The sequence below is a fragment of the Sceloporus occidentalis genome, unplaced genomic scaffold, assembly GCF_023333645.1.
Source record: "Sceloporus occidentalis isolate IW3139 unplaced genomic scaffold, rSceOcc1.0.p SCAF_91, whole genome shotgun sequence".
In the NCBI taxonomy this organism is placed as follows: domain Eukaryota; kingdom Metazoa; phylum Chordata; class Lepidosauria; order Squamata; family Phrynosomatidae; genus Sceloporus; species Sceloporus occidentalis.
In genome coordinates, this window is record NW_028317071.1 from 1,713,647 (window position 1) to 1,836,435 (window position 122,789).

General features: G+C 47.6%; 2 protein-coding genes and 1 pseudogene across 5 annotated transcripts; 1 reads left to right on the forward strand and 2 right to left on the reverse strand.

The window, feature by feature from the left end:
* The first annotated feature begins 20,144 nt into the window (after positions 1-20,144).
* On the forward strand, positions 20,145-92,975 carry CPAMD8 (C3 and PZP like alpha-2-macroglobulin domain containing 8). Its single transcript, XM_089496638.1, has 43 exons — positions 20,145-20,257; positions 24,680-24,831; positions 33,762-33,784; positions 35,039-35,204; positions 35,296-35,348; positions 35,889-35,906; positions 36,319-36,373; positions 36,476-36,589; positions 40,099-40,183; positions 41,183-41,291; positions 41,867-42,094; positions 51,137-51,307; positions 51,783-51,911; positions 53,530-53,743; positions 54,000-54,169; positions 54,280-54,429; positions 54,799-54,960; positions 57,508-57,653; positions 58,516-58,578; positions 59,953-60,184; positions 60,296-60,449; positions 79,302-79,444; positions 80,328-80,379; positions 81,455-81,753; positions 82,130-82,355; positions 83,334-83,510; positions 83,627-83,708; positions 83,806-83,962; positions 84,689-84,763; positions 85,202-85,367; positions 85,653-85,739; positions 86,182-86,318; positions 86,461-86,616; positions 87,048-87,110; positions 87,520-87,743; positions 87,976-88,063; positions 88,820-88,894; positions 89,087-89,192; positions 89,492-89,602; positions 90,000-90,217; positions 90,410-90,491; positions 91,518-91,687; positions 91,975-92,975. The coding sequence occupies exons 1-42, from the start codon at positions 20,145-20,147 to the stop codon at positions 91,682-91,684; spliced, it is 5,598 nt and encodes a 1,865-aa protein (XP_089352764.1). The 3' UTR covers positions 91,685-91,687; positions 91,975-92,975.
* A 1,005-nt stretch (positions 92,976-93,980) lies between these two features.
* On the reverse strand, positions 93,981-116,577 carry LOC149284529 (paired amphipathic helix protein Sin3b-like). Of its 4 annotated transcripts, XM_089496622.1 has the most exons (19): positions 116,446-116,577; positions 114,251-114,357; positions 113,882-114,035; positions 113,317-113,595; positions 112,926-113,069; positions 112,383-112,505; positions 111,684-111,773; positions 111,300-111,418; positions 110,053-110,260; positions 109,805-109,921; positions 108,608-108,846; positions 107,886-108,069; positions 106,968-107,718; positions 105,819-105,988; positions 97,999-98,172; positions 97,443-97,535; positions 96,682-96,776; positions 96,067-96,271; positions 93,981-95,708 (listed from the first exon to the last, which is right to left on the reverse strand). In XM_089496622.1, exons 1-19 carry the CDS (start codon positions 116,575-116,577, stop codon positions 95,478-95,480), a joined length of 3,615 nt encoding a protein of 1,204 aa, XP_089352748.1. In that variant the 3' UTR covers positions 93,981-95,477. The 4 variants fall into 4 exon arrangements, with proteins under 4 accessions (XP_089352748.1, XP_089352749.1, XP_089352751.1 ...); XM_089496623.1 differs by lacking the exon at positions 116,446-116,577 and having other exon boundaries at positions 111,684-111,770; positions 114,251-114,354; XM_089496625.1 differs by lacking the exons at positions 112,926-113,069; positions 116,446-116,577 and having other exon boundaries at positions 114,251-114,354.
* LOC149284530 (U1 spliceosomal RNA) lies at positions 105,456-105,601 on the reverse strand (annotated as a pseudogene).
* Positions 116,578-122,789: the final 6,212 nt, after the last annotated feature.

Below are 122,789 nucleotides of genomic sequence, written 5' to 3' on the forward strand. Positions count from 1 at the left end.
AGATTGCTCTGGGAGTTGGCATGTCAATGTTTCCATGGACTGACGTGGAACCATGTTGTATTTCTCCCTGGTGGAAATTACAGCTGGAAAATCCAGGTCTTAAAAAGAAGTAGAGACAATATTTTTCAGGATCACAAAGCCTCATGCCGGAAGCCTCTTTTTCCAGGACGAAACCAATGTTCTTGGTTGCTACATAGGAAGGCTGGGATAACAACTTTGCAGGACAGCGGAAAAAGAATGGGAAACAAAACACCATTTTATAACTCTATGTGTGCGAGAAAGAGAGAATGAATGAGAATGAATGGGAATGACTGGAGCCTAACTAGCAAAACTGGTGCCCAACTGAAACAAGACAATGAAAGTGTTGCAATTCCAGAAAGCAAATGGTTAGTGATATAAAAAGAAATTTTAAGAGGCTAATTTTTAAAAAGTAATCACATCTGCAATCTGTTTCCTAGCCTAAGTTGTCAAATCTATCTGTCTATCCCCTTACAAGTCACCCTTCCAGTGTTAAAATCTGAACAATGAATCTTAAGCATGCAACCTAAAATCATGGCAAACGTAATAAAAACTTTTTATAACACACTGAACGCACAAGAACAAGAGCGCAGGGCAAATCCTGAACCTGTGCTAGGAAGTCTGGGGCAATTTGTCAAAAACCAAGTCTTAACAAAGGGCAGGAAATGTGTCCAACAGACTCCTAAGTCTATCTTCAAACCAAGCTAGCTCTTACTGAAAATCCCATTGCATCCAAATATTCCCTGAATGACCTTAGCTTATAGCAGTGGTTCCCAACCTGGGGGTCGGGACCCCTTTGGGTGTCGAATTACAATTTCCCAGGGAGCACCACTTCCCAAACAAAGGGCTCCCAAGCTAGGCCCATTAGACCAGCAGCCACCTCCAGGCCCCTCCTCAGCTGCTTAGCAACTGCCCACAGAGTCCCCTTTCCTGCCTCTCTCAGGAACATAGAGCTCTGCAAAAAGGAAGAGAGACAGCACAGCCAAAGAGTTTCAGTTTCACTTTGAACCACTACCCCTCTGCCCTTCTATGATGGGGCTTTCTGGTCAGGTTTCTCCAGAGGAGCTTTGCCATTGCCATCCTCTGAGGCTGAGAGGTGTAGCTCCTTGTCCAAGGCTCAAGGCATACCTATCCTGGGGCTTTCTGGACAGGTTTCTTCAGAGGGGGCTGGCCGTTGCCAACCTCTGAGGCTGAGAAAGTATGGCTCCTTGTCCAAGGCTCAAGGCATACCTATCCTGGGGCTTTCTGAACAGTTTTCTTCAGAGAGGGCTGGCCATTGCCATCCTCTGAGGCTGAGAGAGTGTGGCTTCATGCCCAAGACTCAAGGCATACCTATCCTGGGGCTTTCGGGACAGGTTTCTTCAGAGGAGCTTTGCCTTTGCCATAAATTATGAAGTAGGAACAAAAATAATTTTATGGTGGGGGTCACCACAACAGGAGAAACTGTATTAAAGGGTCGCGGCATTAGAAAGGTTGGGAACCACTGGCTTATAGCAACGTACAAGAGTTGTCACTGTCTTTACTTTTGTGATGAAATGGCTCAACTTTTGGGGGGGTGGCCATTTCAGGGTGTAATTTATTTTTTATCATGATCTCCCTTCTCTGCAATTAAAAAGAAAAGGGTGCAATACAAAGTGTTGGTTATTACCTTTAAAGCCCCACATGGCTTGGGCCCAAGTTACTTGCGGGAACGCCTCTCCAAACACAATCCGCCCCGCACTCTCAGAATAACGGAAGAAATCACTAGACTACGTAAATAGCAGGCTAGTGACCACTTCCCACAGAGCGTCTTCCGCCGCGGCCCCCAAGTTGTGGACTGATTACCACCTTAGATGCTTTCAAGAAGGCATTGAAAACGGATCTCTTCCGGAGAGCCTACCCTCCAAACCTGCTGTAAAATCCTCACCTCTATCAGTATTGTATGTTTTTGACGAAGAGTCGACCAGCTGTATTGTACTGATAGTAATGTATATTTTTTATGCTATGTATTTAATATTGTTGAAATATGTTTTTATTGTTGAAATTTTGCTGACTGCTGTAATCCCACCTCGATCCACAGGGAGAGGCGGGAAACAGAAATATATAATCATCACATCATCATCATCATCATCATCATTTACCTGGGACCAGCCAAAGCCAATGCAATACAAGCCCTCTCTGCATGAGAAGCAAAAAATATAATTATTTTACTCTGATTTTTTTCCCATTTCTAATGTCTCTCTCTTGGCTTCCAGCCACCAAAACTGATCAGTTCAGTGAGCTGGGCTACAAAGGAATGGAAACCCTTAATTAAGAGGTACCAAATGTAGCTGGGGAGCTGGAGGCTGGAAGGCTGACCTGGTAGGAAATGTGGGGGAATTGGACCTGCCGCACCACATTTGTGCCATCACAGGCTTCACAGACCTAACAGGTGCAAAACCCTCTGGAGCTGGAGGTGGGCAGTATCTTGCAGAGATTCTAATGAAGCTGGATGGTTGTCTCCTTGGAGAGTTCCTGGGTCACTTTCATCCAAGCCACAAGAATCCCTTGTCTAAGATTGTACATTGCCCAAAGACTGGATTTTGCAGCTGTGAATGGAATGGTCCTTATATAATGTATAGTCTCAGGCAGGTGATCATCATGACCTGGATGAAAGTGACCCAGGTTCTCTACAAGGGAGAATTGTCTGGCCTTATTAGAGTCTCTGCAAAACACTGCTCACCTCCAGATGTTCATTTATGTGCATGTGCGAAGAAAAATTGTTCCATGCACAGCTGCAAAATACAATTTTCTCATGCCCACACACACACACACACACACACACACACACACACACACACTTGGAACATGGAAACCATACTCTTGTACAGTGGACCCTTGTTATCCACTGAGGTTTAGTTGCAGGAACCCCCGTGAATAACAAAATCTGTGGATGCTCGAGTCCCATTAAATACAATGGCATAGCAATATGGTGTCCCTTAAATAAAATAGAAAAATCAAGGTTTGATGTTTGAAATTTATACTTTTTAAAAATATTTTCAAGCTGTGTATGCTTGAACCCATGTATAAAAACCCCACTTATAAGGAGGGCCAACTGTACGTTGCTATAAAATGGCAGCTTGCTTTGGTTCCATCATCCTAGAATCCATTCAAATAAGATTGAAGAGATGTGCACAGCATCGGGCCAAGTTCATGCACAGAAGTGGGACCTTTTGGACTGAATTCAGTCAAAGAGAGCTTTCGACCTTAATCCCCAACTCTTTGCATCATGCCCAGAGAGGCAAGCAAACCTGCTGAAATGAAAACTGCCATAATCTCCAACTCTTTGCATCATGCTCAGAGACAAGAAAAACTTCTGCAATGAGAGAATGGCATCTTGCCTGGTCCACAGTGTGGCTGCAAGATAGTGAGGCAAGATAGTGGGCTTTCAGGACAGTATTCAAGCTCAGCCATGTAGAGGTCACATTGCAGTAGTTTAAGCCAGGCATTGTTGTGGCTGTAGATCCTCAGGAACAGGCAAAGAGGCTAGAAAAAGTATGGGTGGGGGAAAGTTCACTTATAAGTCCCAGCATGCCCAGCAGCCATACTAGCTGGAGGAACCTGGGAGTTGCAACCCAATAAAATAACTTCCCTGATCTTTATTGGATCACTCAGGTTTAGGGTTGAATCTGTTATGCCTGAGTTTTTAAAGGGAGCGCAACCCCAGCTAAGGCAGGGCTGCGAACGCTTATTATTCTATCCATCCAACTGGCCTATCCAGATTATGTTTTAAATTGTAAATTTTAAACAATGAACTTTAAATGTAAAGTGTTTTAATATGTGTGTGTATTGTTTGTGCTTTTAAACTTTGTGCTTTTAGGAGTACTTCTGGACTCGTCCCTGCAGTTGACATCTCAAGTAAATGTGACGGTCAGAAGTGCTTGCTATCAGCTTCAGTTGATACGCCAACTGCAACCCTACCTGGGCAAAAGGGACCTTGAAACTGTGGTACATGCTCTGGTAACATCTCACTTAGATTTCTGTAATGCTCTCTACATGGGGCTACCCTTGTACCAAGCCCGGAAGCTTCAGTTAGTACAAAACATGGCAGCCAGACTGGTCACCGGCGCATCCAGGTTTGACCACATAACACCTATTCTGAAAAATCTTCACTGGCTGCCCATTCGCTTCTGAGCGCAATACAAGGTGTTAGTTATTACCTATACAGCTCTACATGGCTTGGGCCCGAGTTATTTGAGTGACCACATCTCCCCACACAATCCGCCCCGCACACTCAGAACATCCGGGAAGAATCTGTTGGAGATTCCATCTTCCAAATATGTTTCCACATCCCAGACGGCCTTTTCAGTGGCGGCCCCACGGATTTGGAACAGTCTCCCTGAGGAGCTCCGTCTCATGACCCCCCTAGAAACATTTTAAAAGAGGCTTAAAACCTTTCTTTTTTGCCAAGCCTTCCCTCCCCCCCCCCCCCCCGAGGAATGAAGTTGAGAGCTCTTGATGCCATCGATTCTCTGCCTTACCCTGTGAATGATTGTGTTTTATATAATTGTATTACTTGTTTTTATCTATTTTTATGAGATGTTTTTAATAGTTTTATAGTCTGTAAATGGTTTTGATCTAGGGGAAAACGGTATACAAATAAAAGGTATTATTATTATTATTATTAAGCTGATTTTTTTTAAACGGATGTTGTATATATTTGTTGGTCTGTTGTTGTTCTCCACCTCAATCTGGAGAGAGTCAGGTGAGAAACAGATGATGATGATGATGATGTAAATTTACAGCGCTTTATAAATAAAGGATAATAATAATAATAATGCCGACAAAAGACAGTCAACATTAATACAACCAACTTCTGACATTTTCCAAAGGTGACCCCAGCAATGCAATCCTACAAGTGTCTAGACATAATTAAGATTGATGGGAATTTCTGCCAGGAAAAAAAACCCACCCATAGGGTTGCAGTCACTACTTTTGGTAACATCTCATGTTTGGTTTGAGTGCTGGATCTGGACTCTGGAGACCAGGCTTCGAATCCTGGCTCTGCCATGTAGGACCACTGGGGTGACTTTGGGCAAGTAAGTCACACTCTCTCAGCCTCAGAAAATGGATGTGGCAAACCTTGGATGAAATCTTGCCAAGAAGATGCCATGATAGGTTCTCCTTAGGATTGCCAGAAGGCGGAAACGCAACACACACAACACTAGCAGTCATTTAAAAAGAAAAGGAAACAGAAGACATAAATATCAGCTCTTCAGAACTGTGTTTTGGGGGATCGTCTCTCTCTAATGGTTTCTTATGCAGACCAAGAAAACATTGATGATAAAAAGACAGAGAAGGTGACCGCCTGGCTTTTCCAAATTATTGTTTTTAATGCCTAATAATTCAGCAACAGACCTTTTAATTAAAAACTAACTGCAGGAAACAACAAGTGTTTGCCTTTCATTGTCTTTGCAAATGTACAGAATTTAAAACTTGTGGCATGAGATGCTTTGACTAATAATTTTGAAACAAAATAGGCCAAAGCATAGCTTAGAAAATAATCCTACAAACTTCCCTCTGCATTTTGATAAAAGAGGAAGGAGGTGATGTGGGCAGAAAAGCAGAATGAACAACTTGGAAAGGATTTCTGTGAATTGGGCAGAAACGTCTCCCTGGGCATAATGGCTGGAAATGCCATTTCTTGCTTCAATGGGCTAATGCTCACCAGGACTGTCCGATCTTTTGCCGTTTGGGGCTTGGCCTTTGCAAGGCAACCTCCAAGTTGTTTATCATCTCAGGGCGAGTTTCCGGGTCTAGGGGGCATGTAAGGGGGGAGGGGTATTTTTTCACTTGGAGGAAGAGAAGCAAGGATAATCCAATAAGTTTCCATTAGCCTAAAAATGCAGAAACAGCTGCCAGGGTCATGGGCACCGTAGGAAGCGGCACCACTTCCATCAAGCAGAGGCATTGGGCCGTTTTGGCTTTGCTTGCAGAGGAAAAAGCCAGCTGGTTGGAAGGAGAGAAGTTGGCCATGCAGAGGCCACATCATGCTCAACACAGGAGGTGCCCAAATTTTGCACTGCACCCAAATTTTGGTCCTATCCTGAGTGCATGAAATTGCACCCAACTTTGCACCCAAATTTTGGTTTCATTCACAGTGCAAGATATTGCACCCAAATGTGCACCAAATTTTGCATTGCACCCAAAATTGGGTGCAATACAAAATTTGGGTGCACATTTGGGTGCAATATCTTGCACTCTTGATAGACGCAAGAGTGCAAGATACTGCACTCAAATTTTGGTCCTAGCCAGAGTACAAGATATAGGGAGGCATCTGTCCAGCTGGGACACAACCAGACAATTAAAACATTAAACAAATAAAGAAACTAATAAAATACAGAGAGAGACATTCATGCAAATAAAAGAAAGGACATCTCAGTGTAGAATTCCTGACTGTTGACCAAGGTGCAAGGGGCTTCTGGGAGCTGAAGTCCAAAACACATAGAGGACCAAAGTTTGGGAATCACCAGTCTCAGTCAACAGGTTTTGAGCATCTCTAAGGCAGGCATGAGGCACCTGGAGTTCTGGGAGAAGGTATTAAAGGTCTTTTTGATAGGAAAATTCAGGTTTCATGCCGTTCTCTCATCCCTCCTAAATGGGTTTCCCCGTTTTGCAAAACTTAACACACAGTATCATAGAAATAACAGGCAGAACAACAAGTTACTTGGAATAATGCAACAAGTTGCAACAATGCAACAAATTAAAAAGGTAAAGATAGTCCCTTGGCACAAATGTCCAGTCGTAACTGACTGTAAGAGCCAAATGCTCATCTCCATTACTAAGCGGAAGAGCCAGCATTGTCCAGGACTATTCTGGTGGTCATATGGCCAGCATGACTGCATCAAACGCTGTTACCTTCCCAATGGTAGCTATTTATCTATTTGTCTTTGCATGCTCAGAATTGGCATCTTAACCACATCCCTGTCTGCAATAAGTTACTTCCTAAAAAAATCTACCAAGTCATGAGAATGGAACCAGATGACTCTGAAGTTTTCAGCCTCTGTGTGCAAAGAGGAAACCGAGGAAGGTAAAAAGAGCTGCCGCCATCTCCAATCCAGTGACAAGAGTCCAAACTTTGGCTCTTCTGATTTGGAGAGATGTGAGGGGATGACGCGCAAGGGTTGTGCAAAACACAAGACAAATGTATTCTCCTCTCAGGGACGTAGCCAAGATTTTGAGAAGGGGGGGGGGGGTCCAGACTAAGTGCCACCATTTTGAAGGGCTGAAAGCCCCCCCCCCCCAGACACAGAAAGAAGGTGGAGCCTTTACCTCAGGAAGTGGGAAGAGGGGAAGAAGGGGAGGGGGCTGCTCCACTTCCGTGCCATTGCCAAAGGCTCCTCATGTTCATTCAGGGGAAAGGAGAGGCAAGAGAGCTGTCTTTTGCGGGAAGGAACAATAAAACAACCCGGGGCAGGGAAGTTTGTCCTTGGAGTGAAGGGAAGGGGAGGAAAAAGAGAAAAGAGGACTTGCTCCCTGGCATCCTCCTCTCAGGGCTCCCGCTGCCCTGGCGCCTTCCCCAAACCCCAAATGCACGGGGAGCTCTGGCTGAAGCAGGAGCAGCAACCAGGGCATGGTCCCTTTTGGGGGGGGGGGGGTCTTGCCTCATCCTCTGCTCTCTGGAGGGCAACCTGCATGTAGAGGGGGGCAGGGAAGGGAAAGGGAGAGAGAGTACGCCAAATAGGGCGAAAGAGGGAGAGAGAGAAACCGCAGCCACAACTAGACTTCAATCTACTTCCTCAGATGCATTTAGATTCAATAATAATAATAGAATCATAGAATCATAGAATCACAGAGTTGGAAGAGACCACAAGGGCCATCCAGTCCAACCCCCTGCCATGCAGGAAATCCAAATCAAAGCATCCCCAACAGATGGCCATCTAGCCTCTGCTTAAAGACCTCCAAGGAAGGAGACTCCACTACACTCCGGGGGAGTGTGTTCCACTGTCGAACAGCCCTTACTGTCAGGAAGTTCTTCCTAATGTTGAGGTGGAATCTCTTTTCCTGTAGCTTGCATCCATTGTTCCGGGTCCTGTTCTCTGGAGCAGCAGAAAACAAGCTTGCTCCCTCCTCAATATGACATCCTTTCAAATATTTAAACAGGGCTATCATATCACCTCTTAACCTTCTCTTCTCCAGGCTAAACATCCCCAGCTCCCTAAGTCGTTCCTCATGGGGCAAGGTTTCCAGACGTTTCACCATTTTAGTCGCCCTCCTCTGGACACACTCCAGTTTCTCAACATCCTTTGTAAATTGTGGTGCCCAGAACTGGACACAATATTCCAGGTGGGGCCTGACCAAAGCAGAATAGAGTGGCACTATTACTTCCCTGGATCTAGACACTATACTTCTATTGATGCAGCCTAAACTCGCATTGGCCTTGTTAGCTGCCGCATCACACTGTTCACTCATGTTCAACTTGTGGTCTACTTGGACTCCCAGATCCCTTTCACATGTACTTTCCTTCAGTCAGGTGTCCCCCATCCTATATCTGTGCTTTTCATTTTTCTGCCCTAAGTGCAGTACCTTACATTTCTCTGTGTTGAATTTCATTTTGTTAGCTTTGGCACAGTTTTCTAGTCTGTTCAGGTCATTTTGAATCTTGATCCTGTCCTCTGGAGTATTAGCTACTCCTCCTAATTTTGTGTCATCTGCAAATTTGATAAGTATTCCCCCAATTTTGTACTGCGAATCGTTGGATTCGCAGTCACACTGGATCTCAGCTGGTAAACCCCCATTTGATAAATGCCACAATCTGCTCAAGTACCTATTTATTTGTCTTTTGAGCCATCCATGGCATCCTCAGCACTCTTCTCCAACACCATATCCCACATAAATTTATTTTCTTCTTATCTGCTTTCTTAACTGTCCAGCTCATGCATCCATCCAAAGTGATGGGGAATACAATGGCTTGGATGATTCTAACTTTAGTGTTCAGTTGTATATCTTTGCTCTTTAGGATCTTGTCTAGTAGTGGTTTGATCATGGATACCAGGGTTCAAATCCTGGCTTGGTCATGTAAAGCCACCGAGTGACCTTGGGCAAGTCACACACTCTCTGTCTCAGAGGAAGGCAAGGGCAAGCCTCCTCTAAAAAGACTTGTCAAAAAAACTCTGTGATGGGGGCACCGTAAGTCAGAAATTACTTGAAGGCACAGAGCAACAACAACTAGTTCTTTCATGGCTGCCTTTCAAAGTCCTAGTCTTCTTCTGGTTTCATGACAGCAGCGTCCATTCTGGTCCATGCTTGAGCACCCTCTGTTAGCTCACACTTCACCAATTTGCCTGCAAGAATATCATGGGGGACTTTGTCAAAAGCCCTGCTGAAGTCAATACGACATTCACAGCACTCCCCTAATCTACCAAGTTTGTAGACCAAACTAATCTTTTTTAAAAAAACCAAGTTGCAAGCTTAGTAGATCAGGGGAATGCGGTGGATGTAGTATATGTTGATTCCAGGAAGGTTTTTGACAAGGTTCCCCATGATATTCTTGCAGGCAAGTTGCAAATGACTCCAAACTAAGTGGGGTGACTAATATCTGAGAGGACAGGGTCAGAATTCAAAATGACCGTAACAGATCAGAAAGCTGGGCCAAAACTAACAAAATGTGTTTCAACAGGGAGAAATGTAGGATACATAAACATGAAATGCACAGATACAGGACAGGGGACACCTGGTTTGATGGCACACAAAAGGGATCCGGGGGTCTTTTCCTCTCTTTAGTAACAAAGCCTATTCGCTTTCTCCAGCTTGGTGCCTTTGCTCTTTAACAAGGATCTCAGCTGCACATTTGCTCCACTCCATTTGGCTACTCAGAAGTACTGTTTATACTCTTGTATAAGTCTAGAAATTTTAGTCAAAAACTGATCCAAAAAACTTGGGTCAGCTTATTCATGGCTCAATGTAAGTACTGTACTTTAACTCTTATCAAAAAGGGAGCCATGCTTTGGTGAAAGGCAAGAGCTTAATCTCTTCGCAGAACACCTAAAAGAAGCAACCCGCTCTGTTCTTTCATCCATCCAGCCTTTAGGATGAGTATAAACAGTTCTGCCTGCCAACATTTTTAAAGATCTTTAGCATTATTTTCCTTTGGTTCATCCTTTGTTACATGCCGCTGAGTTTTACCCTCGACTTATCCACGGTCACATCAAAATCCATAATTTTGGCCCCAAAGTCTGCCCTCGACTTATACATGAGGTTGACTTATAGTCGGGTATATATGGTAGGTTATAGCATGCCCTCGTGTATTGGAGGCGATGAGAAAGGAAGATCACATTTTTTTAAAAAAAGCAGCTTTTGGGGGATGTTTGCCTTGGTGTGTGTGATGTGCTGGTGACCTGGAAAGGTCTGGCATCCCCAAACCTTCCCCTGGGAGAGGCACCTGCTGGGTGACCACCATTAAGACTTTGACCTGGGGAATAATCCAGTGCAGCTGCTCAGGTTTCCGCCTCTCCTCCTGCCCCGGATCTTGGGGGGGGGGGGTGTTCCAGAGGGGACGGATGGAAAGGAGAATCTCACAGAAGTAATAGCACAGAAGCATAGAAACACAGAGTCGGAAGGGACCTCTGGGGGGGTTATGCAGTTCAATCCCCTTCTGCCATGGAGGAATACATGGAATCCTAGAGTTGGAAGATACCCTAAGGGGCCATCCAGTCTATTTCCCCTTCTGCCATGCAGGAATACATAGAATCCTAGAGTTGGAAGGGTTCCCCTAAGGCAGTGGGTGGCAAACCTATGGCACGCGTGCCAGAGGGGGCACTAAGAGTCTGCTCTGTGGGCATGCGAACCATCACCCCAGCACAGAATTCATTACTAGAAAGCCAGAGGGACACAGCACTTTGTGGTGAATAAGTGGGTTTGGAGTTACATTTTGGGCACTCGGTCTCTAAAAGGTTGAAGGAACATGGAGGAATACATGGATAGAGTTGGGAGGTACCCCCAGGGAGCATCCAGTCCAACCCGCTTCTGCCATGCAGATGAATTTACCATCCAAGCCCTCCCTGTGATCGATGGCCATCCAGCCGCTTTTTAAAAACCTCCAAAGAAGGAGACTCCACCACTTTCCTTCTGGCTGGTTGTGCCCTCCTCTTTTTTGCCCTCAGTTGAGCAAAGCTCCCTCCACCAGGATAGTTGAGCTATGGGATGGTGCCATCAAACAGCACAGATGGCAAACAAACATACTGAAAAAGTCTCCCTTTTGGAGGAGTGTGCATGCAAAATGTACAACACTCTCTCCCCCCACCCCTAAAAGTGGCTCCATTCCAAATTTGGAGAACTTCCCCAAACTCCCCCTCTCCCCATCTAAAGTCTGCAGAAGGCCTGGATTCAATTTGCACATTGGATTATCTAAACACTTGCACTTGCATGGGGCCGAGGAAGGTGCACACTTGTGGGGCTGCTTGCATTCTGCCCAAGTGAGGCAATCCCCGGTCCTGCGGTCACCCTCCTCCTTTCTGCAAAGACGTACAGCTTGGTCCACTTTGGGGAGTTTGTAGCTCCACCAATTATCCCAAATAAAATTAAACAGTGGGGTGGGGATGGAAAGAAAAGGGTTGTAGGGGACTTGTATACATTTAAAGTGGATGAGGTTATCCATAACCTTGCTGGGTCCCGGCCTTGGTGGGGAAATGATCTCACAGGCCTCAGGCTGAGGCTTGGTGTGTGAGATTTACCCGCCCAGCTATAAAGGATGATGGGATCAGATGGCTCTCGTAGAGACCCACTAGTGACGCACCCTGCAAAATTGCAATGCTCAGAGGAGGAACGCTGTTGCAGGAAGACTTGAGAAGGAAGGAAATCCCCCCCAGCCATATTCCTCTGACTCTTGCAAGGCAGCAGTTGCATCCCACCCTTGGCTCAGGCAAAAGAACCCTTCCCAGGACCCCAGAGTTTCATTGGCTTGGAGAGGGGGTCTGCCTAGGACAGGGGTAGGAAACCTTTTTGAGCTGGAGGCCGGGTTGCTGTCCCTCAGACAACTGGGGGGGGCCGAAGCCGGGGGGTGGAGCTTCCCCCCGGGGGCGGGGCTGCGTGCCGGGTGTGGAGCATCCACCCTCTGGGGGCGGAGCTTCCACCCCCAGGGGCGGAGCTTCCACCCGCAGGGGCCAGGCCACCTCCTCTTTGCCGGCCCCTGACGGGGCCCCAGGCCCTGTCAGAGGCCGGGAAAGAGCCGGCGGGGACTGCCAGCGCTGGAGGCCTCCCTGTCTTTGCTGGCCCCTGATGCCAGGGGCCCGCTGCCGCCGTCGGAGCCCTCCTGGAGGGCCCCTGCAACGGCAACTGGCCTCCCAGGGGCCCGCTGCCGTCGCTGGAGCCCTCCTGGAGTGCCCCTGCAATGGCAACTGGCCTCCCAGGGGCCCGCTGCTGCCGCCGGAGCCCTCCTGGAGAGCCCCAGCGAAGGCAACGGGCCTCCCACAGGCCCGCTGCCACCGTCGGAGACCTCCTGGAGGACCCCAGCGAAGGCAACAGGCCTCTGGGAGGCCCGCTGCCATCGCAGGAGCCCTCCTGGAGGGCCCCTGCAACGGCAACTGGCCTCCCAGGGGCCCGCTGCCGCTGCCGGAGCCCTCCTTGAGGGCCACAGCGAAGGCACCGGGCCTCCCAGATGCCCGAGGCAGCTGCTGGAGCCCCGTTTCAGGGCTCCGGCTGCCGCAGCGGGCCTCCCAGAGGCCCGGTGCGGCTCCTGGAGTCCCGTTTCAGGGCTCTGGAGGCCGCAGTGGGCCTCCCAGAGGCCCGGTGCGGCTGCTGGAGCCCCGTTTCAGGGCTCCGGAGGCCGCAGCGGGCCTCTTAATGGGCGCTGCCATTTTGCCCTTCAAAATGGCGGCGAAGTCTCACACGACATTTTTGGTCGCGCGAGACTTCGCCGCCATTTTGTCCTTCAAAATGGCGGCTGAAGCCGCCGAAATCGCCGGCGATTTCGGCGGCAGGAGGGACCGGGGGCCGGCGGAAAGGCGCCCACGGGCCGGATCTGGCCCGCGGGCCGGAGGTTGCCAACCCCTGGTCTAGGACATTGCACCGGCTCAGTCCTCCATTTTCCTTTCTGCTTCGTGACTCTCCAGAAAATTGCAACATCCCTCCCAACAGTCTACATCAGTGGTTCTCAAACTTTGGGCCTTCAGATTTTTGGACTTCAGCTCCCAGAATTCCTGACTGTTGACCAAGTTGGCTGGGGCTTCTGGGAGCTGAAGTCCAAAACACCTGGAGGACCAAAGGTTGGGAATCACTGCCCTAGATGGATCTTCAAGTAAAAGATTCACACACAGAGCCCATGTTGGGGCAGATAGCAGCTAAGATGTGGCTCATGTTATGCTTTTTTTGCACCCATGCAATGTCTGGATCCCCCTCCCCAGATCTGTCCAATAAAAGGAAACAAGGGGCTCTTTTACTTAAAGCTCTGGCTCTATTGGCCTGTGTTTGCTCTGTACTACCCCATGATCCCTGTGTGTGATAAGAGTCTGTGTGTTTTTGTGCATGCAAAAAGAAAAAAAAAACACCCTGTTTTTGGCAGGAGTGGGAATGAAGTGTTGAAAGGCAGCTCCGGAGGAAATAATAGACCCGGCTCTTTTAATTGTGTTTGGGGGAAAAGACCAAATCAGGGCAGGAACATCAGCAGGGGCTTCCTCTCTCCTTGCGTGTGAGCAACCTGCCTGTGCAAGTGGGATCAAGAACATGGGGCTAAGCCCCTTCCTCCAGGCCTGATGAGTCACATACTCTTTATAGGATCCTGGGGCTGGGACCGCCAAGGGTCATCCAGTCCAACCCCATTCTGCCATGCAGGAAGACACAATCCAAGCCCTCCTGGCAGATAGAACCCTATTTCTACATGATGATAATGTCCCCTCTTAACCTTGTCTTCTCCAGGCTAAACCGACCCACTCCTCATAGGGTTTAGTGGTTTCCAGACCTTCCACCGTTTTGATTGCCCTCCTCTGGACATTTTCCTGCTTGTCCATATCTTTCTTGGATTGTGGTGCCCATAACTGGATGCACGATTATTCGAGGGCAGGTCTGATCAAAGCAGAATAGGGGGTTATTTGTTGAATATGAATGTATTAAGGTATAACCCTGCCTTTCTCTGGGGATGGAGACCAATGTGGCATCTTCCCTTGATGTCCTCCTGGTTCCCTGGATGGAGAGATTATGCTCCTCTTTATACAGCCTAGAATCACATTGACATCAGGCCATGGTCATGTGGAAGGGCAAAGAGGGAATGTTGTTCTTGCTAACTGTCTTCATGTTTGAATGAGAGATCTTCCCATCTCACCCACTTCGCAGAAGCCCTGCTCAGGTCTTGGAGATTCACGGCCGGGGCTTCTCTGATTCAATCTTCCCATCTGCAAGGCAGCCTTCCACTTGCTCTCCTGCTGTCTGCTTGCTAAGCATCCTTGTCTTATCTTGTGAATCCTGTCGTCTCATGATGTGCCCAAAGGAGGACAGCCTCACTTTAGTCATCATGGCTTCCAGGAGAGTTTAGGCCTGGCTTCCTCTCGGGCCCATTGACTGGTCTTTTTAGCAGTCCATGTTATCCACAGAACTCTCCTGCAGCTCCATGTTTCAAATGAAGTGAAACCAGCAACTTTCTCTTCCACCCCTTTATTCTAAAAATCTACCTCATTGGTAGTGTTGGGAAATGAAATAAAATTCCTGTTCCACAGTGGAAGAAGCTGACTTGGAAGGTAGTGGCGTCTCCTTTTTCGGAGGTCTTTAAGCAGCGGCTGGGTGGTCACCTGGGTGGTCAAATAGCCGAAGGAGGGAATCTGTTCCAACTCCTATGCATTCCTGCATGGCAGAAGAGGCCTGGAATGGAGGGCCCCTGGTGGTCCCTTCCATGATTCTGCTCACTGGTCCCTTTTTGGGAAGTTGAGGGGGAGGGGTAATTGAGCAGAGCTCAGGTCTTGGGAAAGTTACTTTTTCAGAGGATTCCAGCCAACCAGCCTGCCCCCCCGCCCCTCCCCTGCAAGGAAGGCCAGGAGGGCTCATGCTTTTCCAAGGCTGGGCACCCCCTCCCCAGGCAAGAAGAAGAGGAAGAAGAAAAGGAGATCTAGGGCGTTTATCAGACTAGGTTTCTGCAGCTCAGATTTGGGGCTTCTGCAGATTGGGCCATTCACATTGACATGATAAGGAGAATGTATTTTCATACCTGGTAGCTTTAAATGTGAGCCCCTTCAGTGGGACTTGCAAACTGAATCCTTACCGACTCCTCATTTTGTGGCGATTTGGCAAGTTCGCTAAATAAGTGGATTGACACAATTCACTTTGGGGCTCAGTTCGAACTCATTGCGAATTGGTCTGGTGTGGAATCCCAATCCTGAACACGATCGCAAGACCCCCAGGTTGCAAATCTCCCATGATGCCCTGCTGAAATGTGCCCCATTTACTTCTGGTGCCTCTTTTTGCTTTCAGGGCAACCGGGGCTCCATTGGAGCTCTCTCTCTGCTCCCCCCCTCTTCCCTGATGCAACTTCGGAAGAGCAGCCAGGCTAGCAGCGCTTTCTCCCTCTCTCCCTCTCCCTCTCTCTCACACACATATCCCTGGCAGCCAAATTCAAAGGGATCCTGTGTCAGAGCCCCATCCATTTCATCCTCATGTATATCCATCCAAAGGATGTATACTAATGTTTGCAAAATAGATGTGAAGGAAATGAAACATGAGGATGGAGATGGAGGGAGATATGGAACTCTCAGAATTCCATAGCCTCGAGTCAAGAACCCCACAACAAACTCCAACTCCATAATAGTAATACTTTATTTTTAAAATAATAATAATAATTTATTATTTTAAAATAATAATAATAATAATAATAATAATAATAATTTAGGTTACTAGTTGGCCGAGGCACCAGAGCTCTCTGGCAGAGAAGGCTCAATGTCAATTTCATGCACATCTACATCCATCCTCCATAGGAATTCCATAGCACTGAGCCAGGATAGTTAAACTGGAGTTAAACTGGATTATCTCCCCAGTGTGGATGCAACCTAAGAGAAGGCAACTGAATGACAGGAGGATGGTTGTAGATAATATATAGATATAGATATAGCTCTTTAAGGGCTTTTGGACTTCAGCTCCCAGAATCCCAGGCTATTAGCCAACATGGCTGAGGCTTCTGGGAGCTGAAGTCCAGGATCTTTAAAGGGCACAGTTTGGGGACCACTGGGATAGATATAGATATAGATGTGGATGAATTGGCTCGGGGCTGTGACACGGAAGACCCTTTGAATTTGGCTGCCAGGGAAGGGAAACTAGAAGGGAGGAAGAAAAAAGGGGCAGCTGTCATTCAGGTAAGGTTAGCATTCGCATGAAAGTGGAGCCTGGCTCCCTTCTTAGCCCCGGAAGTGCAAAGGTTCAGGATGCCTTCAGGGCCCCACTGAACATGTGCAAGGGTCCCAATTCGAATAATTGAATCCCCCATGGTATGCACCGGTGTGGAACTACAATTTGCACTCACTCCGCTTTCCCTGAATCCGCATCATGTGACTTCCTTCAATTCGATTCCTCCTCAGTTCGGAAGGGCAACAGAAGAGCAACCAGGTATGAAAATACATTCTCCTTATCATGTCAATGCGAATGGCCCAATCTGCAGAAGCCCCAGATCTGAGCTGCAGAAACCTCATCTTATAAACGCCTAGGACTCATATTCTGGAAACCAAGTGGAGAGCATCTGGATAAAAATTAAAGGGGAGGGAAACAACAAGGATGTTATGATGGGAGTCTATTACAGACCCCCAAGTCAGATGGAGAAATTGGAGAGATGTAGTAGTAGTTGGGTGACTTCAACTATCCTGATATTTGCTGAAATTCAAACTCAGCCAAATCCTCATGGTCTAGCAAATTCCTCACTTGCCTGAAAGACTATTTCATGGTCCAAAAGGTGGAAGAGGCAACAAGGGGGTCAGCTATTTTAGATCTGATCCTAACCAACAAGGATGACTTGGTTAATGGGGTGCAAGTGGTGGGATCCTTAGGTGGAAGTGACCATGTTCTCCTGGAGTTTGTTATGCAATGGAAAGGAGAAGCCAGGCATAGTCAAACACGCATCCTAGACTTTAGGAGAGCGGATTTCAGTAAACTTAGAGAAGTATTGAGGGTGATCCCGTGGTCAGAAATACTAAAAGAGAAGGGAGTTCAGGACAGATGGGACTTTCTCAAAAGAGAGATACTGAAGGCACAATTTCAAACAGTTCCAGTGAGAATGAAAAATCGGAGGTGTCTCAAGAAACTAGGATGGATGACTAAGGAACTTTGAACCGAGCTAAGTTTGAAACGGAACATGTATAAGAAATAGAAAAAGGGGGAAATCATGAATAAGAATTCAAATAATAATAATAATAATTTGTTTTATTTATATACCGCTATTCCAAAGATCATAGTGGTGAACAGCAAGTAAGCTAATTAGCAAGTAAGCTAATTTGCCCCCAACAGTCTGGGAACTCATATTAGCGACCTCGGAAGGATGCAAGCCTGAGTCGAGCTTGGGCCCTTTTGCTGGTCTTGAGCTCGCAACCTTGTGGTTTTGAGTGAATGGCTGCAGTACAGGCATTTAACCACTGTGCCACCAGGGCTCCATACATAAAGACATAGCAGGCATGTGTAGGGGTAAAGTCAGAACAGCTAAATAATACTAATACTAATACTACTACTAATAAAAATTATTTATGTTTCCCCGCCTCTCCCAATGGATCGAAGTGGGGTTACAGACTAATTAAAAGCACAAAGTGTTTACATCAAAATTCCATTACAAATTAGCTAAAAACAATCAGACAATAGCAGTAGCATCATCAAGCAAGGCAGGGGTCATACACAGACAGAAGCATGTCATTGGTATCAAGGGGGTATTCATATCAGGTGGGATATGCTCAGCTGAAAAGGTCGGTTTTAACCACTTTTCTAAATGTCTCTAATGAGGTCGCTGAGCAAATCTCCTCAGGAAGACTGTTCCAAAGTCTCAGAGCCGTTGTTGAAAAGGCTCTTTGTGAGGTAGTAATGTACTTGGAAGTTGCTATTTCTAATAAGTTCTTACCTGATGTTCTGAGGGTGCGGGGCGGAATGTGTGGGGAGATGCGGTCCTGTAAGTAACTTGGGCCAAAGCCATGTAGGGCTTTATAGGTAATAACAAACACCTTGTACTGTGCCTGGGAGCAAATAGGGAGCCATTGGAGATCTTTTAAGATAGATATAATATGGTAAACCTTGATGAACCGGTGACCAATCTGGCTGCAGAATGTGCAGAATGAACTCAGGCTTCGTAGAGAGGTTAAGAACAACAAGAAGGACTTTTTGGGGTATCTCCGCAGTAAAACGAAGAAGGAAACGGTAGGACCACTGCGTGCAGAAGATGGCAAAATGCTAACAGAAGACAGAGAAAAGGCATCAACACCTTCTTTGCCTCAGTCTTCTCAGAAAAGGAAAAGGGAGCTCAACCTGAGGATAATGGAGCAGAGGACAGATTAGGGGAATTTCAGTACAGAATAAGTAAGGAGATAGTAGAGGAATACCTTGTTAATCTAAATGAATTTAAGTCTCCAGGACCAGATGAACTACATCCAAGAGCATTAAAAGAACTGGCAAATGTAATATCGGAGCCATTGGCAATAACAGTCTTTGAGAACTCCTGCAGAACAGGAGAAGTCCCAGCAGACTGGAGGAGGGCAAACGTTGTCCCCATCTTCAAAAAGGGGGGAAAAGAGGATCCCAACAATTATCGTCCAGTTAGTCCCAGGAAAGATTCTGGAGCAGATCATTAAACTGTTCCCCATGACATTCTTGCAAACAAGCTTGTAAAATGTGGGCTAGACAAGGCAACTGTTGCATGGATTTGGAACTGGTTGACCGGACAAACCCAAAGGATGCTCAACAATGGCTCCTTTTCATCCTGGAGAGAAGTGACCAGTGGGGTCCCACAGGGCTCTGTCCTGGGACCAGTGCTATTCAACATCTTTATCAATGACCTGGATGACAGAATTGGGAGCATACTTATCAAATTTGCAGATGACACCAAATTAGGAGGAGTAGCTAATACCCCAGAGGACAGGATCAAGATTCAAAATGACCTGAATAGACTAGAAAGCTGGACCAAGGCTAACAAAATAAAATTCTACACGGAGAAATGTAAGGTACTGCACTTAGGGCAGAAAAATGAAATGCACAGATAAAGGATTATGGGGGACACCTGGCTTAAGGAGACTTCTACGTGTGAAAGGGATCTAGGAGTCCAAGTAGACCATAAGTTGAACATGAGTCAACAGTGCAATGCGGCAGCTAAAAAGGCCAATGCAATTCTAGGCTGCATCAGAAGTATAGTGTCTAGATCAAGGGAAGTAATAGTGCCACTGTATTCTGCTCTGGTCAGGCCCCACCTAGAATATTGTGTCCAGTTCTGGGCGCCACAATTCAAAAAGGACATTGAGAAACTGGAGCGTGTCCAAAGGAGGGCAACTAAAATGGTGAAAGGTCTGGAAACCTTGCTCTATGAGGAACGACTTAGGGAGCTGGGGATGTTTAGTCTGGAGAAGAGAAGGTTAAGAGGGGATATGAGAGCCCAGCTTAAATATTTGAAGGGATGTCACATCGAGGAGGGAGCAAGCTTGTTTTCTGCTGCTCCAGAGACTAGGACCCAATGGAGCAATGGATGCAAGCTGCAGGGAAAGAGATTCCAGCTCAAGATTAGGAGGAACTTCCTGGGAGTAAGGGCTGTTTGTCAGAGGAAGACACTCCTTCCTTGGAGATTTTGGTGGAGTCTCCTTCCTTGGAGGCCTTTAAACAGAGGCTGGAGGGCCATCTCTCAATGGGGATGCTTTGACAGAGAGTTCCTGCATGGCAGAATAAAGGGGTTGGACTGGATCAGGGTTCTTGACGTATATTCCAACTGTACGATTCCATGATTGTGAGGAGGAGGAGGAAGAAGAAGAAGATGAAAGACGAGGGGGGAGGAGAAGGAGGAAGAGGTGGAGAAGGAGAAGGCGAAGGAGAAGAGGAGGGCGAAGGGGAGGAGGAGGAGGAGGAGGAAGGGGCGGAGTCGGGGCCGGACTCTCCTCGCTGGAGCCAAAAGCGGCGCCCGGGCTCTGCCTTGCCTGCTCTGTGCGCCCGACAAAGAAGCCCCGAGAGCCGGAGCCTCCTCCGCCATGCCCGGCCGCCCGAGGCCCTGGCGGCTGCTGCTGCTGCTGCTGCTGCTCTTGGGGCTGCTGCCTGCGGGCGCCTCCTCCTCCTCCTCCTCCTCCTCCTCGGCGTCCGGAGAGTGAGTAGCCCTGGCTCCTTTGAGGGTGGCTCCCCTCCCCTCCGGCCCCCTCCCTCTCGGAGCAGCAGGGGCTTCTGGGAGTTGGAGTCCCCTGCAGCAGCCCCCACGACCCGGCCAGGGGGCTCCGGCGCTTGAAAGTGGATCCCCGGTGGGTCCCTTGCCATCCAGACCCCACGGCACCCCTCTGCTCAGTCTGGGGGCTGGCATCTCTTGAGCGTGGTTCCACCCTGTCTCCAAGAGAAGGGGGCTCCTGGGCATGTGCAGAGTGCCCAGGGCTCGGAGACCCTTGTCTCCAGGGCCCCATCCCATGAAGGCGGAGAGGAAGGGGCAAGGTCTCAAGACCCCCCCCCCCCCAAATCCCTGGGTCCCTCTGGATCAAGCAGTGCTTCCCAAACTTTGCTCCTCCAGACACTTTGGACTTCAGCTCCCAGAATTCCTGACTGTTGGCCAAACCGACTGGGGCTTCTGGGAGTTGAAGTCCCAAAGCCCTGGGGGATGAAAGTTTGGGAATCCCTGCGAGTGTGGAGGCTGCCCTTCCTCCCAGGAGGGCTGTGTGCTTGTGTGGTTGTGTGTCTTTGTCCCCGGGAGGACTCCCCTGGCTTCTCACTGTCAGGGGACCCTGGAAGGAAAGATGGACTGGAGGAAAAGGAGGGGGCCTTGGCAGGCTTCAGTGGAGGGGGCCTGATGGGGGTCATGGGTGACTCGGTGTTGTTCCCTGCCTCAACCCATGCGGAGAGGCCAGTCAGAGATAACAACAACAACAGCTATTATTGTTGTTATTTGTTCTTGTTGTCCACCTTGAAGTCATTTCCGACTTATGGCATTGGGACAATTGTCTTTAGAAGTCCTGGAGGAGGTGGGTACCTTTATCTTGGCCCATGAGTGTGCCAGCCTCTGCTGTATGCCTTTGCCTGCCTTCCTCTAGGTCTATCTATGTCTATATTTACCCATACCTATCTATTCATCTATCTATGAATCCATCCATCCATCTATCTATCTATCCATCCACTTATCTATCATCTATCTTTCTTTCTGTAAAGATGCTTTGTGGTGATCCCTGGGGCAATAAGCCCTGTGCATGACTATTAGTCCCAGGGAGTCCCTTTAAACTTCCCTTCTAGGATCTCCTAGGTCTCCCTTCACACTCCCTGCTGAGTTGAATGGGACCACCTGAGACCCTGTAGTCTTTGCTGCCACCACCCAGTGAAACACAATGAACTACGTTTCCCCAAGCACACACTGGGACTTGCTAGGGAGAGAGATCTAGTTTAAGCAATCAGTAATCAGCAACCGAGCTAAAAAGCACGTGTCCAGGAGCAGAGAGAGCCAGCAGATACTTTTAAAGAAAGATATTTATTTTTAAAGAAGTAGAACAGAATAGGAGGATATCATTCATGCAAGGCATCCTTGCCTTGCAGGTCAGAAAACACAGTTAAAAAGATGCTCATTTCAGGCAAGCTATTTGATAAACATAACAAAAAGCCTAGACGCACTAGCTAACACATTTTCCTAACTACTCACACAGTGATGGGATTTGCAGTCCGTATTGAGTTCTTGGATGCAGAGAGCTGGCTCCTTGCCAACTCCGCCTGCATTCCTGAGCCTGTTCCTCACAGACCCAGAGAACCAAGAGACATCTGGTTCCCCCACACAAACACAAAGATGGAGAACAAAGGAAGCATGGTCCTACAGGGTATTTAAAGTCCTCTCCTGGAACCTTCTTGAAAAGGCCGCTCTGGCACTGCTGATTGACCAGGTGAGCCTTACGTCAGTTATGATGTAGCTGCTCATTAGCATGTGATGTCAGCTCTCATTAGCATGTACCTCCCCCCAGATTAACCCTTTGTGGTTCAGGGGAAGTCCCCAAATGACTGGAGGGCCCAGTCATTACATGCTTCCATCCATAAATGCATATATATCTATCCATCCATGCATGCATGCACGCATCTATCTATCTATCCATGCATCCATCCATGCATCCATCTGTCACTGCTAGGAAGCCTTTCTATCTCTGTGTAATCCCTCTGTCCATCTATCTTTATCACTGTCTGTCTGTCTGTCCATCTATCTGTCTATCATTATCTAGCTGTCCGTCCAGCCATCTGTCCGTCCGTCCATCCATCTGTCACTGCTGGAAAACCTTTGTTTCCCGGTGTGACCACACTTTCTGCCACCCTCCCCTGTCCCACCTGCAGGGTCTGGGTTGTTCTCTGCCACCCTCCTGCCAGTCCTTCCCTGGCACCCTAGGGGACCCTTTGTGACTCCTTCCTGAATCCTTGTGTTGTGTTATGTCACTTGACAGCTAGCTACTGTGGGTGTATTGGGATCCAGTCTGGCTTTTCTCAGAATGATGAGAAGCTACAACATTTCTTAGGTCTTCTTTCTCCAAAAAGCAGAGCCCAAAGCAGCCTCTTGTCCCTCTTCTGACACTTGAGGAGCTGCAGTCAAAACATTTCTGGGTCCATTGGTGGGAAAGGCTTAGCTTTGTGCTTGTTGATGTGTGCCTTCAAGTTGTTTCCGACTTATGGCGACCCTATCATGGGGACTTCTTGGCAAGATTTGTTCAGAGAGAGGCTTGCCGTTGCCATCCTCTGAGGCTTGAACAGGGAAGACACATAGCATCCTAGAATCCTAGAACTGGAAGGGTCCCCCAAGGGCCATCCACTCCCACCCGCTTCTGCTATGCAGGAAGATACATAAAACCATAGAAATTAGCTTCTTTGACTGAGGGGGAAATTTGAACCCCGCTTCAAATGCCCAAATCATGATGCCTACTCCAAATAAATGCATGACTTCTTTCGCAGTTTTGGCTGTCCAGGGGCATAGTGGCCACTAATAAGGAGAACATGCTCTGTGTTTTGCAGAGAGCTTGTGTGACAGAAAGAGATGAGTGGAAGGGCTTTTGTGGTCACCATGTACATGTTTTCTACATGTAAGCCACGCACTCTTGCAGGGAGATTCTGTCTTCCTCCTTCCATCCCATTCATGCCTGGTAGGCCCGAATGGAAAACCTCTCCAAGCATTTGCTGATAAGTGAGAAAAAATGTTTTTTGGCATCCTTTTTTGGGGTGGGGTTGCTTGGTGGTGGAGCTGTGCAGGGCTGGGTCCTTCCTGCCCTCCCGGCCCTATGCGTGCCCAGCCCAAGCTGCAAGCATGACGAGACACCCAGGAGAGCTGAACTTTTGCAGCATTGTAATGGGATCTCCATGGCAATGGGTCTGGCTGAGGAAGAAACACATGGTTTGGAATTTGCAAAAAAGGCAGGGCTGGGCACTAGAAAACATTGTGTGACCCTCGCCCGCCACCCCCCAGCCCCAGGGTGCCTATAACTCCTGCAACTGGTGGGAAGATGTCTTAAAAATGCCTGATGTGCATCTTCTGCAGAGTAGAAGGTCCAGCAGGTAAGATGGTACAGATGGCATGAAACACCCAGAGTAAGAGGAGGGGACAGTGACAAATGACCCACAAATCCACTTACAAACCTGGTATGTTTGGCACACATTCCTCACTTTGAAGAGACATGATCTTGGGCTGAAGATGGTGATTATGATGGACAAAAAAATCAGGAAGGAAGCCTCTTTCTTGTGGAACTAGACAAGGTTTTGCCATAGGCAGTGGCAGCTGGGGACTCAGTCCATTGATGCAACAGAAGACTGCCTAGGACTTATTATTCCGCACTGCAGAAATAATCCAGTTGAGCACCACTTTAACTGGCAGAGATGTTTTAGGAGCAAAGAAGCAGGGTTTGCAAAGCCTATTTTCCAGAGTGTCCCCACAATCTTTGATGGCAGATCCATTGGTTCAGTTGGAACCCCATTTTCTCCTCTGGGGATGCAAGCCAGGGAGAAACCAAGCTTTGCTTCTTAAGGGCAGAAGGAGTCTGAGGTTCTTGAGATCATGAATTGCCATCAAGGATGTCCTACAGAAGCTCCTACAGATGCACAGCTCTTGCTTAGGAAGGTTGTTTGGTGTGCTTCTTAAGGGCAGGAGGGGTCTGAGGTTCTTGAGGCCATGGATGGCCATCAAGGATGTCCTATAGAAGCTCCTTCAGATAGACATTTGAAGGACAGATCATCCAAGGCCAGGTCCCCCTCAGAACCATAAAACTCCCTGGTACCCTCCTTCGCTCTTTCTCTGTGTCTGACCTACCTCACAGGGATATCTGGGAATGAGACCCACATATCCTGCCTTGACCTCACTGGAAAAAACCTGGTTCATGACCATAACTCACAATCCTGAAGTCCTTACAGGGCAAGGTCTCAAAGTGGGAAATGCTCTCCCTTGCCTTGAAGATAGTGAGTCCGTATCTCCCTACTTCCCTCCCTTTATCTCTCACTTTTGGAGCTCCACTGAATATTCCTGGAAGAGAGGATGGTGATGCCATCTTTTCTGGGACTTCTTTCAGCTCTTCCTTTTTTGCAGGGGTTACTTGGTGGCGGTGCCTTCGGTCTTTCGCTCAGGAGTGGAGGAGTCAGTCAGCGTGACCATTTTTAACCCGGTCAAGGAGACAACTGTCCAGATTCAACTCATGGTCAAAGGAGAGATGGTGGCGCACGCCCATGGGATGGTTCTGGGTAGGCTCCCTTTTACGTATGTGCCAAGGGGGTGTGTGGTCTAGGGGTGATTCCACATCACCCACCTGGGAAGAGTCATCATTAGGCTGGCCTGGGGTCTTAGCCCCTTCAGGCTGTGATATTTTTTACAGGGATCCAAGTGAGACTGTGTACATAACACATGCTTTGTTGTTGTGTGCCTTCAAGTCATTTCCAACTTATGGCAACCCTAAGATGAACACCTACAGAACAGCCCTTTCCCAGAAGAATGGGACAAGAAGTAGTCAACAGGTTCACATTTTGCATTTTCACACTCCTTCGCTCCATCCATTCTGTGTGTCATTTCCTTAGAGCAATCCCATTTCCAAAATGATTTTAAAAACACTGTGGTCAGTGTGAACATAGCATGTAAATTGCTGAGATGTTTAAAACACACGCACGCACACAAACACACACACACCCTTACTGGAATAAAGTATAGTTTTCACCTGCTTGTAGCCAAGCAAACTCTTGCATGTCATATCCAGGGTTAGCTGTGTGCTGGCCATATAGCAAAGTACAATAACTTCCAAAATCCACAAAACAGGAATAGAATTATTGGCCAACTCAAATGCATGGAATGCATGTTGCAAGCTTTTTAAAGCTCTACTGGCTTCTTCAGCACAAGAGCTTTGCCTGATGAAGAAGCTAGTGGAGCTTCAAAAGCTTACAACGTGTATTTTCTACATTTGGGTTGGACAATAACATTTTTGCAAGCTTTCGAAGCTCCACTGGCTTCTAATGATCATTTGGGTTGGCCAATAAAAGTATTCCTGTTTTGTGGATTTTCCTGCACACCAGTAGAAATGTTTGCCTCCTCCCTTGACTACATAATGGTGTCTTCCAGGAATTTTATGTGTACAATTCTGCAGTTAAGCCTTAAACACAATTTAGTTTATTTCAGATTTTTAAATACTTAGATTTTTGGTTTTATTTTGTTTATCACCCCTCAGCCAGCCCTATTTGCTTAGAAGTCGGTCCTATTGTATGCAGTGGGCTCAGTCCAAGAAAGTTTTGTGCAGATAACAGCCCAAACTCTGTACTCACAATGAAAAGATTTCTCGGTTCCCCATTTACAATAATCCATATAATCTCTCTGAGGATGTTAGTGGTCCCGGCAACGCCAGCCTTCCAGCTTTGTTTGGGAAAGAAAACTTAAAATATTTGCCAACTCTTAATTTTCAAGGGCACCCCTAATCTTTTCAGTAGCGCATATTTAACACACAAATGTGAGGCATGTGTATCTGCTGCCTTCTGTGCTGCCCAGTGGATGTTCCTAAAGGGAAATCGCATTTCAATCAGCTGCTCTCCTTGGCTGTCCATTTAAAGAGCAAAAACACAGCAAGAATTTTATTAGTTATTTCTAATGTTGAAATAGAATCTCTTTTCCTGTAGCTTGAATCCATTGCTCCGTGTCCAAGTCTCTGGAGCAACAGAAAACAAGCTTGCTTCTTCTTCCACAGGACATGCCTTCAAATATTTAAACATAGCTATGATGAGCTGTGGACAAAATGGATGTACAATCAGCCCTCCTTATCAATGGATTTTTTATGCACGGATTCAGCCATCCAGTGTTTGAAACTCTCTCTCTCTCTCTCTCTCTCTCTATATATATATATATATATATATTCCAATTGTAACAAAAATTTCAGGAAACTTAAATTTCTAGGATTTGCAGAGCAATAGGATTGGCAAGAGGACCTAGTAATTGAAAATCCATAAGTTTATTTCCAATTGTCGACAAAGGAAAGCAATGAACTCAGTGGAATTCAAGTTCCAAAAGCTGAGACCCCGAACAAGACAAAATGGCTCTTTTTATATTATTCAAGACAAAGAAGCTTCTTCAATACACCTGGTTGGCTAATTACAATTTAAACATACAGAATTCTTACAGTCAGAACAGAAATACATGCATACATTAAAACTGCATCATCACTCCTTACCCCCTCCTGTAGGAATTCAGTGGCTTTCCTCCTAACCTTGCTTCTGAATGTCCTTATCTCAGTAGTTTATGTTATGTCTTTTTACTGGTGCCAGCTTCCATCCAGGTCAAGATGCACTCCTTATTCCTTTGCTCTAGTTTTTCTAAACTCCAAGCCTTTATTTCAAAAACCATCTCTCTGGCTGACAAAGGTGACTCCATCTTTCTATAGCTTTTTATTTCAACAAGGAATATTTCCACCACATTCCCCCCTTTTGATGTTTCATCAATATTCATATTGCATGATACTATCAACTATTAACTATGTTTATATGACACTCTAAACTCAGAACAAAACAAACCTGTCTAGCAGTTACCAAAATATTAATATTCTTACCATCACCAGGCAATAACATCTTCCAGTCGGTCCAATTTCAGAAAGACAGTGTATAGCATTAGTCAAACACACATATTCTCATTGCTTTTAACCCTTTGACACTTTTGTTGGATCTGATTCTCTGGAGTTTACTCTTGCCACCAAGCTAATCTTCTAATAGTGATGTGTATTTGTTTCATGATTCAATAGGAAAACTCCACTATAAAGAATATTGTATCTGCTGTCAGAATCACCTCTCATTGAGAAACTATAATTTTTAGCCTGGTTACAGACTCTTGCCAAGCAACTGTTACTATGCTTCTCTGGACTACTCTCATAACAGAATAGGAATGCCCAGGGTGCCACCATGTTTCAGATGTTCCTCCACTCCAGGGGCATCTTCCATCTCACGTTTCCTCAGGGAGATCACTATGGAATAGCTCTTGTTGTGCAATGCCATTTAATCAGAATAGATCTGGCCTTCACACTTTAAGACTATCTCCAGATGTATAAAAGTCTCCCTCCTTTCAAAGAGCGTCCTGAGAAAAAACTTACCATGCTTGACTTGAATTTCATGCCAATTCCACAGTTAACAATAGGAATCCTGAAGACAAACACAATTATGTCTTTGATCATGGAGCTTGATGAGCTTATTTCTTCTTTTCAATAGGATTGCTTTATTAACTTTATTGTGAAAATCATATGTTATTGCTTATGTCAGGAACATATGTGCATGTATATGTAGGCTTATGTTTTGGGATGTGATTTGATTTGAGAATATGTATGATTGAACTTTATCACTTTTAGCATTAATCACTTATAAAAACCTCAGACAACAAACAGAAACATAAATAGAGAACACAAACAAGGAATATAGACAAGAAAAAGAGGCAATGTCTCTGAAAAAAATAATATTTTGATGGAGCTTCAGCTCAAACTTGATTGAAGTCCAAGGTGGTGCCCATTTCAGCTTCCGGGGTGTGAAAATGGGACATGCACCTGTATGTGTATTCTTTTTATTATTTTTGTGCATCACTTATAACAAACATATAGGAAATCATAAAAGAGAACAGGGGTGATAGAGAGCATTTGAAATCTTTCTTTCAGAGGAGCTGGCGTAGAGCACCTGAAGTCCTGGAAAGGTGCAGCCTAGCTTTTCTTGATTGATGGCGAAGTAGAGCCCACTCAGCTTCCGGTTGTAAGTGGGGCTTAAACTTCGTTCCTCTTGTCTGTGTCCCCCTTTTCCCAGGCAAAGGAAAAGCAAAAAACTGAAAAATACTAATTGACAAGTTATTAGAATGTTATGAATACATTAAAGGTATACTTTAGCCACATTTCATTAACTCCCCTCTTATAGGCTTTGCTAAGATATTTCTCTTCTAGAATTTATATCTCACTGCTAACTCTAACTAACAACAGATCCCCTGGGTCATTCTTGGGTCATTCTGAGCTCTTTATGCTTTAGGTTTTTATCTATGCCTGCATCTTTGGACCTTTTGAATGCTTTTTTTTAAAAAAAATACATATGTAACCTTAATTTTACAGGCTGCATTTACATGTACATACTGAATATGAAACTTTAACTCTGACCCAATGTACTCACAGCTTTATCTCATTTGAATCCACAACAGTTTGACAACAGAACAGGGAACAGGAAAAAACAAAACTATGATAGAGTGACTTCTTTGCTTTTTACTCAAGACTCAAAAAAATCAGTTGATGCTCTTTTTTTTTAGTCACTCCTCTCAGGCCAAAATGATATATTCTAGCTTGGAATTAGGATACAATTTCACACATGCTGGCTTGAGTTTAACTTGAGTAATTTTGATTACGTCTGGCAGTGGAAACCAGAATTTAAATTTGTAAAATGTTTCCAAATTTTCTCTTGCTACAATATAGTAGAATACCAATCTCTTTAATACTTTCATATCGTTCCTTATTCCATTCCAGAACCACATAATAATTCAACATAGGATCAACTGGCTCGCCATGTTATTTTTTCAAAATAACAAAAATTATAAATTTCAATGAGTGTAAATCAAATTGACAATCACTAATTAACCAGAATATAACAATTATATTCTGGATCTCTGGGTTCCAAAATCACAAAAGAAACTTCGGGTGCTTTCAAAAATACATTTAGATATTATAAAAATAAAAATTCAAGCTAAAACAATATACAAAAACCTCTTGGATGGGCCATTCTCAAAACTTAAAAATATAAAAATAGTTCTCAGCGTCTGTTATAACAAGAAATCATTTCAAAAACTTTAGGCCAGGCATTTAAAACAAAAAAACAATTATTGCAGTCAATAAGCAAGAATCAAAACAAATCAAAATATTCAAGAGCAAAATTAAAAATTAAAACCAGGAACAAAAAATGATTTAAAACAAGCCAATTTAACATGACATTGGCAAGACTTTGCAGGCATCTTTGAGCTCAAAAATACAAAAGCTATGGCCTCAAAAATTAGCAGTTGAAATAAGTACAAAACAAGCACACAATATTCAGAAAAAGCGAAAATTCAATAGGCCAGGGAATAGGCCAGGAAACTCATGGATCACAACTTAAAACTCAAAAAATAAATAAATAAACCAATTCTAACCAGGCAACAGCATAACTTTGCATGACCTCAGGCGAATGCTCATGATTGCAACAGCTGTTTCAGCCTAGCACAGCTATAGCCTTACAAAACCAAAACATCCTAACTTTTCCCCAGGCTTCAAAAGAATTCAGGCCTAACACACTAATCTTATCAACTTTAATTGGAAAAATAATTTAGCTGGATTGCCAATCAGAAGATTGCAGGTCAATAATTTAAAATCCAAAAAGCACAATGAAAAACAATTGCATTTAAAAAACATATATAAATTCCCAAAGGCACAACTTAAACTTCATTTTAAAAACCCATGAGAGCATCTTGAGGCCAGAAAATAAAAACAAAATATTGAGCAAAAAGCTGCTTGCCTGTAAATTTAAAAATATCAAAAACAAGCTTGCATTCTCTGGTCAGATAGAATCCAGTCTGGCTGCTATTTATGTAATATGAACTCTCTCTACAAACACACACACACTTCCCGCTCAAATTAAAACAAACCATCTTAATATAATCTCTTTTAACAAGCATCTTCATAGATCACCCTTAACAAGACATTTACTATTTTTTCATCTAAGTCTAAAGCACAACATCTATTCTATGAACTTAAGAAAAAAAAATCCTTTGCCTTTAAAAATAGTCTACAAAAATCTCAGCCAGAGGGGAAGAGAACAAAATTTTTAAAACAAGCTTTGAACTTACAACTTACTAACGCTGTGCTGCTCCATCTCCTTTAGCCACAGCCAGGAAAAAACCTCTCACAAACAGTGTAGCCAACAAGCCTCGAAGATAATTCCCCAAACGTTTGGCCAAAACTCACCAAATACTTAACTTTCAAAATTACTATTAAAACCAATCACCAAAATCACACCAAAGGCTCTGAAAAGTACCCATGTTGGTGTGAAAGTCACCAGATTGGCAACACGAAACTCCATTCCAGGTTTTCTTTCCAACATAGCTTCTACTATTGCTTTAGTTTTAGCAAAAGGAAAAGTTTTAAAATGCAAACCGTGGGCTTTCCCTAACCCCCCTTTCTCTCTCTAACTCACTCTAGCTTGTCCATCTGCACCAAACCCATTTCTAAATCTTTCTCAGCCACTTAAACATACTCAAACCTTCTGCAACATTCTTGAGCCTTCAATTTCAATTCAAACCTTGTTTATACTTTCCTCTGTAAACATTTTCCAACCATTTTCCAAACCATTATCAACTCGCTCCATAAGCTTTCTCCTTTCACACACCATCATTTTCACATCCTCATACCTTCAAACACTTTCTTTTATCTTTCTCACAATTTCCTCCACTCTTAGATAACTTCCAACCACAGTCCAGTTCACAAAATCAGGCCACAGCTGAAGCTTACTGGCTAAGCTTAAAACTCACTATTTTATTATTACTATGCCATAACAACACCACCACTATAAAGCACTTCTTTCTGCCCATCTTCTTAAAACTTTCACTGACAAAAGAATTTGCAATGTCTCTGGGAAGGCACAGGCTTAATATTCAATTTAGATTTTCCTTTGGCTTTAAATGGGTATGCATTCAAATTTAGGGCAGAACTTTCCCAAAGGCACTGATCATTTAAAATCATGAAAACCTCAAGTTAAAACACCAATTTTCCAAAATTTATCTACAATATACACAAAGGCAATTTCCAATTTTTATAATTTAAACAATTTCAATTTCCCCAAACAACAAGTTTCTACCTCTGGGTTGCTCCTGGCCACTGTCTAACACACAAAGCTAATTCAAAACCCTCTTTTCTTGTCATGTGGGGGCCTTCCTCCCTGATTTGCACCTCTCTCTACAGAGTCTATCTCTATCTTTTCTATCTCTTCCACAATTTGGGCCAAATCAATCTGAACCTTGAACACAGCTTCTTTAATACTAGTTAATCTCTCATCCTTTTTAAACACCAATTCTCTGCAATTATTCAACCCAGGTGGGCTTTTTCCAACAGTCTTATACCAATAGAAAATATACAAATAATCATTGAGTAACCCTCTTTCTGGCTCCAATGTTTTAGAATACAACTGCAAGACAATGTCAATATCTATACTACCCTCTCTCGGCCAATTTGGCAAAATCTGACTCCAAACATCTTTACACAAAAAGATTAATCGCTCCTTTTTCAAACGTTTCCCCATGCCTTTCCTAATGTAATCCAAAGGAGTTTTACCTCCCTCAGCCATCCTTAGACACAAAACAACAAAAGACCACAAGCACAATTTCAACAGGCGCAAACACTATAGGATTAGGATTTAAAAGTACACACTGGACAGATTGCAAAACCCACAAATCTCAGACACTACATACAGACAAATTCCACACGTTATATACCCACGTTTTACTCTTTACTGGAGCTCAACAGTCTTTACTGGAGCCTTCACCACAACCAGACAGAATGAAACAAAATATCACAACCATAATTTATACTCACAATAGACCAATGCTCTCCTCCAACTCTCCACCAGCACCTAACTTCTAGCTATTTAAAACAAAATACCACAGAAGGGAAAGGTTTGCCACCACACAAAAGGTAAAACAATTTATTGGCACTTGGAGATCAGTAGATTAACTACCCCCAACACAACTCCAGCAAGTGCCTTATACTTCCACACTGATCCCACACTTTGGCAATCAATACTTACACCACAATCTACCTCCTTTCAGTTCCCAGTTCCTTGCTTATGTTCCCTAGGGGCCCGGTTCCTGAGTTTTGGCAAGAAGGCTTCTCTGGGCAGAACCTTTGCTACTGGCTCAGCTAACACAGGGAGGGGGTCCTTTCTCCTACTCGCATCCAAAGATTTGGACCGGTCAACGAGGCTCCCTTTTTAGTGCACTTTTCCCTATATTTTATACTTTACCTGTTCCTGAAGAGATGATTCTTTTTCTATTTTTACTTTTCCCTTTCCTTTTCCCCCAGTGAATTTTCAAATTACTAAGTGGTCTCACATAGGCTAAACTCTGTTCCTACCACTGAGCCAATCCTTATGTTCAGCCCTTCCAATCAAAATGTTGGATGGCGCCAGGGCCTTCTCACAAGGGTCCGCTCAATGCCAAAAACACACAGAGCCTGCAGGAAGATAAGTTCTTCCACTCTTTGCCAATTCCTGCTTGCCTTTACTCCTGGCTGGCTCGCCAAATATGTAACAGAAATTTCAGGAAACTTAAATTTCTAGGATTTGCAGAGCAATAGGATTGGCAAGAGGACCTAGTAATTGAAAATCCATAAGTTTATTTCCAATTGTCGACAAAGGAAAACAATGAACTCAGTGGAATTCAAGTTCCAAAAGCTGAGACCCCGAACAAGACAAAATGGCTCTTTTTATATTATTCAAGACAAAAGAAGCTTCTTCAATACACCTGGTTGGCTAATTACAATTTAAACATACAGAATTCTTACAATCAGAACAGAAATACATGCATACATTAAAACTGCATCATCACTCCTTACCCCCTCCTGTAGGAATTCAGTGGCTTTCCTCCTAACCTTGCTTCTGAATGTCCTTATCTCAGTAGTTTATGTTATGTCTTTTTACTGGTGCCAGCTTCCATCCAGGTCAAGATGCACTCCTTATTCCTTTGCTCTAGTTTTTCTAAACTCCAAGCCTTTATTTCAAAAACCATCTCTCTGGCTGACAAAGGTGACTCCATCTTTCTATAGCTTTTTATTTCAACAAGGAATATTTCCACCACACAATAAGCAAACTTTGATTTTGCCATTTTATATAAGGAACAATATGTTATGAAGCCACTGTACTGAGTGGTACTTGAGCATACATGGATTTTGGAATGAAACCCCAGCGAATATCAAGGACTGGCTGTATCTAATGATCTCTGCTGCTCCCTAGATTTTGCTAGAAGTCACATTTTGTTAAATGTCACAGTAAATTTGTTTACTTGGTACCTTTCGCCAAGTGGGGATGATGCCTGTGGATAAGCCAAACTTTGGCTCTTTGGAGGGGGAAACAAAAAGTGATCAAGGCTTTGACCTTTCTCCTCTCTCCCACAGGTAAGGGAACCATCAAGCTTAAGGTGAGTTGCTGAGTTGAGTTAAAGTTTGCTTTGGGGTTGCTTGTGGGCTAGGGAGGAGAGGAAAGGGAGGCAATGAGGATATTTTTAAGGAAGGGTGGAAGTCTTTGATCTGGGAATAGAGCAGCTAGCTAAATTGCAAAGTACCTGAGAACCCAGCCTTCTGGCGCAGTGGAATTATTCCATTAAATAGGGGCTGAATCTGTCAATACTTGCCAATATTTCCAGATCTGTGAGTTGGCTTGCCAGTTCTGTCCATTTGTTGATACTTTGGGAACAGGGGGTTTGCCTCCAATCTCTCTCTCTCTCTCTCTCTCATTTGGGGTCTGAAGTCCTCCCGAAACCTTGGCAGCTATGAGAGCAGCCTTTCTGAAGTGAAGACCACACATTCCTTGGCCGTCCCTCGGTCTCAGGGCTCCTTTAATGCTGCGCACATCAACTTTTTAATCCACTGCCAAGTGGTCAGGCCTTGGAAAGCCATCCCTGAGCCTCCCAGCCTCATGGATGGTGCCAAAGGCTGTGGCCAGGTGTCCTTGTGACAGAGTTTGCATTTGCTGGAAAGGCCTTGTAAAGGTCTCCCTCTGTGCTCTGCTCCTTTGACTGAGCAGCTCTGTTTGGCTCCAGTGCCAGCCGCCTGCTTCTGTCTCCACAGGAACCAAAACTGAACTGAGAATCTGCTGAAAGTGGTAAAAAAGTTCTCTATCCTGCAGGAAGGTGTTATGTGCACAACTGGAGTGACTGTGTATGGCAAGGGCAGCATCTTGGTTTCCTTCCTTTTCTCTCACTTCTTTTTGTTAATTAACATGTGCTTGGTTTTTACAAAAACCAAGGACAGTTTAGGAAACTGAAGTCACTGTGTTTCTTCCGCAGCTTTTTTGGGGTGGCAACCACCAGAATACTCCAGTGGCCATCCAGAATTGTAGAACTGGCTGTTCCCAGTGCACCAAGGAACCTTGTAGCAACTTTGAGACTGACTGAGTGAAAGAATTGTAGCGTGAGCCAGAAAGGCCAAGGACCATTTTAGCAATGGCCAAGTGTTGTACATTAGTTGGATAGCTATCCACTGAGGACCTGGTGGGAGGAAATAAGTCCTTTTGGGTCCTTGCAGAGTCTGCCTTCCCACATCTCTGCACTAAGGGGTGGAGAGGTTGAATCCTGTTTTCCCAGTCTGTTGAGACCATTTGGAGACAAAAGTCCCTCCTGTCCCCCAAAGGCTGGCAGCCAGAATTTGCGGACCCAGGATGGCTTATTTTGCAGGTGCCTGCAGGGCTCCGGGGCCAAGCCCACTTGAAGGTGTGGGGCAACCGGCACTTGGCAGAGGAGGGCTACATCTTCTACAACCACACTACAGTTACTGTGGATAGCAAAGGGGCTTTGGTCTTCATCCAGACAGACAAGCCCATCTACCGACCAAAGCAGAAAGGTAGGTGGGAGAAGGAAGGAAAGGGGCCCTGATCCTTCATTGCCAGCCAGCTCTTTACTTACTCTCCTTTTCTGCTCCTTTTCTTTTAAAGTCTTGATCAACTTTTTCACCGTCAGTCCAGACCTGAGGCCCATCAATGAGAAGGTGAGGATCTCCTTGGTGGCCAGATTGGGATCAAGTGTTGGCATCCCGTTCCTTCCACAAAAGAGGGGGCTGATTCTCCATTTTTGGCCCTCCAGATGCTCTAGAAAAACCCAGCCAGCCATTGGGGCCAGTAGGCAGGGATTCTGGGAGCTGGGGTCCATTCAGAAGTAGTCGTAGTTGTGTATCCCTGAACCACCATGGTTTCGACAGGATGGCCTTTGGGGACCCTTCCTACTCTGTGCTTTTATGGAGGGCTGGAAATGCAGGTAAGGAGCAAAGGGCTTTGGAGATGGCAGCTACCCATTGGAATGGACAGTTACATGCAGTGAGGCCATGAGCTTCCTTCCTTGGTTTATAGAGGAATTGGGAGCTTCCATCTATGTGGGTGGTGAATCCACACTGGCTTTAGTCTGAACTTGAAAATGGTAGCTCTTCTTTGCAGTTGGACTGAAATGCACAGCAGACCCAGTACTGGGAACATTGTAAAAGAAAAGTGACTGGCTTTCTTTCTTTCTTTCTTTCTTTCTTTCTTTCTTTCAGATTGAAGCTTACCTGGTGGTGAGTGTTGGGCAGGTGCCAGCTGGGACCAATGCCTGCAGGATGGTTAGGGCAGCCTGGCTGGGGGCTTGGACCACCAAATCCCTCAGTCAACGTGGTCACCTAGTCTGAAAATACATCTTTTCTCAGCTGGGACATCTCTTCACTGGCTGTCTTTTGCAAAGATTGTGTGGCTGGAGGAAGGACATGGATGCATTTGATTTGGAAAAAAAATACAGATGATAAATAAGAGTTTAGTGTGTATATTAAAAACAGATGCCTTTGGGATTCATGCCACCTCCTCCTCATTAGTTGGGTGGGCTGGAGTTGCTCGGAACTGTGGTCTAAAATGCCCAAAGAGCCCCAGGGCAGGGAGGGATGGCATAGCCAGGAATGTCCAGCATTTGAAGGCAGTGCCCGCCTCTCTTCTCAGGATCCCCGAGGGTCTCGGATGATAAACTGGAGCAACCTCAAGCCAGTTTGTTGTGGTGAGTCTCGGACCAAGAGGCTCCTTCAAGAGGAGAAACCCTTGACTGGTCCTTTTTTGCTGGTGCATTGTGGCATTCCTTGACATCTTCTCTCTCCAGCAGGTATCCTGAATGTCAGTTTTCCTTTGTCCGACCAGCCGGTCTTTGGAGAGTGGCTGGTTTTTGCAGAAATGCAAGGACACAAGTACAACACATCCTTTGATGTTCAGAAATACGGTGAGTTCATGGGAGGATGGATGATGAGCTCTTCTCAAAGGGGATACTTGTTGGAATGAGAAAGAGCCAGTTTTCATAAGCAAGATGGACTCGAACTCCTAGTACAACAAAGCAAATATGATATAATAGGCATCACTGAAACCTGGTGGGATGAGTCTCATGATTGGAATGTGGAAATACAGGGGTATAACCTTATTAAGAGAAATAGGCCAAACAGGAAAGGAGGAGGAATAGCACTATATGCCAGAGATATTTACACCAGTGAAGAGATCCTGGACATCAATCATGGAAGCCAGGTGGAGAGCATCTGGATAAGAATCAAAGGGGAGGGAAACAACAAGGGTGTTACGGTGGGAGTCTACTACAGACCCCTAAGTCAGACTGAGGAATTGGATGATATCTTTCTAGAACAGATGACCACACAGTCAGAAAAGAGAGATGTAGTAGTGATGGGCGACTTCAACTATCCTGATATTTGCTGGAAGTCAAACTCAGCAAAATCCTCAAGGTCTAGCAAATTCCTCACTTGCCTGGAAGACAATTTCATGGTCCAAAAGGTGGAAGAGGCAACAAGGGAGTCAGCTATTTTAGATCTGATCCTAACCAACAAGGATGACTTGGTTAATGGGGTGCAAGTGGTGGGATCATTAGGTGGAAGTGACCATGTTCTCCTGGAGTTTGTTATACAATGGAAAGGAGAAGCCAGGCAGAGTCAAACACGCATCCTAGACTTTAGGAGAGCGGATTTCAGTAAACTTAGAGAAGTATTGAGGGTGATCCCGTGGTCAGAAATACTAAAAGATAAGGGAGTTCAGGACAGATGGGAGTTTCTCAAAAGGGAAATACTGAAGGCACAATTTCAAACAGTTCCAGTGAGAAAGAAAAACGGGAGGTGTCTCAAGAAACCAGGATGGATGACTAAGGAACTTTCAACTGAGCTATGTTTTAAATGGAACATGTATAAGAAATAGAAAAAGGGGGAAATCACGAAAAAGGAATTCAAAGAAATAGCAGGCATGTGTAGGGGTAAAGTCAGAAAAGCTAAAGCGCAGAATGAACTCAGGCTTGCTAGAGAGGTTAAGAACAATAAAAAGGGCTTTTTTGGATATGTCCGCAGCAAGAGGAAGAAGAAGGAAACGGTAGGGCCACTGCGTGGAGAAGATGGCAAAATGCTAACAGAAGACAGAGAAAAGGCAGAATTACTCAACACCTTCTTTGCCTCAGTCTTCTCAGAAAAGGCAAAGGGTGCTCAACCTGAGGATAATGGAGCAGAGGACAGAATAGGGGAATTTCAGCACAGAATAAGTAAAGAGATAGTAGAGGAATACCTTGTTAATCTAAACGAATATAAGTCTCCAGGACCAGATGAACTACATCCAAGAGTATTAAAAGAACTGGCAAATGTAATATCGGAGCCATTGGCAATAACAGTCTTTGAAAACTCCTGGAGAACAGGAGGGATCCCAGCAGACTGGAGGAGGGCCAGCGTTGTCCCCATCTTCAAAAAGGAAGAAAAGAGGATCCCAACAATTATCGTCCAGTTAGTCTGACATCAATACCAGGAAAGATTCTAGAGCAGATCATTAAACAAAGAGTCTCTGAACATCTAGATGGCAATTCCATAATCACAAAAAGTCAACATGGGTTTCAGAGAAACAAGTCATGCCAGATAAATCTAATCTCTTTCTTTGACAAAATTACCAGCTTGGTAGATGAAGGGAATGCTGTGGATATAGTATATCTTGATTTCAGTAAGGCCTTTGACAAGGTTTCCCATGACATTCTTGCAAACAAGCTTGTAAAATGTGGGCTAGACAAAGGAACTGTTAAATGGATCTGTAATTGGTTGACCGGCCGACCCCAAAGGGTGCTCAACAATGGCTCCTTTTCATCCTGGAGAGAAGTGACCAGTGGGGTCCCACAGGGCTCTGTCCTGGGCCCAGTGTTATTCAACATCTTTATCAATGACCTGGATGACAGAATTGGGAGCATACTTATCAAATTTGCAGATGACACCAAATTAGGGGGAATAGCTAATACTCCAGAGGACAGGATCAACATTCAAAATGATCTGAATAGACTAGAAAGCTGGGCCAAAGCTAACAAAATGAAATTCAACACAGAGAAATGTAAGGTATTGCACTTAGGGCGGAAAAATAAAATGCACAGATATAGGATGGCTGACACCTGGCTGAATGAAACTACGTGTGAAAGGGATCTAGGAGTCCAAGTAGACCACAAGTTGAACATGAGTGAACAGAGTGATGCGGCAGCTAAAAAGGCCAATGCTATTTTAGGCTGCATCAATAGAAGTATAGTGTCTAGATCAAGAGAAGTAATAGTGCCACTGTATTCTGCTTTGGTCAGGCCCCACCTGGAATATTGTGTCCAGTTCTGGGCGCCACAATTCAGAAAGGACATTGAGAAACTGGAGCGTGTCCAAAGGAGGGCGACAAAAATGGTGAAGGGTCTGGAAACCATGCCCTATGAGGAACGACTTAGGGAGCTGGGGATGTTTAGCCTGGAGAAAGGAAGGTTAAGAGGTGATATGATAGCCCTGTTTAAATATTTGAAAGGATGTCATATTGAGGAGGGAGCAAGCTTGTTTTCTGCTGCTCCAGAGAACAGGACCCGGAACAATGGATGCAAGCTACAGGAAAAGAGATTCCACCTGAACATTAGGAGGAACTTCCTGACAGTAAGGGCTGTTCGACAGTGGAATGCACTCCCTCGGAGGGTGATAGAGTCTCCTTCCTTGGAGGTCTTTAAACAAAGGCTGGATGGCCATCTGTCAGGGATGCTTTGAATTGGATTTCCTGCATGGCAGGGGGTTGGACTGGATGGCCCTAGTGGTCTCTTCCAACTCTACGATTCTATGATTTTATGATTCTATGATTCAGTCTGAAGCACTTCATATTCCACACTGAAAGAGTTTTGATGCTTAAAAGGCTCTCCTTAATGTTTAGGTGGAATCTCTTTTCTTATCTTTTTAACATGTTGGTCCCAGTCTGTGGAGCAGCAAGAAACAAGCTGGCTCTCCCTTCTGCGTGGCATCCCTTAATGAGTTACTTTTACTGATACTAGAATTCAAGGACCTAGCCATGGCAATCTGGAAAATCAGTATGCAAAGGGATCTTGCAGCACCTTTTTCTTTTGCATACTAATTTTACCGATACTGCACCAGACAACAGCAATGGATGGCCTTTCAAATCAAGGGAATTAATAACTTTGTTTTTGGGAGGGAAAGTAACTTTCCCAGCTCTGTTCTGTGAGATCTCAAAGCTGCTGCTGCTGATAATGACAACAATAACAATTGAAACACCAAAGGCAGAACATCATACATGTATAATAAAAAAGGATGATAAAACACAAGACTATAAAATACTAAAATACTAGAATGCTAAAATAATATTTTAATATACTAAAACACACTCATCAGTCACTGCTGCTGACTTTCCTTCCTCCTTTCCTCTTGGTTTTTTCCTGTTCTTTTTTACTCTACCTGTTAGTTTTACCCAAGTTTGAGCTCCAGATCATGTCACCTCCATACATTCGGGACTTTGACATCTGTGAGAAGGCAACTGTCCATGCCAGGTAAGTGTGGTGGGCAAGGGGCCGGGGGACAGACCCTGTTTTTGGCTGATCCTCCTGCTGGGTTGCCCTCTCACATTTTGTGTGTTTTTAAAGCCATCTTTAAAGTGTGGTTGTGGTGGTGGGGTGGTTGGTACAGGTCCCTGGAAAAGATGAAAGCTGGTACCTGTGCCCACCAGTGCAAATAGTGTGGTTGTGGTGGTGAGGTGGTTGGGCAGCCTTGGCATCTGGAGTCTGCCCTCCATGGCACTGTTGGGGGTCTCTCCAGAGATTTCCTAAACCCCACAGAACATCTAGATGGGGGGAATCTTATAGGGCCCTTAAAGCAGGGTGCTCCCAACCTCAATTTCCAGGGGCTTTTGTGGGGCTTCTAAGCCACCAGACCTTTCGGGAGGGAGTGGTGAACCCTCCTAATTTTTCCCAGTGGTGGAAAGGAATGACATCCCTCATCCTTGGGTACCTGGCTTCTTCATTTCATTTTCTACATTCAGTGGGCATTTACCTTCATTTTACAGATTCACATCTGCCAAAGCTGGGTGGTGGGAGATTCAGTGCAGATGAAAGAAAGAAGGACTCTTTCTTTATGGTTGTCAGAACTGTGCAACTCACTGCTACAAGGTGCAGTGACCTGAGGCTAGTAGTCTGGATAACAACAACATTTATTTCTAACCTGCCTCTCCCATAGATCGAGGGAGAGGACAACATCAATTAACAAACACACCATATCAGTTAAAACACATCAGTTAAAATATATACCAATTTAAAAGGACACGCATATAATTTAAAAGTACAAGACATACACATATTAAAACAATCCACTTTTAAAATTCACAATTTAAATGGCTATAGGCCACCTCTGGTGTCAGAAATGAGGATGGTTTTGTAGATGGTGGGTTCAGTCGTGTCCTGCCTTTTGGCTTCAATCCTTTTGGGCAGCTGGTCCTGATTTCTTTGTGTGAACACAAAGCTAGACTCATTCCAATATGGCTCTTCTGTTTTCAGGTACACATTTGGGAAGCCGGTGATGGGACGGCTGGCAGTCAATATGACAGTCAATGGAGTGGGGTACTACTGGCACGAGGCAGGGCACCCCATCCTCAAAACCACCAAAGTGAGTAGAACAACAGCAAGGGAGCTGAGACCTACCAAGTCTAGCAAGTCAAGAAGAAAAAGAGCTTTTAAAAAGAAGAAGTGGGGAAAATAATTGCCACTTCCATTGGCTGTACTAGTGCGAATTCTGGAGGTTGTAGTCCAAACAAGCAGCTTTGCCCAGCTCTGCTCTCGAATCACCCTTAAGAGGTGGGAAGTGGACGTGTTCATGGTGTGGCTTAGTTTGTTCACTAAACAAACAAGAACTTTTTGACTGTTTGAGAGTGAAATATGGACTTCTCGGAGGGTGATTTGATTTCCTTCTCCAGAGGCCTTGAAGCAGAGGCTGGATTATGGCTATCCCTTTGGAGTGTTGCAGCTCTCTATTCTCTAGCACAAACTTTGGTTCTCCATATATTTTGGACTTCAACTCCCAGATGCCCCAGCCACCATGGCCAAAGTCCAGGAATCCTGGGAGGTGAAGTCCAAAACATCTGGAGGAATGTTTGGGAATCACTGCTCTACTGTATGCATGCCCAAAGGGTGAGGTTTTCTGGAGTCCCTTGTTCATTCTCTCTTCCCTTCCATGGGTGGCAGATTGATGGCTCTGCAGATTTCGACATATGCATCAAAGACATGATGCCAGCTGATGTGCCAGAGCATTTCAGAGGCACCGTGAGCATTTGGGCCACCGTGACCAGCACTGATGGGAACAGGCAGGTCATGTTTGATGACTCCACCGCCGTCCAGAAGCAGCTTGTGGACATAAAGTACACCAAAGACACCCGGAAACAATTCAAGCCTGGCTTGCCGTACAAAGGGAAGGTGAGCAAGCTATGGCCCCTGGGAGGAGGAAGCCGTCTCTCCGTCTTTCTTGGCAGTAAAATATTACTACCATTTTATCTTTTCTCTCTTTTCCCCAAATGGTCTGTCACTGAAATATCTTTCCTTACAAAAGATAGGCAGTCAAACTCTGAATTCTCAGAGGGAGGTTGAAGCAATACAGCCAGAAATAGAAATGGATCCTTTGCTGGGGGAGAAAACTTTCCAAGTAATTTCCACACCCTGGCCTTCCAGGTGTTTTGGATTTCAGCTCCCAGAATCCCAGACCATTGGCAAAGATGGCTTAGGCACCTGAGAGGTAAAGTCCAAAGTACTTGGAAGACTGGCGTTTGGGAATAACGCAGGACAAATCAGACCCATCCCAAGTTTTCTGAGCCGTCAGACTCCAGAGAGTTTCCCAGTTTAAATATAAGTCCCAAGCTTTAAAGTGACACCCGAACCTGGAAGTAGCATGTTACAAATAATGATAGTATTATCTGTGTTGTGCTGCAATGGCATTCTTGTGTTTCCTCTGGAAAGCAAGATAATATTGGGTAATGTTATTTTTTTGTGTAATGGTTAATCCTTGTTCCTTAAGTTTTCTTATTACTTGCTGGTGGTCTGTAAGTCTTAGTGGCATTTTGAGCAGGATTTCTTCACACTTGAAGGGTGTTTGAATTCAAAGATATAGCCGTGTTAGTCTTTAGATTCAGTATGGAGCCCTGGTGGCGCAGTGGTTAAATGCCTGTACTGCAGCCATTTACTCAAAACCACAAGGTTGTGAGTTCAAGACCAGCAAAAGGGCCCAAGCTCGCCTCAGGCTTGCATCCTTCCGAGGTCGCTAAAATGAGTACCCAGACTGTTGGGGGCAAATTAGCTTACTTGCTAATTAGCTTACTTGCTGTTCACCGCTATGATCTTTGGAATAGTGATATATAAATAAAACAAAACAAAAAAAAACCCAGTATGTCGAGAGATCTTGCAGCATCTTTTTTTTTTTTAATTTTTATTTTCATTTTCAAACAAACACAAAAACATTCATACAACATTATACACATTGTACATTGAAGCGCGTAACCTTATATACAAACAACATATTTCACATTGACAAAACAAATAGTTCCTTGACATGACTAAAATAACATTTAACATAAAGGTGCTTCCTATTACTCAGTTAACTTCATCTTCCAGTATTGGATTCTTATGTTATGTCTTATTTCCATTTTCCCTTTAAGAAATTGATCTCCAAACAAAGAGTGGGTATGAAACTTCCCTAGGTGAAATTCTAAGAAGAGTGTACCTTTACGTTTTCTCGTCTCTTTTTGGGGCGCCTCACTATAGTTTAGTTATAATTTTGTTTAAATAGACTGTTGCTATGCAAACTCCTCTCTATCTTATACAATATGTAAATTCTAAATGACTTTCCATATGTCTCCCCCTCCAGTATAGACAGATAGCTCCTTTGTATTTACAATAAAGCTTCTAGTTTTAACAAAGTATATTTGTTTCCATAATTTATATATTAAATAAAAGCAGCAAAAGGAAAGAGAGGGGTAAAAATCTCTTCTATTACACTAGTTAACTTCCAAGGAAGAATATATTCTGCTTTCAGAGCAACTTAGATATGGGAACGCTTATTTAGTCCCATCTTCCAATGGTGCGTGATTTTTAATCAGACTAGCAAAATATTTTGCCATCTTCTCTTAATATAGTCCTTAAATGGTAACCATTGTTCTATTACTTGTTCTTCACTTTTCCCTTTGATCCAAGAGGTCATTCTATCCAACTCCGCCATTTCGAGAGTTTTCATTAACCATTTCTCTATTGAAGGGGCGGAGTTCTGTTTCCAGAAGCTAGCAAAGACAATTCTTGCACATGTAAATAGGTAGAATAATAATCTTCGGTATCTCACAGGTGCAGTGTCTTCAAACATCCCTAATAAACACACTTCCGGGGAGAAAGGAATTGAAATTTTAAACTCTTTCACAATTATTTCATATACACATATCCAATATTTTTTTGCAATCTCACAGGTCCACCACATGTGGTAGTAAGTTCCTGTGGTTTTTTGACATTTCCAACATATAGGACTAACTTTCTTATAGATCAGAGAGATTTTATGAGGGGAAAGATGCCATCTGTAAACCATTTTGAATACATTTTCTTTCAGGTCCTGATTAGCAGTATATTTCAGCCCCCTGTTCCAGATGTATTCCCAGTTTTTATACAAAATATTATGGCCCACATTTTGAGCCCATTTGATCATACTATGTTTAATAGGCTTTCTTCAGTATTCCATGAAAGGATCAGCTCATAAAATTTCCAATTGCCTTCCTATTCACTTTGCTAATTAGTTCTTCCCAGGCTGTTTTTTCTTTTGCTATTCCCACATCTGCCATATCGAGCTTCCATCTCTCTTTAAGTTGTCTAAATAGGTACCAATGGCAGTTACTCCCTGATTGGTTCAGTTCTTCTTGAGTGTTAAACATCAAGACTCCTTGCTGGTCTTTTATTAAATCTGAGTATCTAAGCCATTTTTTTTTGGGAATGGCTTCTCTATTAAAGAAGGCTTCATGCGGGGAACAACATTGTAAAATCTGGTTACTGAGTCTGCTTTTCCATCTTTCCCAAACTTTTAGTAGAGCTTTTCTCAACACATAATGTTTACATGCTCTATGCACCTTGTCTTTAGAGTAAAATAAGTAAGCATGGAACCCAAATCTGAGATTCTCTCCCTCTAAATTTAGTAGGTGTACATCTTCTAGAGTTATCCACTCAGTAAGCCACCATAAAGCCACAGCAAAATAATAAGATTTTAAGTCAGGCACCCCCAGACCTCCTCTAGACTTTTTATCGCACATTGTTTTTTTACTAATTCTGGCTTTCTTCCTGTTCCAGACAAATCCCATAATAACACTCTGCCATTTATCAAGTGGTTTGAAAGAATGCAAGATGGGAATCGTCTGGAACAGGAAAAGAATTTTTGGCAAAACACACATCTGAATAACAGATATTCTTCCAAACCATGAAAGTTGAATATTTGCCCTTTTCTCTAAATCTTTCTTAATATCTCCCCACATTTTAACATAATTATTCTTGTATAGGTCGATGTTTTTGCTTGTTAACACAATCCCCAAATATTTGACACTCTCTACCACCTTAAATCCTGATATATGTTCTAGATTTTCTATGTCTTTTCCCTTCAGGTTTTTAGTAATCATGTTGGTTTTATCTTTGTTAATCTTTAATCCAGAATTCTTTTCAAAATCAGCTAGGATATATAACAAAGGCTTTATGCTATCGCAAGGATTTTCCAAAATATAGACTACATCGTCTGCGAAGCATCTCATCTTGTACTCTTCTTTTTTGATCTTTATACCTTTGATCTGCGTTTCTCCTCTTACAAGCTGATTTAGAGTCTCAAGTACAAAGATAAACAAAAGTGGGGATAGCGGGCATCCTTGCCGCGTTCCTTTATTTATTACAAACTCATCAGACTTGGTGTTGTTTATTAGCAGCCTAGCCCTCTGATTGTTGTAAATTTCTCGAATCCATTCCTGAATTCGGAAACCAGCCTCGACATATTCCAACATTTTAAAAATTGTTTTCCACTTTACGTTGTCAAAGGCCTTCTCGAAATCTATGAAGACAAGTGCCAACTCCTTCTCATTATGTTGTTCAAAATATTCGAGAGTGTCTATGATGATTCTTGTATTGTCCTTAATATGCCTTGTTGGTAAAAAGCCCGCTTGTTCTTTTCCTATCCAGTCTGATAGGACTTTTTTAAATCTATCAGCCAGTATTGTGGTGAGGATCTTGTAATCGGAATTAAGGAGGGATATAGGTCTATAATTTTTGATGTTCCTGGGATCCTTGTTTTCTTTTAAGATAAGTGTGATATTAGCATGTTGCCATGTTTCAGGGAGTTTGTGCCTACCCAGTGCGTTCATAGTCGACTTCAGGGGGAGGATTATTTGATCTTCAAAAGTTTGATAAAATTCTATTGGGAAGCCATCCGGTCCTGGGGATTTCCCCTTTTTGCCTTTTCTAATCGCTTCAGTGACTTCTGCCGTGGTTATAGGAGCGTTGAGAATCTCTTTTTGTTTAGCGTTAAAGCTTTGTAAGTTAGGTTTTTTAAGGAATTTCTCTAGATCCTCATCTTGATCAGGATTTTCTTTATAAAGAGATGAATAAAAATTTAGAAACTCTTTTTTGATTCCTTTTAGATCCGTTATTATTTTTGAATCTTTAGTTTCGATTTCCGATATTATATTTCTTTCTCTTTGTTTTTTCAATCTGTAAGCTAGCCATCGACCTGGTTTATTAGCGTGTTCAAAATGTGCCTGTTTCATATATCTTATTTTGTTCTGTATTTCTTCATTCTCTAGTATCTCAATTTGTTTTTTAATTGTATTGATTTCTTTTCTAATGACTTTACTCTTGAGATTACTTTGCTGTTCCTTCTCTTTTTGGTGCAATGTATTACATAAATTAGTTAGCTTTTCTTTCTTTTTCCTTTTATATATGGAGTTCTGTTGTATAAAGAAGCCTCTTATGAGAGCTTTAGAGGTGTCCCAAACCGTGGTTACTGGTATATCTTCTTTTAAGTTTTCTTCAAAGAAATATTTCAAAGCTTGTCTTCCTCTTTCCACTATTTCTTCCTTCTGTAGCAAGTTTAAGTTCAATTTCCAAGAGAAGTCCGCTTTCCCTATTCTTAATACTGCCAATATAGGACTATGATCGGATATAGTCCTTGGTTTAATGTCCATTTTGTGAACATCTTTACATATAGCTTTTGTAGCGAACATCATGTCTATTCTAGAGAAAGACCTATGGCGGTCAGAATAAAAAGAAAAGTCTCTAGAATTGTGGTATTTATATCTCCAGATATCCAGAAGTGCTTGTTCTTCAATGAGTTTATCAAAGGATTTCGGTAACTTGCCTTGAGTCTTTTTTATCTTTTTATCAGATTTCCTATCCAGCTCTGGATTCACAACTCCATTCCAGTCTCCCAATATCATGATTTTTCCATAGTTAGTTTTACAGAGTTCTTCATTTAACATATTGAAAAACTGTTCTTTATGACCCAGAGGTGCGTATATCCCAACCAGCAAACAAGGTCCACTAGGAAATATTACCTCAACCCCTAAATACCTCCCATCATCATCTTTGAATATCATTTTTGCCTTGTATTTATTATTGACATACATCACTATACCGTTTTTTCTTTTAACATTAACTGAAATGAATTCATTACCTAATTTACTATTTTTCAAGAGTCGCACATCTTTTCCCTTAATATGTGTTTCTTGGAGACAAGCCACATCTGTTTTTTGTTTTAGTAAAAAATGGTTCACTCTTCCCCGTTTTTGTGGGGAGTTCAGGCCCCTTACGTTCCAAGTTAATATTTTCAGACTATGCATTATTGATAGTTCCGTTCTTAATTGCTTTCTTACCTTAGGTTTGAATTCCTTCTGGATCTTTTTCATTGACTTCTTCCTTATGTTCTTCTTCATTGCAAAGTTCTGAATCTGGTGTTTCTCCCGTTTTCACCTTCTGCTTTTCCCTTTCCTCATTGTCTGTTCTTTTCTCCAATTCCTTCTTATATTTTCTCAAAAAGTCTTTCATTTTCAGTGTAGAATTGATCCTAAACGTCTCTAATTTATATCTGAATATCACCCCCTCTAGCCTATCCCATCTATAGGGAATGTCGTTATTTCTCAGTAGCTCCACCAATGGTTTATACTCATTCCGTTTTCTCAAGATTCTCAAAGGGACATCTTTCAAAATAACAAGTTCCTCCCCATCCATTTCAAGACTTTGTTCATAGTTTAATTGAATGATCTGGTCTCTCATTTTTTTCCTTGTAAAATATACAACAACGTCTCTCGGGAGCCTTTTTTGTTTTGCAATTTTAGAGTTAACGCGGAACATCTTACTGATTTCGATCTCAAAACTGTCTAACTCAATGCCTACATATTCTGCTAATGTCGGTGTCAGGTATTCATATAGGTCCTCGTTGTCTTTCTCCTTTAAACCTCTAATTTTGATACAGTTTTCCCGTTGTTTTAGATCTTGCAGTGCTCTTTCATCGAGATCTCTCTCATAATTCTTTTCGAAATCGCTGACTTTTTTGTTTATCTTTTCCGTCTTGTCTTCTAACTTATCCATATTTTTCCCCATCCGAGATATATCTTCCTCCACTTTTCCTATGGAGTCCTTGATGTCTTTTAATTCTGCTCTTATCTCCTGACGTATTTCTTGTTTTATTTCTTTTCTCATAGCATTCATGTCTCTCTTCATCGTCTTCATGTCTTCCTTTATTTCGTAGTAAAGTGTTTTTAGTTCCTCCAGTAAAGCTGTCTGTTCTAAGCTGCCAGATCCAAAAGAAGGTCTTCTCTGTTGGCTTGATTCTATCTTGGTTTTCCTAGTGTTCATTTTTGTCTTCTTAATCTTATAGTCGATTCTAAGGTGTCTATTATATTATTGTGTTGTCTTGATGTCACTTTACTGTGATCATATGGGTTCATTCCTCGATGTTCTTTATAATCCCTGTAGGAGGAGAAAAGGGGGGAAAGAGGAGAGGAAAGAGAGAAAAACAAAAGACAAAACAAAACACAAAAGGGTCTAACTCTAACCTAAGCTAGGTCGTCTGCGGGGAGCAATCTTTAGTACCTAACCTCTTGCTGAAGTTTTCTAACTCTCTTTGCTATTCTTTAGTGTTTGCTAAACTTTCCTCTGTGTCTGGGCTTCTAAAAATCTTTTATATTTCCTTCATATCTCTTAAATCTCCTGAATCTCAATTCTATTCTAGAGCCCTCTCTATAGCTTCCCCGCGCTATTGTTATCCCTCTTTTTAGTATAAGTCTTCCGATTCAAACTTCACTTCGTTCTTTCTCTTCCTTTATCTTGGTGTTTCCCTTAGCCCTATACCTAATTCTTCTCCACAGAATTTTACTTCTCCTCCAAAGCACTGCCTTAACTACTCCAAATTGACTATCTCTTTTTCTCCTGGAATCTCTATTTTATTCTGTCTTATTTAGAGATGTTAGAGATCTTTCTCTTTCATTCTTCCCCTTGGGTCTTCTCTTTAACTTTATCTGTTTGTTTATATTTACTTTCTTCTATTTAGTTTCTCTTTCTCCCTCCTGGAAGTTTAATTTAAGCTCTGGATCCTACTGTTCTGTTTCCTACTCTTCTATCCGTCTCCTTTATGTTCACACTCTTCACTTCGAGGGATGCTTAATCACCAGATGTCAATTCGTGTTCTGCCCTTTGTCTTGCAGTTGTTTACTTTCTTTCCTTTTCTCTTTCTTTCTCCTTTTACTCTCTCTCTTGAAGTACAGCTTCTCACTTTAGTTCCTTTTTAGAGGAGCCGAAATGACAGCATCTCTTATCACTGTCAGCTTCATAAAGAGAAAAACAAGAGAGGAAAAACAAATCCTCACTGCGCAGTTTTTAAAGGTCTGCACGCACTGTTATTGTAGCTTGGCCTCTCTCTATTTGGCTTCAGCTGAGCTTGGTTTAGCTTCGCTTGAGTTAACAAGCAAGGGAAAGAAAAAAGTGGTAAGTAGGTCAAGCAACTGCCGTTGTTGCCAAATCCTTTCTTATTTACATAGTATCTTTTTAAAGTCTTTGAGAGGGCTTGTAACTTTCTCCAAGTTGAGTCACATACAAATACACATATAAATATTATAAAGTTTTGATATTTTATCAGACTTTCAAATGCCTTTCTTTTACCTCCAGCCAATTCCTGCTTCTTAATAAATCAAATGAGTTTGCCAGACTCTCAGTGTTTCAGTCTATTTCATCAATTTGCTAAATAATAATATGATTTTCTTCCGTTTTGGAGATTTTACTGAAGACAATTAAGGCAGTTCAGTAGCTGAGCAATTTTGTCTTCTTTCCCTTATCTTAATGCTGCTTGTTAAAAAGAAGGGAGGCAAGCTCTAAGAGCCGCTTGTGGCTCATCCCACACAGGCGCTGGTGCTTCAAGTCTCCTTCTCTCGCCCTCCTCTCTCACACACATCTCAAAGCCTTCGCTTTGGAGTGGGGGAAGGGGCTTTCTAGGGGACTGCTGAGCTCCTTCGTCCAGAGCACTGCCGTACCTGGAGTTTTCCCTGTTTTGCGATGGTCTCTGCATGCAGGGAAGCGCCGGTGGAGAGACTGTTCCTCAGAGCCTCTGAAGAACACGTCTGCCGAGCTGCCACTCCCAACCAGGAAGAGATCTTGCAGCATCTTTGAGAGTAAGGGGCTAAACAGACTGGCGTTCAACTCTGGCCTTGGGACAGAGTGGGAGTGTAGCATCCATATGCTGTACACCTCAACACTGGTGTTACGCTGCACATCCAACAACATAGTGGGAGTGTCACAGTGCTCCTTTGGCACAATGTTTAGACACACTGTACCAAAGGAGCACCAGAAAGCCACTGCAGCAGCAGCAAAAACACCTTTTTGCCGTCACGAAAAGGTACGACTTTTGGGGCCATGGCATGTTGTTGCTGCAGCCCCGATTTGGTGAGGAAAGGGGTGTCGGGACACCGCTCTGTCGGGATGGTCTGTCGAGCCCCTAACTGAAGGAAAGAGATTAGCAACCTGAGTTTTCATAGACTTAAGTCTACTTCCTTAGATCCTGGTCCAAATGCATCTAAGTGTATGAAAGCTCATGCTGCCAATTTCTTTCTTTCAGTTAGTCTCAAAGGTGCCACAAGACCTCTCTACATATTGAAAGGTATTTGTTATTTTAGATTGCATTTTTAGCAGGATTCCTCCCATGAGAAGAACTCCCTCCCCCACTAATGATTTACCCACTGAGTAAGAAAATGAGACACCAAGCAGGATTGTGTAACAGACTTAACCTGTTTGGGGTTTGTTTCAACAAGGTGCATAATGAATTGCTTTTCCAAAGTAACTTCCCAAGCTCTGGGTAAAATGTGCTTTCCCCGTCATTGCCTTTTGTTGCATCTCCATCCCATTAAATGTCTTTCGTCTCCCCAAAGGAGAACCGACCAAAGTATGGTCTTTCTTTGTCTCTTGACTCTCCAGGTGGAAGTCACCTACCCTGATGGGAGCCCGGCTGATGGAGTAACAGTCAGGATCAAAGCAGAACTTGCTCCCAAGGACAACATTTACACAAGTGAACTAGTCTCCCTTGGTGGTCTGGTGGAGTTTGAAATCCCTTCCATCCCTCCTGTTGCCCAGTACATCTGGCTGGAGGTGGGTGAAGGTCCCGCGTAGGACTTTGTGGGCCAGTCCAAGGCATGCTTTGCTAAGAGAGGGTTCTGGGAATAGGAGAGAAAGACCCCATTCCTATAATCTGAGACAGAGTGGTCATGGCACGGCTGTGCCTGGAGGCAAGAACAAGTCCAGAGTTGAGTCCCTGGCATCTCCTGATAAAAGTGTCGGGAAGGGGCCTTCTTTGCAAGAACCGCCCCCCCTCCTGAGTTGCTGCTGACAGTCAGAACAGGCACTGCTGAGCTTGGTGGACGTCAGCCTGGGCCATTTTGGGATCTGGTGTCCTTTTAAGGGAAATCATGAAATGTTGCCAAGAAGGAAACTCAGAGAGCAGCAATCCCCATGGCAAACAGTGTCCTTAATCAGGCCCTGGGAGGATGCGTGGGTGGGCTTGGTGGGGGACAGAAGGTGGTGGCAGTGCTCAGAGTGATGTTCCAGCCCTCTTCCCTTTCTCGAGACCAAAGTCACTGCCCTCAACGGGAAGCCGGCCAAGGACCAGTATCTGCCCAACTACCTGTCCATCAGCAGCTGGTACTCTCCAAGCAAGTGCTACCTGCAGCTCCAAATGCCAGACAAGCCCTTCCAGGTAAGCCTTCCAAGGCAGGATGGCTTCAGCTTCCTTTTGGTTGAAGGTAAGGACCAAAGTGCACCTGGGAATCCCAACTAGGGCAGACCAATTGAATCCATAAGATCTTTGTAGGTCACAGCCTCTGCAAGCTCCCTTGATTCAGTGAGTCTACTTCTAGTTGGGACTAGCTGCAGGATCTATGCTTACTGAGGCTTGTTCAGTGTTGCAGCTGTCGGCTAAGACCAAGAGGATGGCCCAGATTAAATTTGAGAGGAGTTTTTGGGGAGGCTGCATACATGCAGGGGTGTGTGGGTCAAAGACATATCAACTCATGCATTTTGCGAAGTCTAGAAGGGTAGCAGCAGGGGGAACCTCATGCAAAACCTGGGAAGCCACCAAACCATCATCCCCTTGAGAAGAGAGGAGGAAGCCCAGGAGGGCCAGATTAGAACTTCAGGGTGGGGGTAGGGACTGGCTTCCCTACTCCCAAACCAGCCAATCCCTCCTGTCTCCAAGCCAGCAAGATAGCTGGACACCAGCTCTTCTCTTGCAAAGGAAGGGCATCAGTTCAGGATTTCATAGAATCGTATAGTTGGAATATACTTCAAGGACCATCCAGTCCAACCCCCTTCTGCCATGCAGGAACTCTCAATCAAAGCATCCCTGTTGACAGATGGCCATCCAGCCTCACTTTAAAGCCCTCCAAGGAAGGAGACTCCACCACAATCTCTGAGGAAGGAGTGTGTTCCACTGTCGAACAGCCCTTACTCTCAGGAAGAGTCCTCCTAATGTTGAGCTGGAATCTCTTTTCCTGGGGCTTGCATCCATTGCTCCGGGTCCTAGTCTCTGGAGCAGCAGAAAACAAGCTTGCTCCCTCCTCAATATGACATCCTTTCAAGTATTTAAACAGGGCTATCATATCACCTCTTAACCTTCTTTTCTCCAGGCTAAACATCCCCAGCTCCCTAAGTCCTTCCTCATAGGGCTTCATGGTTTCTAGGCCTGTCACCATTTTAGCCTCCCACCTTTGGACACATGGCTCCAGCTTCTCAATGTCCTTTTTGAATTGTTTTGCCCAGAACTGGACACAGTATTCCAGGTGAGGCCTGACCAAAGCAGAATAGAGTGGTACTATTACTTCCCTTGATCTAGACACTATACTTTTATGGATGCATCCTAAAATCACATTGACCTTTTTAGCTGGAGCATCACACTGCTACCCCAAGCCTAATTACCAACTACATTCACTCCAACTACCACAAACCCACCAAATAAGAATCATTGGAGATGTGTGCACACACTCACCAAACCCCTGTTGATTCAATGGGTCTAGTCAGGTTCAGCCACAGGGGTCACCAAGAAGCCAACCAGCAGCACAGGAGTTGATGGTCTTCACAGGATCACTGCCTTTGATCTTGGAAGTCCCCTGTAGCCATCCCAGTAAGCCATTGAAGAGGGCAGCTATCAGTCCATCTTGCAGCAGTGAGTTCCACAATTTAATTCTTTAAAAGTAAAGTCCTCCAACTTCTCTATCCTTGTAGTGGCTCATTGGGGGATGATGGAAGAGATTGGTCCTGCCCATCCCTATGCAGCAGCAACATCACCTCTTCTCCCCTTTTACATTTCTCCCTCCCAGGTGGGAGAGGAAGCCAACATTGCCATGAAATCCACATGCCTGTGCAACTTCACGCTCCACTATGAGGTGGTGTCGCGGGGCAACATCATGCTGTCAGGGATGCAGCCTGGAAATATTACTTTGGAGAGGAGCCGGAGGGTTGCCCCCTGGCCTTTGCCCTCAAGCAGCAGGACCATCCACATCATCCACGTTGCAGGCATGGATCTGTCTTTGGGTATGGGCACAGGGTGGGTGCCACATGCCAGTCCCTTTAATAGGGATGAGCAGATGACCCAGTAAGTCTTTGTTTGAAGACATTTTTATTGGTTTAAAAAAAGAACCCCAGAACATGATTCGTTAAGAGGAGGTCCCCTTCCTCTTCCTCTTCCCCTTCCCCTTCCCCTTCCCCTTCCCCTTCCCCTTCCCCTTCCCCTTCCCCTTGGAGAGAGTCTTGCCAAGGTCCCTCTGCATGTTCCCCTCTTGTCCTCCAGCCCCAACGCATTCCACGCCTGCTCCAGAGACCTGCATGACCTCTGTCCGCTTCTGGATCACCCCCAGCATGGTGCCGCTGGGCCGCCTTCTGGTTTACTATGTCCGGGAGAATGGTGAAGGGGTTGCCGACAGCCTCCAGTTTGCTGTTCAGCCCTCCTTTGAGAATCAGGTATGAGCAGCATCCGGCAGTGTCCGGGACCCCCTGAGAGGCATGTGACATTGTGTGACAGTGGTGTGGCTGCTGCTGCTTCTTCTCCTTCTTTTAATCTTCAATGCCAGGTTTCGGTGGCATTTTCAGCCAACGAGACCCGACCAGGCGACTCCATAGCCATCAAGGTACGAGCCACAAAGGGCAGTTGCGTCTGTTTGGCTGCAGTGGATAAAAGCGTTTACCTCCTCAAGCCGGGCTTCCAGCTGGACTCTGCCAAGGCAAGTGACCCTTTCTTGTGGGGGAAGATTTGGGTTAATGTGGGGGGAGGGGGGGCTGAGATTTTTGTACTCCCAAAGGACTGGGCCAAATAGGCAGAGGGTCCAAATTATAGCAAGAAGCTGGACTAGACCTTGAAGGACCCACTGGTTTCCACATTCAGCAAGTAGCCAACTGGTGTTCCTTGGAAGCCCACAGGTAAATGCAATGGGCCCAAGGCTTTCCGTCCCCTGAACATGGAGTCACATGCATGTGGTAGTCCTGCTGTCTTGGGGGATGCTAGGAACTGCAACCCAAAGTGGTGAATCTTCCATGTTCTTCTGCAAGACTGTTTTCTCCTCCCTTCGACTCTTTGCCATCTCTTTGTACAGATCTTCCAAGAACTTGCAGAGTATGATGTCTTGGATGCCTTTGGGACCAAGGAGGACGGGCACTTCTGGTGGCCTGGAGTGTCTTTGCACAGCCGCCGCCGCCGCTCCTCCATCTTTCCCTGGCACTGGGACATCACCAAGGATGCCCACTTCGCCTTCACGGTGAGAGCATTGGTTTCCCCCTTTGTAGCTGAGCATAGGTGCCCTCCTGAATCGGCTGTTAATGACAAGACAGAAGAAACTGCACAAAGATTAAATCAGCTGGCAAGAGACCAAATCCATTCTCTGGCCACTTTTGCTGCCATGTTGCCATCTGGTGGAATTAGAGATTATTAGCTTATCAGCAGCAGCAGCAGCAGCAGTGCTCAAAGAAGCTGCTTTTAAGGACTACTGCAGCTCCCAGGATCCCCTAGCCAGCTCTCGAGTTGTCATGTGACCTCAGCCTGCCTCTGTTAATGGCCCCAGAATCACTTTCTGCATCTTGCAAAGAGAGGCCTTAAGGACTGGTTTCCTGCCTCTGTTTTTCCTTCTTAATGTGTAAATAGTGAAATAGGGCTGCTTGGCTAACAAAATGAACAGAGAGAGGAAGCCAGGATTGGCGATAAAATTTGAAAAATTCTTGGCTAAAAATGCCAAGACATTTTACATACTGCTTTGAAAAGTGGCTAAAGTGTCGCTCGTTGCTTTGTTCCCATTATATTCCTTTTGAAATGTACTTGATTGTACTGCCAACCCCCTCCCCCCCACAAATAAGCAAATACATTTGTGCTTGTTATATTGCTTTTGAAATGTAACTTGGTTATGCCCTCCAAAAAAGCAACTACACTTGTGCTTGTTATATTGAAATGTAATTTGGTTACACCTCAAAAAACAAGCAACTACCAGTAAGCTTGTGCTTGCAACAGATGCCAGCTTCTCACCAGGCACTGAATCTGGAAAGCCTGGTTGTTTATTCGCGCTGTCTTGAGTTTCTTGAAGCCAACTCATCCTCGATCCCTTTCAGTCTGGTTTCCGCCCAAGGCATTCCACAGAGACAGCTCTCACTAAGATCTCAAATGACCTTTTACAGGCCAAGGCTAATGACCTTTACTCTGTTCTCATCCTTCTCGATTTGTCTGCATCCTTTGACACCGTTGATCACTGTCTCCTAATTGACATACTCTCTGACCTTGGGTTCTCAGACATTGTTCTTGACTGGTTTAGATCTTACTTGTCTGGCAGATCTTTTTTGTTGCAGGTGGTCAGACTTCTTCTCCTGTTCCCTTATCTTTTGGAGTTCCCCAGGGCTCTGTTCTGGGTCCCCTTCTGTTTTCTCTCTACACACTGTCCTTAGGAAAACTCATCAGCTCTTTTGGTTTTTCCTACCATCTGTATGCTGATGACACCCAGTTGTATCTTTCCAACCCTGACCTTTCTCCAAGGCTTGAACAGCAAGTCTCGTCTTGCCTTACAGCTGTCTCGCAGTGGATGCGCCATCGACGTTTGAAGCTCAAGATGTCCAAGACGGAGCTTCTTGTCTTTCCCCCTAAGCCCACCCTTCAACACTCCTTTTCTGTCTCTGTGGACAACATTTCTATTCAACCAGTCCAGCAAGCCCACAGTCTTGGTTTTATCTTTGACTCTTCTCTGTCGTGTATCCCTCAGATCCAGACCACAGCCAAGGCTTGTAGATTCTTTCTGTACAATATTGCCAAAATCCGACCTTATCTCTCCGCCTCTACTGCCAAGATCCTGGTCCATGCCCTAGTGATCTCCTGACTTGATTACTGTAACGTCCTCCTGGCTGGGCTTCCTCTTTCTCACCTCCGTCCTTTAATCTCTGTCCAGCATTCAGCTGCACCCATTATCACTTCCACCCACCGCTCTGACCACATCTCTCCTGTGTTGGCATCCCTTCACTGGCTCCCCCTCCCTTTCCACATTCAGTATAAGCTCCTGCTGTTGACATTCAAAGCCCTCCATGGCCTGGCCCCTCCTTACTTATCAGACCTTCTTTCTCCTCACCTTCCCACCAGGGCCCTCTGTTCTGGTAGTCAAGGGTTCCTGTCTCAGCCCAGGATTTCCTCTGCCCCATCCCGGATTCGCCCCTTTTCACTTGCTGCCCCTCACTCCTGGAACCTTCTTCCCCCGCAAGCAAGAGCCATCACTTTTTTAACCAGCTTCAAAACGGAGTTGAAAACCATCCTGTTCAGAGAAGCCTTCCCAGGCATTGCATAATTGTCGCTTACTATTTGATGTTCTTTTGGTGCCTGTTTATCGAACCATTTCCTGTATTGCTATGTACTGTGTATGTATTATCCTACTTGAGAATATGTATTTTCCCTGGAAGAAGATTAACCATCCATTATGAAGCCAAGCCCTCCCTCCAGTCCATCTGCCTTGGTCCAGGCCTTGGAGATAGAGAGTAACTACTGGACCTCTTACCCTTTCCCTCCACCACTCCCTTCTCCTTCTGTGTCATGTCTTTTTAGATTGTAAGCCTGAGAGCAGGAAACCATCTAATTAAAAAGATTGTATGTACAGCGCTGTGTAAATTTACAGTGCTTCATAAATAAAGGTTAATAATAATAATAATAATAATAATAATAATAATAATAAATAACCCTGGCTTTCCCTCTGCAGGTATTTGGGTGGAGGAGCTGTTTCTCTCCTTGGTGGGTTAAAATGAATCCATGCTCATGGGACAGTTTTCTTGTCGTTGTTGCATAGGAGACTGGCCTGGTAGTAATGACGGACCTTGTCAGCTTGAACCACCGGCAGCATGGTGGCACGTACACCGATGAGGCTGTGCCAGCCTTCCAGCCTCACACAGGGACCCTGCTGGCTGCTTCTCTGCATCCCAAAGCCCTGCCCAGGTACAGCCACTCTCCTTGTTGCTAGGGTTAGGGGTTAGCTGACAGAAAACCAGCTTTGGAGGATTGTGCCGCCTTCTGGACATGACAACTTTTAGCTGCAGCTGGCAACCAGAGGAATGGATTGTGGAGACTTTGTGGCTGGGAAGCCCCACTTGCGTTCTCCATCGAGGGTGATGACACCTGTTCTGGGCAGGTGGGCACACAAGTGGCACCTGCTCTTTTGTTCAGAGAATGCCAGGGAAAGAGGTGGGACAAGCAGCCAAGAGCTGTAAGTGGCACTGCCCTCATCTTCCCTGGTTAGAGACGGAAACAAGGAGGCCCTCCTTTTGCAAGGGTGGCATAGAGAGAGAGAGATCTTCCATGTTCCCTGGAGGCAGAAGCGGATGGGTTTTCCTTGCTCAGTCTCTGGGAAACGCCAGGTCAAGACTGCCCTACAGCAGGCACAGAGAGAAGAGGGATGTTGTTGTGTGCCTTCAAGTTGTTTCTGACTTATGGAGGCACTCAGGTGAACCTATCCTGGGGTTTTCTTGGTAAGATTTGTTCAGAGGAGGTTTGCCAACCTCTGAGGCTGAGAGAGTGTGACTTGCCCAAGATCCCCCAGTGGATTTCATGGCTGATGTGGGAACTGAACCCTGGTTTCCAGAGTCATAGTCCAATGTTCAAAGCCATACTGCGACCTCTGGACGATTTGCCTTCCATGCTTCTGGCATCTTTCTGTTCCTCTTGGCTGCATTTGTGTTTGGGAAGGGGGTAATCCTAAACCTTAGAAAAGTTACTTTTTTGGCCATCAGTTCCCAGCATCCTCCCAACCAACCAGTATGGTCACTGAATGGTGTTTATTGTCTTATTTCTTGTCCTTCAGAGCAGACAAGAGGAGGAGAACCTTTTTCCCTGAGACTTGGCTTTGGCGCTGCGTGAACGTCAGGTAATGGTGGATTCAAGCTCAACTCAGCCTGGCATCCTTCCGAGGCAGTCACTAAAATGAGTCCCCAGATTGTTGGGGGCAAATTAGCTTACAGTTGTAAACCGCTTAGACACTGCTTTGGTGGTATGAAGCAATATATAAATGAAGCTTGTTTGTTTGTTTGTTTGTTTGTCACACTTTTGCACACCCATACACGCGCACACGTGCGCACCCCTGACTGGGGGATTCTGGATGTTGTTGCTCCCCAAAGTAAAATTTTCCCAGAAGCTTCCAGGAAGGGGCCAGTCATAGTCTAAGGCAACATCTGCACTACAGAATTAATGCAATTTGACATTGTTTTAACTGTCATGGCTCAATACTGTGGAATCCTGGGAGTTGTTGTTTGTTGTGGCCCCAGAGCTCTCTGACAGAGAAGGGTAAATCTCTCACCAAACTATAATTCCATGAATCCCATAGCTTTGAGCCATGGCAGTTCAAGTGGTGGCAAACTGGGTTATTGCTGCAGTGTGGATGCAGCCTAGGACTCTGGTACTGCTCCTAAGCACCTTCCCCAGAGCTGGTGGGGACTCAAACAGCACCTTCCCACTTCAATTCTTGGCTCAAGGAGAGGGCATAGGTGCCAGCACCCTTATATGTGCTCTTGTGCCACCCTGCCAAGGGCAGACCTGTGGTACAGAGAGGCACCCCTTGCCTTGTATCTCAGTTTCTCATCCCAGCAGTTCCTTGGTGCCAATCCCTCCCAAATGCATTTTGGATGTGCCGGGGGGGGGGGGGGCAGAGAGAAATGAGGCCAACCCTGAGGCCTGAGATTCCTGGCAGCTGTCGCCAGAAATGGCTCATTGATGGTTGTTGTGTCAGTGCCAGCTTGGTGAAACATGTAAGACTCTGAAGAATGAATGAATGAATGAATGAATGAAAGAATGAAGCAAATGTGTGTGCCAGGGTCTATATTTGTGGTACCTTTTCCTGCCTTTCCCAGCATTCCCAGAGCAATAATGCTGATGACCCCCCATGGCCATTTTTCTGCTCCAGAAGGCACAGGGATGGCAAAAATAGGGGGACAGAATTGTCTGCCAACTGTCTATTTGTGAAAGATGGGTGCACTTTCCTTCAGGTGTGGGGGTAAAATCTATGCAAGAGGCTGCTCTTGGAGATGTTTCTTTTAGCTCCAGAAAAACGGGGCCTGGAGGAAGGGGAAGGGGTCTGCCACTGCAGTCTCAGAGGGTCAAAGGACCACCAGACATGGTCCATCCTGGATCTAATGGCTCACCTTGGCATTGACTAGACTGCCTTGGTCCAAAGTCTAGCATAACCGGTACTCCCCTGCCCCACTGTCTTCCTTCTGTTCATATTTCTTTCCTCCTTCTTTTAAAGTGAGGTCTCTGGAGAAGCTCAGCTCCGGGTGCAGGTCCCGGACTCCATCACCACGTGGCTGGCGGAGGCTGTGGGGCTCTCAGAGGAGACTGGCTTGGGCCTGGGGCAACAGGCCAGACTAAAGAGCTTCAAGGCCTTCTTCATCGAGTTCACCCTCCCGTACCGCGTGATCCGGGGTGAGCAGACCAAGATCTCCCTGACAGCCCACAACTACCTCCCGGTCTGCATGGAGGTGAGATCCTTTCACCGTCTCCCTCTCCCTCCCTCGATCTCTCTCTTTGGTGCATAGGGATTGCAGTGCCCAACATTCTTGCCCTCACTGACATACTCCCATCCCTCACAGGTCCATGTGAAGATCTCCATCCCCAAAGGGATCCGGTTTGTTGGACATCCTGGGAAGCACCACTTGACCCGGAAGAAGTGTGTGGGCCCTGGCAAGGCCAAGCCGACTTCTGTTGTCCTATCCTTTGGGGAATTGGGACAGAACAACATCACAGGTAGCTGAAGGAGCAGCCCTTGGCTCCCAGCAGGCACTTCAGATCTTTGCCTAATAATAATAATAATAATAATAATAATAATAATAATAATAATAATAATTTATTTATAGCCTGCCCAATCATAGAATCATAGTTGGAAGAGACCCCAAGGGCCATCCAGTCAGAACCCCCTTCTGCCATGCGCGAATTCTCAGTCAAAGTATCCCTGTCAGATGGCCATCCAGCCTCTGTTTAAAGACGTCTAAGGAAGGAGACTCCACTACACTCCGAGGGAGGTTGTTCCACACATCAAAAATACAGTAAAAATTCAAAATTAATCCCTTTCCTAACCCACCATCACAATTCTAAAACTTCAATAATCAAACAATCACAATTTAAAATAATAAATACAATAGGGTAAAAGATTGGGGGAAATTGGGCAGACAGAGAGACATGGCTCACAATCAAGTCATATTCCTATTCCGATTTATGCTTGTGGAGAGGAACTAGGTTGGGACGGCCTGCCTGAAGAGAGCTGTCTTAAGAGCTTTCTTAAAGGCTGTGAGAGTAGAAATGTGGTAGATCTGCCTAATCTTTGGGGCTGCACTGTTTGAAGGACCACACAGAAAGTTACAGAGTTTGCAAGAGATCCCAAAGGACATCCAGTCTAACCCCCCTTCTGCCATGGAGGAATTCATAGAATCCTAGAGTTGAAAAGGACCCTAAGGGGGCATTCAGTCCATTTCCCATTCTGCCATGCAGGAATACATACAATCTGAGAGTGGGAAGGGACCCTAAGGGGGCATCCAGTCCATTTCTCATTCGGCCATGCAGGAATACATAGAATCCTAGAGTTGGAACGGACCCAAAGGGGTCATTCATTATTAATCGGAGGCTAGATGGATATTCTGTTCTGCCATGCATGATTACATAGAATACTAGAGTTGAAAGGGACCCTAATGGGCCATCCAGTCCATTACTCGTTCTGTCATGCAGGAATACATAGGATCCTAGAGTTAGAAGGGACCCTAAGGAGCCACCCAGTCCATTTCCCCTTCTGCCATGCAAGAATACATAGAATTCTAGAGTTGGAAGGGACCCTAATGGGCCATCCAGTCCATTTCCCCTTCTGCCATGCAGGAATACATATAATCCTAGATTTGTAGGAGATGCTAATGGGCCACCCAATCCATTTCCCCTTCTGCCATGCAAGTATAAATAGAATCCTAGAGTTGGAAGGGACCCTAATGGGCCATCCAGTCGATTTCCCCTTCTGCCATGCAATTATACATAGAATCCTAGAGTTGGAAGGGACCCTAATGGGCCATCCAGTCCATTTCCCCTTCTGCCATGCAGGAATACAAAGAATCCTAGAGTTGGAAGGGACCCTAATGGGCCATCCAGTCCATTTCCCCTTGTGCCATGCAGGAATACATAGAATCCTAGACTTGGAAGGGACCCTAATGGGCCATCCAGTCCATTTCCCGTTCTGCCATGCAAGAATACATAGAATCCTAGAGTTGGAAGGGACCTTAATGGGCCATCCAGTCCATTTCCCCTTCTGCCATGCAAGAATACACAGGATCCTAGAGTTAGAAGGGACCCGAAGGGGCCACCCAGTCCATTTCCCCTTCTGCCATGCAAGAATACATAGAATTCTAGAGTTGGAAGGAACCTCAAGGGGCCATCCAGTCCATTTCTCCTTCTGCCATACAGGAATATATAGTCTCGTAGAGGTGGAAGAGACACTAATGGGCCACCCAGTCCATTTCCCTTATGCCATGAAGGAATACATAGAATCCTAGAGTTGGAAGGGACCCTAATGGGCCACCCAATCCATTTCCCCTTCTGCCATGCCGGAATAAATAGAATCCTCGAGTTGGAAGGGACCCGAATGGGCCATCCAGTACATTTCCCCTTCTGGCATGCAGGAATACATAGAATCCTACGGGTGGAAGAGACGCTAATGGGCCACCCAGGCCATTTCCCTTAAGCCATGCAGGAATACATAGAATCCTAGAGTTGGAAGGGACCCTAATGGGCCACCAAAGGCATTTCCCCTTCTGGCATGCATGAATAAATAGAATCATAGAGTTGGAAGGGAACCAGTTGGGCCATCCAGTGCAAGCCCCTTCTGCCATGCAAGAATACATAGAATCCTAGATTTGGAAGGGACCCTAATGGGCCATGCATTCCATTTCCCCTTCTGCCATTCAGGAATACATAGAATCCTAGAGTTGGAAGGGACCCTAATGGGACATCCAGTCCATTTCCCTTCTGCCATGCAAGAATACATAGACTCCTAGAGTTGGAAGGGACCCTAATGGTCCACCAAGTCCATTTCCCCTTCTGCCATGCAAGAAGAAATAGAATCCTAGAGTTGGAAGGGACCCTAATGGGCCCTTCAGTCCATTTCCCCTTCTGCCATGCAAGAATACATAGGATCCTAGAGTTAAAAGGGACCCGAAGTGGCCACCCAGTCCATTTCCCCTTCTGCCATGCAAGAAGAAATAGAATCCTAGAGTTGGAAGGGACCCTAATGGGCCCTTCAGTCCATTTCCCCTTCTGCCATGCAAGAATACATAGGATCCTAGAGTTAAAAGGGACCCTAATGGGCCACCCAGTCCATTTCCCCTTCTGCCATGCCAGAATACATAGAATTCTAGAGTTGGAAGGAACTTCAAGGGGTCACCCAGTCCATTTCTCCTTCTGCCATACAGGAATGCATAGAATCCTAGAGTTGGAAGGGACCCTAATGGGCCATCCAGTCCATTTCCCCTTCTGCCATGCAGGAATACATAGAATCCTAGAGTTGGAAGGGACCCTAATAGGCCACCCAGTCCATTTCCCCTTCTGCCATGCAGGAATACATAGAATCCTAGAGTTGGAAGGGACCCTAATGGGCCATCCAGTCCATTTCCCGTTCTGCCATGCAAGAATATATAGAATCCTAGAGTTGGAAGGGACCCTAATGGGCCATCCAGTCCATTTCCCCTTCTACCATGCAAGAATACATAGAATCCTAGAGTTGGAAGGGACCCTAATTGGCCATCCAATCCATTTCCCCTTCCGCCATGCAAGAATACATAGAAATCAAGAGTTGGAAGGGACCTTCATGGGCCATCCAGTCGATTTCCCATTTTACCATGCAAGAATACATAGACTCCTAGAGTTGGAAGGGAACCTGTTGGTCCACCCAGTCCATTTCCCCATCTGCCATGCAAAATAAATAAAATCCTAGAGTTGGAAGGGACCCTAATGGGACATCCAGTCCATTTCCCTTCTGCCATGCAAGAATACATAGACTCCTAGAGTTGGAAGGGACCCTAATGGGCCCTTCAGTCCATTTCCCCTTCTGCCATGCAAGAATACATAGGATCCTAGACTTACAAGGGACCCTAAGGGGCCACCCAGTCCATTTCCCCTTCTGCCATGCCAGAATACATAGAATTCTAGAGTTGGAAGGAACCTCAAGGGGCCACCCAGTCCATTACTCCTTCTGCCATACAGGAATACATAGTCTCCTAGAGGTGGAAGAGACACTAATGGGCCACCCAGTTCATTTCCCTTATGCCATGCAGGAATACATAGAATCCTAGAGTTGGAAGGGACCCTAATGGGCCATCCAGTCCATTTCCCCTTCTGCCATGCAAGAATACATAGAATCCTAGAGTTGGAAGGGACCCTAATGGTCCACCCAGTCCTTTTCCCCTTCTGCCATGCAAGAAGAAATAGAATCCTAGAGTTGGAAGGGACCCTAATGGGCCCTTCAGTCCATTTCCCCTTCTGCCATGCAAGAATACATAGGATCCTAGAGTTAAAAGGGACCCTAATGGGCCATCCAGTCCATTTCCCGTTTTGCCATGCAAGAATACATAGAATCCTAGAGTTGGAAGGGACCCTAATGGGCCCTTCAGTCCATTTCCCCTTCTGCCATGCAAGAATACACAGGATCCTACAGTTAGAAGGGACCCGAAGGGGCCACCTAGTCCATTTCCCCTTCTGCCATGCAAGAATACATAGAATTCTAGAGTTGGAAGGAACCTCAAGGGGCCATCCAGTCCATTTCTCCTTCTGCCATACAGGAATACATAGTCTCCTAGAGGTGGAAGAGACACTAATGGGCCACCCAGTCCATTTCCCTTATGCCATGCAGGAATACATAGAATCCTAGAGTTGGAAGGGACCCTAATGGGCCATCCAGTCCATCTCCCCTTCTGCCATGCAAGAATACATAGAATCCTAGAGTTGGAAGGGACCCTAATAGGCCACCCAGTCCATTTCCCCTTCTGCCATGCAGGAATACAGAGAATCCTAGAGTTGGAAGGGACCCTAATGGGCCATCCAGTCCATTTCCCCTTCTGCCATGCAAGAATACATAGAATCCTAGAGTTGGAAGGGATCCTAATAGGCCGTCCAGTCCATTTCCCCTTTCGCCATGCAAGAATACGTAGAATCTTAGAGTTGGAAGGGACCCTAATGGGCCATCCAGTCCATTTCCCCTTCTACCATGCAAGAATACATAGGATCCTAGAGTTAGAAGGGACCCTAAGGGGCCACCCAGTCCATTTCCACTTCTGCCATGCAAGAATACATAATATTCTTCTTCGTGGTCTCTGCGAATCATACAAATGGGTTTCACTGCGCCTGCGCAGTGCTGCTCGGAACCTACTGGAATCACTGGGCAGAGTTTTACTCTGCAACATATTGAAACTTTTTGGCGGTAACTCCGCCCACCCGTTATAAGGCCCCTGCCTTCCCGCTCTTTTCCCCAGTTCCTTTTTTCCGCCGCGCTAGCTGCTTCAGAGGAACTTTCGCTTGCTTTGCTTGCTTGGAATCACTTTCGTTTTTGACCCCTGGTAACTTCGGACCTTCGGACTGCTGACTTCGTTTTCGGATCTCCCATCGACTTGGCGACTTTGAAATGCCTGCGGCTTTCAAGAAGTGCGACATTTGCAAGGGCAAGATGCCCGTTCAGGACCCGCACTCCACCTGCTTGCTTTGCCTTGGTCCAAGCCACGATCCCAAGGCCTGCGCACTCTGCAGATCCCTCTCTTCCCAGGCCCGGAAAAACCGTGAGTCCCGGCTTACTTCGGCGATTGCCCTGGGGAAATTGCAAGAAAGGGGTCCACGGTCTTCTTCTGTCCCGCCTCTGCCGCCCCCCGCTTCATCTTCTCGGGCAAGTGTCTCCAGCGTGGGATCGGGGAGAACCGCCGTCCCCAGCGTGGTGTGCGTCCCGGCCGGGACTCCTTCCACCACCTCCGATGTGGCCCGTGGCTCCAAACCGCCCAGTGCCACCGACAAACCCTCCAAGCGCCCCCATAAGCCATCGGGGACTGAGGGTACCGAACGGGTCTCCAAGCCAAAGGAGGGATCGGAGGGCCCCCGTTCCAAGGAGGCTCCCAAACCGGAGGTCCATCTCGCCTCGCCTTCGTCCTCCAAGGCATCCAAGGGATCACGGCATCCGATGCCTACCGAGCATACCGAACCGGTGCAAGGAACAAGGTCCCCGAGGCCTTCGTCATCGACACCGACTGCTGTCCTCCTGGACCTCCCGGACAACCCTTTCTTCCCATCGGAGGAGACTCCCAAGCCTGGGAAGAAGAGGCACCATGACAAGGCTGACCGTGATCCGGCCCCTAAAAAGGCCAAGCCCTCCAAGGATCGGCCCACCACCGACCCGCCGAGGGCAAAGGACAAGGAGCGCTCCCACTCCAGACAGGCCCGCGCCTCCGCCTTGCCAGCTCCATACCAGGAGCCGACGCCGGTAGACCAGGGGACCCCTGTTACATCCCTGCCTCCCCCGGCCTTGGACTTCATCCACGGGACGGATGACGCCCCTCGCTCTCCTGATCATCGGTCTCCTTCTCATCCGGCGACCGATGATGAAGGTCACTCGGCTCACATACAGGGGATCCCGGACCTCTTCTACGACGTGCAGTCGCGCCGCTACTACATGTCGGTGCCGGAGGACAGAGCCCTGAGGGAGTTCACCAGACTGAACCCCCACCCCGTAGACCGAGCCGACCCGGCCAGATCGGTTCCCACCGTGTCGGTCTACGAGAGGACATCATCGCCGCCCCGTAGACGCGAGAGGTCGCCGTCTCCACTCCGTACTCGTGAGAGGTCGCCGTCCTCAACCCGCAGACGCTCCCGATCGTCACTGGACTTCGTCCGCCCGAGATCCCAGGTCAGGGTGACGGACCCCCTCTCCTCCGACCTGGATTCTGAGGACGAACCGCTGCCACCTTCGGAGGCACCCTCGGACGAGGATGTCCTCTCGGGTTCGGCCTCCCCTCAGAGGATGCACAACCCAGGGCCGTCTTCGCCGTCTGACGACGTCAGGGCCTTCACAGAGCACGTGGTCAGGATGTCACGGGCCCTCGACATCGAGCTCGCAGCCGCGGAGGACGACGCAGAGGACCCGGTCGAGCGTAGGGTGCATGGACGGGTCCCCACTCCGCCATGCCTTCCTCTCCTCCCCTCTCTCCAGACCATCGTAAAAAGGTCCTGGGATGCTCCGGCCGCCCTATCGGCACCCTCCCGCAAGGTCCAATCCCTCTATAGGGTCGCCCCGGCGAGTTGCTGCTGGTTGGCAGAACATCCCAGACCAAACTCGGCCATTGTGGAGGGGGCCCAGCACAGCTTCGTTCCGAAGCAGGCTACTTCCCCTGTCGACAAAGAGGCAAAGAAGATCGATGGACTGGCAAAAAAGGCTTATTCGGCTTCGGCTCTTGGGGTCAAGGCCGCCAACTACACCGCCTGCATGGGGGCCTACATTCAAACCCTCATGGAACGGATCTCTCCCATGGTTCCGGACGTCCCAGATGACATCCAGAGGCAGCTGGTGGAGATCAGAGACGAGGCGCACTCCATCGGAAGCTGGCTAATCACCACTTCCAGGAACATGGCGGACTGCTCCGGGAGGTCCATGTCAGCTGCCATGGCTCTTCGGCGCCACGCGTGGCTCAGGGCCTCTGACCTCAACCCGACGGTTAGAGCGGCCATTGAGGACATGCCGCTTGACGGGACCGGCCTCTTCCACGCCGAGACCGACGACCGCCTGAACCGCAAGTTCAGGATGAAGGCGGCGGCGAAGAAGCACGGCATGTCCTCAGCACCGGCTTCTCCGTTCCGGAAGCGACAGCGCCCGTGGCAGCCGCAAGGTCAGTCACAAGGGATCTTCTCCCGGGACCGACAGCCCCAGCACCAAGGCTCTCAGAGACAGCGCTTCCCTTCGCAGTCTTCCTCCTCCTCTGGCCGTCGCACCTTCCCGCCTCGGTACCGCAAGTCCCGCCGGCAGGATACCGACCAGGGGAAGAAGAGAGCCTGAAAGGACGCAGCGTGCTTCGTCTCCCCTTCACCCCTCTTCTTTTTGGACATCTTGAGGCCCTATTTTAACACCTGGGCCTCTATAACATCGGACTCGTGGGTTCTTAACATCGTCCGTAGGGGTTATGCCCTCGAGTTCCAAGAGCTCCCTCCAACTGGAGCCTTCATGTCCACTCCCCCCTCGGACACCCTTCTCGACGAAGTGCGCACCTTGCTTTGTAAGGGGGCAATCTCCCCTTTACCGCCCGACCAACATCCTCGGGCCTTTTTCTCCAGGTACTTCACCGTACCTAAAGCTGATGGGGGCGTTAGGCCCATCCTGGACTTGAGACAAGTGAACTTGTTTTTGAACTACCGTCGCTTCCGAATGGTAACCTTGGCCTCCATTCTGCCTCTCCTCCACCAGGGCCTGTGGTTCGCGACTGTCGACCTGAAGGACGCCTATTTCCACATCGGGATCCGAGAATCCCACCGGAGATTCCTCGCCTTCGCTGTCGGCTCCGACTCGTACCACTACAACGTGCTCCCGTTCGGCTTGGCCACGGCCCCACGAGTCTTCACGAAGTGCATGGCGCCGGTGGTGGCATACCTTCATCAGAAGGGCTTCATGGTTTTTCCCTACCTGGACGACTGGCTGTTTGCAGCCGAATCCCAGGAAGAGCTGCACGAGGCAGTCTCCTTCGCCTTACACCTCTTCGACTCCCTTGGGCTGGTTGTCAACAGGGAAAAGTCCCACTTCACGCCGACCAGACAGGTCAAGTTCATCGGGGCCATCCTCGACTCCGAGAGCTGCCTAGCCTTCCTCCCTCCGGACCGGTTTCAGGCCCTGGCTACATCCCTCAGGCCGTGCATCTTACACAGAAGGATAAGAGCCAGAGACGTCCAAGTCGCCCTGGGCCACATGGCATCGACGACATTCGTCACCCCCTGGGCAAGACTGCGTCTTCGTCCTCTCCAATCCTGGTTCCTCTCCGTCTTCTCTCCGTTCACGGACCCACCTTCAAAGTGGCTCACGGTACCCAGACCTATAGCCGCTTCCCTCAGATGGTGGCTAGACGGCTCCAACGTCTGCACCGGGATGCCTTTCCATCAGCCTCAGTCACAGCTGACGCTGACAACCGATGCATCCCTGGAGGGATGGGGCGCCCACCTGCTCGACCTTGTCGTCAAGGACAGGTGGTCCGCACAAGACAAGCTCCTCCACATCAACGCTTTGGAGATGCTCGCAGTGGAGAAGGCTTTGAGGGCATTCGAGTTTGCTGTCTCAGGAAGAGTGGTCCTCCTGAGGACGGACAACACCACCGTAATGTACTACATCAACAAGCAAGGTGGTACCAAGTCCAGGACCCTGCTCGACCTCACCCTCCGCATCTGGAACTGGTGTATCCAAAGACGTGTCCTCCTCCAGGCGATTCACCTTCCCGGAGAGGACAACGAGCTGGCAGACCGCCTCAGCAGATCTCCATCGGTGTGCCACGAGTGGAGGCTCCATCCCGAGACGGTCAGCGACCTCTTCGATCGGTGGGGAACCCCCCGGATCGACCTCTTTGCGACCAGCTGGAACAGCCACTGTCCCCAGTTCTGCTCCAGGAAGCGATTCGACGGATCCCTTGGAGACGCATTCGCTTTCCTCTGGACGGGGGAGCTCCTCTACGCCTTCCCTCCGTTCCCTCTCATCGTCAGGGTGGTGTCCAAAATGGCAACGGACCGCTCGCAGGCGATCCTGATCACCCCGTGGTGGCCGAGACAACCGTGGTTCGCATCCCTTCTCCACCTCTCCGGGAGATGCTTCCTCCGTCTCAACCCGCGTCCGGACCTGCTCTCGATCCAGGACGGACGAATTCTCCACCCGGACATCGAGAGCCTGCCGCTGGTGGCCTGGAAGATCCGGCCCTGACCGCCTTACCGGAATCGGTTAGGACGGTGATCCTGGCTGCCAGAAAACCTTCCACCCAGCGTTCTTATGCCCTGAAATGGAGGAGATTTTGCCTCTTCCTTGACCAGAAGGGCTTGTCTCCTACACAGGTTTCCACTCCAGTGGTGCTAGAGTTTTTGATGGCGCTTTTGGACGGAGGGCTGTCCCTCACATCCATCAAAGGCTACCTTTCTGCCATTTGTGCAAAATATCAGTTCGGGGGGAGGGTGTCTTTCTTTAAGGATCCCTTGGTGAAGGGCTTTCTGAAGGGTTGTGCCAACCTATATCCTCCTGTGTCGGTACCAACACCGGCTTGGAGTTTGGAGTCGGTATTGTCCGCTCTCCAATCCAAGCCCTTTGAACCCATGGCCTCAGCGGACTTGAGACTGTTGACTTGGAAAACCGCTTTCCTTGTGGCCATCACCTCTGCCCGCCGTGCGGGCGAACTCTGTGCCTTAAGGAGGGACGAACCATTCCTGAGGTTCCACAAGGACAAGGTAGTCCTCCGTATGGACATCACCTTCTTGCCAAAGGTGGTGTCTGCTTTCCACATGTGCCAGGACATTGTGTTGCCCACTCTAGCATCCGATCCGACATCGGATGAGGAGCGACGCCTACACTCCCTTGATGTCAGGAGAGCGCTGGCGTTTTACCTGGACAGAACTGCTGCCTCCAGCCGGTCCGAGAGACTCTTTCAATGCTACTCGGAACCGAAGAAGGGGTTGCCCGTGTCTACGCAGAGGTTCTCCAAATGGGTGGCCAGTACCATCCACCTCTGCTATGAACTGCTGGGCAAACCTCTCCCTGGCAGGGTTCGGTCACATTCCACAAGAGCTGTGGCGGCATCCTCAGCATTCCTGTCTGGGATTCCTCTGGAGGATGTCTGTAAAGCTGCTGTCTGGTCCCAACCTCTCACTTTTATTAAACATTACAGGTTGGACACCAGGGCCATCCGAGACGCAGCTTTCGGGAGGGCTGTGTTGGTCTCAGGGTTGCATTGATTGCACTACTGATGTATTTGTGTTATACAGTTTACACTGTTTATACTGTTGAATGTTGATTTGCACAACTTCTATGGGATCGGTCTTGCATGACCTCTGCTCCCTTCTCAGGTTTAGCAAAGTTGTTGCTAATTTATCTGTGCATGAACAAAAGACTGACTCTTTATGGTTCAGGATGTTTATTTGTAATAAATATACCTTTGGTTTACCATAGCTTTGGTCTCAGGACACTCCCTCCGCCGCAGACCTTAGCTTGTCAGTCTAAACCCATTTGTATGATTCGCAGAGACCACGAAGAAGAAGGACAGGTTGCTTACCTGTGACAGTATTTCTTCGAGTGGTCATCTGCGAATACATACAAATCCCACCCGTCCGTCCCCTCAGTGTCCTGCTCTCATTGGCTCTCTCCATCGCCTGCTTGGCGGAAAAATTGCGGAACTGGGGAAAAGAGCGGGAAGGCAGGGGCCTTATAACGGGTGGGCGGAGTTACCGCCAAAAAGTTTCAATATGTTGCAGAGTAAAACTCTGCCCAGTGATTCCAGTAGGTTCCGAGCAGCACTGCGCAGGCGCAGTGAAACCCATTTGTATGTATTTGCAGATGACCACTCGAAGAAATACTGTTACAGGTAAGCAACCTGTCCTTCTAGAGTTGGAAGGAACCTGAAGGGGCCACCGAGTCTATTTCCCCTTCTGCGATACAGGAATACATGGAATCTCAGAGTTGGAAGGGACCCTAATGGGCGACCCAATCCATTTCCCCTTCTCCCATGCAAGAATACATAGAATCCTAGAGTTGGAAGGGACCCTAATGGGCCACCCAGTCCATTTCCCCATCTGCCATGCAAGAATAAATAGAATCCTAGAGTTGGAAGGGACCCTAATGGGACATCCAGTCCATTTCCCTTCTGCCATGCAAGAATACATAGACTCCTAGAGTTGGAAGGGACCCTAATGGTCCACCCAGTCCATTTCCCCTTCTGCCATGCAAGAAGAAATAGAATCCTAGAGTTGGAAGGGACCCTAATGGGCCCTTCAGTCCATTTCCCCTTCTGCCATGCAAGAATACATAGGATCCTAGAGTTAAAAGGGACCCGAAGGGGCCACCCAGTCCACTTCCCCTTCTGCCATGCCAGAATACATAGAATTCTAGAGTTGGAAGGAACTTCAAGGGGTCACCCAGTCCATTTCTCCTTCTGCCATACAGGAATGCATAGACTGCTAGAGGTGGAAGAGACACCAATGGGCCACCCAGTCCATTTCCCTTATGCCATGCAGGAATACATAGAATCCTAGAGGTGGAAGAGACACTAATGGGCCACCCAGTTCATTTCCCTTATGCCATGCAGGAATACATAGAATCCTAGAGTTGGAAGGGACCCTAATGGGCCATCCAGTCCATTTCCCCTTCTGCCATGCAAGAATACATAGAATCCTAGAGTTGGAAGGGACCCTAATGGTCCACCCAGTCCTTTTCCCCTTCTTCCATGCAAGAAAAAATAGAATCCTAGAGTTGGAAGGGACCCTAATGGGCCCTTCAGTCCATTTCCCCTTCTGCCATGCAAGAATACATAGGATCCTAGAGTTAAAAGGGACCCTAAGGGGCCACCCAGTCCATTTCCCCTTCTGCCATGCAAGAATACATAATATTCTAGAGTTGGAAGGAACCTGAAGGGGCCACCGAGTCCATTTCCCCTTCCGCGATACAGGAATCCATAGAATCCTAGAGTTGGAAGGGACCCTAATGGGCCATTCAGTCCAAGCCCCTTCTGCCATGCAAGAATAAATAGAATCGTAGAGTTGGAAGGGACCCTAATGGGCCACCAAGTCCATTTCCCCATCTGCCATGCAAGAATAAATAGAATCCTAGAGTTGGAAGGGACCCTAAACGGACATCCAGTCCATATCCCTTCTGCCATGCAAGAATACATAGAAATCAAGAGTTGGAAGGGACCTTCATGGGCCATCCAGTCGATTTCCCCTTTTACCATGCAAGAATACATAGACTCCTAGAGTTGGAAGGGACCCTGTTGGTCCACCCAGTCCATTTCCCCATCTGCCATGCAAAATAAATAAAATCCTAGAGTTGGAAGGGACCCTAATGGGACATCCAGTCCATTTCCCTTCTGCCATGCAAGAATACATAGACTCCTAGAGTTGGAAGGGACCCTAATGGTCCACCCAGTCCATTTCCCCTTCTGCCATGCAAGAAGAAATAGAATCCTAGAGTTGGAAGGGACCCTAATGGGCCCTTCAGTCCATTTCCCCTTCTGCCATGCAAGAATACATAGGATCCTAGACTTAAAAGGGACCCTAAGGGGCCACCCAGTCCATTTCCCCTTCTGCCATGCCAGAATACATAGAATTCTAGAGTTGGAAGGAACCTGAAGGGGCCACCGAGTCCATTTCCCCTTCTGCCATGCAGGAATACATAGAATCCTAGAGTTGGAAGGGACCCTAATGGGCCATCCAGTCCATTTCCCCTTCTGCCATGCAAGAATACATAGAATCCTAGAGTTGGAAGGGACCCTAATGGTCCACCCAGTCCTTTTCCCCTTCTGCCATGCAAGAAAAAATAGAATCCTAGAGTTGGAAGGGACCCTAATGGGCCCTTCAGTCCATTTCCCCTTCTGCCATGCAAGAATACATAGGATCCTAGAGTTAAAAGGGACACTAAGGGGCCACCCAGTCCATTTCCCCTTCTGCCATGCAAGAATACATAATATTCTAGAGTTGGAAGGAACCTGAAGGGGCCACCGAGTCCATTTCCCCTTCTGCGATACAGGAATCCATAGAATGCTAGAGTTGGAAGGGACCCTAATGGGCCATCCAGTCCAAGCCCCTTCTGCCATGCAAGAATAAATAGAATCCTAGAGTTGGAAGGGACCCTAATGGGCCACCAAGTCCATTTCCCCATCTGCCATGCAAGAATAAATAGAATCCTAGAGTTGGAAGGGACCCTAATCTGACATCCAGTCCATTTCCCTTCTGCCATGCAAGAATACATAGACTCCTAGAGTTGTAAGGGACCCTAATGGTCCACCCAGTCCATTTCCCCTTCTGCCATGCAAGAAGAAATAGAATCCTAGAGTTGGAAGGGACCCTAATGGGCCCTTCAGTCCATTTCTCCTTCTGCCATGCAAGAATACATAGGATCCTAGAGTTAAAAGGGACCCTAAGGGGCCACCCAGTCCATTTCCCCTTCTGCCATGCCAGAATACATAGAATTCTAGAGTTGGAAGGAACCTCAAGGGGCCACCCAGTCCATTTCTCCTTCTGCCATACAGGAATGCATAGACTCCTAGAGGTGGAAGAGACACTAATGGGCCACCCAGTCCATTTCCCTTATGCCATGCAGGAATACATAGAATCCTACAGTGGGAAGGGACCCTAATGGGCCATCCAGTCAATTTCCCCTTCTATCATGCAAGAATACATAGAATCCGAGAGTTGGAAGGGACCCTAATGGGCCATCCAGTCCATTTCCCGTTCTGCCATGGAAGAATACATAGAATCCTAGAGTGGGAAGGGACCCTAATGGGCCATCCAGTCAATTTCCCCTTCTATCATGCAAGAATACATAGAATCCTAGAGTTGCAAGGGACCCTAATGGGCCTCCAATCCATTTCCCCTTCGACCATGCAAGAATACATAGAATCCTAGAGTTGGAAGGGACCTTCATGGGCAATCCAGTCGATTTCACCTCTTACCATGCAAGAATACATAGACTCCTAGAGTTGGAAGGGACCCTGTTGGTCCACCCAGTCCATTTCCCCTTCTGCCATGCAAGAAGAAATAGAATCCTAGAGTTGGAAGGGACCCTAATGGGCCATCCAGTCCATTTCCCCTTCTGCCATGCAAGAATAAATAGAATCCTAGAGTTGGAAGGGACCCTAATGGACCATCCAGTCCATTTCCCCTCATGCTATGCAGGAATACATAGAATCCTAGAGTTGGAAGGGACGCTGATGGGCCATCCAGTCAATTTCCCCTTCTGCCATGCAAGAATAAATAGAATCCTATAGTTGGAAGGGACGCTGATGGGCCATCCAGTCAATTTCCCCTTCTGCCATGCAAGAATAAATAGAATCCTATAGTTGGAAGGGACCATAATGGGACATCTAGTCCATTTCCTTTTCGGCCATGCAGGAATCCATAGAATCCTAGAGTTGGAAGGGACCATAATGGGCCATCCAGTCCAAGCCCCTTCTGCCATGCAAGAATAAATAGAATCCAAGAGTTGTAAGGGACCCTAATGGACCATCCAGTCCATTTCCCCTTCTGCCATGCAAGAATACATAGACTCCTAGAGTTGCAAGGGACCCTAATGGGCCATCCAGTCCATTTCCCCTTCTGGCATGCAGGAATAAATAGAATCCTAGAGGTGGAAGGTTCCCTAATGGGCTATCCAGTACATTTCCCCTCATGCTATGCAGGAATAAATAGAATCCTAGAGGTGGAAGGGACCCTAATGGGCTATCCAGTCCATTTCCCCTCATGCTATGCAGGAATACATAGAATCCTAGAGTTGGAAGGGACCCTAATGGGCCATCCAGTCAATTTCCCCTTCTGCCATGCAAGAATAAATAGAATCCTATAGTTGGAAGGGACCATAATGGGACATCCAGTCCATTTCCTTTTCTGCCATGCAGGAATCCATAGAATCCTAGAGTTGGAAGGGACCCTAATGGGCCACCCAGTCCATTTCCCCTTCTGCCATGAAAGAAAACATAGAATCCTAGAGTTGGAAGTGACCCTAATTGGCCATGATTTCCATTTCCCCTTCTGCCATGCAGGAATACATAGAATCCTAGAGTTGGAAGGGATCCTAATGGGCAATCCAGTCGATTTCCCATTCTGCCATGCAAGAATAAATAGAATCCTAGAGTTGGAAGAGACCCTAATGGGCCACCCAATCCATTTCCCCTTCTGCCATGCAGGAATACACAGAATCCTAGTTGGAAGGGACCCTAATGGGCCATCCAGTCCATTTCCCCTTCTGCCATGCAAGAATACATAGAATCCTAGAGATGGAAGGGACCCTAATGGGCCATGCAGTCCATTTCCCCTTCTGGCATGCAGGAATAAATAGAATCCTAGAGGTGGAAGGTTCCCTAATGGGCTATCCAGTACATTTCCCCTCATGCTATTCAGGAATAAATAGAATCCTAGAGGTGGAAGGGACCCTAATGGGCTATCCAGTCCATTTCCCCTCATGCTATGCAGGAATACATAGAATCCTAGAGTTGGAAGGGACGCTAATGGGCCATCCAGTCAATTTCCCCTTCTGCCATGCAAGAATAAATAGAATCCTAGACTTGGCAGGGATGGCAATGGGCCATCCAGTCCATTTCCCCTTCTGCCATGCATGAATACATAGAGTCCTTGAGTTGGAAGGGACCCTAATGGGCCACCCAATCCATTTCCCCTTCTGCCATGCCGGAATAAATAGATTCCTCGTATTGGAAGGGACCCTAATGGGCCATCCAGTCCATTTCCCCTTCTGCCATGCAAGAATACATAGAATCCTAGAGTTGGAAGGGACCCTAATGGGCCATCCAGTCCATTTCCCCTTCTGCCATGCAGGAATACATAGAACCCTAGAGTTGGAAGGGATCCTAATGGGCCATCCAGTCGATTTCCCCTGCTTCCTTACAAGAATACATAGAATCTTAGAGTTTGAAGGGACGCTAATGGGCCAACCAGTCTATTTCCCCTTCTGGCATGCAGGAATACATAGACTCTCTGAGTTGGAAGGGACCATAATGGGCCACCCAATCCATCTCCCCTTCTGCCATGCAAGAATAAATAGAATCCTAGACTTGGCAGGGACCGCAATGGGCCATCCAGTCCATTTCCCCTTCTGCCATGCACGAATACATAGACTCCTAGAGTTGGAAGGGACCCTAATGGGCCATCCAGTCCATTTCCCCTTCTGGCATGCAGGAATACATAGAATCTTAGAGTTGGAAGGGACGCTGATGGGCCATCCAGTCCATTTCCCCTTCTGCCGTGCAAGAATAAATAGAATCCTGTAGTTGGAAGGGACCATAATGGGACATCTAGTCCATTTCCTTTTCGGCCATGCAGGAATCCATAGAATCCTAGAGTTGGAAGGGACCCTAATGGGCCACCCAGTCCATTTCCCCTTCTGCCATGCAGGAATACAAAGAATCCTAGAGTTGGAAGGGAACCTAATGGGCCACCCAGTCCATTTCCCCTTCTGCCATGCAGGAATACAAAGAATCCTAGATTTGGAAGGGACCCTAATGGGCCATCCAGTCCATTTCCCATTCTGCCATGAAAGAAAACATAGAATCCTAGAGTTGGAAGGGACCCTAATTGGCCATGATTTCCATTTCCCCTTCTGCCATGCAGGAATACATAGAATCCTAGAGTTGGAAGGGACGCTAATGGGCCAACCAGTCTATTTCCCCTTCTGGCATGCAGGAATACATAGACTCTCTGAGTTGGAAGGGACCATAATGGGCCACCCAATCCATCTCCCCTTCTGCCATGCAAGAATAAATAGAATCCTAGAGTTAGAAGGGACCATAATGGGCCACCCAATCCATTTCCCCTTATGTCATGCAGGAAAACATAGAATCCTAGAGTTGGAAGGGACCCTAATGGGCCATCCAGTCCATTTCCCATTCTGCCATGCAAGAATAAATGGAATCCTAGAGTTGGAAGAGACCCTAAGTGGCCACCCAATCCATTTCCCCTTCTGCCATGGAGGAACACACAGAATCCTAGTTGGAAGGGACCCTAATGGGCCATCAAGTCTATTTCCCCTTCTGCCATGCAGTAATACATATAATCCTAGAGTTGGAAGAGACCCTAATGGGCCACCCAATCCATTTCCCCTTCTGCCATGCAAGAATAAATAGAATCCTAGACTTGGCAGGGATGGCAATGGGCCATCCAGTCCATTTCCCCTTCTGCCATGCATGAATACATAGAGTCCCTGAGTTGGAAGGGACCCTAATGGGCCACCCAATCCATTTCCCCTTCTGCCATGCCGGAATAAATAGATTCCTCGTATTGGAAGGGACCCTAATGGGCCATCCAGTCCATTTCCCCTTCTGCCATGCAAGAATACATAGAATCCTAGAGTTGGAAGGGACCCTAATGGGCCATCCAGTCCATTTCCCCTTCTGCCATGCAGGAATACATAGAATCCTAGAGTTCGAAGGGACCCTAATGGGCCATCCAGTACATTTCCCCTTCTGCCATGCAGGAATACATATAATCCTCGAGTTGGAAGTGATCCTATTGGGCTACCCAATCCATTTCCGCTTCTGCCATGCAAGGATAAATACAATCCTAGAGTGGGAAGGGACCCGAATGGGCGATCCATTCCATTTCCCCTTATGCCATGCAAGAATACATAGAATCCTAGAGTTCGAAGGGAACCTAGTGGGACATCCAGTCCATTTCCCCTTCTGGCATGCAGGAATACATAGACTCCTAGAGTTGGAAGGGACCTTAATGGGCCATCCATTCCATATCCCCTTCTGCCATGCAGGAATACATATAATCCTAGAGTTGGAAGGGACGCTAATGGGCCATCCAGTCCATTTCCCCTTCTGCCATGCAAGAATACATAGAATCCTAGAGTTGGAAGGGACCCTAATGGGCCATCCAGTCCATTTCCCCTTCTGCCATGCAAGAATACATAGAATCCTAGAGTTGGAAGGGACCCTAATGGGCCACCCAGTCCATTTCCCCTTCTGCCATGCAGGAATACATAGAATCCTAGAGTTGGAAGGGACCCTAATGGGCCATCCAGTCCATCTCCCCATCTGCCATGCAAGAAGAAATAGAATCCTATAGTTGGAAGGGACCCTAATAGGCAATCTAGTCCAAGCCCCTTTTGCCATGCAGGAAGACAACATCAAAGCCTCCCTGGGACAAATGGACATCTATTATTATTATTACTATTATTATTATTATTATTATTATTATTATTATTATCATCATTATTATTATTAAACTTTATTTCTATTAACAATACCATAAACTAATATAAAATAAAATGAAATAATATAATATTATATTATATTATAAAAATTAAATAAAAATTATAAAACATAAAATAAAATTATAATAAAATGTAAAATAATCAAATAATAAACATATATAAACATAAAAATAAACATAAAATATAAAAAGTATATTGTAAATTATATATTGTAAATTAATATATTTAGCTCAGAAACCCCAGTTTTCATGCCACTTGGTTTTCAGAAAGATGGAGGGTTTTGTGCAAGTTTATACAATGTGCTATATATTTCTGAAGACAGATTTGCATTAAAAGCCTGTTTACTGCACACATTTAAAATTGTTTGCATAAAAATGTGCATCATTTCCTTGGGGTGTGTAGTCACAATCTGCAGAGAAGTCTCACTCATGCGTGACTCTCTCTGGCCAGGTTTCTCAAAGGTTGGGAACGTCTCTTTTTTTTTCTAGCCAGGAAATAAATGGCAGGCATTCTTCTTTCTGACAGAGGAGAAATGCCTCAATTTTAAAGCGTGAGGTTGACCATCTTCTTGGCTTAGAAATCCTGTGAGGGTTTTCTCCTGGCCTCCAGACGTACAACACACATCTGCTTTGTCTTTGCTTTAGCCAAAGCCTTTGCTTATGGTGGGAGCGGCTGCTGCCAGGAAAGTGCCCAGTTTGCCAAGAATAGCAAGCACCCGGAAGATGCCCACCCAGACAAGCGGGCACCCCTTGGTGTCGACTATGTCCGCAGGAGCATCATTGTTGAGGTAAAAGGGACCCAGAGGGAATGGGCAATTGGGAGGGGTGAGTGACCCCCCTTCTCCCAAAATGGGGTGGCTTCAGCCAAATGGTGCCATATCAAGAATGCCCCTTTTTTGGAGGGGGAACAACAACACTCTGACCCCCTGGCATCACTGCCAAGGGGCATCCCCATCTGCCAGTGTTGATGAACTTCAAACCCTTCTTTTTTAATGACACAGAATGTTTTGTTTTATCTGCTGGCTTTTTCCAGGGTGCTCTGTAAACCACTTTGAGGGTTTAAATCTTGTTACCCTGAGTTCAGGGGTCTGGGGAGGATGCCCCAAAACCCAATGTATTTTATTTAGGGTAAGTTGTAATTAGCTCAAAGAGATATATAGTATAGCTGGAGTAACCCAGCTTTTACAGGGTCCGTAATCACATGGAACTCCAGGGGCACATCCAAATTAGTTTTAGTTTATTAATAGAATGAACAACATACACCCCAAAACACAGGCACATGCGTGTGCGCACAACACACATGCATTATCACACACAAGAGCTAACAAAATCAAAGGTGGGATAGATGGATAAATTTGAGATTTGCTAGATAATACTGTGCCAAATATAGATCTTGGTCCTAATCAATGGGGATCTGGAATTGAGGGGGGGGGCTCCATAGCCCTCTGGGATGGAGGGGGTTTAGTTAAGTAGATGAGAGATTTGTTAAGTAGTGTTGGGGTTTGGGTAATGGCTGTTTTCTCCCACCTGTAGTTTCTTTTCCCTGAAAAGTGGATTCCTGTTTTCTGTTATTGTTTCCTTTTTTTTTTTGTATATGTTCTGATGTACCACCCTAAATAAACTATTGTTGTTGTTATTATTATTATTATTATTATTATTATTATTTTGCAGCCAGAAGGACTCACCAGAGAATACACCTACAGTGTCTTCTTCTGCCCAAATGGTAAGAAAATTCAGCTTTATTTCAGAGTCTTTTTCTTTCTCCCCCCACCAAAACTGGGATAAAAAATTCCCTGCCTTTTTCTTACTGTTGGAAGAAGATCAGGTGCCAGGCACAGGACCTTGCAGAGAGTCTGATGTGGCTGGTTTTGTGTGCCCTGGTGCAAGAGACACCTTAGAAATGTTACTGGGTCTGGTGAATGGGGAGATTGCACTTCTCAAAATCACGGGGAGATGTAGTTTAACATAGTAGTTCTGCATAGTTTTGGTACAACTACAACTATTTAGGGAGTTCAGGACAGTAACCTTTCCCTAGCTGACATGTCGGTGCCCCCCAAGTGCCAAGAATACAAGTGGCAAGGTGTTTGTGTGAAGGGGGGATTTTTGCTTTTGTACTGTGTTAATTCAGTTTGTAGTGCAGGAAACAAATCACTTCTTGCTTCTCTCTTAGTTATATCATTTTAATTGCATTCTATTTTTTAACAAGTGATCAGTTTAAATATTATAATAGTTTAATTCTATTTTAATAGTCACTTTGTATGTTTTTAATTGTACTATGCTTTTAAATTGTAAGCTGCTTTGAGTCCCAATTTTGGGGAGAATGCAGGATATAATAATAATAATAATAATAATAATAATAATAATAATAATAGGTTCTGATCTTTGGGAATGCTTTCATTGGCTAACACATTGTAAACCTCTTAGTGCTCAGCACTATAAAGTGGTATAGAAATGTAAACGCTGTTGGTGTTGGTATTTCAGGTGAAGAAACAAAGCACAAACACACACAGTTCGTCCAAATTTAAAATCCAGCTGTTATTCTTTCCTGTTTCCCCCTGCCAAAAAAAGAAAAAGAAAATATGCACATCTGAGTGTGCCTAAGAACTCCATGGCTGTATAGTGGCATTTGCTTGAAAGAAACCCACATGGGGGGCTTTGGCAAAAAGTTACTCTATTGGGACCCTCTGGCAGCATGGGCAATTCTGATCCCCCCCCTCCCCAATAAGGTAACTTTTCCAAGCCCTTCCTTGAGCCAGGGACTCCCGAGGACTGACAACATGCTCTCTTTTTGTGACTAGACAAAATCCACATTTCCACTCCCAATAAATATGAGTACCAGTATGTGCAGAAGCCAGCCCGCATGATGGGCTTTGAGGTGGCCATCAAGGCCCACAACGATGCCCATGTGGCCTTGTCTCTGGCCCCCCACGACATGGCAGAGATGACCGAGATTGTCATCGGGGGCCACCAGAACTCCCAGACATGGATCTCCACCAGCAAAATGGGAAACCCCGTGGCCAATGCCCAGACAGATGGCATCCTCTCCTGGGATGAGTTCCGAACCTTCTGGATCCGATGGGGCAATGGAGTCATCCAGGTGCGCTTTGAATTATCTGAATTTTTTCCTGGGGGGTGGGTGGGCAGGAATGCCAAGGGACCCAGTCTTGGAGTATTTTAGAAGACCCTTCCACCTCTTATTACTGGTTTCCCAAGTGGGAGCTGCCCTTGCCAAGCTTACCCTTTGGAGCATGAGTGAACCCACCAATTGGCAGAGCTTCATTAATTCAGCAAATTGGAACCAAGAGTTGCATTTCTGTGGGGTTGGATTTTTCCAGTCATATTCCAAAGAAGTGATATTTCAAAGCTCAAAAAGAATCTGAGTATCTGCACCCAATGCCTCCTGCCCACCTGTTGCCCGTGACAACTGGCATCTTTTCTGCTTGAGTCTGGAATGGTGTCTTTCTCTCCCACAGGTGGGCCATGGCCCCTCTGCCCTCAATGAGTCTGTCATTGTAAGCTGGGTGCCCCCCCGGCAGCCCGAGGTCAAGTACGTGGGCTTCTCCACTGGCTGGGGCTCTGGGGGCGAGTTCAAGATCTGGAGGAAGGAGGAGGCTGATGGGAACCACAACGAAGCCTTCACCCTGGACGTCCCTCACAATGTCATTCCTGGGTCTGAAAGAGCCACTGCCTCTGTCATTGGTACACTGGGAAACGGAGGCAGGGGACGGGCAGACATGGGCTGCAAGAGGGTGCAGCCAGCTCATGGTTGGAGCAGGACCCAGAACAGATACTGCTGGTGCCTTGCAGCTAAATCGCTAGAGGAAGTGTTCTTGTCTAACTGTGCTTTCCTAAGAGCTGACTCCAAAAAACAACAAACATATAGTTTGTTGTTTAAAACAAAAGTTTACCAATGGCTTTAATCTGTATTTACATAGAAACTATATCCTAATCTAGCTAGTGAATAGTTCAGGTAAAAGAAATATTTATCTCACTATCTTTCCAAAGAAAGTTGAGAGAGCAGGAGGATGGAAACACAATAGCTCAGTTGAAACTACAGTGTGCCCTTGCTCTACGTGGGGGATCCGTTCCGGACTCCCCCACATAAAGCAAAAACTGCCTATGCTTGAGCCCCATTTAAATGAATGGGGCTCATGCATGTGGTGGTGTGGCGGCGCACGCACACCACAGGCACACACCCATTAGTCCCTATGGGATGTGCCGCCCCTTCTCCCCACGTGGCTTTCAGCTTACGATTCAGGCGAACTGTATTTTGAGACAAAATGTCAGTCCCAAAGTGGGAGTGACCCGAGAGAGAGAGAGAGAGAGAGAGAGAAGAGTTTGTATGCAGGAATTCCCTATATATCTAAGGAGGAGGAAAGAGAATGCAAAAATCATCCAACAGGTTTCCATTACGTTTGGGCTCAGTCTGGGATCTACCAAGGCCTGTCTGGATGACAAAGCTGGATCTTATCCATGCAGCCTCTCAAGACCTACCAAATCGGGGTCAGATGCAACTCTTGTTGATGTGTTATGAGTCCATTTTGTGTTCCTGGATCAATAGTCAATGTTTCTTAGGAGGCAGATCTGCTCATCCTGCGTATGCCTGAGCTGGCTATGGGGAGGGGATGTGGGGGTTCCCCCCCCCCCACTATGACCATTCTCTTCTCTATTTGCCAGGAGACGTGATGGGTCCGACCCTCAACCACCTGGACAAACTCCTCCAGCTGCCTTTTGGCTGCGGGGAACAGAACATGATCCACTTTGCCCCCAATGTCTTCGTCCTCAAGTACCTCCAGAAGACTAAGCAGCTCAGCCCGGAGGTGGAGAGTGAAGCCACAGATTACCTGGTCCAAGGTGAGGCAGGATGGATCAAGGGAAGGGTCTCCCCTGCTCCTCCAAAAACGCCATCATTGACTTCATGGCTACGCTCACTCTCCACTGCTTCCATCCTCTCTTGGGACCCCTTTCAGGATACCAGCGCCAGCTGACCTACAAGAGGCAGGATGGGTCCTACAGTGCCTTCGGAGAGAGGGATTCCTCAGGAAGCATGTGGTGCGTTCTTGGGCAATGTGGGACTGTGGTTGTCTTTGCTAGCCACCATTTCTGGCAGGGGCCAGCTAGAAATCTGAACCCTCATTTGTCTTTCCAGGCTGACGGCCTTTGTCCTCAAGTCCTTTGCCCAGTCCCGAGGGTTCATCTTCATTGACCCCAAGGAGCTCTCGGCTGCCAAGGACTGGATCATCCGGCACCAGAAGGAAGATGGATCTTTCCCAGCCATGGGCAGGATTTTAAACAAGGACATCCAGGTAGGAAAGATGGGTTGGCATGAATCTAGGTTGAGGGCAACCAAGAATTTGGGTGCATGGAAAGGAGAGATGTCTGGCTGGAAGGGTAAGCCCTCCAACCAGAGACAAAGGCCTGCAGGTCCAGAACATGCAGAAGTTACTTCTATGGACTACAGTATTGTCCAAAGAAGCATGGCTGTTGAAGAATTCTGGAGGTTATAGTCCAAAATTCAACTGTCGCATGCTGTTAGCCTTGGACAGGGGCCACGGCTTGATCAGGAAGCCCATAAGAAGACATACAATTAAAAACATTTGCACTTCTAACACAGAGATATTTTTAAAAATTAAAAGAAAAACGCAGGTGTGTAATAAGAAAAAATAATACTTTTTGGTACTGACCTCTCAAATGTCAAGGAACCGGGGGAAAAGGAAATGTATCAGAGTAGCTGTGCTGGCCATATAACAAAGTACAATAATATCCAAAATCCACAAAATGGGGATAGAATCATAGAATTCTAGGATACTTCTAATTGACCCGCCAAAAAGCACCACAAAAAAAACAACCAAAAAAACCATGCTGTATATATTGTGTGTTTTGTGCATTTTGGTTGGCCAATTAAAGGGATCGTTGTTTTGTGACTTTGAGAAAGTTTTGGGTTTGAATGGAGACCTTCCAGTCATAAAATAATTTCTGCACTTGGTGTTTTTGCATGTGTGCGAGTGTGTCTGTGTGTGTTGGCATCGCAGGGTGGAATTCACGGGAAGACTTCGCTGACGGCATACATCATGGCTGCTTTGCTGGAGACCGGGGTGGTATCGGAGGTAAAGGGCAAATGTGGGCCAGGATGTAGATGTGTGGAAGGTGGGCCTGCTTTCCAGCACCCATGTCAGAGGGGGTTGCCATGGCCTCCCCCTGAGACTGAGAGAGTGTGACTTGCCCAAGATCACCCAGTGGGTTTCCATGGCCTAGCCAGGATTGGAACCTTACTCTCCTGAGTTATAGTCCAATGCGCAAACCACTATGCTGGTTCTCCAGTGTTATTACTACCAAAAACAATGAGGAATCTGGGTCTCTCTCCTTCCCTGAAAATGACCCAGATCGTGGCCCTGGCTGCCCATGCACACAGTCTGACCGAGATGCCAGTCCAGTCTGGCAGGCTCTGTCATCCAGCTCTTGCCCCCAAGGAGGGGGAAGAGTCTATGCCAGGCAGACATGGCTGCTCAGATGGGACCCTCCACTTCTGCCCCCATCCTGCTTAGGAAGAAAGGGGCTCCGTGACCAAAGCGAAGCACTTCCTAGAGTCCAACATGTACCCGGCTGAGGACCCCTACACTGCTGTCCTGACTGCCTATGCTCTCACGCTCCTGCGCAGTCCCTTAGCACCGGCAGCGTTGCGGAAGATGAACAGTCTGGCCATCATGCAAGGTGAAAGCCCCGCTACCTGACCTGTGCATTGGTCAGCTGCTGCCCAAGGCTTCAAAGCCAGGGCTCCGCCAGAGTGGGTGGTACCTCTCTGGCCATCAAGTGAGTTCCTCCAGTGACTGTATTGTATGGATGAAGGAAGGGTGCTTCCCACCATCTCCCTTGGCATCTGTGGGGGCACCAGTGGCAGCTCGCTTTGGAAGGCCTCCATGAGCCCTCTCACTGGTGGGGGATACCAGCCTTACCCCTGGCCTTTGCCCCCAATGTGCCTCCCCTTCCCCCTTTCAGATGGCTTTACTCACTGGAGCTTGATGGGCACCCTTGCCACGGATGAAGGCAGCTTCATGGGCTTCAACGATGGCTTCTTCCAGTCAGGTGAGGCTCCGTCATTGCGGGGGACCGTGGTGTGTGGGGAGAGGGGCAGCTGAGTGAGGACACAGCTTGAGGCCGGTGGCTTGTGCCCACAAGGAGGGAAGGCTGGGGAGAGCAGGATTGACAGAACCAGGAGAATGCCCAATCCCTCCAGATGCCACACAGACTGCCAAGAGATGAACAAAGTTAAGCTTGAGGTGTCTACAAAACCCTGGTTTTGGAAAACGGGCATTTCTGGTGGCAAACAGGATGGAGAAACTGCATCTCTATGAAATTTGGCCTCTTGACTGCCAGTGGCAAAGAACAACCCCAGTGGGGAAGGTGTCCAATGGTGCAAGACCATCCCTGGAGGCCAATTTGCCCCCCTTTGCGAAGGATCCAAAATAACCCTCTGGTGGGCATTTGGGAGCATCCCAACACCCACTCTGCCCGCTGTCTCTTTCAGTGGTATCGGCTGAAGTGGAGATGACGGCTTATGGACTGCTGACCTACACAGTCCTGGGGGACGTGGCCTCGGCTTTGCCTGTGGTCAAGTGGCTCTCTCAGCAGAGAAATGCCCTGGGGGGCTTCTCTTCCACCCAGGTGAGGCCCCAACAGCACCAAAGAGGGGCTTCTGCCCATTTGGACTGGGAAGAGGGAGACCTTTTGGCATCTAGACATATCTCCCTAGAAAATGGTTTCCGGCTGGGGTCCCCCTTGATGTTCCCTCTCCTCTGGCCCCCAGGACACATGCGTAGCCCTCCAGGCCCTGGCCGAATACGCCATCCTCTCCTATACTGGGGGTGTCAACCTCACCATTTCACTGGCTTCTACCAACCTGGACTATCAGGAGACCTTTGAGCTGAACAAAGCCAACAAGAAGATCCTCCAGACCACTGTGGTAAAGAGAGGGCACTCGGTTGTGCAGATGTCTGTGTGTGCATGAGGAAAAACACACAAGAGCACATGAGAATGCATGAAAACACCTGAAAGCACATGATACATGAAAATGCATGAGAGTGTTCCAAGCTTAAAATAAGTAGATATTTATTGTTTTGCAATGTTTTTTTAACATTTTAAAAGATTATTTAATAAAAAGCACTAGGGGGGGACAGAAAAGAAAATGCATGAGAGATTACATGAGTGCATGAGAATGCACAAGAATGAATTGAAGTGCATGAGAGTGCATGAAAGCCCAGGATAATGCCTGGGCTTTCATGCACTCTCATGCACTTCACTCTCCCAAATGCATGCGAGCAAATGAGAATTCATTAGGGCACGAGGGGTGCTCTCTTCTCTCTGGTAGCCATCTTCCGTGTCTTTCTCTGCTAGATCCCTTCGGTCCCAACAGGGCTGTTTGTGAGCGCCAGAGGCGAAGGCTGCTGCCTCTTGCAGGTGAGAAGAAGAGGGACAATTTTTGTAAGAGCATTTTGAGGGGGGCTCCCACATCCAGGTGCCATGTGCTTGTCATTTCAAGTAACAGAGTGGTTTTGTATGAAAAGCACCAGTAAGGAAATGGAAGGAACCTGGCCACCAGTGAGACGTGGTCTTATTTTTTTAATGGTTGCACCAAGTGACAGCAATGAGCAGGGGAAAATGAGAGCAGTTCTGGCCCAGCTGGGTGGGTGCTGCCACTGGAAAAGACCCAGGAGCTCATGTGCCTCTGGTAAGTTTAGGAGCATCGCAGTGCTTCTGCCATGGGTGGGTGCAGTGGGTGCTAGGTTTTATAGGTAGTGGGTGCCCATGCCCAGCTCTTCCATCCCACCTTGGGTCGGTAACCTCTCTTCCCTCCACTGCTTGGCAGATTGACGTTGCATACAACATCCCGGATCTTGTGGCCAAGCCGGCCTTCCAGCTCCTGGTGAACCTGCAAGAGCCCCGGCGGAAGCAGCACCGGCGGACCCCCTCACGCCCTGAGGAGAACCGTTCAGAGGCCCCCCACCGAGACCGGGTGCCCGGAGATGACGACGACCCAGGCGCTGACCAGGACCACCAAGAGTACAAAGTGGTTGTGGAGACATGCATGAGGTCAGGCAAGGGAACCAGGGCTGGGGGATGGTGGTCTTCTCTTTCTCCTTCCTCTGCCCAAGATGGTATCAATGGTTGCCCTCCCAAGCAGGAACTGTCCACCCCCTGCCCCAGAGAGAGCTCCTCCTTGCCTTTTGCAAAAGAAATTTAAGAACTCCCCAAATGTGCCTCTGCTGTCAAGTGACTCATGGCCCCCTTTCTCTCCTTGATCCCTGCCTTGTTGCCCGGCCAGGTGGCTTCACTCTGGTTCCTCCAACATGGCTGTCCTGGAAGTGCCCCTCTTTTCAGGTTTTCAACCAGACATCGAGAGCCTGGAGCAGGTAAGGCCCTCCTTTTGCCCATCCCTGGCCCCGGTGGCCTCTTTCAGGTGCCTGGAAGCCAACCTGAGTTGAGGTCAGAGTGCCCAAAGTAGCCTGGGCTTGGCATTGTATGCTGCTTTTACATGAAAAGAATTTGCAAGAAAGGCGACACCATTGCCAGCCAGCACCATTGTCAGAACAACAGTTGGAGGCTGTAGCCAGAGAATAAAAATTACTAATGACACAAGGAAGAAGTTGTAACAGGCCAAAATCAGAATCAGAATGAGAAAACCAAAAAAGCTGAATATTTAGAAGCGAGAAAGAGCTTTAAATGTTCTGAGTCAAATCATTAAGAGATAATGAAAGTATTAGCAATGGCTGGGGTATTCTGGGCATTGTAGTTCACACAAGTAACTTCTGCATTCCCTGGTTCCATGTGTGCCTGTCTCTGGAGAAAAAGCTGAGGTTGCCTAAATAAACCAATAAATCAGTAAATAAATAAAAATGATGACTTGAAGCAGAAGGTAACCATTATATTAACCCATAAAACATCTGCATTGTACTGATAAAACATTGACTAACCATTCAAACCTCCCTAAAGTGGGTGGGTTGCAAGGAAGAGGGTCAGGCGTAGCCTTTTAAACAGAGACTGGTGGCCATCTATTGGGAGGATTTGGATAGTGTCTTCCTGCATGGCAGAAGCAGGTTGGATTGGAGGGACCTTGAGGTCGCTTCCAACTAGAATTCTATGATCTGAGCCCTTTCCTTTCCTTCCAGCTTCTCATGAACAAACAAACTGGCCTGAAGCGCTACGAGGTGGATGGCAGGAAGGTCCTCTTCTATTTCGATGAGGTCAGTCTGTTGCCTGTTGGGGACTCTGGATCAGTCCTTTCCTCTCCCTGGCAAGGAAAGGGGTCTTCCAGTGGGTTGTTCTGAGGGAAGGGGCCAAAGTCCTGGAGCCAAAGCCTCCCACCTCCCTCCTGAATGATAGGCTATAAGCCACTCCCCATCTCCAAAATTTAATAAAATTGGTTATGCCTGCAGATTCCAAGCCAGTGTATGACCTGTGTCAAGTTTGTGGCTTTCCGAGAGTACATCATGGGGAAAACTGCCCCCCTTGCCATCCGGGTGTATGACTATTATGAGCCAGGTGGGTATGTCCTGGACCCTCATATCTGCAGTCTTCCTGGGGCCATCAAGTGGTGGGTTTGCTTGGAGCGTTTCCCAGATTTCAGGAATTCACCTTGTCTCCCTCCACACATCTCCATCCTCTGACATTGAAATGCCTCCCAAGTGTCTCTGTTCCTGGCAGGAGGAGCCTTTGGGCCCAAATAGTCTGCTTTCGTCTTGGGTGTGGAGTCTCTGAAGTGTCCATCTGGTCCTTGGGTGGGGGACTGGAAGAGATTCCCTGGACACCCCAAGACGAACATCCTTTCCCCCCTCCTCCAGCATTTGAAGCCACACGCTTCTACAATGTGAGTGAGAGCAGCCCTTTGGCCCGGGAGCTCTGCGACAGCCCCACATGCAATGAGGTGGAGAGCGCTGCCAGCCACTGGGGTGGTGAGTCTTGGGGAAGTCTGGGGGGAGAGGGGCAATGGGGGTATTGAAGGAAGCTTCTCCCCCCGCCCCCTTCTCATACAGACATCTCCCTGATGGTCAACTAATGAGGGGATCTGGCACATGAAGCAACCTGGCAGATAACTCTACCTGGGTGATGCACAACAAATAAGAACATTCTTTAAAAGACAAAATGAACTTCTAAAATACTTTCTTGTAAAATATATGCAGTCAACCAACCTAACTTGGGCCGAAGGTCAGACAAGACAGCACAGCCTCTTGTTTTATGCCAGAAAGACATTATCAGCTCCTGGAGGCCATTTTCCCTATGTACATGCACACTGAACACCTTCACCCACCCGTTTACCTGTGACATCTTCTCTTTCCTCCCCCTCCCCAGGTTTCTTCCAGGCTGGGCATTGTAACAGCCTCTTTGGCTGCCTGGCAGATGGCTACTTTGAGCAGTGCCTGTGTGCCCGGGACTGTGGGTACGATGGGGAGCCGGTCTGTGGTTCGGACGGACGGCCCTACCAGAACCACTGCCAGATGGAAGTGGCCGCCTGCAGGAACAGCACCCAGCTTGAGCAGGTTCCCATGAGCCAGTGTGGGGCAGGCACTGGTAAGCTGGCATCTCAGGCCCACCACAGGGCAGCTGTGTGTGTAGTGGTGGCGGCAATGGCACAGAGCTGGCTGCCCACCCAGTGGTATGCAGGAAGAATTCTGTGAGAAGTGCTGCTCTGACCACTCCTGCCCTTGACTTCCTTCCTTCCTTCCTTCCTTCCTTCCTTCCTTCCTTCCTTCCTTCCTTCGGCAGCCAAAATCACTCCAGAAGAGAGAGAGATTCCCCTCCAGAGCCACGTGCTGCCTGACAGGGACCAACAGACACCAACAGGTGAGGGTCTTCTCCAAGGGTGCCCTCTTTGCCCGCCAGCAGTGGGGAATCAAGGCCACACAGGTGGGTTCCTTCCTGTGAGGCTCCTTCCCTCTGGTTTGGCTGCTTCTGGGTTGCCTTTCAGTAAGGGAGTACATAGTCCAAACTGTAATAGCTGCTGTCCAATGTGCTCCCCCCCCCCCCCCAAATAGGCTCAGCGCCTTGGGTAGCCACTCCTTTACAGTTAATTCAGACTAAAACATGGAGTTTCAGTTGACTTCTACTACTACTCCTACGAGTTGCTCTCCTGCCATGGAAGCCACTGGCTGTCACTAACCTTTTGGGTAAAAGCTCAAAACAGTTAAAGCCCCCCAAAACAGGGAGTTTGTTTGTTTGTTTGTTTGTCCGTCCCATTTCGTCCAGTTTGGGACTCAAGGCAGGATGTAAAGAGAAATGTTTCTCTCTGTTTAGCCTGTTCCTCTGTGAAATGGGAGAGAAAACTCTCAAAATTTACCCCAAATGACCAGTAATGGATGAAAGAATTGAGAAAATTAACCATGACCCCAAATGGTAGAATTCAAAGATATAGCCATGTGGAATCAGTATGTAGAGAGATCTTGTAGCACCTTTGTGACTGAGAGAAATAAGTTGGCAGCATGAGCTTTCCTAGACTTAAGTCTACTTCCTCAGAAGCATTTGAGGAATGCATCTGAGGAAGTAGACTTGAGTGAACAAAATGCTCATGTTGCCAACATGTTTCTTTCAGTTAGTCTCAAAGGTGTTACACACAAAAGGAGATCATGTGAAAACAATTGATTTCAAAATGGCTGCTGACCATGTGGATGACCAGTTAACAAGTAACAGGTTGTTTCTGAGCTCTGCTGTGGCAGGAGATGCTCAAAAGGGATGTGAGATCATGAGTTGGCCTCCAACCTCACAAAATCAGGGAAAAGATCCCTCCTGAGATTGTTGGTCTCATGCACATGCAGAGAGCCCCACTGCTTTCCCACCTTGTCCAATTCTGTTCCTGTTCTGCCCAAATCTCAGAGGAAGGCCCGACCCACCCACTTGACTTCTACTACTCATATGAGTATGATTTGGACCCCTACGCCTCCGAGGGAGACGCTTTCGAACTCACGACGACTAGTGGCGGAAGCACCATGGCACCAGAGAGCAGCCAAATTCAACGAGTGGCAGTGGCTGCTGGAGAGTGAGGGGTAAGGGGCAGGGGGGTTGCTGGTCCTATGGCTGGGCAGCCTCCATGGCTTGCATTCTCCCCAGTTTGTCTTCATAGCAACCCTGCGATGGAGGCCAGGCTGCTTAAGAGGGAAGAAAGACAGTGTAACTGGCCTAGGGTTGGCACCCTGGGAGCTTCCCAGGTCATTGTCTAGTGAGGGGGACTTTTGCCCAACCCTCTCTGACCGTGCTGCGCCTCCGTCCTGCCCTCGAGACTGAAGCCTCTCTTCCTTCCCTGGCCCTGCCTTTTCCTACGTCTTCCTCACAGAGTCCTCCTTCGCCCATTCTTAAGAGAGAGAGGCAGCCCTGCGCCGGACGTCCCATTCACCTTTGGCCTGATGGGTCTCACTACTGAATGGAAACCAACTGAACACTGATTCCCCTGGAGCCCCCTTTCCTTGAGGACTTCTGGCCCCCTGCCTTCCTTCTAGGTGCTTTGTCCCCTCATACATACCCCTCTGCCACCTCTTGTTGAGGGTTGGGAGCAGCGTATGGCTCCCCCTCTTCCTTTGGGAATGTTATGACCACACTTAAGAGCACCAGGTTCTCCCTCCATCCTTCTCTGGTGCCAGTGAGCTGCTTTCTCTGCGGAGGGTGTTGCAGAGGCAGGGAAGCTCTTTTAGGACGTTCAGCTGCTCCCCTCCTTGAAATGCTTTACCCACTCCTCTCTCAGGGCTGTTAGACCAGCCTCAGTGAAGAGAGCTTGGAAAAGCAGAGCTCTGTTCCTATTTATTTTAAAGCAGCCCTTTCATACCTTCCCGGGGAGTCTTAGTGAGTCCAGATGAGTCTCAGAAGACCCCCTACTCACCCTTGGGCAGAGGAAGGGGCCTTCTGGGTGGCTACTAGTAGTTGTTCCAGCTTCTCTCCCTGAGCCATCTTTCCTTCCCTCTGCTGGTGCAAATGCAAACGCACACCCCTTACGCTTCATGGACAGAGGTAGCCATGCAACTTGTCTTGCGTGGGCTTGTTTGCTTTGGCCCCTCCATACAGTGCAACCTCTTTTTCTCAGCTGGCTCACAAGGCATAACTGTGCAATCAAGGCATGCGGCTCAGGGCAGGGTCTGTCCATGCACATGAGGGGTTGGGGTGGAAGAGAAGGAAAAGTTTGATTTAGATATTGATAAAAATATTTTATTAAAAATGGATTTCTAAAACAATGGTGTCTCTATTATTAACCTTTATTTATAAAACGCTGTAAATTTACACATTGATTGAGGAGAGGGTGTTTTAGTTACTAGTAGCAAATAAAGAATTTCGAGTTCAAGGTACAGATTTATACATGTTCTGCAAAATCATCTTATTACAGCCCTATCATTTCTTTTTCTTCTCTCCTAATTCTAATTTCCTCCTGTATCAAGTCTTGTTCGTCATATTCTAATTCCGGGATTGGTGGGTCTTGCAAATTCCGTAGTTCTCCTTCTTCTTCTTCTTCTTCTTCTTCTTCTTCTTCTTCTTCTTCTTCGTCTTGCTGTTTATTTAGAGCATCATTTCCTTCTTCCCCTTGTTTTTTCGGGTGTTGTCTTTTAATCTGCTTCAGAAATTTTTTTGCTTGTTCGGGCGACAAAATCCTAACTTTCTTGTTTTTCCACCAAAAAGTGAGTCCCTCTGGCAGCTCCCATCTATATGTAATTTTTACATCTCTCAGGAAAGTGGTAAGATTAGTCTCTCCGTTTTCTCAAAATTCTTCCTGGGATTTCCTTTAAAATCTTCACTTCTTGATTTTTAAAAGAAAATGGGTTGTCGTTGTGTAAATTTAAAAATTTATCCCTTACTGATTTTCTAACAAAAAAACCTAACACATCGAGTGGTAATCCCTTCTGTTTAGCTATCAGAGAGTTCACGCGGAACAATTTATCTACTTCAAATTCAAATAGTAGCAAGACAGTAGCTGAGAAAACAACCATCAATTTCAAACCAAACAATAAGCCGAGTACCTGGTACATGTGGGAGATTAAATCCTTGAGTAAACTGACCATGCCCTTCAGGCTCTGCCCAGCCCCATGGGGGTCTTGCTTTGCCTCATCTTTCACTCCATCTGGAAAGCTGTCCAACACCCAAAGGAAGGCTTCCCCTTTGCCTCCACCCAAAATTCCCCTGAGACTATGAAGAGGTCTTTTGCACTTTGTAAGGGAGAGCCCCTTCGCTCCCCTCATGGGGTCTTTCTCAGGCCCCCATCAAGTTGTTCCATCACCTTCCCCAGGCACAACTTGGATAGGAAAGGAGGCTCCTAGGTCTGCTGCCACTGGGGAATAACAACACAGAAGAGTCTTAGCATTTTAAAATTAATATTTTATTTTACTTGATGTGCAAATAAATATTTTATTAAAAACTACATTCAAAGAGCTGGCAAAGCAAATACAAGCAGTAAGGAAACAAGAAGAAGCGAGAGATCCTTCAGAAAAAGCAGAAAGAAATAGACCTTGAGTTACCCTCCTGTCGTTCCTTCAATCATTCATTCCTTCTTCCATTGGCTCCAAGCAGGCCTGGCGAAGACCATCCGGGCTTTGCTTTCTCCACTCGGATTAAAAATTAACTGGGTCTTACAAAGCAAGTCGAAAGATGTTCTGAAGTACAGTTTAAAAGGCGGAGGGAGGACAGGTGGAGTCTCAAATGCCACACACACCCTACCCGAGAACTCAAAGCACATGTGAAGACACAAGCTACCACCAAGAAACTGCGTTCCCAACTGGGTTTGGCTCTGGGGGGGGGTCTCCTCTCTGTACTTGGGACTGCAGGAGGAGAGGGAATGGGGATATCTAGGGGGAGTGGGGGGCCGAGAGTGCTGCACACCCCCTAGGGCTTAACGGCATCAAGATCTAGGGGCCTCCAGCACCCCATCTCTTGGCCACTGGGGGAGAGGGACGATGGAGCTGCAATCCTCTGGCAACAAGGAGCTTCGTCCTGGGACCAATGCTAACAAGGGAGGAGAGAGGAAGGAAGGGGAGCTCCCCCATGACAAAACTTTGCAAGGTAAAGCTGTCACTGCTGAGCAGAACAGCCACCCTGGACACACAATCCTCAATGTATAAGCCCCCCCCCCCACACACACACACAAACAACCTATTGCAGACATGGGTCCCTTCTCCTGCAGACACATGCCAGGACCTCAGATGAATCAGACCTTGCTGGCACATTTGTGACTTTTGGGGCAGCATTTAATTGAACCTCTGCCTCCGTTATCACAAAAAATGCAATTGGGGGCAAAACAAACCTCTTCTGCCTCCATCTACTGGAGGATTGGAGACCCTACTCTGGAATGAACTATGACCTCATATTTTCCATGAAACCAAACAGAAAGGTCATGGGATAGTGTGTGCCAAGGGAAGGCCCAAAATCTCCCACTTCCCAAAGTCCCATAATTTGGCATCCTATGTTCAGCATTGTGTGTGTGGGTGTGTGTGTGTGAGGAGAAATAGCTTCTGTTGGCTTTCACTGTGGGACACTCTGCATTCCCCCCACTAAGCATTCCTCCAAGAGTATGGGCTTAGCTCTTGCCTGAAATTCTCCCCCCTCCTCAGCCTCCTCTATGGTTAAACATCCTCCTGCAACATACATACACAAAGCTGAAGAACGAGGTGGTGACAGCAGTTGTGGAGGAGGAGGAGCCCTTCCTGCCAAGGCAAATGCAGTGATGCCACGCGGGGGGAGCAAGGGGGAAGGAACCCCCCTTCACACCCCCAGGGGGAAATGCTGGTTGGATAAATGCCCCAGGGAAACCCCCCAGGTCGCTGTTCCAGAGCCCAGGGGTGGGGGGTGGGGGGGCGCGACCTCTCAGGGTGAGGAGGGCTGGCGGCTGTACTGCACATGGTAGTGGTTGATGGGGAGGCCGTGGACGCTGAGGGTCTCGCAGGTGGTCTTGCAGGGCACCAGGTCCTCGTCATCATCCCCCATCAGCCAGTCTTGGAGCAGTTCCAAGGCTTCCTGGGTCGTGTGCCTTCCCAGCCAGCGGCGGTGCCACTCCTCAAAGCGCTGGTGGTGCTGGAGCAGGACTGCTGGCTGTGCCTGAAAGAGAAGAAGGGAAAGGTACATCAAGTGGTGCCCAGATCCCAGCTGGTGTGTCAGCTCAAGACCCTGGATGCCTGGAATGCCCTCAAGGTATCTTCTGCTCCAGGGGGGCTATGAAAATGTTCCTCTGCTTAGTTTGGCTGCAACTATTGTTGGGAACCCCTTTACTCATGACCAGAAGCCTGGCTGTCTAAAAAGATTATTTTGGGCATTTCTCAGGTGTGCTGAGGCAGGGCATTTAAGCTGAGACCTCCAATGCCCTGGAACATTTTTTGGGAAGGCAGGGGCTATAAAGAAAGCCCCTGAGAACCAGGCACAGCCTGGCAGTGGGGGACTGCACCGGCATCACACCCACCTGCCTGGCCCGAGCCAGGGCTCCCCGGCGGTACATGTAGTCCTCGGCGTTCATGACAAAGAGCATCTTATGGGTGGTGAGGCGGAACTTGCAGTCCATGTTGCAGGCACTCTCCACTCCAACCCGCTGCTTCCAGGAACTTTTGGCATTGAGTCGCAGGGCCTGGACTTGCCGGCACTGCCATTGCCGGAACTGGATCAGGTTCCTGAGGGGACAGGCCACAAACCTCAGCACTGGGGAGGGGGGCAAAGTGACCTGCTTGTCACCTGTGGGGCTGGTGGTGGAAAGGAGGTCCATAGGTCAAAGCACCTCTGCCTAAAAGAACTTAACTGACAGTTCCAGAGCCCCACTCAGGCAGTGTCACCTTTCCCATCCCACCCACAATGTTTGCTCCTCTGGACCACCTTCTGGAATTGAAGCAGGAGAGGAATTCCCTTCCTTGGCCAGGGTTTGGAGAGCAGATCTACGGGGAAGTTGGGAGGTCACAACTAACAGGATTGGATAAATTCAAACAAAAACCCACCACAACTAACAGGGTTGGATAAATTCAAACAAAAATCCACCACAATTAACAGGGTTGGATGAAGAAAGGGTTGTGCCCCTGGAAAGCCTCACCTCTGGAGAAAGACTGGCTTGAGGAGGAAGCCTTCGGTCTGGCTGTGTGGCACACCTTCCACACCCACAAGTTGCTCCATGTAATTAGCCAAGTGCTGGAGAAGATGGAGAGACAGAGGGTCAGCCAGTCACCTTCCTCCCAGGCAGAGGCAACCTGAGGGGCCTGGCCCATCCCTTCTGCTAGGAGTGTGGAGCTGAACAGTATGGGGAGCCAAATAATTGGGCATGGGAGGGGGCAGGAAAAGGGGCATTAAAGATAGGATCATCCTTTCCATTAAGCAGCCCTTCTTAGAAAGCCTCAAGGTCAGAACACCCCAGTGAGAAAACACACACACACACACACACACACACACACACACACACACACACACAAACACAGCTTTTATTGTTGGAAAACGGTTTATGTAGGTGCAGATCTTGTTCTCATTATGCTTAGAGCTGTCTTCAACAGAAATTGCTTTGAAGACCAGGAACCCAAAGGCAAGAGGAACAGCAGGCACCAAGTCTGCAGTGTGGCACTGGAGAGACTCTGAGGCTCCTCCTGCCCCAGATGGAATGTCTCCTGGTTCCTCAGATACTGTCAGTTTTAGGTGCCACTTTGTACAACAGACGCAAAGGGAAACATTTTGTGCTGAAATCCTCACAGTATTCAAAAGACTAGATAAGTCAGCTTTTTAAACAAAAGCGACATTAAAAAAAACTGCCCACGGGGACAAGAATCTGCAGCCAGGTCAGGTGCTAGCAGGACAACAGCTGCTCACCTGCACCTCTGTGGGATCTTCTGTCTGGATATCTTCTGTGTCCAGCAACTCAATGGTCATGATCACCTGGTCCTTCCTCTGGAGGAACATCACCTGCCAAAAGAGCTGTGCCATTCACATGCACACAAGGTGGAGGAGGAGGGCCCTGCTCAAGGAAAGGCTGACCAGCCATCCCTCCCTTCCTGCCCAGGAAGATCCCAGCAGGCACTCAAAAAAAAGGATATCCTTCTCTCGAACTCATGGGTTTTTTAAAAATTGCTTTCAGTTTGTTCTCTCCTCTGTCTCATGGTACCTTTCTTTAGGAGCCCTGATGGCCCCGAAAGCAATTAATACACCTAATTAGTAGCAACGATAAATAATTCTGGGCTGCCAGCCATGTAGCCAAGACACTGGGGGCAGAGAAGTCAAGGCCTGAGTCCAACTCTAGTCGCAACCAGAGCATAGCAATGGATCAGGGTAAGAGGCAGGCATGGTGACTTGTACTGGACTGAGGCCTGACCTGAATGGCAGTCCACTGGTGGTGGGGTAGGAAGGGGGGGGGGGGGCATCTCTGCACCTTGAAGCAGTTTTCGTCTGCCATGCAGCGCTCAGCCTTCCACTGGTAGCCCGTCTCCTTGGCTGCCCGCACACTCTGGGAGGACATGTTCCCTCCAGCCGCACCAGCCTTCCGCTCACCCAGGTGCAGCTCCACCACCTTCAGGCAGACCTCATCACTCACCAAGTGGTGCAGCTAAGCAGAGAAAGAGAAAGGAGAGGTGTCAGCCCCAATGCCGCTGGGGTCTGGAATCAAAACAGGGACCCCATATGCTTGACCCTGTCTGAACAGGGCCCACCCCTTTCATATATATGGGTGGAACGCCAGTTCAGAAGCAGCCTCCCAGGGCCAAACTGGGAAGGAAGGGCTAAACACTTCCACGCCCCTCTCAGCCAGAGCTCTAATTGACCAGTAGGCTTGGAGGAGACACTGTGAAATTGCAGAACAGGAGGAGGCCCCAACTTGAGAATGCCATGAGGGGGGGCAGATTCTGCAGAACCCAGCAGGTCCCTTGGAAAGATCACTTTGTGCCAGGTAAATGGTAACCATTTACCTGGCATAAAGTGATCTTTGGTAACCATATATGTGGTAGTAGATTAAGAAAAAGGAACATTGGTCTATTTCCAGTGGAGAAGGTTCGATCCTCCTTAGAATTGGGGTTGCTCCTCCCATGAGCTCTTAGAGGCAGGGACCTAATTAAAATAACAAAAGGACCCCCCTGCCCCCTCATGGGAGGGGCAACCCAGGAAGTCCAGTTGTTATCCAGCCTAAGAAAATAGCAAACTGAGGCCAGAGGCCAAAAAATTGTTGATAAGAGCCCATCACTCCTGTGATCACCTGAGCAGTGAGCTCTTAGCTGACGTATTGGCAAGGAAGGCAGCGCGCAACTCCCGGCGTCTCCAAGCAGCACAGAAGGTAGGAAGGAGGATCAAACCTTCTCTGCTGGAAATGGACGTATAGCAGGTAAGAACCAACGTTCCTTTTCCCTGTGGAGAAGGTGAGATCCTCCTTAGAATTGGGATTTACCAAAGCCCTCCCTTATTCTGGGAGGGGGGTGCTGCGAAGGGGGAGACGGCGGAAGGACCCTCCTGCCAAAAGCAGCTTCAGCTGACTGGTAGAGGTCAAGCTTGTAGTGCCTGATGAAGGTAGAGGGTGTCTTCCAAGTAGCAGCCCTGCAGATCTCAGTCAGGGGGGCTCTAGTAGCCCAGGCTGCTGAGGTGGTTGCACTCCTGGTTGAGTGAGCGACCACTCCTTCAGGAGACAGAAGGTCCAGATTCTTGTAGCAGGCCGCAATGCACTCTCTGATCCATCTAGCCAGCGTCAAAGGAGACACCTTTCTTCCTTTCCTCGCTAGGCTGTAAAAGACGAAGAGGGCCTCTGAAGACCTGAATGGTCTTGTCCTCTTGGGGTATATCTTGATTGATCTGTGGACGTCAAAGGTGTGCCAGATCCTCTCTAGCTTAGTCGCCGGGTAAGGGCAAAAGGATGGCAAGATGATGTCTTGGGATGTGTGGAATGCCGAGTTAACCTTGGGTATGAAGGTGGGGTCTGTGCGTAAGAGGACGGAGTCAGGTCTGAAGATGCAGAGGTCGTCTCGAACTGATAAGGCACAGAGCTCGGATACTCTGCGGGCCGAGGTGATGACAGTCAAGAAGAGTACTTTCCACAACAGGTGCTTGAGCGAGGCCTCTTTCAGCGGCTCAAAGGAGCGAATTGTGAGAGCCTTAAGCACAGTGTGTAGGTCCCATGATGGAAATCTGTGATGTGTGGGAGGGGCTGTGTTGGTGATCCCCTTGAGGAGCCTCTTCAGATGTGGGTTGGAGGAGACTGAAGCTGCATCCTCATGTGGGAGGATGGAGGTGATCGCTGCCACCTGTCTCTTCAGGGTGTTGGGCCGGAGGCCCTGGTCGATGCCATGCTGCAAGAAGAGCATCAGTGTTGAGGCAGAAAATTGCAGGGGATTGAAGCGCTTGCGTGAACACCACCTTCGGAATGCTCTGAAGGTACATTCGTAGATCCTCTGTGTGGAGGGACGTCGAGAGGCAAGGATGGAGTTAATCACCTGTGGCGTATATCCATATTGTTCTAGCATCTGCCGCTCAGCCTCCAAGCATGAAATTGGAGCCAGGCCGGATCGGAGTGAAATACTTGGCCCTAAGAGAGAAGGTCCTGTCAAACTGGAAGCTCCAGGGTCGCTGTGGCCATGGAGACGATCTCGGAGTACCAGGCTCTGCGGGGCCACACTGGGGCCACCAGGATCACTTCGGGCCTCTCCCTTCTGATCTTGCTCATGACCTTGTTCAGGAGGGAGAATGGTGGGAATGCATAGAGAAGGGTCCTTGGCCAAGAGAGGTTGAGGGCGTCTAAGTCTATCGCTCCCTGAGTCTGATATCTGGAGATGAAGCACGTTGTCTTGGCGTTTACTGGAGAGGCAAAGAGATCTATTGCCAGCTGGCCTAGGTGATGGACGATCATGTCAAACACTCAATTCGCCCTGCTCAGCCAGTCCGCTGTCAAGTTGAGTTCTCCCTGGAGGTGTTCCGCTTCTAGGGACAACAGATTGTTCTCCGCCCATTCCAGAAGGAGGTGCGCCTCTACCATCAGGGATCGAGACCTCGTCCCGCCTTGGCGGTTGATGTGGGCCTTTGCGGTGACATTATCGGTCCTGATCAGGACAGCTCTGCCTCGAACCAAATGTGCAAAATCGAGCAAAGCCAGCCTGACCGCCCTTAGCTCCAGCCAGTTGATGCTGTGTTGCTGTTTGGAGGAGTTCCATCTGCCCTGTGCCAGGGGGGATCCGTAGTGGGCAGCCAACCTCTCAGGCTCGCATCGGTGGTGATCTGAATCTGTTGTGGCTTCCAGATGGAGGAGCCCTTGAGGTCAGCGACCGAGGTCCAGCTGTTGAGGGAGCGAAGGATATGTGCCGGGATTGTGATGGCAATCTTGGACTTCTGAGCGATGACATCCTGGTATGGGAGAAGGAGCCATTGTAGAGGTCTTGAATGGAAACGTGCCCAGGATAGGCAATCCATGGCTGAGATCATGAGGCCCTGGAAGTGCACCAAGGTGGAGATTGACAGCCTCGGTGTCCAGGACCAGTTGGGTCGTCCGCTGGACGGAGGCGATTCTTTCATGGGAAAGGGAGACAATGCCCCGAGCAGTGTCTATTATCGCTCTGAAGTGTTGAATAGTCTGGGCTGGAGAGAGGGCACTCTTCTCCAGGTTGACGATGAAGCTGTGCTGTTGAAGGGAGAGCAAGATGCTGGCAACATGGTGGTGGCCTTGGCGAAGCGAGGCAGTACGACGAAGAATGTCGTCCAGGTAAGGATAGACGTGGATGTGGGAGCTTCTCCAGTGAGCCACCATCGCAACCATGATCTTTGCGCAGACTCTGGGCGCCAAAGACAGCCCAAAGGGGAGCACCCTGTATTGGTAATGTTGACCGGCATAGGCAAAACGGAGGCATCTGTGGTGGAGCATGTGGACCAGCACGTGAAAGTAAGCGTGTTGTAGGTCCAAAGATGCCAGATAGTTGTGTGATTGGAGAGCCTCCAGGATGGATCGTAGGGTCTCCATACGGAATATTTTCTTCTTGACAAACTTGTTTAGGCCCCTGAGATTGAGGATGGCCCGCCACGAGCCATTCTTCTTGGGGACTAGGAACAAGGTGGAATAGGTTCCCTTGTTCCTCTGGTGAGGGGGAACCGGCTCGATAGCATGGAGATCTAGCAGTTTTTGAATTGCCCGCAGGAGGAGGCGATGCTTCTCTGGGTTCTTGGACTTGGAAGATGGGATGAACTTGTCCTGAGTTCTGGAAAGGAATTCTATCCGATATCCATGTCTCAGGGTGCCAAGGACCCACCGGTCCGATGTTGATCTCTCCCAAATCTGCAGAAACCCCTGAAGCCTGCCCCCCACTGGAGGTGACCCGTCACGCCTGCTGGTTCCACTGTTCTCCCTTGGTGGCGGCAGAGGTGTTGGAGCCCTTCTGTGGGAAGCTGGCTTGCTGTTTCTCTTGGGGCTTGAAATTGTCCCATCGCTGTCTGGACTGTCTGTTGTCTCTGGTCTGATAGGGAGTGTTGGTGGAGGAGTAGGCAGACTTGGAGGAATGAAAGGACTGCCGCTTGGATCTGGAATGCTTTCTGTCGTCTGACTTCTTGGCAGTGGGCAAGGCCTTCTTCTTGTCCTTGTCCTCCACCAGGACTGGATTGAGAAAGTCACCAAAAAGCCGAGAGCCAAGGTAAGGTGTAAAGGCCAAATTCTGTTTGGACTTCTAGTCAACAGTTCTTGAGCCATAGCTGCCGACGCACTGCCACTGTAGCTGCCTGAGCCCTGGTGCTTTGCAGGAGGGTGTCTAGTGTGCCATTGGCGGTATAGGCAGCAGCCTTGGCTAGCTTGTTGAGGGACTGCCGTTGTCGCACGTCTGAGGCTGGAGGGTTTTGAATCATGCCTCTGGCCCATTGGATGGAGGCCCTTGCTATCATTGATGAGGCGGCAGCCGCCCTCATGGCAATGGACAGAGCCTCATGGGCTTTCTTGAGGGCGGACTCGGCCTCCCTGTCCTCCAGATTCTTCAGGGAGTCCTCGCCCTCCTTGGAGAAGACTGAGGAGGATACGAGTGCAGACACTGTGGCATCCACCAGGGGACCTGGAGCTTCTCCATGATGCCCTGGAGAAAATTATAAAGCTTCTCGACTGACAAGTGACAAGGCCTGTTGATGGCTGGCTTTTTCCACTTTTCAGTGATGACCTGCATGAGGTTAGCTGGGCACGGGATCTCCTTTAAGGCTGGTGGTGGTGCAGGGAAGAGGTCGCCAGTCAGCTGAGGTAAATCGGAGTCCAGAGCGGGGGCTGTTTCGAGGGCAGCTCTAGACCGAGGGTCTTAGCAATCTTTCTCAGCAACATGGGGAAGTCCTCTGTTTTGAAAAGTCTGGCGGAGGAGGGAGGGGCTGTGTCCTCGTTGCCTACCCCCTCGTCCTCCGAGAATTCTGGCCCCGAAGTCATGATGATAAGCACTTGTGGGACACCCCAGCCTAGGTCTGAGTTGACCTTCCACATACCAAAAGGACAGGTGGTTCCCACATGCTCTACCTTACAAGGTGGCTTAATTCTTTGGACCACTGATGAAGACAATTGTCGAAACGCGTTTGGTCTTTTTTTGACTCTTTTGTATACTTTGATCTGTTTTGGGCATACTGTATATCCCTTTCCATCCAAGCCTCTGTATGTGCACTCTGCAACCATAACAATATTGTGTGTACTCATTTATATACAAGGTGTGAGACGCAGAGGAATTGTTATAGTTTTGTAGTATTTTGGGAATTGCAGTTTCCAAGCCCAGCTCTGCCTATAACTTACTAAGTGTGGCTTACGAGCCAGATTAAGCTTCACAGCAGGTTTTAACTCTTATTGGTCTTTTTTTGAATAATTTGTACACTTTTATCTGCTTTGGGCATACTGTATATCCCTTTCCATTCAAGCCTCTGTATGTGCACTCTGCAATTATAATAATATTGTGTGTACTCATTTCTATACAAGGTGTGAGACGCAGAGGAATTGTTATAGTTTTGTATTATTTTGGGAATTACAGTTTCCAAGCCCAGCTCTGCTTATTAACTTACTAAGTGTGGCTTACGAGCCAGATCAAGCCTCACAGCAGGTTTTAACCCTTTTTTTAGTATTCAACATATTGTTCCAATAAAAGTACAGTTTTTTAGCTTCATTTTCCCTAAACTCTGTGTTTTTCCATTTGCTTCTACGTTTAGGGCATCACCCCCCAGTTTCCCTTTTTTTCCCGAAGTCATGATGCCCTCTATCTCCTCTTCCTCGTCCTCCGAAGAATGAGGAGAGTGGCAGGTCGAGATAGTGAGCCGGGCTCTGTTGTGTCTGGGGCGCTTGGCTGGGGGGAGACAGTTGGGGTCTCCCAGGCCATCCTGTAGCTGCTGGTGGAGGGCCTCAGATGTCCTCTGGGCTGGCGATCGCTGTGGGTCAGCTGCCGGGGGGGGGGCTGGGTTAGTCCTGTCTGTAGGGGACAGGAGCAGCTCCCCTGGCCCAGGTTGCACAGGGAGCCGCCATGCTCGCCCTGGAGGAGGCGGCCACCCCTGTCTCGCAGCAGTTGGCAGCTGCCGGAAACGGTGGCAAAATCGCCACTGTCCTGCGGCAAATCAAAATATTATTATTATTAACCTTTATTTATAAAGCGCTGTAAATAGCGACCTTTCCCAGGACACCCAAAATGGCGGCCATCCTGCGAGCACAAAAAATGGTGGACTTCCTGCACGTGATCAGGGAGTCCCACCCCTTCCTGGCAGACAAGATGGCAGCCCGCATCTGGCCAGGCCTAATGGCTGCCGCCATTACCATGGTGAAGGAGGCACGCACAGTTCTTCACTTCAAACCGACGCGCAGCCTCTGCGTAGCCTGGGATCAGGGCTGCAGCCACATGGGCTGCAAAAAAAGTGGCGCCCCTCCTGGAGGCTTGACAGGCTCAGGATTCCCAAGCGTGGCGGTGGGGGGGAGAGGCTCCTGGTTTGGAGCGCTCCCGAGGTTGCCCAGCTAGTGGTGGCTTGGCGGGGACCTCCTTGGCCTGTGAGGCCCCAGAGTTGGCAGGGAGGAGGGCATAGCAATGATCCCCTGGGTCCCCCTCCTCTTAGACAGTCATGGGGCTCCAGGGCCCCTCTGGATCCTCCCTCCTCCTTGGAGAGTCCCCCGGTGGCCATAGACATGGGGGACCGCCTGAGCCAGGAAGGCTCTAAAGGCGGCAGCCCACTCTGGTGGGAGCTGGGAGATTGCCTGTGGAGGGGTAGAAGGGGCCCCAGTACTCACTACGACCAGTGGGGCCCATGATGATCCGGCCGCGGGCACCTCGCTGGACCCCAACCCAAGATGGGCCGGGTGGGGGCACAGAGTCTCGGCAGCTGAGAGGGAAGATCCCTCTTCTGGCCAAGCTCCCTTGGGCTCCTCCAACCCCGGCTGAGAAGCCAGCTGCGCATCCACCAGAGTCAGAGAGAGTGGCAGGGGTGAGGAGCCCACAGCTGTAGAAGGTTTCTTCATAAGGAACTAGGAAAGTCCACGTCTTGCTAGGAGCAAGGCAGGAAAAAAACTGGACTTCATGGGTCGCCCCTCCCATGAGGGTGCAGGGGGGTCCTTTTGTTATTTTAATTATGTCCCTGCCTCTAGGAGCTCATGGGAGGAGCAACCCCAATTCTAAGGAGGATCGAACCTTCTCCACTGGGAAATGAGATTAGTTTGATTAAATTGGACTGTTTAGGTTGTAAAGATAATGGGGATTAACATAACATCAATTGGATGTCAAATGTCAGAGATATAGCAAAACATTAAATGTAAAATTGCTGTAAAAACCCAGAACATAGGAAGATAATAAGCCAATAATTACTTATACTGTTTATGAAAACCAAATTACTTAATTAATGTTATTTATGAATTATTTATTTATGTAGAGGCATCAGAGAAAGAAGGAAAATTTTGAGGGCACAGATTATGGAGTTGAGTTTCCCGCATTTGGGGAAATCACAGGGGTCAGCACATGCAGAGTGCAATGGATGAGCCTCACCCTGGGAAAACCACCTTCATGATCACAGTATCTCCCCTGCCAGGGTAGAGGGCAAAAAGAAATAAATAAAGGGGGTTGGGACTGGATGGCCCTTGAGTTCCGGCCAAGAACCAAATCTTTGAAGGTATGAAGAATCGCATGTATCAAAATTTACTATTAGTTTGATTAATTTGTAATCGACGTGCTTATTTTAAATTGTGAAATCAATTAAAAAATTAGGGGGGGGGGAAGGAAGATCACTTTATGCAAACATAACTCCCTTTCTAACCTGTCGGACGATGTTCTGCACCAGTTTATCCATGGTGAAGCCAATGTAGGCGTGGATGGTGAACATTTCCCGCAGGGTGTCCTCGTACTGGGTGGGGTCAATGTTGCCATCCAGGAGGTTCCTCACCAGGTCCAGGAAGGCTGGATAATATTCCTCCAATTCTACCTCACCTGGGCACAGAAAGTGACTTCATTAAAAAGCAAAGTCTTCCCTGTCACCTTCTGCATATAGCAGCTCACAGTTGCAGCTCATTACAAGCTGGGATGAGTTACTTCTTCATCTAACCCCATGGCCTTCCTCAGAGTGCCTGAGCATGCGCAGAGAAGCCAGGCCTCTCAGTTTGGGGGTGGCCACTGCCGTCTCCTTTTGCCAACCATATTTAAATCACCCTCAGGACCCTTTTCTGCCTGTGCTGACCTACAAGGAACATTTTTTAAAAAACAAAACCAAGAGGGAACTGTTACTGAGATATAAAGGAGGAAATGCCAAGAAGCACAAAGAGCTGAACAGTTCTATTTGGATCCTTCAATGGAGCTCAAATTCTACCTCATACTTTGCAAGTCTTCTTACAAGCTGTCCTCAACCCTCCACTTGGAGTTCATATACTAGAATGGTCACCTTGGTTCTTGTGGAACTTCAGCTCCCAGGATCCTTAGTACAGGCCAGGCCAGTTGAAGGAAGGGAAGGGTGCTGGGAGTTGAAGTCTACCAACACCATCAGCACAAAAGCAAACTTCCTCCCAGAGACTATTTTGGCAAGCCCCTCCACTGCCACAGAAAAGTTTGGTGCACAGTCTCTTAAGAGCATCATGTCTGCACACAATCTCTGTACAAGAGTGTTGGGAAGCCTCAGGTCTTGGGTTGGCCCTATGGGGCTCTCCCCACATGCCTCCCCCCTTTGGTGGCATCCTAGCTTTGGCACAGGCCTTCTTTTCCTCCGTTTGCCACGCCTGGCCATTAAGAGCCTTTTGGTGGGCCTCTTCTGCCTCTGGCTCTTCCCCAAGAACTTCTCTGAAGCTGAATCTGGTCCCAGAACAGTGGAGATTGCCTTGCAAGCTCAATGGGCAACTGTTATCCTCTTCCTACTCCACTCCCTATGTCCAGGGTCCTTTGCATCCTTCCTCCCTGTCTCAGTCCCCCATGCACTCACTGGGCTGCTTCAGGCGGAGCTCCATGGCCGGGTCATTGGCCCGCTCCTTTCTCCCTTCACAGAGCAGCTTCTCACGCTCCTTCTCAGCACGATACTCCAACAGCTGCTTCTGGGCCTGGCGGTAAATTTTGAGGAGCCGGGCACAGAGTGTCTGGTGGAGGCGGAGGAAGAAGTACCAGTTGTTGTTGGCAAAGAAGAGGGTGTACACATTGTCCAGTGAGCAGTAGGACCCAGCAGAAGGCACCGCATTCTCCAAGTCCCTCTTATCCTTGGCGGGGCTGGCGGGAGGGATTGGGGGGTGCCTTTTCCGCCGTTCATGTCCCTCCAGCACTGGCGGCTTCTCCTCTAGGGGGCTGGTGGGGGGAACCGGAGGGATTCTTTTCCGCAACTCATGCATCTCTGACAAGGCTGGGAGGGCCTTCTCCACAGAGGCCCCCATTGGTGGGCCAACCACACTCCTCCTCCGCAGGTCACGCATATCTGGTGGCGGGCCCCCCGGACCCATCTTCTCCTCACTAGGAGCCTCCTTGGTGGCTGGCTGTTCGGGTGGCTGGGAGAAGAACAGATCAGGCACAAAGCGCTGGACAATGTGCCGGATGGTGGCCTGGTCCTCTTTCTGGATGGTGGGCTGCCGCTTTATGTAATAGCCAATCAAGGCAGCCGCATCATCCAGGATCTGCTTATCCTCGTAGACAAAGATCAGGTGTGGCTCGCTGGTGGCCCCCCTGCCCTCTGAATGCTGTTCCTGATGCTGGGACAGGAAGAAAGACACAGAAGTGTCAGGGACAGCTGCGTTGTCTGCCCTCGAAAAGAAGATCAGCAAAGCAAACCTCTTGGTGCCTTAATGAAAAAGTGTAGGGCCCTCCCAACCAGGAATGCCCCTTGGGCTCTGACCAGGGCCCTCCCCTGCATACCTACCTCATCATAAACGCTCTCAATTTCATTGAGGAGGCTTTTGGAGCGCAAAGCCTTGGTGTCAGTCTGCTTGAAGCTGGCAGCCTGGTGGTCCAGGGACTTGAGGTAGGCCTTTTCATAGTGTTCTCGCCAGACTTTGTTGAAGCCCTGCTGAGCGTCCCGCCACTCCTCCTCCTTGGCCTTCAACCTGCAGCAGGGGCACACAGGGAGACAGGCCCTGCAGCCTATTGCTCATTCTACCAGCATCACATGTGCCTCCCACCCAAAAAGGCACCCACAGATAGAAGAACATCCTTTCAGGTGCATATACATAATCTTGAAAGGGGAATGAACAGATCATCACCTTTAAACAGTTTAAAGAGCAAACCAGTTTTTAATAAAAAGTCTATACCCACCCACCCCTTTAACCACAGCCAGCCAAGCCGTGGCTAGGAGATGAAGGGTCCTGGCTGGCTGGCTGGCAGGAGGAAAGCAGCAGGGAAGAACCATTTATAGGCCACAGGTGGGGAAGATGGGGGCCCTCCCAGTGTTGCCAGACTGCAATTCACAGCCTTCTTTACAATTGGCTAAGACTTATGGAAAATGCAGCCCCACAGCATATTGGGGGGGGGGGGGGGAGCACATGTTCCAGGTCTCAAGGCAACGAAACAGGAGAAGTCACATTCTGACTCCTCATGACCTACACCCAAACTGGGAGCCCCAGGGCTTGGGCCACTCAGCCTCACCTCTTCAGAACAACAGGGAGGGCCGTAATGGGGTTCTTCTTGAGGCTCTCAATGATTTCGGGAGCCTTGTCGCCATAGATGCGGTAGATGGCCCTGCGCTGGATCACCTCGGAGGTCCCGCCCAGGCAATCATCCAGCCGGAACGTCTCTTGGTCTTCTTGCGACATGCGGCCCAGCTTCTTCTGCACACTCTCCAGCACGCGGATGGTGGCCAGGTTGGTCTCCAGGACCACATCCAGCTGCAGAGAGAGATGCATGGAGGGTGGTCACTGGCATGGGCCCCTGGGAACTGTTTGCAGCTTCTGCCAGTGCCAAGCATCAGGAGTGGCTCGAGAGACAGACGCCCACTAGCAGCACCCCAGGAGGCTCAGTGGGTGTAGAGGCGAAGCAAGAAGGGAGAGGACACCACTCTCTCCCAGAAAATTTTCGGGAACAGATAATTTGCCATGGGGAGAGCTGTGTCTTTTACTAGTTGATGCTATTTTCCCCTGCAACTTTCAAATAAATGCTTTAATTCTATAGCTAGTTTTATACTATAGGGTTTTTTTTTTCTATTTTAGCCACTGGATTTATTTGTCTTTGCTTTTACTTGTCAGTGCCCTTGTCCCTCTTTGAGGACAAGGAAGGGGAGCAGGGTTTGATTGAGGCTGTCTCCCAACCACCATCCTCTCTGGGCCAGAAGAAAAGCCATGATGAAGAAGGGGTGCAATGCAGAGGCCGGGGGTGTGGTGCTCTCTCTGCCTTGCTTTTATATAAGATATGAAAAAGATACTGAGCATCAAACTGGCCTCCTAAACTGAATTAGGTTCAAAACACACTGCAGAAATAACCCAGTGTGAGACCGCTTTAACTGCCTTGGATCCATCCTAGGGAATTCTGGGAACTGTACTTTTGTGAGACATTTAGCCTTCTCTGTCAGAGAGCTCTGATGCCACAATAAACTACATTTCTCTGGATTTCCTAGCACCAGGGCAGGTAAAGCAGTCTCAAACTGGATTATTTCTGCAGTGAATTTTGGATCTACATGTCAGCTAACTTGCACAAGTGCTTTTGTTTAAGTGGAAAAGGGGAATAAAAAAAGCAATAAATAAATAGTACACTGAGCAGAGTGCCTCATCCTTTTCCCCATCTCTGCCCTCCCCCCCCACCCCGGTTCAGTGGCTTCTGTGGTTACATGGATACAGGGGAAATAAGCACCTCAAAGCGTTCGTCCTCACACCGGTGGAGCTGCTCCTCATAGGGAGTTTTCTTGGAGCTGACAAAGGTTGAGTCTTCAGACCACGAGGGGAAGGAGACCCAGGTATCGTTTAGGACCTACAGGGGTTTGGTAAAAAGCCAACTACATTCATTTCAAAAAGGGCTCAGCAGCACCTTCTCCTGGGTGCCACCCCTCTCTTCCCCTCCATTTGCCAGGCTTCCAGAGCCACTCCCTCCCACGTGCCAACCTCCTTGCAGATGGCGGTCCTGCCGCTACACTTGGGCTGCTGGTAGGTCTTGGGGAGCGCCCGGTAGCTGGACCCAATCCTCTTGCAGGAGGCATAGTCAATCTCCCGGTACATCCCATCCGCCGAGCGGTCACTCGCAGGTGAGACAAAGGAGAGCTCCTTCACCCCTAGGAAAGACTTGAACTGGGCAAAGAGTTCAGGGAATTTCCTTCAAAAAAAGAAAATAAGGATGAACAACACAAAGGACCACCATGGTGACATGTTCTATAAAATATGCCATTGTTATGGTTAAGGCAAAATTCACATTTCCTGATTTTTGTGTATTCCTGCAACTGTTACAAGCACCTCAATTGCAGAGTGTTTTGTTTAATGATAGTGTAAGTCTACTGTTCGTTTAGCCATCATCAATACCTTTGTGTTAGCCAAATGTTGTAACAAAAAAAACTTAAAATAAACAAAACATTTAAGGTAAAAAAGTACAAAATTACAAAACGAGCACAAGTTTTATTTAGACAGCCAGCATGGAGTCAAGGTGAACTAGGACACTGACAGATCAGGATTTGAATTCCTGCTCAGCTATGGAAACCCACTGGTTGATTTTGGATAAGTCACACTCTCACAGCCTCAGAGGGAGGAAAAAAACAAAGGCCCTTTGAACAAATCCTGTCAAGGAAACCCCAAGATAGGGTTGCCTTAGGGTCACAATTAAGTCAAAAACAACTTGAAGGCACACAACAAGAGTTTGAGTTAACTTGTCATAAACTGCTTTAAACAGAGTGAAGTGGTTCTAGATTGTTTTGAAAGGACTTCACAACCCACGCCACCACCTTCTCATCTGTGGATACAGAACACAACAGAAATATTTAATAATATTTGAGACAGTGGGGTGAATTAGTAAGTAACTGTTGACCCTGAAGGCAACCAAAATATCCAATTCTGGGAAAAATAAAAGAATAAAATTACGATTTTGGGGGGATGACAATATTATTTTTGGCATTGGTGCATTTGGCTCTGAAACTGAACTGTTCATAGTCAGATTTTGTATTTGTGACAATTCAGAAAAGAAAAACAAAAATCCAGTATCAGAAACAATTGTTCTATATGGGAACATCAAATGTGAGGGATTACTCTACCCAGGAAGAGGCAGGAATCTTAAGTCCACCAGCTCCATCCCCAAGAAGACTTACAACACTTGTATCTATGAATGTTACAGGGGTGGGTGGGGCCCCAAGTAAAAAGTCTCTTACCCCAAAAAGGGAGTGACCAGCTGCAAAAGTTCAGAGCCCGAAACCAACTCTTGGTTGAAGAGGGCAATGCAGCGGAGAAAGTTCTCATAGACCTCCTGACTCTTGAGGACACGCCGCACCTGCAGAGCGAGCAGGGAGAGAGAAGCTACACCATGATTTCACCAAGGCACAGCTTGAGGCAGAGTCTCTCCTGGAACCCTACAACTGAGCTGGGTACAGAAGGGGCAACCAAAGTAAGAGGGGACCACTCTCCTCCCCTAAGCCCAGTCACCGTTCCCTTTGCTTGGCAGGGATGACCTAGGTCTCGGGTAGAGATCGGGACCCAGCTGCTCTTCTGCTGAAACTGCCCGCTTTTGCCCCCCTCCCTCCACACCAGAGGCCCACCTTGTCAAAGAAAGAGAACTCCTGCAGGGTGCCATACTTGCCCACTGCAGCCACTGAGGGATCTTTGGTCCCACGCAGTTTCATCTTCTTCTGTCAGAAGGAAAATGTGTTTATGTACGTGGAATGTCTTGGCTTTCCACGACTGCACAGTCCCTCACAGTAAATCCACTAGCCCACATCTGGCCTCCCATCCAATAACGGGTTAAACACACAAGGCCACTGTGTTCCAGCCCTGCAGCAAATGAGAACTGATAGGAAAAGACGGAGGCACATCTTTGCCAACAAGTCCTGCACCCTTCCTAAGAAATGTACATTTTCACCTCCCCTCAAAGCTGCTTTCTTTCTTCGTTGTGTTATTTGTTTTAATAATAAAAATTAAACAATTTTTTTAAAAAAAGCTGCTGAAAATATCCCAGGCCATGTTCCTAACACCCCTCCAGCCATCTAAGCAATGGCAACACAGAGGTTCATTGTGGAGTAAGGACCACCACCACAAATCCCAAAGTGGCCTTTTAGCCCACAAAAGTTCCTGACACAACAACTCTGTTCTTCCTTCCTCCGAAGGGATAGCAGGGCTCTGTGGCTTGTAGTGCCAGGCTGAAGGATGTCCCATTCGCTCAACTACCCTGCATTGGGATGCTACCGTCAGGCAGGCTCCCCAACTCCCTGTACTCTGGTCTGCCCCTTCCCTCTGGGCACCTTGGAGGGACCAGGGCCAGGTCTCAGCAGCAGTGGGCGGGAGCGTTTCTTGCTGTGCTCCAGGTGCTTCTCGTGCTCCAACCGGGGGGCGCTGCTCGGGTCACATGGTCCATTTCCTGTGAACTAGGATGAAAAGGATGGAGGGTGCTCAGAGACAAAGAGCTCCTCCTCTTTATCAAGATGAAGTGTAGCAACAGGGGACAGGGACAGCTCAACCCAGAATGGGGAACCTCCTCCCACCACTTGTTGTCACCACACACCAGAAGGAACAGTACTACTCCTCTTTGAAGGGGATAATGGAACAAGGACATGTCTAAGAATATGCAACGCCCAGAGGCGGACATGGACTTTTCCCCTTGGACCCCGGGATGTCTGGGCCATATGGAATGCAGAAACACCTACAGAATCTCTCAGCTGGTGTCCACAAACCTCAGCAATGTTTCCTGCCCACCCAGAGGCCTCTCCCTGCCTATCCCCTGCCCACGGTAGCCAAACTGCTACCCAAAACAGTTGCCATGCCAGAGCTGCAGCCCAGAGACCTACCAAGGACCGTTTAGCCTCAGGAAGGAACTGTCCAAACTCTGAGAGCAGGTCCTCTTGGCCTCGGAAAAGATTGGCCACTTCCGTGAAGACCTCCTCTTCCGACATACCCCGAAATGGGTGACCTTTGGTGCTCAGCTGCTCCTTCTGTGAACCGGGGGGGGGGGGGGGGAAGCAGCTCAGTTGTAGAGGACACACTCTGCCAGTTCGACCCCTCAAAATCAGCAAGTAGAAGGCCAATCTGGTGGCATCTTTCTATAGGATCTCAGCCAACAGTGTCAGGGTGGGTGGGCAACCTTCCTGCCCCACATGCCAAGATGAAGGAGAAGCAGCATGCACATGTGCTTGGAGGAATGCTGAGCGACAGGTACAAGGGTGCCCCCTACCCATTTACCTGATAGGTGTGGAGGATCTCCAAGAAGGATCGATAGATTTCGGGATGGTCGAGGAAGCGGGTCTTGATCTTGTTCACATAGCTGATGGCATTGTTGAACTCCACTGAGTCTGACTCCAGTGGCACCTGCAGCCGGTTGTCCTTACAGTGGGACTGCAACTGGGGCTGCTGGTGACGGAAGTACTCTGGGCCATCCCCATGGTTGTGGGCATTCTCCTGACAGTAATGGAGCATGAGGCTGCTGCCAGAGAGGTGGCTGTGAACCGGATCTAGTGACATCTGCCAGAAACCAAGAGAGCTCGGTCAAGAGTCCGCAATGGCAGCATGTGCTCTGCCCACCATCTACTAAGAATCCCCACAGAGGCAGCGGGAATGCCCCCAGAATTTGCAAGCATCTCTCTCTTTTGTGACAACAGCTGCCACATTCTTGCAGTCAGATGTGCCAGCTGAGAGAATCTGGCTGTTGTCACCCAAAATGATAAATATTTCATGATCTGGCCACCAGTGCCAGAAAAAACAGATATTAACATTTTGGAGAGCCTGTGATAAATCCACTCTTGCTTACCTGAGGAGCCAGAGGTGACTGAATGCTCAGCTTCCCATTCTTTGGAATCTCAATGCGGTAACCCAGTGGCAAGAAAGCATTGAAGCCGATGATGAGGTCGGGGTGTTCGTGGAACAGCTGAGAGACGCGCCTAATGACGCCTGGGGTGTCAATGCTGCAGCCAAGACAGGGCCATCAAAAACTTAAAAGGGGACAGGGAAGACGTAGCAAAATCCTGCCCACCCAGGGGGGTATGTTGCAGCCCCACAAGCCAGTATAGGGGCTCCCAGGTGGCCCCACTCCATGGGTTTCTCTGACCCCTTCCCAGGCTTAGACGTGTCAGCCAAAGACAAGGATGGAGAGGGGGCATACATCCTCAGTTCATGTTACCTTTGGCTCTTGAATTCCTTCATGATTTCCAAGAAACCGTTGTATGTAGCAGGATCACTGCCAAAACGGATCTTCACCTGGTCCAAGTAGGACAGAGCATCTTCTACCTGCAGGAAATTGGAAAAAGTCTTATAGGGCCCATATTCCCACCTCACAACAAGGACCTCCCCATGATGAAAGCAGGACATTCTCCTTGGCCTAACAGACCCAAAAGATCTGTATCACGGCAGAGGGGGTGCAACAACACTCAAGCCTCAAAAGCAGTCACACATTGCTGTCACTCAGAAGAAGCATCAGGTCAACTGCAGGGTGGCAGCAGGAGGATGAAAAGCTGAAGGAGGCTCCCCCTTCTATTCTCAGGCCTGGGGCAGACACTGAGCATCTAACCAGAGAAGTCTCCCTTCCAGAACCTATTTAGAGACTGTAACATCCCACAAGTCCCAAAGATTGCCCAAAGAGGGCAATCAAAGACCCTCTGGAGAAAAATGGAGTTCAGCACTCTGGTCTACCCAGTCACTGTCTGCTCAAGAAGGCTGAGATGAGCATAGCAGATCTGGGCTAGAACAAGAAATACATTGCTGCTTCTCTGCTTCTGGAAACTGATGTGGGAGAGTCCTTCTGCGTGAGGTGTCAATTGACATGGCAGGAGGGAGAAAGAGGGGGAGAATGTTAAGCTCTCAGGCCTTTCACTGGGCCCGGGAGTGTAGGTAGTTAGGCCTGAAAGAAACCCTTGGTGGGGGATTCTGGGAGCTCTAATCTCCCCAAAGGATTTCCCCCAGACTTTAGTAGGCCTGCTATAGGTCTTCTTCCTTCCTCTCAGAGTGGGAACCATTTTCCCCCAGAAGCTGCCGGACTGCAAATGCGAAAGTCAGCCCCAGAGAGAGGCTGGAGGAGCCTCCCAGCAATGCTGGAAGGGTTGCTCAGGCCTACCCTAGTCTTGACACATAAAGAGCATCAAACATTGATACATCTGCATTAGGGTGGAAAGATCTATTGCTCCCAAAAGATGTCCCATGGCCTTGCACTGCAGCTAAACCAGGTTATGTGATGGGCTCCTCTGTCCAACATGTTGACTTGGAGACATGTATGTGCACAGTGTCTGACTGGTTAATTGAGTATCTAGAGTCATGTTTCTTCAGTCAGGTCATGAACTGTCCACACCAGGTACGGACAAACTGGAGCATGTGCAGAGGAGGGCGACCCAAATGGTGAAGGATCTGGAAACAATGCTTAGAGACCTATGGAGCTGGGGATGTTTAGCCTGGAGAAGAGAAGGTTAAGAGATGGTATGATAGCCTGTTTAAATACTTGAAGGGATGACATATTGAGGAGGGAGCAAGCTTGTTTCAGAGAACAGGACCCAGAACAATGGCTGCAAATTCCAGCTGAACATTGTAACAGCATCCTGACAGTAAGAGCTGTTTGACAGTGGAACACACTTCCTCAGAGAGTGGTGGAGTCTCCCTCCTTGGAGGTCTGCCAATGGGGATGCTTTGCTTGTCATTTCCTCATGGCAGAACTGGGTTGGACTGGACGGCTCTTGGGGTCTCTTCCAATGCTATGATTCTATGCTCTGGAGAGCCATGCTTTGCTTACCCTCGCCTAAAGGATGGGATTTGGCTGGAAGAGTTCCAAGTGCCCCCTTGCACCAATTGGAAAAGAAACCTTAAGGTTAGGGCCCTTGGGGTCTCTTCCATCTCTGCGATCCTATACTTCTGCCAAGTGCTGCAGTCCCTTTGCAGGGCAAGGCCTTCCAGCTGCACGGCGCAGGAAGTCTTCTAGATAATCCCCAAACCCTAACAGCCGCCATAAGAGTCTAGTGCCAAAATCCTGCTCTTTCGCCCAACGCGGCTTCCACAAGACAACCCCACACGCCCCCCTCGCCCCAGGCAAGGAAATGGTCTCCAGAGACCCCTCCCCGCTTTTCTCCCCCTTAGTTTTTTTTTGGGGGGGGTTACTGCCTTCCCTGGAAGCTGGATGGTGAGAGGCGAATCGGGGGTCCCTTTCTGGGCCCAAGGGCCTCTACGGGGGAGATCGGGGGGCTACCTTAGACCTACTCCTGGGGAAGGCAGCGCATGCGCAACCCCCTCCGCGCCAGCTGAAACTGGGGGGGGGGGGAGGAGGCCAGGGACCCTTGCCCAAATTGTAGGGTTCTTGGGCGGCAGTGGTTCCGAGGGAGGCTCGCCCCGACTTACGTGGACGGGGAGCTTCTCCGCGGGGGGCGCTGCCGTGGCTGCTCCCGCTGCAGCGGCTATATGAGCGCCCCCCGCCCGGCCCCCCAGCCTGCCGCCCCCTCGGCCGCCACCACCTCCACCCCCCGCCGCCATGTTGGGCGCCTCCGCCGTCGCCGACTCCGCCTCCTCTTTGCGTCACCGCGCACAACCAAGGCGGAACCTTCGTGTTGCGGCCAAAGGAGGCGCCCGGACAGGTAAAGGACCGGAAGCGGGGTAAAGACCGCCACAGAGGAGCCGGAAGTGGGAGGCTAGAGCGGAGGGGCGGGGTCACGTGGGGATAGAGTCTAGGCGCAGAGCGGCCGCGCGAAGGCAAGGCAAGACAGGGAGAAAATACGTTAGCCCTGGAGGCAGCAGGCGCAGTGCGAGTTTGGGAATAGAGTCATGGCATCAGTCAGTCAAACTTTATTGCTTTTGACCAAAGGTCATTGGGCAGCACAACAATATAACAATACATATAACAATATAACACTATAGAAATACATGTAAATTATATCTAAAATACGGGTATCTCATATCTGGTATAGAATTTCTAAACAAACAAGCAACAATTGTCATTATGCATTAAAATTTTGTCAAATATATTCATCACCTTTACAGTTTATGGCTATCCCTGTTATATACTTGTTCCTGGTTTTTTTTAGCTGCTAAGGCAAACAAAGCTACTTTCCAGGTTACATATTTATTCAGGTCCAGTAGAAGATAAAAAATCATATCCTGTGGCTTCTGACTGGGGCTGGTTTCTATTATAGGTGTAATGAACCTTTCTCTTGGGTCTTGGTAGAGAGGACAAAATAACATGTAATGAACAAGGTCCTCTACCTCTTGACAACCATATATACAAGTACCTTCTTTTCCTGGAATACCTCTATATCTTCCGTCTCTGTATGCTATATCCAACATATTTAATCTGAATTCGGTAAAAGCTTTCCGTAAATTTGCAAATGTTAAGCTAACAAAATAGTCTGGAAAAATACAAAACTTCTTGAGTTTATAGTATAGGGGGGCACATGAGGACAGATAAACAGTATGGAGATCTTTTTGTATCGATGTTTCACTTATTATGTTCTTGATAGACTTTATCTGCGCTTCCAGTTGGAGTTCATTCAATCATAGAGCTGAAATGCCAGGGTTTTTTCTTTTTGAATTAGGACTCCCACATATTTTTATTCTACTCACCCCTCCATATTTGAAGCTTTGATTATTCAATGATTTAATATGTTCTCTCTAGGAATATCTAGGTCCTCCAGTGCAACTCTATGGTCAATTCTAACTGAAAGTTGCACTGAAACACTTAGAGATTCCTAGAGAGGATACTCTACTAGGCCTTTGTAGCTCCTCCAGCATAGTTCTATGGCCAGTGTCTGTAGGATGTTGAGCACACAGTTTGTCTGGAGTACCTAGAAATTCCTAGAGAGTACACTCTACTAGGCCTTTGTAGCTCCTCTAGCGCAGTCCTATGGTCATTGTCTATCAGGTGTTACCACAGAGTTGCCCTGGAGTACCTTGAGTTTCCTAGAAAGGACACTCTACTAGGCCTCTGTAGCTCCTCCAGCATAGTTCTATGGCCAGTGTCTTTCGGACGTTAACAAAAGAGTTGCCCTGGATGACCTAGAGATTCCTTGAGAGAACACTCTACTAGGCCTTTGTAGCTCCTCCAGCGCAGTTCTATGGCCAGCGTCTGTCAGATGTTGACCATAGACTTGCCCTGGAGGACCTAGAGATTCCTAGTGAGAATACTCTACTAGGCCTTTGTAGCTCCTCCAGCGCAGTTCTATGGCCAGTGTCTGTCGGCCGTTGGCCACAGAGTTGCCCTGGAGGACCTTGAGATCCCTAGAGAGAACACTCTACTACGCCGTTGTAGCTCCTCCAGCGCAATTCTATGGCCAGTATCGGTTGGACTTAGACCATAGAGTTGCCCTGGAGGACCTAGATATCCCTACAGATAATACTCTCCTAAGCCTATGTAGCTCCTCCACTGCAGTTCTATTGTAGCGGGGGAACCCCAAATCCACGAACCCGAAGGCCCGTGGCCTGCCAGAGGACAAGCAGAGACAAGGAGACTGAACTGGCTAGGATAAAAAACGCTTTATTCTCTTGGCCAAGGGCAGCAGCACACACACACAGCAAGGTGGGCGTTATCAAAACTGCAGCCCCGAGGGCCTCTTGCCATCTTCTTTTATGTCCTTCTAACTCTACTTTTCCTAGCGTAAGCCAATCACAAAATCGAAACAGCATTATGTCCTACATTGTCTTTTTGGCATTACATTTGCTTGCTTGCTTGGAGCCTGGAATGTACAAAGATAACTGGAAAAGACATACTTCAGCTGAGCTAGGCTCTTCAAGGCCGCTGGTTAAACACAGGCCATTGTATTCAGAGCCCTCCAGAGGAAGGAGGGGCTGATTATGTGAGTGTGTTTGCTACGGCCACACACAGAAAGAAAGGGTGGGGGCCAGCATAGCCCATTTGCACTTTACTCTGTAGGCTCAATCTATGGGCCTTCTGTAACTATTGATTCTTTTGCAAAGCAGACTACAGAAGCAAGAAAGCATTATTATTATTGTGTCCCTCTCACTATGGCAAGTGTCTGTTGGACATTGGCCACAGAGTTGCCCTGGAGTACCTAGACATCTCAAGAGAGAATGCTCCACTAGGCCTTTATAGCTCCTCCAGATCTCTTCTATCGTCAGTTTTTGTCTGATGTTGGCCACAGAGTTTCCCTGGAGGACGTAGAGATTCCTAGAGAGAATACTCTACTATGCCTTTGTAGCTCTTCCAGATCAGTTCTATGGCCAGTGTCTGCCGGACATTGGTCACAGTGTTGCCCTGGAGGACCTAGAGATTCCTAGAGACAACACTCCTAGGCCTTTGTACCTTCTCCAGCGCAGTTCTATGGCCAGTGTCTTTTGGATGTTGGCCACAGAGTTGCCCTGGAGCACCTAGAGATTCCTAGAGAGAACGCTCTACTCGGCCTTTGTAGCTCCTACAGCACAGTTCTATGGCCAGTGTCTGTCGGACGTTGGCCACAGAGTTGCCTTGCACGACTTAGAGATTCTTAGAGAAAATACTCTACTAGGCCTTTGTATCTCCTCCAGCGTAGTTCTGTGGTCAGTGTCTGTCGTACGTTGACCACAGAGTTTCCATGGAAGACCTAGAACTTCCTAGAGAGAACACTACTAGGCCTTTGTAGCTCCTCCAGCGCAGTTTTGTGGTCAGTGTCTGTCGGACGTTGACCACAGAGTTGCCCTGGAGGACCAAGAGATTCCTGGAGAGAACACTCTACTAGGCCTTTGTAGCTCCTCCAGTGCAGTTCTATGGCCAGTGTCTGTCAGACGTTGACCAGAGTTGTTCTGGAGGACCTAGAGATTCCTAGAGAGAACACTCTACTAGGCCTTTGTAGCTCCTCCAGCGCAGTTCTATGGCCAGTGTCTTTTGGATGTTGGCCACAGAGTTGCCCTGGAGCACCTAGAGATTCCTAGAGAGAACGCTCTACTCGGCCTTTGTAGCTCCTACAGCACAGTTCTATGGCCAGTGTCTGTCGGACGTTGGCCACAGAGTTGCCTTGCACGACTTAGAGATTCTTAGAGAAAATACTCTACTAGGCCTTTGTATCTCCTCCAGCGTAGTTCTGTGGTCAGTGTCTGTCGTACGTTGACCACAGAGTTTCCATGGAAGACCTAGAACTTCCTAGAGAGAACACTACTAGGCCTTTGTAGCTCCTCCAGCGCAGTTTTGTGGTCAGTGTCTGTCGGACGTTGACCACAGAGTTGCCCTGGAGGACCAAGAGATTCCTGGAGAGAACACTCTACTAGGCCTTTGTAGCTCCTCCAGCATAGTTCTATGGCCAGTGTCTGTCAGACGTTGACCATGGAGTTGCCCTGGAGGACCAAGAGATTCCTAGAGAGAACACTCTACTAGGCCTTTGTAGCTCCTCCAGCGCAGTTTTGTGGTCAGTGTCTGTCGGACGTTGACCACAGAGTTGCCCTGGAGGACCAAGAGATTCCTGGAGAGAACACTCTACTAGGCCTTTGTAGCTCCTCCAGCATAGTTCTATAGCCAGTGTCTGTCGGATGTTGAGCACAGAGTTGCCCTGGAGGACCAAGAGATCCCTAGAGAGAACACTGTACTAGGCCTTTGTAGCTCCTCCAGCGCAGTTTTGTGGTCAGTGTCTGTCGGACGTTGACCACAGAGTTGCCCTGGAGGACCAAGAGATCCCTAGAGAGAACACTCTACTACGCCGTTGTAGCTCGTCCAGCGCAATTCTATGGCCAGTATCTGTTGGACTTAGACCATAGAGTTGCCCTGGAGGACCTAGATATTCCTAGACATAATACTCTCCAAAGCCTATGTAGCTCCTCCACTGCAGTTCTATGGCAAGTGTCTGTTGGACATTGGCCACAGAGTTGCCCTGGAGGACCTAGAGATCCCAAGAGAGAATACTTTACTAGGCCTTTATAGCTCCTCCAGACCTCTTCTATTGTCAGTGTTTGTCTAATGTTGGCCACAGAGTTGCCCTGGAGGACGTAGAGAATACTCTCCTAGCCTTTGTAGCTCTTCCAGATCAGTTCTATGGCCAGTGTCTGTCAGCCGTTGGCCACAGAGTTGCCCTGGAGGACCTAGAGATCCCTAGAAAGAACATTATTAGGCCTTTGTAGCTCCTCCACTGCAGTTTTGTTGTCAGTGTCTGTCGGAAGTTGACCACAGAGTTGCCATGGAGGACCTAGTCATTCCTATAGAGAACACTCTAGTAGGCCTTTGTAGCTCCTCCTGCATAGTTCTATGCCCAGTGTCTGTCGGATGTTGAGCACAGAGTTGCCCTGGAGTACCTAGAGATTCCTACAGATGACACTCTGCTAGGCCTTTGTAGCTCCTCCAGTGCAGTTCTATGATCATATTCTGTTGCACGTTGACCACAGAATTGCCCTGGAGGCCCTAGAAATTCCTATAACGAAAACTCTACTTGTCCTTTGTAGCTCCTCCAGCACAATTCTATGGTCAGTGTCTGTCGGATCTTGACCACAGACTTGCCCCAGATGACCTAGAGATTCCTAGAGAGAACACTCTACTAGGCCATTGTAGCTCCTCCAGCGCATTTCTTTGGTCAGTGTCTGTTGGCCATTGACCACAGATTTGCCCTGGATGACCTAGAGATTCCAAGAGAGAATAGTCTCCTAGGCCTTTGTAGCTCCTCCAGCGCAGTTCTATGGCCAGTGTCGGTCAGACGTTGACCATAGATTTCCCCGGAGGACCTAGAGAGCCCTCGAGTAAACACTCTCCAAGACCTTTGTAGCTCATCCAGCGCAGTTCTATGAACAGTGTCTGTCACATGTTGACTATAGACTTTCCCTGCAGGACCTAGAGATCCTTAGAGTTAACACTCTACTAGGTCTTTCTAGCTGCTCCAGCGCAGTTTTGTGGTCAGTGTCTGTCGGACGTTCACCACAGAGTTGCGATGGAGGACCTAGACATTCCTGGAGAGAACACTCTACTAGGCCTTTGTAGCTACTCCAGAATAGTTCTATGTCCAGTGTCTGTCGGATGTTGAGCTCAGAGTTGCCCTGGAGTACCTAGAGGTTCCTACAAAGGACACTCTACTAGGCCTGTGTAGCTCCTCCAGCACAGTTCTATGGTCATTGTCTGTTGCACATTGACCACCAGAATTGCCCTGGAGGACCTAGAAATTCCTAGAACGAAAACTCTACTTGTCCTTTGTAGCTCCTCCAGCACAATTCTATGGTCAGGGTCTGTCGGATCTTGACCACAGACTTGCCCTGGATGACCTAGAGATTCCTCGAGAGAACACTCTAGTAGGCCTTTGTTGCATCTCCAGCGCAATTCTATGGCAAGTGTCTGTCGGACGTTGACCACAGAGTTGCCCTGGAGGACCTAGAGATTCCTAGAGAGAACACTACTAGGCCTTTGTAGTTCCTCCAGCATAGTTCTATGGCCACTGTCTGTCGGATGTTGAGAACAGAGTTGCCCTGGAGGACCTAGATATTCCTAGTGAGAATACTCTACTCTACTCTATACTCTAGGCCTTTGTAGCTCCTCCAGCACAGTTATATGGCCACAGGGTTTGTCTGGAGGACCTAGACATCCCTAGAGTCAACACTCTACTAGGCCTTTCTAGCTCCTGCAGTGCAATTCTATGGTCAGTGTCTGTCGGCCGTTGACCACAGAGTTGCCATGGAGGACCTAGACATTCCTACAGATGACACTCTGCTAGGCCTTTGTAGCTCCTTCAGCACAGTTCTATGGCCAGTGTCTGCCGGACGTTGACCATAGAGTTGCTCTGGAGGACCTAGAC

What these genes read in the sequence shown, in the direction of transcription:
- CPAMD8 (XM_089496638.1), top strand. Translation starts at nt 20,145, where the DNA reads ATGCCCGGCCGCCCGAGGCCCTGGCGGCTGCTGCTGCTGCTGCTGCTG. An exon ending in CTACCGACCAAAGCAGAAAG is followed by an intron (nt 35,205 to 35,295) that starts GTAGGTGGGAGA and finishes TTTCTTTTAAAG; the next exon opens with TCTTGATCAACTTTTTCACC. An exon ending in CAGTCTGGCCATCATGCAAG is followed by an intron (nt 85,368 to 85,652) that starts GTGAAAGCCCCG and finishes TCCCCCTTTCAG; the next exon opens with ATGGCTTTACTCACTGGAGC.
- LOC149284529 (XM_089496622.1), bottom strand. Translation starts at nt 116,577, where the DNA reads ATGGCGGCGGGGGGTGGAGGTGGTGGCGGCCGAGGGGGCGGCAGGCTG. An exon ending in CTGGTCACTCCCTTTTTGGG is followed by an intron (nt 110,261 to 111,299) that starts GTAAGAGACTTT and finishes CTTTTTTTGAAG; the next exon opens with GAAATTCCCTGAACTCTTTG. An exon ending in AAGATCCCACAGAGGTGCAG is followed by an intron (nt 96,777 to 97,442) that starts GTGAGCAGCTGT and finishes CATCTTCTCCAG; the next exon opens with CACTTGGCTAATTACATGGA.